Source organism: Pelodiscus sinensis, chromosome 2, assembly GCF_049634645.1.
Source record: "Pelodiscus sinensis isolate JC-2024 chromosome 2, ASM4963464v1, whole genome shotgun sequence".
NCBI lineage: Eukaryota > Metazoa > Chordata > Testudines > Trionychidae > Pelodiscus > Pelodiscus sinensis.
The window spans coordinates 135,907,302-136,020,053 of NC_134712.1; the positions used below are offsets into that span (position 1 = coordinate 135,907,302).

General features: G+C 46.3%; 5 protein-coding genes across 12 annotated transcripts in view; all 5 read left to right on the plus strand.

Moving 5' to 3' along the window:
- LOC102461254 (carboxymethylenebutenolidase homolog) overlaps positions 1 to 7,361 on the plus strand; it is a 23,682-nt gene extending 16,321 nt beyond the window's left edge. For both annotated transcript variants that reach the window (XM_006111046.4, XM_075921475.1), the window contains exons 4-6: positions 1,181 to 1,323; positions 2,788 to 2,879; positions 6,869 to 7,361. In XM_006111046.4, the coding sequence (XP_006111108.2) occupies positions 1,181 to 1,323; positions 2,788 to 2,879; positions 6,869 to 7,048 (415 nt within the window). In that variant the 3' untranslated portion in view covers positions 7,049 to 7,361. The remainder of the gene's footprint in view (positions 1 to 1,180; positions 1,324 to 2,787; positions 2,880 to 6,868) is intronic.
- Positions 7,362 to 10,666: 3,305 nt separating this feature from the next.
- Positions 10,667 to 25,887, plus strand: LOC106731247 (carboxymethylenebutenolidase homolog). Of its 2 annotated transcripts, XM_075921477.1 has the most exons (7): positions 10,667 to 10,817; positions 11,517 to 11,599; positions 16,348 to 16,570; positions 18,602 to 18,709; positions 21,302 to 21,444; positions 22,316 to 22,407; positions 24,788 to 25,887. In XM_075921477.1, the coding sequence occupies exons 3-7, from the start codon at positions 16,356 to 16,358 to the stop codon at positions 24,965 to 24,967; spliced, it is 738 nt and encodes a 245-aa protein (XP_075777592.1). In that variant the 5' UTR covers positions 10,667 to 10,817; positions 11,517 to 11,599; positions 16,348 to 16,355; the 3' UTR covers positions 24,968 to 25,887. The 2 variants fall into 2 exon arrangements, with proteins under 2 accessions (XP_075777592.1, XP_075777591.1); XM_075921476.1 differs by lacking the exon at positions 11,517 to 11,599 and having other exon boundaries at positions 10,701 to 10,817.
- A 1,084-nt stretch (positions 25,888 to 26,971) lies between these two features.
- LOC102459893 (carboxymethylenebutenolidase homolog) lies at positions 26,972 to 41,592 on the plus strand. Its single transcript, XM_006111042.4, has 6 exons — positions 26,972 to 27,129; positions 34,530 to 34,744; positions 35,630 to 35,737; positions 36,795 to 36,937; positions 38,001 to 38,092; positions 41,304 to 41,592. Exons 2-6 carry the CDS (start codon positions 34,530 to 34,532, stop codon positions 41,481 to 41,483), a joined length of 738 nt encoding a protein of 245 aa, XP_006111104.2. The 5' UTR covers positions 26,972 to 27,129; the 3' UTR covers positions 41,484 to 41,592.
- Positions 41,593 to 51,542: 9,950 nt separating this feature from the next.
- On the plus strand, positions 51,543 to 53,369 carry LOC142827220 (uncharacterized). Its single transcript, XM_075921478.1, has 2 exons — positions 51,543 to 51,835; positions 52,620 to 53,369. Exons 1-2 carry the CDS (start codon positions 51,655 to 51,657, stop codon positions 53,216 to 53,218), a joined length of 780 nt encoding a protein of 259 aa, XP_075777593.1. The 5' UTR covers positions 51,543 to 51,654; the 3' UTR covers positions 53,219 to 53,369.
- A 9,249-nt stretch (positions 53,370 to 62,618) lies between these two features.
- On the plus strand, positions 62,619 to 91,595 carry LOC102461020 (serine/threonine-protein kinase SBK2-like). 6 transcript variants are annotated; one of them, XM_075921481.1, is made up of 6 exons: positions 62,619 to 62,651; positions 67,597 to 67,772; positions 68,475 to 68,629; positions 81,608 to 81,782; positions 82,208 to 82,410; positions 82,831 to 91,595. In XM_075921481.1, exons 4-6 carry the CDS (start codon positions 81,617 to 81,619, stop codon positions 83,398 to 83,400), a joined length of 939 nt encoding a protein of 312 aa, XP_075777596.1. In that variant the 5' UTR covers positions 62,619 to 62,651; positions 67,597 to 67,772; positions 68,475 to 68,629; positions 81,608 to 81,616; the 3' UTR covers positions 83,401 to 91,595. The 6 variants fall into 6 exon arrangements, with proteins under 6 accessions (XP_075777596.1, XP_075777598.1, XP_075777597.1 ...); XM_075921483.1 differs by having other exon boundaries at positions 62,636 to 62,651; positions 67,597 to 67,657; XM_075921482.1 differs by lacking the exon at positions 62,619 to 62,651 and having other exon boundaries at positions 67,410 to 67,657.
- The last annotated feature ends 21,157 nt before the right edge of the window (positions 91,596 to 112,752 follow it).

Consider the following 112,752-nt stretch of genomic DNA (forward strand, 5'->3'; position numbering starts at 1 on the left):
ATAAGATACAAAGGCATCCAAGTCAGGTTTATTGTCCAAGTACATGAATAGTCGTTGGTAGCCAGACCGCCTCTGAGCCCCTATGCATTTGTATCCACGCAATGGACAAGGCTCAGTCAATAGTATGGATTTCACCATTGCCCCCTAGGCTGGAGAAAGAGTTAAGTCAAGGTACCCCAACATTTATAGACTGAGACAATCTATGATGCCCCCCTTACATATCATTTTACACATTAATGATGTGTTTGGTACCTCCCCTTGTACTTTCCTCCAGAGCATTCCTATTCACCACCCATTGTTACGCTTTCACCTCTGATATTTCAAACTATTTGATTGTGCACAAAGTTGGGATGGCCTTGAACTGTCCTGGTGAAATGTATTTACATATTTCATGTGCTATGAGCAGCGCTAGCAGTTCTAATGCAAAAAACCACTGACTTACAGGCAAACATCTGCTTGTGACAAGGCCTAACTCTTACTTTGGTTCAGGCACCAGGCCCATGATTCAGGCTCTTTCTTTCTCCTACACTTACTTTCTCATTTTACTATATAATCATAAATCAATTGGAATATAAATATTGTTTTTATATTTCAGTGTAGAATATATAGAGGAGCCAAAATAAGTCATTGTCCATATGAAATTTTACTTTATACCCTGTTGTAAAATTAGTCGCATCTAAATGAGTTGGCATTCCCCCTGCGAGACCTCTGTGTGGCCACAGGGATACACATAGCCCTGATTGACAACCATGGTCCTGATAAAATAATGCTTTACATCACTGGTTGTCGATTTGTGAACATTTGAACTTGTTTGTATTTGTTCCCTTCTGGATGAAGTAATTTAATGAAATAGTTTGTTCTCTTGGAAATGGCACAATAGCCCACAGTTCAGATAATTACTTTATCACATGATTAATGCACTGTACTTAAGTTCTACTGAAGCAAATGTTTAACTTTAAGCATATGCTTAATTGCTGTCCAGTACAGGAAAACTTTTCTGATTCAGAGCCTTAGCTGCTAACTCACATTTAAAAACAGCATTGTTTAATTTGGGATTGGAATAATTTTAAATGACTGAAGGAAAGATCGTGACAATTTTATATACTTTTGTTTTCTTTTCAGATTTTCAGATAGAAATTCTGCTGTAAATGTCTTAGTTCTTTTTGTTTATATGTCTTAGGGAAGCTGATGTTGTCTTGAAGTATCTAAAGGAGCAGTGCAATGCAAAGAAGATTGGTGTCGTTGGGTTTTCCTGGGGCGGAATGGCTGTACATCACTTGATGCTGAAAAATCCTGAATTAAAGACTGGGGTGTCCCATTATGGTAGTGAAGAATGCATGTACATTTGAGCAGGCTCACTTGATTATGTGACGTATATATTTAAGATGCTGCTCTTGATAGATTTTTTTTTTTTAAGTATTCAACTTACAGGTGCCCTGCAGATTTAAATATAACAGTTGATTTCAGCAATATATACTATATGCTCCCACTAACTAAAGGGGTAGTTGGTATTTTAAATGTTCACAGAACAGAAAATGCCATTCATTTTTCACCGAAATATCCTCACTGGCTCTAATTGCTCAGAAAATCTTTTGTTCTCCATCAGAAGAAAATTCGTGTTAATCTGTGAAATATACTAAGGCCTTGTCTACACTAACACTGTAAATTGTTCTAAGCTACACAAGCTACAACACTTAAGTCGATGTAACTTATATTGACTTAAAGCAGTGCTATGCCAACAGGAGACTGCTGTCCTGTCAACTTACTGTATCTTCGCCAGACTTGTCACATCGATATGCAGCAGCACGTATTTAGCCTGTAGTAAAAACTAGCCCCAAGAAACAAGCCTTTCCTGATTTCCATTTAACTATCTCTATGCTCCAGCAGGGTTTTCTGCTCTCCGTGTTGTCAGGGTATAATGCATACTGGGATATCCCAGAGCACAAGCGAACAACTTGGCATATAAGGAGTCTGAAAGAGGGAGAAAATCCATTGTTCACGGGCTAAATGCTTAACTGAGCCTAGATCATAGGGATATTTCAGAAGTTTAGACTGGACGCTGGGCACAGACAATGGCGGAGACAACTTCTGCTGCCCATTCTGAGGGGAGTACATCCACAGGCTATTAAGAAGTTTCACAATGTGGGAACCATGTTGGTTCCTTAGTACAGTAGTGACGTGGGGTACATTCACTTTGGCTTGGCAAGGAAGGTATAGCATTTTTTTTGGATAGAGATGTAGCTACATTTATGCATGCCTTAGCCACTGCCAGGTTAGATTGCTGTAATGTGCTGAACATCAGCCTGAAGACCACTCTGATTTCCAGGACTGCAGAATACAGATTCTTTTATCTGCTTGGTGTTGTGTCTCAGACACTGATATGCCACAGTCTGAACTACCCCCAGAAACCAGTTGGATACCATTGCCAAGACTTGCTGATTTATAAAGCCCTGTCCAACTTGCATCCTGTCTATCTTACACATCTTTCTTTTTATGTGCCATCCCAGTTTTGGGGATGAGGAAGGGGGCAGTTGACTATAAAATTTGCTGCCCTCATTGCTTCCAAGAAACAACCTTTGTATCTTGCAAGGCCAACTTTAATATGCAGTCTTTCATTTGTTGGTTCACTTGAAGGAAATTAAGCCTCACCCGGTGTGATTTTAAAGCTGATCTACATTTGTACATAACATTTGTGACGGTACATTTTTATAATGAAAAATAAATACTGCTGAAGCAAATAGAAGTTTGTATTTAAATTCACAACTCATCTTTCCAAATGTGTTATAGGAATAATCAGAGACTCTGATGACAGATACAATTTGCTGAACTCAACCTTTTTCATTTTCGGGGAAAAAGATCACACCATCTCACATGACCAAGTAAGTATTTGTCTGAAAACAGATTTCTCTGTTCTTGTCACACTTTTATAAGGCAGAATTCCAGATACTAAATATAATCTGTGTAGGCCTGCCAGGAAACCATCAGAGAAATAAAAGAGCAGAGCAGTTGGATTTTTCTAGCAATATTTTAGCTTCTCCTGGAGCTTACATAGAAGCCACTATATAGCTTAGGACCAGGCAAAATATGACTTGCAGGCTGGATCCATCTTGCCAAGACACCAGATCTGGCTCACGTAAGTCTCAGGCCACAACCCCCTTCTTCATGCAAACTCCCTCCCAGAACCCACACCCTGTCCTGCACCCCAATCCCTACCCCCAGCTCCTTTCTGCACCCAACCTCCATCCTAGACCCTGCACTTCTTTCATTAATATCATGGAAAAGTTCAGCCCTTGACCACTTACCAAGTGGTCGCTCACCCAATCAAAAATTATTGTCCACTCTTGGTATAGGTTCTCTTTCAGGGGGACTGGAGAAAAACCATGGCGGTGCGAAAAGTCAGCCTCTTTGTACCATGGCAAGCAAGGGCTGAACATGTCCAGAGAGATGCCAGGACACAAACCATCAATTAACCATTTGGTTATTTGCTTTGCCTCTTAGAGGGCACGTGGTTAGGCAACTGAATTTAGACTCTGGAGACCAGGCCCACCGATGGGACTGAAGTGGAGGGGGCAGAGGACAACTGCCCCAGGGCCTGGCCACTGCCACTGGTACTGTGGTAGCAGCAGAGGCAGCGGCTGGAGTCTCAGGCCCTTTAAACCTCTGCCAGAGATCTGGTGCACTCCAGGAAGTGCTAAGGGTTGGGGGGAGGCAAAGCATGGTCTGGGTGATGCTGAGGACTAGCTGCCCGAGCTCCACCTCTTGTGCCTTCTTGACCCACAGAGCCAGTCTCCACTCCCACCTTGCCCCAGAGCCCAGCAAGTCTGTTAGCCCTCCTGCAGGGGACAGATTCAGTTCTCATCCCTACCCCAGAACTGCCTGAGTGACTTTGGGTAGGTCACCTTGTCAGTCTGGGTATACTGGGAAAAGGCACTTGGTTAGAGCAAAGAGCAGTAATGAACATATTGTATTGTCATACCCACGTGACAAAGGGCAGACTCACTACTACAGTACCTCTTGCCAATAGCTCCTATCTACCCACCAGATAACCCCCTCTGTGAGTCAGTTCCAGACTCACATCACTCCCACTTTCAGGACACTGCCCCCCGGGAGGGCCCACAATTGTTGTGTGTCATCCCCTTCTGGGGAAGAGGATATTTATCAGTCTTTGCATTCTAGGGTCCTCCCCACCCAGAAAAGCCCAAATTCCCCTATACCCACCTTGCCTCAATGACCCACTGCCAGTCGTCATCTAGCCCCTGACCTCAGGGGCAAACTGATATCTGACATGGCCACTCATCATTGGCAAGGGGAAATCGTATTATTCTGGAGATGGCCGTGTAATTCAAAAAACGATCCCTAAAAAAAAAATTGTGCTATCGCGAAAACATGTTAAACGGGCACGTGTTAAATGAGGAATTACTGAATAGGACGTGTCAGTAAATCTCAAAGGTAGTCAGTTTTCATTATCTTCATGTCAGAGATGAAGAAACTGAGGCACAGGAAAGGAAGTGTCTTGTTCTAGGCTTGGACAGAGCTAGAAATAGAACCTAGCTGCCTAATTAGCACATTTCCTAATGTGTTTTGTTTTCCCCAGTGTAGAGGTGGCCTGCATATCTTGCTTCTTTCACTCTGTAAAATGAAAGTAATACCTCCATGCCTATCAAAGGTTCTGTGAGGGTAAATCAACTAATACGTTGTAGGCACTAAACTATTATAATGACAAGGCCACATAAGTACATAAACAGGAGACAAGAACCTGGTCTGCACATAGGGCTGCCAACTTTCTAATGGCATAAAACTGAACATCTTTGTCCTCCCCCTTCCGAGGCCCTGCCCCTACTCTGCCCCTTTCCTGAGCCTCCACCCCCTCATACCATCTCCCCTTCTCCTCCCTCACTCTCACTGGGCTAAGGCAGAGAGTTAGGGTGCGGGACAACACACTGTACAATTTCTAAGATGAAGAACAGAGTACTCCTCCCCAGCATCATTCACTACCCAATGCTATCTCACCACCCACCCTGCAAACTGAATAAGGCTTCTGCTCTTTGGAAAATATATTATGTGATTACATAGACAAAGTCTGCATTGTAATGCATACATGCAAGAGAAAACAATTAAGGCTTCACAAGGCACATTACCTTTATTTTTGCTTCTTAAGTGCTTTTATTACAAGGAGCTTTTTATTTAGTTCTTAAAAAAACAAAAACAAAAAATTCCTGGAGAGCTTTCAAGTGTAACAGGCAGGACAGCAATGGAACTCTCTGGGTGAGGTATCAAACCCTGGCTTCATTCTCTATGCTTCCCTATTTACATCTGAACACACTACGGCTACATCTAGACTGGCTTGATTTTCCGCAGAGCGTCTAGATTGGCATGGATGCTATTCCGCAAAAGCACTTTTTGCAGAAAAGCGTCCCTGCCAATCTAGACGTGCTTTTCCGCAAAAAAAGCCCCGATCGCCATTTTCGCAATCGGGGCTTTTTTGCGGAAAACAAATCTGAGCTGTCTACACTGGCCCTTTTGCTCAAAAGTTTTGCGCAAAAGGGACTTTTGCCGGAAAATCATGCCAGTCTAGACACAGCCCACATGAGTTGTCCTGAAACCCCATTCTTATCTGGCACCTTATTCAATAGAATCTTTTGATCACTTGGACCTTATATTGGATCTCCTCTTAGGGGCTATGTCTAGACTACGCTGAAGTTTCGAAAGAGGATATGCAAATTTGCATATCTTCTTCCAATCTCACTTTCGAAAGCGGAGGTTTACGTGGCTTTTCGAAAATGGGGGGGTGGTTCCGACAAAACCATGTCCCAACTACTTTCACTTTCAAAAGCTCTGCTTTCAAAAGTGAGATCAGAAGAAGATATGCAAATTCCCACAGAATTTGCATATCCTCTTTCGAAACTTCAGCGTAGTCTAGACGAGCCCAGGGTGCATATACCCTGCACTGTAGGTCGAAACAAGATATGCAATTTGAGCTAAGCAAATTGCGTATCTTATTTCGATGTTATTTCACAATAGCTTCTTTTGAAATTTGGCATTGTCTACACAGCACTTATTTTGAAATAAATCGTTATTCCGAAACATCCCTTACTCCTCGTGGAATGAGATTTACCGGGACGTTGAAACAGAAAGCCTGTTATATTTTGAAATATCGGGCACGCTCAAAAGATACAGAATAGCTATTTCAGGGTACTTCTGGTATCCCAAAATAGTTCTGTAATGTAGACGTAGACTTATGCTGTAGCTACACAGCTGCATTATTTCCGAATAACTGTTGTTATTTTGAAATAACAAAATGCACATCTACACAAAAAGCTGTTATTTCAAAATAATTTGGAGATGCGGGACTTCTTACTATGACTTCTGTAACCCTCATTTCACAAAGAGTAAGGGAAGACGAAGGAAGAGTGTTCTTCCTTCGACTTCCTGCTGTGTAGACACCGCCAAAAGCTGCATTAAGCTATTTCGACTTAAGATATGTAATTGACGTAGCTGAACTTAGGTATCTTAATTTGACTTTTGCCCTGCAGTATTGACGTGCCCCTACAGAGGTTGCATACAATCCTGGCCCACAATAATACATAAATGTATTTGGTACAACGGCCCCCACAAACTCTGAAACGTAATTCATTGAGGCTTTTTTAAGGATATGGGAGGAAATTGGCATATCTGTCATAAAATCATATTTCAAAGATGAGGTTTTTTTATTAAGAGCCTGTAATCGAATCTGGCCTGAGTGTTACATAAGTAAAGAAGACACTGACTACATCTTCAACAAAGCTAAACAAAACGGACAAACTGAGAGCTGACAAGTTAAACAAAAATTAAAAACAACACAGTAATGGAAGGATGTTCTGTGTTACAGGTTATATTATTGGAGGAGAAACTGAAACAGTACTGTCAAGTTGAATACAGAATTAAAGTTTATCCTGGACAAGTTCATGGTTTTGCAGAGTTAAAGCCAGAAGATATGAAACCTCGTGATAAACCTTATATTGAAGAAGCAAGAAAGGATATGATGAACTGGCTAAAAACACATATTTAACAGAAATATAAAGTCTAGTCTTTATTTTGGGGATCTTAGGGTATGTCTAGACTACATGACTCCGTCGATGGAGCCATGTGGACGAGTTTACTAGACATAGGAAAATGAAGCGGCGATTTAAATAATCGCTGCTTCATTTACATAAAAATGGCTGCTGCGCTATGCCGATCAGCTGTTTGGTGGCACAGCGGGGCAGTCTGGACGCGCCGCGGTCAACAAGGGAAGCCTTTCACGAGGCATACCGGAGCGGTCGACAAAGGCTTCCCTTGTCGACTGCGGCATATCCAGACTGCCTCGCTGTGCCACCAAACAGCTGATCGGCACAGCACGGTGGCTATTTTGATGTAAATGAAGAGTGATTATTTAAATCGACGCTTCATTTTCCGCCGTTGACGGAGCCATGTAGTCTAGACATACCCTAAGAGTAGCACTTGATTGAATTATATTTTATAGAAAAACAATGGTTGTATTCCTGTAACTTTGACAAAGAAAGCGAGTATTATTCGTTGAACAATTACAATAATTAAACATGGTCACTTTTTAATTTGTAGTTCTTAATGTTTATATCCCGATTTCACACAGAATCATTGTTGAATGAAGAAATCATTAAGTATTAAAAAGTTGTACAAATTCAGCTTGGTTTAATATAGTTATTATCTGTTGGAGAAAATTCTCTGGAATTTCTAATGGAAATTGGTCATTCATTGAGAGTGTGTGGACTCCTTTGATGTATACTAATGGCCAAACATCTTAATTTCACCTGCACAGTCATGTTTTTTTTCTATTTGATGTCCCAGGAAGTTTGTTTTGATCACTTAGGCCTTATACCGGATCTCCTCATACAATCTCCATTTTTTTCTTTTACTAAGTCAAAACATTTTTATTAATGACTACAAAACATTTGTTCAAAACATATTGCTGTACTTAGTAGAATGTGCTGTTTGTGTAACAAAAAGGAGCAGTTTAGCTTAGTATGGTGACTAGCAAGTGACTGATGTTAAGAGATCAAATAACTGTAAACAGTCAAAAGATGTTGTTTTGCAAACATGAATGACACTATTCAAGTGTTCATGATAAACTCATAAAAAACACTTAGCTACTGGGGAAAAAAATCTACTCTAAGAAATATGCCCATGTCATGGTTGAGTCAGAAACTAGCAATAGTGTACAAGTGCATATTTTTAAAAAAATTGTGTAAAAGTATTTTGCATCCTTAAAAATAATACTTAAAAGTGTCAAAATCACATACTGAAGCAAGAAGGTCTCCTTAATCATTCAGATTTCCCAGGTGTCATGTTAGCTTCATTATTTGGTTCATACATGTCAAGCTCTTGCTGCCAAGGAAAAGCCTGAATATTTCCACCCGATCCTTTTTGAAGCTGTTGAAATACTGAACTGTCTTAACTACTTCTTTGCTTTTTGTATCTCTCTACATAGAAACTTTTATCAGCAGTCAGTACTGGGTTTACAATGGGGCCATGCCAACACTTAGAAGGGAGCCACACAGATGTCCAGACTGTGGCCCTCTCCTGACTCTGCCTCTTCCCCTGGGGGGCTTACCTGCCACTTGCTCTTCTCTTCTCCTAACCTTGTCACTTGCCTTTAAGGCAGGAACTTAGTGGGAGAGCATAGCCCTTCCACTTTTAAAAGTGGAGACCACGGTCCTCTGAGTACGCCATTCTAGTGCCCCTGTGGTCAGGTGTCTATTTTTTTACTGAAAAGACTGGTCAAAAAGTGGATCTGACAGTGTCTGTTCAGCAGTGGTGACCAGACACTAAAACTCAGGTTACAAGAAGTAACCTTAATCAGCCTCCCAGCCAGGAGGGTGGGAATAGCACCTGCTGTTGCCTGGAAGAGCTGCAGCTCAGTTGGAGAGAGAGGGAATTAATTCCCAAGGACCCTCTTCTGGCACACAGAGGAAAGTACCATCTCTGCACTGCCCCGCGGGAATCTTGTCCATCCCATTCCGCCCTCCTGTGCTTGCCCCTGGCTCCATCCTCCATGCAGGGATCAAGCCAAGCACCCTCTTGGACTAGCCTTCAGGTCTGCTAGAGCCCCTCATTCCTGACCTACAGGACACTGCTAGCCCGGTCCTGGGCTCTCTCCAGAAATAAAATGATAGATGAAGGCAAAAGATGCCCAAATCCATTCTCTTCTGCACAGTGAGAAGAACACCAGACTTCTATTGCTTTTGCCTATATATATTCTGCATTCTATAATTTCCATTACAACTCATCTGATGAAGTGGGTTTTACCCACGAAAGCTCATGATATATTTGTTAGTTTCTGAAGCCATGTCTGCACTATGGAGAAGATTGACACTGCCACAGTCGATCTTCCAGAGTTTGATTTAACTGGTTTAGTGAAGACCTGCTAATTTGAACTGAGAGGGTGCTCCTGTCAGCCCCAGTAGTCCTGCTCCTCATGAGGAATAAGGAAAGCAGATGGGGGATTTTACTACTATCAACCTTCCGAGTAGCTGGAGTTGCAGATCTTAAGTTGACCTTGCCCTTAGTTTTGACGTGCCCTAAGGTGCCAAAGGACTGCTTGTTGATTTTAAAGTTGTAGCTCTAAGACTTTTCCATTGTTACTGGAAGTTGTGCATTTTCTCTTCTGTGCAGATATTGAAATCTTAAGGTTTATAATTCTACTCCTGAATTGATATATATACACAATATATAGTGTTGTGTTATAAATTTACTAGATTTATCTGGCATTGCTCAGGTCCTTCAGGACAAGGGGATGTGTATGTGCAGGGTGCAGAAGTCAGGGCAGAGATTGGGGGGGGGGGATCAGGGCAGGGGGTGGGTGGTGCAGGAGTCAGGGCAGGGCACTGAGAGGTGTGGGGGGCTGAGGACAAGGGGTGAGGTACAGGAGTCAGGGCAGAGGGTGGGGGCTCTGGGCAGGAGGAAGTGCAGGATTCGGGGCAGGAGGGCTCAGGCCAGGGGGCTGAACAATCAGGGAAGACTTACGGGCTCTTGCCTGGGCACAGAGTTTGGGTATGTCAAGGGGTTCAGGGGTAGGGCAGGAAAGGGTATGAAGTGCAGGCTCTGGGAGTTGGGTGCAGGAGGGGGCTCAGGACAGGGTGTAGGGTCCAGGCTCCAGGAGGGGGCTTAGGTGGGGACCGAGGTAGAGGCAGGGGTGCAATGGGAGGCTTAGGGCTGGGACAGTGGGTTGGAAGGCGGAAAGGGGAAAGGGGTGCAGGCGCTGGGAGAGGGCTTCCTAGAAGCAGTGAGGTATTATCCCTTGGCTCCAAGGCAGGGGCGGCCTGACTCTTCCCGCAGGAGCCTGCCGCGCATCTCCCGTTGGTTGTGGTTCCCTTCCCAGGGGCAGGTGTGCTGCCCAGCCAGAGTGGGGCAGCAGGTCAGGCGCGGACGCGGGGCTGGGAGCGCGCGCAGCTCCTACACCTTCCCCCAGCCGGCCCCTCCTGCACCTGCCTGGCTACCGGGCCGGCGCCAGCCTGCAGCGGAGCGCGCCAGCCAGTTCTTGCCGGAGCGGCGCACCGCCTGCCCCTCTGCCTGCCGCCACAGGGCCAGGAGCAGCGGTCACTGGCCTGGCCCAGACGCAGGAGCAAGCTCGTCCCGCAGCGCCTGGCCTCCCGCCCCTCGGTCTCTGTGGCCACCGGCTGCGGGGTGAGCCGGGAGGGGGCCGGGCCTGCAGAGAGCCCCGCCCCGCCGCGCCATGGGGCGGAGTCTCCTCCCCCCAGCCCGGGCGTGTCGCGGCGGGCGGGCTGCTCCGCAGGGCGCTGGAAGGGGCGATCCGCGGCCAGGTGGGTCGGGGGCGGGCGCAGCAGCGAGTCTCCGCGGGCCGGAGCCGGGTCCCGGGAGCTACTCGGAGTGCGGCAGCGAGAAGCCCGCTACGTTCAAGCCAAGTCCCTGTAGCCCCGGAGCCTGGGGCGGGGCCCGATTCCGCCCGGCTGCGATCCCAGAGCAGCAGGCAGGGAACAGCTGCCGACAGCCAGGCCGTGCTGATGCCAGCCCTTGTGACTGCGCCCTGGGGCACTCAGGGCGTTGCCTGGTCATCCCTGCTATACAGATCCTTGCTAGGACGGAGGAGGGGAGGGGGGAGTTTTCAGACGTCAATGAGCTGTCTCTCCCCCTTTTCTGACAACAAAAATTAGTATGTGACACTCCCTCCCCCCGCCACCGAAGCTCCTACACCTGAGCAGGAGGCCTGTAATCTGAGACCCACTGCACAGGGCTGAAGCCTGAGTCCTGACAACAGGGCTGAAGCCCTGGGCTGGGCCCTAGCAAATCTCTCCTTAGCTCTGGTGACTCAGTAAAACCAGCTGTGACCCACTTGGAGGTCCCAATGCAGAGTCTGAGAACCACTGCACTGGGACAACAGCAGAGTGTGTCTTATCAGCTCCTTGAATGCTTCAAGCTTTTTTATAACAATGCCAATGAAATGGGTTTCTTAAGAAAGTGGGAAAGGGCAGTAGTGGCAAAATGTTTCTGTTGGTTTTCAGGTAAGCATACAATCTGGAGAAGAAGGGAGGCAGCCAGCCCCCCATACTGTTGTCAATCCCAAATTTAGATTGACTTCCTATTGGTAAGTTCAGTTAAATTATCTCTTAAAAAGACATCTTGGAAACATAAATACAATATCTTTCATACAGCCTGTATCTCCACAGCAGCCCGGAATGACTTTAAAAAACAAAACAAAACAGAATGACAGAGATTAGATGTACAACAGCCACCATCTTCGCCAACACTGGGTAACTCCAGAACTAAAACAGGAGTCTCCACAGTTTGAACTTAAGAATCATGATCTGTAGCTGGGGGCTGACACAAACACCTATCCTTTGGACTGGGTACAGAGGAGGAGACATATCTTACAGTGACCAGTAAGGGTACATAAACTAACTTTGCAGAAGAGCTCACTGCCATTTTTTCAGTTGAGAAGATTGGCTATTTTTCTAAAAGCAAAGCCCTAGGATGGAACTATTTTGAGAGAGTTTCATGGCCTGTGTTGTCATGGAGGTCAGACTGCATGATCATTTTTAAGCCCTTCTGGCCTTGGAATCTATGAATATGTGAAACCTATTCTGTGAGGCCTAAATCTTCCTGCACATGCTAAGTCTGAGTGTTGGATTTAGTGCAGGGGATTCCCATCCATGGGTACTTGGGATGAGGCATTAACACTCCCCCCTTAAATTGTTAAGCTGTGCTAAAGCTGATCTGTAATGACTGCTGTGGCATTTGGGAAGTTGCTCCCACATCCCAGCTCTGGAAGTGCTAATGACCGATGGAGAGCGATAGATAGTGATGGCTGCATCACTGATCCTTTTCCTTCCTGTCCCACCTCTAATCCTCAAAACCTGATGGGCATAGTCAGGGAGCTTGCAGGAAGTGTGCAGACTCCATGTACATGTTCCCAAAATTGTGTCCCTTTCTCTACACACCATTTTTTATTCAGACATGGGCACTATTCCCAAAAAATTGCCTATTTTCTCATTTTTATCATAAAATTACAGATAATTTGGAATATAAATATTGTACTTACACTTTAGTAAATAATAGAGAGAGCAATATAAATAAGTTATTGTCGGTATGATATTTTATTTTGTACTAGTACTTTCTATGTAGCCTGTTGTAAAATGAAACACATATGTAAATGAGTTAATGTACCCCTGGAAGACATCTGCATACTTCTGGTTGAGAACCAGTAGGAACTGGACTTTAGTTAACATTAAAATTTAGTTAACATTAAAATTGCCAGTATTTCATTAAAAGCCTGCATATATAAATATGCCTTGCATTGAGCTCTAATGATCACTTAGTATGAGCTCTAAGTAGCATCTAAGGGGGCATATCCACAATATAGGACACCTTCAAATGATAATTCCCTGCTGTTGGGCTCAGACAAGGAAACTGTTTGTTCTAGTCTATTCTATTCTATGTACGTTCTTGTACCACCCTCATCACTTTAGTATCTGAGAGCCTTCTAGTAATGCATTGAGCAATGTGGCTAATGTATGTCATGCATTTATTCATTCCAGGAAATGTCCACAAGATGGATCCACAGATCATAACTGTCATTACTGGGCATGAGAAGGAGATCTGAAGTAGCTGGTATAATCCAGCTTTAAATATAATAACTAATCCTTTGAACTGTAATAGATAGGTAGATTAATGCAATGATGTAAGGTGGCCAGAGGGATCTTGGCAGCTCTTTGCACAAGCTGATGCCTCTGAAATTTTGTTTACATTTAAACCAAAGCATGATGCATTGCCATAACCTAGCCAGCAGTGCTGTGACAAAATGTAGAGTTCAGGACTCCCTTCAAAACACCATGGTGAGTGGATCATCAGTGACTTGATTGTGGCTAACAAATGCAGATACTGCATGATCCACCTACTGTATTTTTTTCGCACATAAAAGTTTTATTTGCAAGATCCAGCATGCCAACCTTTTGCTCCCTAAAGGTTGCCAAATGATGTTGCCTTTGGGATATTATTAGAACTTGATAAACCAGCCAGTTCTAAACAGCAACTTGTGAACTGTATCCTGGGGGTATTATGTGCATGGTAGTCATAGTAAACTAAGATTCTTTTCTACCATAAAAACAAATAGAAGTAGTGCTATGCCAAGCTACTTAATGGAATCCACTCTCCTTAAGTCAGCACTAATTCCAGAGGGCTGGATTAATCACATGGGAACAATTTATTATTTGTTAAATTTAAATGAATCAAATGGTGTAAATTCACATTAAAATGAACTTCATTAAACAAAAACACCGTGTGCAACCCAGATACACATCAATTAAGAAACAGCATTAAATGGATGCTGTCGGGTCACATTTGGCCCTAGAAGCCAGTAAACTTCTTCCTCTAATGCTTCACAGTGTAGCAGCATAGATAGGAGAACCCTTGAAATGCTCCCTATTTAGCAACTTGGAGTCTGTCTTCAGACTGTTGTGGGGAATCGTAGTTTCTTCCTAACTGGTGACAGTTACTCCCTCTGATATTAGTATGTGCCCTGGCCTATATCCCTTGTGGGCCAGTGTCTGTGATGAGGGGTTGGCTTTGGGGATGGGGAGCAGGAGAGAGGAGTTCCACGGGGGAAGTAGGCTGAGGGATGGTGGTTGGTAACACTGGACGGAATGAGATGAAGGAGAAGGGATAGGAAATTTTCTAGATTTTAGCACTGTTGCAAGTATCTAACTCTAACCCAACTCCATGTTGGGTGGAACAAAAGGTATGTGGAGATAAATATAATGTCCTTACTCATTCACCTTCTGTCTAAATAGCAGGATCTCACCAAAATCCATTTCCCATTTGGTGTCTTTTTTTGAGGGGTAGTGTTCACTGAGCATTTTAGCGGTGAGGTCCGCACTGGCAAACTGACTCAGAAACACTCAGGTGAATTTCCACAGGTGCTGCAGTTTCCCCCTCAACAAGTAACACAGACAGAGAGCTGCTCTGAGGAATTTTCCCCCAGGGATTCTCAAAAGAACCCATTTGCCCATACTTGGTGGTGGTGGAGCTGACTTTCTGTAGCCATTGAGTAATAAAGAAGGGTGGTTTTTTCCACTGTCTGAGGGGAAACATTTATCTGAGGTGTTTGGCTATTCACAGCTTTGTGCTTGAGTTACATATTTCTCTGAAGTCAAACCAAATTCACCTTAAATTTCCCTCTGCTGCTTCCAAGAGAAATTACTCAAGGCAGAATTGCGAGGAGAGATTCCCGCTTCCCCTACCAGTGTTCCTTGTAAGCTGAGCACATGAGTGGCTGCCTAGGAGAGATTCGCTGCCTAGCTGATTATCAGAACACGCACAGCTGGCGGGGAACATTGCCTCCCCCATCCCTTGCTCCTCAAAGGCATCAACCCCCTCCCTCTGCCCCCACCGGGCATTCCCAGGTATGTGCACTTGGGAAAGCAAGACCCTCCTGAGAGAAGCCAACTGGAGTCATCTGGAGGGCAGAACAGAAACAGGTGCAGAAGGGACTTTAAGACACTGCTGATGTCCTCAGACTCTTTTTTTTTAAAACCAGCCTAATTTGAGTTAGATGCGAAGTGTAACAAACTTGCTGGCTCATTACTGGGTACTTAGTGCTCACCCTGATAGAGCTGGAGGGAAAAGATCTAGTCAGAAGAAGGCTCTTGGGTGCATGAAAAGGAAGTAACACAATGAGCTTTGAAGTGTCCAGACATGTGAATAGGAGCAGCAGCCTTACTGCTAGCTCTGTGGAGGGAAGGCTGGGTGGCAGGCAGAATGAGCTGGGACTGAAGGCTGGACAAAGGGTGCATAGAACCAAGCAGTCTGTAGGCAAGAGGAGTGAGATGGTAACACATATGAATGGCCAGAGTATGGTGTGGAGTGAGCACAATGAAACACAGTTGCCCCTACACTGGACTACCATAAGCAGAGAGCTGGGCACTGTAGCTGTTAGAGTGAGTGCACTCATGGCATTTATTTGTCCTCAAGCATACTTCTCTCCTGAACACTTGAACTCCATGAGTATTTATGATGTCCCTCTGAGGGCTACTGCCTCTCAAGCAATGTGACTTTTCTCGTGTCTGGAATAGCACATGGGGGCATTTTAAGAGCTAGAGAGGGTAGAATGGTGTCCCCATCCAATACCAGACAAAATCACATCTGGTTTTGTCCCTGTGCTAGACCGTGGACAAACCTCAAAAAAAAAAAAAAAAAAAAAAAGGGAAGAAGAAGACCGCCTAGTTCAGTTTTGACTCATAAAGCCTGGTGCATGGACTGCCGATAGCATAGTTGCGGGCCACTTAAGGGTGTTCTGTGTGTGGCCTGTTGGGGTGTTTGTTTACCATTGCCCGTGCACAGGGTTGCCATATTCTGCGGGTTTTCGTTCATACCATTTTTTCCCCCTACCAGTATTACTAAAATGACATGCATGTAAAACAAGGGCATGGAAAGTGAGGTGCATGCTGATTGCATATGGTATTGACTGTGCGAGCAGTGAGCTCCCTCTGAATCCAAATGCTGCTATAGTTCAGTCGGAACATCCCGTAAATTCTAGGTACACAAATGCAGTTAAAAAAACTGCCTTAACCTGGGAGACTGTCTTGGTTAGTACAATCTTGCAGCCCATTGAGATGGAGAGCCACTCATGCAGCCCACTGACTAGCCACGATTTCCCCTCACTGCTAAAGCATATGCCTCTGAACTCATGGTACACAGAATACCCTATTAGCAGACATCTAGAGGGCACTTTGTATTATGGAGTTTGCAATGATGCCCTCTAGTGGGATCAGTTACAGTAGTTTGAAGATACATTAATTTTTGCCCTTCAAACTTCCTGTCCTTTTACCTTCCTGTCAGATTTTCAGATGGCCAATGAAGCGAGACCTTGCCCATGTGACATTGGAGACAGGTTTGAGTATGGGGGCCTTGGGCAGGAAGTGCAAGTTGAGCACATCAAGGCATATGTTTGCAAACCATCCGTCAGCACGGAAAAAGCTGTGATTGTGATTCAAGATATATTTGGATGGCAACTCCCAAATACCAGATATGTAGTCGACATGCTGGCAGCTAATGGATACACGTAAGCAATTTTTGTATTGTTTTTTTCCCCCTAAAGAGACATTCTCAAGTTCGCTAGGTCCAAATTATTACCTGGTGTGTGGTGTCTTCATGTCACACAGAGAATGCCTTATATTTAGAACAAAGACGACAAAAGGTCAAAAAGTGGAATCTCCCTGGAGAGACTGCAGAATCCAGCAGGTCTCTGCATAGGCTGCTGAAGTTCTCAGAATATGCTGCACAACAAGAGTTCTGAGAAATGTCAAGGTGCAGTGCACTACCAGAAGCTCCAGCAAGGCTGTTTATTTTAAATGTCCAACAACTTGAGTGATTAAAAAAAATTAAACAGCTTTGAGTGAAATTTAATTGAACAATGATAATAAGTATGTGTTCATATTAGATTTTGTAAATTCTAAAATAAAACATCTTTCAATCTGAACAGCATGAGGGGTTTTCTTTTTTAGTGCACTGCATACAATCCTTCCCCTGTTCCCAGCTTGTCCCAAGCTTCTGAGGTTCATAGGAGTTAAATCCAACAGTGTGGTATCAATTTGTAGCAAATCCATGTGCTGCATGCAGATAATTATTGTGTAATTACAACTACACCTGAGGAGCTGAGACTTGAATTGTGCTTCAGAAAAGAGGGCTTGTGTCTAATTTCGTAATTTTCTGGTTTTGAATGCTGGCCCCCATCACTGGCTTTAGCCCACTGAGAAAAGTGAATTTAAAATTATGGCAGCTAAGACATTTATTAATCTCAAATGTCTACTGAGATCAACTTTTGGAGCTAGTATCTACCTCCCTATTGGCTGATTGAGGTTTCATAGCTGATTGTGTCAATCAGCAGGGTACGAATTTTCTGCTTGTATGCTCCAAAGCTTGTCCACTTTCGGTCTGTAGCTCACTGTCTCTCTGCCTGCTAATTTCTGATTGGGAGAGAGGTTGATTTTTTCACTTTGGTTGCAAGGTTGGAGAGGAAGTGGAAAGCTGGCAGGCAGGCAACTTTTGGCTTCCTTTCCTGTCTGTGTACTCAGCCAGTTACCAAGATATGCAGGAGGTGACTGGTTGGACTGGAATATTACCATCCAGTGGTAGGAACACAGGAGTTTATTTTAGGTGTCCTCTCCTCCCCCCCCCCCCCCCCCCAGGTATCACTAAGGCAGGAAACCCCAGAGACTGAATTTCAGGGCCCTGAGGAAAATACCTTGTGTAATCTCAACAGGCTTGCTCCCATGGAGAGGAATCTGTTCAATATTTATAGTGCAGTCCTGGGTGACAAATTCATTCTGCAAATACGAGTCTGATTTAAGTGACATTATGTATGACTTATGTTTAAATCTCATGTTAAGATTAATAATACAGGGCCAGCTTGTGTCATCAGTTTGTAAATAGAACTTCGCATTACATTAAATGAGAACTTCTGTGTATAGGCACTGATGGCAAGACACTGCCCACAAATTCTGAAATTTGGACCATCTGGACTTCAGTATTTGAGTTTGACCATTTATTTCATTTAGTCATTCTAAATGCCAACTAATTACAATTGTATTGTTTATATTACTGTAGCACCTTCAAACCCCATATCAGATTGGGTCCCACTATGCTAGACATTGTAAAACACATAATAAGACACACTGTTTTTTCCTGAAAAGTTTTCAGGAAAAATAAAATTGTAATTAGCTGGCATTTAGAATGGCCAAATGAAATAAATGGTCAAACTCAAATGCTGAAGTCCAAATAGTCCAAATTTCAGATTTTGTGAGCAGTCTAAATATTCAAGATAGACAAAGGATTGGAAAAAGGGAGTATTTCTATCCCCATTTTCATGGTACATGAGTTTGTGATTAAAGGAGTATTGTTAAGAAAATCTTATATATATTTCAAATAATTATTTATACTTTTGAAAAAGTATTATTAATATTTAACAAAGAACAAAATAGAAGGGAGTGAAATCACTGCCATATCACAGATAAATGGAAACATTTCTTATTTTTAAAAGACCATAAAACATCTCAGGATTTGATAAGTGAACTCATGTTGATTTTTCTCACAGAGCCATCTGCCCAGACTTTTTTGTGGGAAAAGAACCTTGGAATCCTTCTGATGACTGGTCCACTTTTGGTGAATGGCTGAAAACTCGAGATGCCAGAAAAATAGACAAGTAAGGTGTCAGAAGGATGGATATTCCACCCTCATGGAATCAGCTGTTCTTTTCTTTGGTTTGAATCTACAAGCCTGGTTTACATGATCCACCTTTGGTGGTGGAGGGCACCAGGCTGCGTTAACGGAAGAAGATTGCTCTTCCATCAGAGATAATGTTAATGGTAGGACTTTATTATAGAGTCTTGCTCTCTGAGGGCATGTCTACACAGCAGCATTATTTTGGAATAACTGACGTTATTTCGAAATAGCAAAGTGTATGTTTACACAGCAAGCTACTTTGAAATAATATCAAGCTGGAGGACTTCTTACTCTGACTCCTGTCACCCTCATTTCACGAGGAGTAAGGAAAGTCGAAGGAAGAGTGTTCTTCCTTCGACTTCCTACTATGTAGAGAGCGCCAAAAGCTGAGTTAAGCTATTTTGATTTAAGCTATACAATTCACGTAGCTGAAGTTGCATATCTTAATTCAACTTTTGTCTTGCTGTGTAGACATACCCTGATGTTGCTGCAGTAGCTGCACAACATTGTGTCCACCAGCTTCCTCCTCTCAGGTCACAAGGGCTTATAAATAACCTGTGAGATGAAGTTGGAGAGGAGACAGCCAAAGTGCCGAAGGCAGAAGTCTTTTTCTGAGTCTGATCAATTGAAACATATTGATATTTTAAGGCTATGTGGAAAGGTTTCCTTGGTTCCTCCAGCGTATCTGAAAAGCCTCACACAGCATAATTTCTCAAGGGGTTGACATCTCAATCAATCATCCATAACATTAGGGGACAGACACCAAGTATTTTCTGCTTGGGTTTCAGCTGTCAGGGACACTGACCTTTTCCAGGTTTGTTACACTTCACTTCTTGCAGTACACTTAACATTTTGTGTCAGAGCTAAATTACAGTTACTATCAGTTTAATAATTATTTAGTTAATGGCATTCAATGGAGACTAATGTCCCTTCTAATTTTTTCCATCTACACTCAAAATGAATTTTGTTATATGCACTATATTGAGCTGATGTGTTTCCCAGTAGAAACAAAAAACCTAGATATAAAATATTTTTAAAAATACCAGTAATGGGCTGTGCCCCTGCTCACTATTCTCGCCAACCCCCCTCTCTCTGCATAGGCAGCCCTGTCTCTCCTCCTGGCCTTCGGGGAGGGCTGGGCTGAGGTTTGATAGCCCCAGCCTGCCCCCTCCCCCTACGCCGTTGGGCCAAGGCTGGGTCAGCCCTGGTTCTTCTGCCCGCATCAACTTGTACTTGAATTTGATCCCCCTGCCTCCATTCCTACACCCCCATCCTTCCCTAACACCTCCCCACACTGCCCATCCCCCGACTCTATTCCTATATGTCCCCTCACCACCGCCATTCCCCCTTACCACTCTGCCCATCCCCACATACACCCTACCCTACTTCCTCCCTCCCTACGCACATCCTGCTCCCTCCCGCTAATTCATTGAGCTGTGCGCCCCTCTCCCCCAGAGCACTGCCAGGCAGCACTGCCCCCGCCACCTCATCAGGAGCCATAGCCCGCCCCCAGCCCAGCTTTTCTGAATGGGCCTGGGTCAGAGAGAGAGAGACACCAGGGTAAGGGGGAGGTGAGAGAGACAGCTTGCTCCTTTAAGTACACTGCCCTTTTAAGTAGATGGACACTCACTGATCTGAAGCCTGCTCGGTGGGTCCCACTCCTAAACCCTGTCACATCCCCCTTACCCAATCTGTGGAGTAGTGATCCCCAACCTTTTGGGGCTGCTGGGTGCCCGGGGGCGTGGCCGCTCATTCACCACGTGCCGGGGGCGGGGCTGTGCATGCGCCGCGTGTCCGGGGGGCGGGGCCGTGCATGTGCCATGCGCCCAGGGCTGGCACCGCACATGCGCTGCGCTCCTGGGGCCCGGGGCGCAAGAATGGCTTGGGCCAGCGCTGATCACTCAGCGAGTGCACATAAATGCCCCAGCGGGCACCCTTGGGCACCGCATTGGGGACCACTGCTGTGGAGCTCGGGTACTGGGTGTTGGGGGCGGGGGACAAACACCCTAACATTAGTGCTCCCTCCTCCACTCCTGCTCTGCACATCAAGCAGGAAGGCTCCCAGGAGCAGCTGGCCAAGAACTCCAAGGCAGAGGGCAGGAGCGATGCAGCAGTGAGGGGAGGACACCTGAAGCCCGCTAGGTGGGCACGCAGCATGGAGGGAACTTAGAAAGAAACTGCTCTCTCACTTATAAAAATTCTAATATACAAGATAAGAATTGAGCCACCTTCCCAAATAAATTTTAATTCTTAAGCCTCCGAGATCTGTAGCATAATAAATGACCATTTCCCCACATTTTTATTTATTTCCATTGTGTGTTATTCAGGTCTCCCTCTCATTTGCCTACTTCTGGATGAATTAGTTCCAGTCTCTATTGTAAACTTGGGTTATGGTTGCCAGCCTGCATTTTAGATTATCAACTCCAATCCCAGGCTGGAAAATCTAAACAAAATGCATATATAAGTTAAAAACACTGTATGAGAAAAGCAGGGACAGTTTTGTGTACTTTTGTATTTTCAGGGACTGTTTCTACTATGGATTCCTTAGTTCTTTTTTGTTTATATGTTAAAGGGAAGCTGATGTTGTCTTGAACTATCTAAAGCAGCAATGCAGCACAAAGAAGATCGGTGTTGTTGGGTTTTGCTGGGGTGGAATTGTTGTACATCACCTGATGATGAAATATCCTGAGTTAAAGGCAGGTGTGTCTGTCTATGGTAAGTGCAGAGTGTGTGGGTATGCAATCATGCTCACTTACAGATGAGTGATAGGTCTGACTGCGGTGGCCAAGAATGCTTTGTTTCATCTTGAGTTGGCAAAGAAGTTGTAATATTTCCTTTCAGATATGGACCTACTTTTCTCCTTACGCTCAATTACAAAAGCTGAGATCAGCTGAGTTATCCTTGCTAAAAGTCCCAGATTGTAATTCTTGGACTGTTTACTCTAGAACAGCTGTGGCCAACCTGCAGGTCTTGCCCCCCAAAAGTGCGGCTTGCGAAGCCGCTCCTGCGCTCCCCCAAATGGCCCCCCCGGTTCCTCCCCGGCTTCCTTGTGCTTACCTGGTCAGCGCTGCAGGGTTTTAAAAATGGCGCCCAAGATGGTGGCCATCTTAAAGAGGCAGCCTCCTTTAAAAAAAATTTTGTTTTGTTTTTGCTCGACAATTCTGTTTTGGAGGGCTTTTTTTTCCTTGACAATTCTGATGCGGCTTTTCGCATTTTTTTCTGCTGCTGTTTTGGCTCTCTTTGTTAAATGGGTTGGCTATCCCTGTTCTAGAATTTGGTTCCCCCATTGGTCCAAAATAGCCTATTGACATGCAGGATAGCTTGCAAATTTTATTAATTCAAATATTCAGTTTTTTGCTTGAGGGTTTAGTTCTGAGGGGATTTAGTCTGAGTGTCTCAATGGAGTTTTTAGCTATGATATAAATTGTGTGATTTTAAAGTTGATGTATACCTAGTGTTCAGTGCAAAAACATTTGAATATGAAACACAAATTACTATTGCTAAAGCAAAGAAAATTTTTGTGCTTGAATATAGATTTCACCTTGAGATTTGTATCATTTTAAACACTTTAAAAAATATTTCCTAGGAATAATCAGGGATTCTGATGATAGATACAAATTACTGAACCCGACGTTTTTCATTTTTGGCGAAAAAGACAATGTCATTCCTCTTGACCAAGTAAGTTGCTTTCTAAGTGAAACCTCTGCTGTAAGTTTTTTTTATTTTCAGACTGTAACCCATCCCATCAGCCTTGAGACCTGAAACACAGAATAGCCTAGTGGTACTGTATGAGAAACAAAGAGTGAGAGAAGAAACTGGAAGTTGACTAGCTCTGTTTTCATTGTCTAAGATGAGTGAAGGACCAAAAAACCAAGACCAAAACAAGAAATGGTATTTTAAAAGTTCTTCCTGTTTCCCCTCAGAATTGGTATTAGTGACGCAAGTCAACAGCTTTTCCCCAAATCACACCCCTCCCTTGAGATGTCATAGCAGTTTTGACCCTTTGGGGTTGCTCAGGCTGTCCCTTTGCTGTAACCGGGAGTGAAGCCTTCTCTGAGTAGACTTACTGGCTAAGGAACTCACTTCCCATCTTGGTCCACCAAAGCTTGGATTTAGGTGACAGTCATGATATTGCAGGGCTCAGCTGTTTTCCCAGGCCTTCCCTAGGAATAGGGACTGAGATGCAGACATCTGGGTGAATGATGTTTGGTGACAGTGATTGGGGGCTGGGATTTTGTAGATGTATTTGACATTTGTGTTCAGTGGGCCCCAGTCTCATTTACTACACATAGCTTTGGTAGTGACTGATGCAGTATTTTTCCCCAGCCTTATCACCATCAAGGCCATGTGCTGAAAGAGACTGAGGTCTTGTGGAAAAAAACAGTATGTGTTCATCTAATTAAAAACTGTATTGTGGTCAATACGTATAGGTGGTAGAGTTGTAAGTTGCACAGGCGACCGTACATCTGACATTTCCTAGCTTTTGTATGCTTCACTTTCCAGTTAGGGTTATTGAATGTAAGGGTGTTTGTTTGGAAACAGTAAGACTTAAAAAAAAATTACCTCTCATGAAACTATTTTGTAGACAACTGTAAGCTGTCCAGCAATATATAGGTGCTTCATAAAGCAATGAGCCCTTGCCTGATTACATCATTATCTTTGAATATTTATGTGTAGGGCCCTACCAAATTCACAGCCATAAAAAAACACATTACATCTAATCCCCACTGAACTGCCAGGCCCTGCCCTTCTACTTGCTTTTCCATTTCCACACTTCTTACAAGGGGGAAGGAATAGGACTAGTTGTGTCTGACAGAATGAATTAATCCCCCCGGTGCCAGAATAGGACCACTTCACCTCTTTATGGTTACATATCACACTTAGTTAATTCTGGAGTTTAGTAGGTTCTGAAACTTTCATGAATGACAATTTCTGTGAGGAGGCTTGTCAGCCTGCTAGGGAGTCCTGGGCCTGATCCTGTCTTCTTAGGTCTATTTAAGAAAGAAGAGACAATATGGATAGTTTGTAGACATTTGCTTTGAAGTTAATTTTTTATTTCCTGTGTGTAAGCAGATTACACTATAAGAAAGTAGCTAGTCATTTGTTGTAACACAGATAATTAAGATGAAGGCACTGTAGAATAATACTATTAGTTTCCTGCAGTATCTTACGTTGTTGATATTAAGGTTAACTACTATTTGTGTACAAAATATGAGGCAATTAAGACATGACAGGAAATTAACATCTACAAAGTAATTTGCTTACATTTGTTAAATTTCTAAAAGGATATTGGTAAACTGAGCATGAACCCTTACTCTCTAGTACAGGGGTGTCCAAACTTTTTTCAAAGAGGGCCAGATTTGAAGAAGTGAACATGCGTGAGGGCCGTCCCCGCACTCTCAGCCCCAAGGCGGAGGAGGGCCCGCGGGGTCGGAGGCGGGCGGAGAGCGCAGGGCACGCCGGCTTCACGGCAGCCCGGGGGCAGGGCGAACCTGCAGCCGAGCGGGGGAGCGGGGCTGCGGACGTGCCCTACAGGGCAAGCTCTAGGACTGTGGAGGCCATGGGCGGCAGCGCGGCCGGAAGCGGCGCGCTGAGCGCGCCAGTTCAAAAGAGCGCCGGGGAGCCAGGAGAGGGGGAGGAAGCGGGGGCCATATTAAACCGGAACACGGGCCGCAATTGGCCCGCGGGCCGGACTTTGGACATGCCTGCTCTAGTACTACCAATGAATGGATTAATGATTGCTAGTCTAGTAAATCTCATTGAAATTCATAAACAAGTAAATTGTCTTGATTACAATTGTAATGTTGTAATGTTGTCTGTTAAGTTGTTATTGGACATAAATAGGTTGGTTGGGTATACAGTGTCACAGTATAATTTTACAGAATCATATTTTAGAAAAAGTTTTCTTCTCTAGGTTGGTTTGAGTGTGAAATTAGTAGAAAAGGCACCAGGCTGAGGATACTTCACATCTTTCAGTCAAATAGTTGGTAAGAGGAGACCTGGCAAGATAGAATAAGTTAAATCAGTATCTCTTACAGAAGAATGTTCTGTGCTACAGGTCACCCTACTGGAGCAGCAACTGAAACAACATTGTAAAGTTGATTACAGAGTTAAAATTTACCCTGGACAAACTCATGGTTTTGTACATCGCAAGAGAGAAGATATTAATCCTGAAGATAAACCTTACATTGAAGAAGCAAGAAAGAACATGATCAGCTGGCTAAATAAATATATTTAACAGAAATATACAGTCAGATCTGTAAAACAAAATCACCTAATATACTGTGATAATCACTTGATTAAATTATACTTTAAGGGAGAAAGTATTTGCTATAATTATTTTAGGGCTAAATAAATATTTGATAAATTATATGTTAGAGAACACATAAGGACCATATTATTAGAAATTTGACAATTTCACAGAGACTGATACTAAAATGAACTGTACTTTTCATTTGTAGTTTTAAACACATCATTTCAAGCTGATTTTTTAAACCATTCTCAGATTTAATTTAGATTAATATTGTTATAATGCGCTGGGGAAATGTCTCCAAGTTTCTTGAGATTTATGCTCTTCGCATGTTTTGTTACTTACGATTAATTTTGCATTGTGGTCCAATTCAGCAAAGTATATAAACGTGCTTGAATCACTAATGCCTGATTTAAGCACATTCATAGATTCTTTGCTGAATCCAAACCTTAGACCAGACTTCTTTGACCAGTTTGGATTTCACAGATGTCATCAATGGAATACATTTGCTCTCAATTTTGGGGGTGGACTGGGTAACAACAGTCAATTACTTTTTCAGATGACCTTGGGTCTTTCTCCATGAGACTCCTGGCTGCTTCTTGGCCTACATTTACCACAGGTTAAACATTTACATTGATATTATAATAATGAGTGAGGGAACTTCTTACTGTGCTATTGTGCAGTATGGTTGCTATTAAAAATAAACTTTATACTATTATCTACCTTATTGTAATTTAATGCACTGTTTTCCATTTCTGTCAGTGGATATCTTACTGAGAAAAGAATTATATAGTAAAATAAAATAACTTCTTCCTAATGGAGCCTCTGAGTATAAGCATACAGCATCAAATAATTATATGTTAATGTTTTAGTATCATTTCAAAATAATAAAGAAATGTTTTGTTTGAGTGACTGTGTGTGACCTTGTGAAAATGAGTCAGTGAATTGTAACTCCCTCATTGGACAATGGCTGTTAATGGTTGTTTGATACCCTTTTGGGTTATGGTTTTCCTGCTGGTTATTATCTTTGGAGACCTAGTATCTGGGTGCTTCCCAAACCCACAGAATATTTTAGTGACAACCATACAACACAATTCTTAGTTTCATAGGCATTGAAGATGTACATATTTAGATGGAAGAATGAGTTTCAGCAGATCATAACCTTTTCCATGGTACCTTACATGGCATTCTTTATATGCAATATCAAATGTATATTCAAATTATGAATATTGGTGCACCCACAGGCTGTGGAGTGTCATAGTATCTTTCTTCCAGGGTCTGTTTTCTTTCATTCTAATTGGAAAGGTGAGGGTGGGGAACTGGGCTTGAAAAAAGACCATGACAGAGATTGCCAGGTCCATCCCTAGTGCAGCCCGTGTTGGCTTGTGGCCTTGGAGGGGAGTTTGAATTTGATGTGTCACCGCCATCGAGAGAAGCCAGTGAAGCTGGTAAGAGAACTTCCTGCCTCAGTTGCCCCCTCCATGTTTGCTCAGAAACATTCTATACTTACTGCTAGTATGTGCAGTGGGACCTTTCCCACACTGAGGATTGTAGACCTCTCTACAAGCCTTCAGAAAATGCTCACTGCTTTTTCCTATACGGGAAATGGTACAAGCTACAGATAGTGTCGTAATGCATCTGTATGTTGTATAGCAAGGATATATGGGCAGCACTCCCACACATTTTTATTCAGGAGGGAAAAAGATAGATCTCTTTTAGTCTTATTTTGCTTTCAGTTATGTATAAATCAGAAGCAGTTCCCCTCAATTCAATGGAGTTACACCAAAGTAAATAAAATCAATCCATATATTTAGGAGAATTGGTGATTTTATTATACACTTAATACAGAATCTATCAGTCTTGTTACTAAGCAAAAAACCTAGAATTGGAACAGCCTTTGAAATGAAAAGATAAAATAACTGAATATGCAACACTGTTAAGTATTGCAGATAAAATTGTGATTCATTAACTAAGATCTGGCAATACAAGTCCAGGTTCAGCACAAATGACAAACAACTTAATTGCCAGGACTCATTCAGTCTTCCTGAAGTTGGACAGAGTTTTAAATAAATCCCCCTCTAAGAAAGGAATTGCTGTGCTTTTAACAACAGAACTGAATCAACTGTTTGGCCAAGCACAAGATACCAAAGGTTAGTATTTAATCTACAACTATAGGTGGAAGGAAAAGTTTCAAAGTGCATATGATTAATAATTTTAAAAAGAGCAAACTTGGAGAGCTGCAACACTATGACACAGGGAAATGAAACAGATTGAGATATTTCAGATGAAAAAGGTTTTGTGTAGGCTTTGCTCTGTTTTTCGCTTGCAGTTGATTTATATATATCTAATATATTGAATGTGGTTTCAGTTGTATTTTAGAAGATACTGTGGAACAGGGACAACTTTTTCAGTGATTCAGAAAAAAACAAAAGCAAAAAAACACTCCCCCAACCCAAAACTAAAGAAATCCTGAATTAATTTTGGTCCTCACAAACTCATTCTGGAACTCTTTTTTCCTTGATGATGTAGAAAGATATAAGGATGGTAGGGATGTGTGATTTAACATATGGTATTTGTCTCTTGTCACGCTTAAAGTATGCCTTCACTAGGCTAAAAGGTATTGTAAATGGTTCACTAGGGTATTTAATAAAACCTTAGTGTAGAAAACAAAATTTGATATGTAAGACATTAACTAGTAAATATCAAATGCATTGACTGATACCAGTTAATGTATTAATATAATGGAATTGAGCTGTATGAGTCCCAACTTCTGTGCTTACAGAGTTTTTCTTCAGGTCTCAGCTCTGAGTAAGCATGAAGGCTTGTCTCTTTCACCAACATAATTTGGTCCAATAAAAGATGTTACCTCAAGCACCTTGACTCTTTAATATCCTCAGACATAACAACAACAGCACTGCTAGTCAAGTGCTAGTCAATCAGATCAGTTAATGAAAGTCATTATCAGAAAGTGATATTACACAGGTGAAAGTAGACCAGCCATGAACTATTCTGGAAAGGTGATTTTGGTATCAGCATTGAATAATGGATGCTTCAGAATAGATCCCTACTAATCAAATTATGGTATTGCTGTTGCCAAGCATTATCTAAGGTTAGAATTTAGAACTGCAAACAGTTAATTACTAAAATGTGAACTTAACTTAAAATTGCCTCTCAAGGCAATCATAACCTTCATTCATGCACTAAGCCACAAATACAAAATGCAGATAATGATGTAAACTATCCTAATTTCACAAGATATTGACCCTGTTCAACTCTGTTTTCAATATAATGGTGGAGGATGACTACATATCACTCTGAGGCCTAAAATTTTAACAGTATTGAGGTATTGCTCCACTCAGGATTACAAAGCCAAAGTAACTTAGATGGGTAAGTCCCATTTTAAAAACTGATGTAGGCACTTAAGAACCTTTCAGTGGGACTTAGGTGCCTGGACTCTTCTGAAAATCTACTGAGGTACTTACCTGAATCTTTTGGTGCTTAAATATATTTAAAAATCTGGCCACTAGTGCCTTTTAATTCAAACAAAATAACTGAAGTAATATTATGTTAGAGAGCTGCATGTTTCTTCTGATCATAAACTGTTTATCACTTCTAGGCTGATAGTTTTAGACACTAACGGGTTCTCTCGGTTATCTTTTGCTTTAAGCAAGCAGAGTTTCTTGTTAGAAACAGTGCTAGGCTGAGTTAGTGTAATTTATTTTTCTAGCCCACAGATCTCTCAATTACTTGTTGATGTAGCATTATTTTTATACATCTAAGATAGAACTTGTTAGTGAAATACAGTATGTTATAGACTTAAGCCATCTGCACTAAGTTTTTAACTTTCTGCAATTTTGAGATGCATTTAGCTTGAAAATAATCAAGTCTTCCTTTGGGTACATATATTATTGAAATTTTGCTGTTTACCATTTACAACTGGTGTGAAGGTGAGTTCTCCAGCTCAGCTTGATAATTGCAATGTCCAATTTCTTGAGACAAATGGAAAATTTAGTTCAGGTAGTTTGCCCCCAAGACCTTATGGCATCTGTTTCTTTCCCCCCTGAATGTTCACTTCAAGAACAGCATGAAAAGGTTGCTTGTCTATAAAACAACTTTAGTTGAGACCAGATTACTGGAATACTAATGAAGTTATTTTTATAGTCCCTCTTGTCTAGATTTTTCAGTTTGGAAACAAAGATCTGATGGCATTACACTACATATATATATCTGTGGGAAACGGGGCCTGGTTTTTCTTAGCAAAACTAATGCAGGTTAATCAGAAAGTGATGCATGCTTCTGATAAAGAGTTGAGTTAGTCCAATGAAGTCCTCTATTTGAAAGCTGATGTGAATCAAACCACATTCAGTTGATACCTCTTATTAAGTTTTGAAGTGGCTGATCAGAGTACAAGCTGGTGGCTTCTCACCATCCAAAGACAGAAGAAATTTTCTGGTTTTTTTACTCTTGCAGTTTTTTGCGGCTTGTGGTTTGTGTTACCAGACTTTAAGTCCATAGGTACAAAACCTCTTGGATCACACCAATTTGTGTAAATCATCTGGTCATATATGTATGCAGACTTTTTTCCCCTTCAGTTTTGCATTTCGTCAGACAACTATTTAGGTCATCTTTACCAGACCATGGCCAGCAACCAGCCTCCATAGGATGGTTTCCATGAGCGTATTTAGTGTAGTCAACTTTACATAGCGTTTCTGTGTCAGGTGATCTGTTCTTTGTCAGTGCTCTTAGGCTTTTAGCACATGTCCATTTTAAAGTACATACAGAATAGCCACATTGTTTAATAGTTTGTAAACTATTTAGTCCTTAACACAGTGATTTATATGGATCACTTGAAACAGTCTGCAGCAATATAAAGCAACTTGATTGGTCTGACACTAGTAGACTGTAGCAATTTACTTAAAGACATAAGATAAATCAGCTGTACACACCTTGTATCAGCTCTGTTATCTACTCTGTTCCAGTCACTTGACTTCTCTCTATATAATCACTAATCAGCTGTTAACCAAGCCTTGCAGCCACTTTCTTCTTCTAACAGTTTTGTTCACCTCAAAGATTTTCACTTCACATGAGATTTTTACCATACTGGCAGAATATATCACTTCTATAATACTTAACAAATCCCTCATAAAAAGTCTGTGAATTACTTGTTAGATAAGTTCTTGTTGATCATAGTCCTTGTATAAAATAAACACCTTTCTTCAAGTACCTGTAACACTTGGGGCTCAAGTTACTTTAACTGTGGAAATTCTTTATACTGAAAGGACCTGTTACAGAAAGCTTAACATACAGAAACATTAACTTTGGCCATAAAAATGTCTCAAGTTTAATCAAAACTGTTTCTGTATCTTTACTTGGTCATAACTTTCACTTCCAAAGGACTGTCACATATCTAAACTTCATATTGATCCAGGAGTTACTGAGTATATCACAGAAAAGATAAGAATGGGGGGAGGGGGAGCCCTTCATCCCAACAACAGCCATGTGTGATGATCTATATGTAAGAGAGCACTGTGATTGCTCAGAACTGCAGTATATAGAGGGAGAAAAGCCTGTTGAGAGTCTGTGGGTCAAGTTTAGAGGTGTAAGCTACAGCAGCGATGTTGTGGTTGGTGTCTGCTACAGGCCACCGAATCAGGTGGATGAGGCTATCTTCAGACAACTGAGAGAAGTTTCCAGATTGCAGGCCCTGATTCTCATGGGGGACTTTAATCACCCTGACATCTGTTGGGAGACCAATATGGCAGTACACAGGCAATCCAGGAAATTTTTGGAGACTGTTGGGGATAACTTCTTGGTACAAGTGTTGCAGGATCCAACCAGGGCCTGTGTGCACCTTGACCTGCTGCTCACAAACAGGGAGGAACTAATAGGGGAAGTAGAGGTGGGTGACAACCTGGGAAGCAGTGATCATGAGATTTCAGGATCCTGACCAAAGGAAAAAAAGAGCGTAGTAAAATACACACCTTGGACTTCAGAAAAGCAGACTTTGACTCCCTCAGAGACCTGATGGGCAGAATCCCCTGGGATGCTAACATGAAGGGAAAAGGGGCCCAGGAAAGCAGGCAGTATTTTAAAGAAGCCTTACTGAAGGCACAGAAAGAAACCATTCCAATGCATAGCAAGAGAAGCAAGTATGGTAGGAGACCAGATTGGCTTACCAGGGAAATCCTTGGTAGACTTAAGCACAAAAAGGAAGCTTACAAAAAGTGGAAACTTGGACAGATGACTAGAGAGGGGTATAAATGTATAGCTCGAGAATGCAGGGGAGTTATGAGGAAGGCAAAAGTGCAACTGGAATTGCAACTCTCAAGGGATGTGAAGGATAACAAGAAAGGTTTCTACAGGCATGTTAGCAAGAAGAAGGTGATCAGAGAGGGTGTGGGGTCCCTACTGGATGAGGGCGATAACCTAGTGACAGATGATGTGGGGAAAGCTGAAGTACTCAATGCTTTCCTTGCCTCTGTCTTCACAGACAAGGTCAGCTCCCAGACTAATGTGCTAAGTGACGTAATATGGAACGAAGGTGGACAGCCCTTGGTGGGGAAAGAACAGGTTAGGAACTATTTAGAAAAGCTAAACGTACATACATCTATGGGCCCGGACTTAATACATCCAAGGATACTGAGGGAGTTGGCAAATGTCATTGAGGAGCCTTTGGCCATTATCTTTGAAAAGTCGTGGAGATCAGGAGAGATCCCAGATGACTGGAAGAAGTCAAATGTACTGCCCATCTTTAAGAAAGACGATCCAGGGGACTATAGGCCAGTCAGTCTTACCTCAGTCCCTGGAAAAATCATGGAGAGGACCATCAAGGAATCAATTTTGAAGCACTTGGAAGAGGGGAAAGTGATCAGGAATAGTCAGCATGGATTCATGAAGGGCAAGACATGCCTGACCAATCTGATTAGCTTCTATGATGAGGTAACTGGCTCTGTGGATATGGGGAAGTCAGTGGATGTGATATACCTTGACTTTAGCAAGGCTTTTGATATGGTCTCCCACAATATTCTTGCCAGCAAATTATGGGAATGTGGATTGGATAAATGGACGGTAAGATGGATAGAAAGTTGGCTGGAAGGTTGGGCCCAGCAGGTAGTGATCAATGGCTCGATGTCAGGATGGCAGTCGGTTTTTAGCGTAGTGCTCCAAGGTTCAGTTCTGGGACCGGTTTTGTTCAACATCTTTATTAATGACCTGGATGAGGGCATGGATTGAACCCTCAGCTAGTTTGTGGATGACACTAAGCTAGGGGGAGAGGTAGATACATTACAGGTAAGGGATAAGAGTCCAGAATGACCTAGACAAATTGGAGGATTGGGCCACAAGAAATCTGATGAGGTTCAACAAGGACAAGTGTAGAGTCCTGCACTTGGGACAGAAGAATCCCAAGCATTGTTACAGGCTGGGGACCAACTGGCTAAGTAGCAGTTCTGTAGAAAAGGACCTGGGGATTACAGTGGATAAGAAGCTGGACATGAGTCAACAGTGTGCCCTTGTAGCCAAGAAGGCTAATGGCATATTAGGTTGCATTAAGAGGAACATTGCCAGTTGATCCAGAGATGTGATTATTCCTCTTTACTCCAGAGGTGGCCTCACCAGAGCTGAGTATTGTGTCCAGTTCTGGGTCTCCAACTACAGGAAGGATGTGGATGCATTGGAGAGGGTCCAGTGGAGGGCAACCAAAATGATTAGGGGGCTGGAGCATATGACCTACGAGGACAGGCTGAGGGAGTTGGGGCTATTTAGTTTGCAGAAGAGAAGAGTGGGGGGGATTTGATAGCATCCTTCAACTTCCTGAAGGGAGGTTCCAGAGAGGCTGGAGAAAGGCTGTTCTCAGTAGTGACAGATGGCAGAACAAGAAGCAATGGTCTCAAGTTGTGGTGGGAGAGGTCCAGATTGGATATTAGGAAAAACTATTTCACTAGGAGGATAGTGAAGCACTGGAATGGGTTACCTAGGGAAGTAGTGGAGTCTCCATCCCTAGAGGTGTTTAAGTCTCGGCTTGACAAAGCCCAGGCTGGGTTGATTTAATTGGTTCTGCCTTGGGAAGGGGGCTGGACTTGATGGCCTTCTAAGGTCTCTTCCAGCTCTATGGTGCTATGATTCTATGATCTTATCTAGGGAGGTATTACTCCTAACTTTTTTTCATTGTTTTATTACTTATATTACCATAATACATAAGAATAGTAATCATGGACCAGGACTACATTAAGCTAGATGCTGGCAAACACAAATTAAAAAGCTGGGTCCCTGTCCCCAAGAACATACAGACTAAGTAACCAGATTAAAGCTGTCTGTGAAATACAGCAAAAACGCTACTGTTTGGCAAGTATTAGAAGGCATGCGGTAATATGGTGGGTTCTGGGGGCACTGCTGAGAGGTCAAATCAGGGCGAATTACTCAGAAACAGGGCTATTTACAGCCCAAGATTAGTGTACTGTCCTACACTATAAGGCACCAAACTAGTCACAAAGAGCACTTCAGCTGCCATACCGAGCAGCAAGAAGTCACACAAGCAACCCTCTTAGGCACTCTAGCTTTTCCTGTGCCAAAACCAGTACCCCTCCTTACACAGATGAGAGGTTATGAACATCAGTGTCACCAAAGCCAACAGGTTCTTCCGATCCCAAAGGACCAGTCACATTCCCAGGTCAATTTATACCTCAGATCTTACTCAAAAGAGCACACAGTGCCATTCCTTTAGAATTTAAAATCTAAAGGTTTATTAATAAAAAGGAAGAAAGAATAAATTGAGAGTAAAATTGTTAAAGGAAACAAAATTGCATACGCCAATTACAAAGTTCCTGGTGCAGGCTTGTAGCTGAGACGGAACAAACTGCTATCTTAAAAGTCTTTGGAATGCATTCTTTGTTAGGATGGTGCATTAGTCCTTCTGGGCCCAATTCATAGCTGAGATGCTTCTGAAGTGATGAGCTGGGGTGAAGACACTTGGAGGAACCTTTTGGGTCCGTTTTGCAACCTTCCCCATGGGGAGGGAATTCCATTGTTCTCAGGGTGTGAAAATACCTCCCCAAATGGAGTTTGTCACATGAGCAAGTTACCTGTCCATGTCTTTTTTAAGCATGCCACCACTGCCTACCTGTTTGACTGCAGCTTTACAGCAAAATTCCTCAGAGGCATACTGGAAACACTTAAGGTTCATTGTCAGTGAAGTACTGCTATTCACTTGGGTAGCCCCCCCTTTCACTTGTTGATATCTCCCAGAAGCAAATATTTGAAGTATAAATACAGAGCCAATACTCATAACTTTAAATAAAAAATCATACAGGCACATGAGCAGTATAAATAGAATCTGCAAAGCATAAGCTTTCAATTGACATCTCGCTTTGTCCACATTGTACAAAATTTAGGGTAAACACACAACAATGTTCTGCTAAAATCCAATAACATCACATGTCTAAGATTCCATAAGTCACAATGCCATCACTACATTACATTCAGACTTTTTATGCATGTAAACTTAAATATTAATAGTTTAATATTTTTTGTTCTTTCCACATTTGTATCCCAGATGGCCAATGAAGCGAGACCTTGCCCATGTGACATTGGAGACAGGTTTGAGTATGGGGGCCTTGGGCAGGAAGTGCAAGTTGAGCACATCAAGGCATATGTTTGCAAACCATCCGCAAGCATGGAAAAAGCTGTGATTGTGATTCAAGATATATTTGGATGGCAACTCCCAAATACCAGATACATAGTTGACATGCTGGCAGCTAATGGATACATGTAAGCAATCTTAATGTTTTCTTCCTAAAGAGAGATTGTCAAAGATGCTAAGCCAAAAATTAAATAGACTCTCACCTATGAAACTCTCACCAGAGCCTCCCCACAAGGGGCTTCTGCATTGCCCCTGTGTGCCTTGCCTCCCTCACCCCTCCCTTCCCCTGCCCTTCCTTCTCATCTCCTCCCCCTCTCCTGAAAACCAAATAAAGAAGCCTTATTTGCTTGAAAACAAAACTTTGTTATTTTTATTTGAGGAATGTACAACTGCGGAGGGACTGGGAAAAGAACCTGGGAGTGGGAAGGAGGAGGAAGGGGAAGGAGGGGCTCAGGGATGGGGCTGGGACTGGCTCGGGTTCCTCGGGACACTTAGGTGCCCAGGAAGTCTCACTGCCATGTGTTCATTGGCCTCAATGGCCCCTGGGGGCAGAGGGAAGGGGGGAGGCTATGAGTAATCATCAGAAGCAGGGGTTATTTGAAACAACAAGCCCATTATTTTGAAATAATTTTGAAATAATGGGCTTGTGTGGATGCTCACCTTGTTGTTTTGAAATAGCTCCTCAGTGGAGACACGCTCCAAGAGTAGTGTATTCAGAAATACAGTAAACATGGATAGTCATTTTGAAAGTACTAGGTTAATATTTATATTTTTTTAAATTACAGAATAGCTGCAAAATTAATAATCAATGCTCAGGTATTTTCAGTGCAGTTAATAGCTTATCACATTCCTTAATTAACAAAGCCTAACAGGTCAAAATAAACTGCCATGCTCTTGAGGTTCTGTCACGTCATTTTATTAGATTCAAAATGCACATTAAAATTCACATATGGTCTCTTAATTATTCTTTATTGCTGTTCCAAGGACATAAATTGTTTTACTTTTTCATATAGAGCCATCTGTCCAGACTTCTTTGTGGGACAAAAACCTTGGGAACCTTCTGATGATTGGTCCACTTTTACTGACTGGCTGAAAACTCGAGATGCCAGCAAGGTGGATAGGTAAGATTTTGTAAACTGCATGTATATGCAGCTCTCTATTGACAAGAGTTTTGCCCGAGTAAGGACTCCAGGATCAAGTTCTAAAATAAAATAGACCAGATGCAGTCTGGACTAAGAAAGCACAAGTCCCATTGAAATCTGTGGGTCAGATTAGTAGTGATGCAAATAGTGGTGTCAATGGACAATTAGTGACATTCAGCAGTTGTGCAAAATAGCTATAATTTATATATGTCGAGACAGGAGTTGGTGCTACTGAAAGAGGGCGGGGGGGATGGACCCTATCACAAGGCACTGAAATAAAGCAGGCTCCTTCTACTTTAATTTAGGTCACTCTACCCTTATGCTTCCTAGGGTACTAGTTTACCCTGCTGTAAATTGTAAGATGCAAATTTAGCCACCAAAGACTACCAAACTGGTGTAACTTACATTTGTATTGCACATCCACAAAGGCAGTGTGAGTTAGACTACAGTACTTTTTCACATAAACTTGTTTTTTTTTACTGTTTATACACCTAACTACACTTCACCATTTAACCTGTTATTTCACTGCTGAATTTCAGCACCTTCAAATTTGTTTGATTGACTTCATGAAGCATTTACTATCATTTTTAATAATTTGATCATATATGATGTTCACTTGAAAGGGCTTCACTTAAATGTTGTCAGTGTTACTTAATAAGAAGTGTAGTCCTTTGTCCAACTTTGTATTTGTAGTTATAGAATCAATTTAAATTCTAACCACCAATACATGTAAAATAAAAGATTGTTCTAGCCTCAACTCATTACACATTCAGTATGTTACTCATGTGTTATGCTGTTTTCTTCTCTAAGTTGTTTTAACTCCATTAAATATTCATGTATTTTAATGATGGATTTATAATTGCCAACTCATTTTTCAAAACTGAAGTTTAATTTCTGGAAGTGTTGTATTACAAGAACATACTACAAAGTTAAAGAAAATTAGAAATTACTATTGTATAAGCCAACTGTATTTTCTTTCCAGTTTTCCAGGGAGTGCTACTGGATTCCTTACTTTGTCTTTCTTTATATGAGTTAGGGAAGCTGATGTTGTCTTGAAGTATTTAAAGGAGCAGTGCAATGCAAAGAAGATTGGTGTTATTGGATTTTGCTGGGGCGGAATGGCTGTACATCATTTGATGCTGAAAAATCCTGAATTAAAAACTGGAGTGGCAATCTATGGTAAGTTTATAATGCATGTAAACTTGAGCAGACTTACATATATAAATATAGCATGTAGTTTAAATATGGCTATATATAATAATTTACATTTATGTGCTGTGGATTATGGGAAGAGTTGGGGGAACTTCCTGAGAGTCCTGATTTGCTGTTAATTAATTATTTCCTCATGATTCATTTTTGTTCCCTGTGAATATATGTTTAATTATTTGTCAGAGTAGCTGGAGCTTTTTCTATGTATTTTTAGCATTATACAAATGTGAATAAACAGTAAAATAAAAACATTATACGAATTTCTTAGTGATTTGCATCAAAATTGAAATAATAGATGTGTGTATATATAACGATGCATTTCTATGTACATGTGTAGCTCTCAATCTATGAAGCTTTCATAACAGAAAAAAGTGAAATACACTTTTTATAGTCTGCTACAGTATGCTGATTCATATACCATTTCAAACTGATAATCAAGGCACATGACATTCAGCACAATTGTGACAACCATTTGGTCTGTGTCAGAACTAGTACGATAGGTTTTTTCAGTGGGGCAAAATACCAGGAATGCAGCCAAGGTTCAAGGTAATATATACTATTCTCACAAAATATTGACTTAAGCTGCTTAGTATTGATTTTGAACTAGACCTGAGTTAGAAGTCATGGATCTTTGGGTTCAGTGTTGTAGTGTGCATCTACAGTGGAGAAAGTCAGGTTCACCATCAGTACAGCTCCAGTACAGCTCCACCAGAGGAATCAACAGGACAGCCATCTAACCCAGATTTCATAACATGGTGATAAAAGTATTTGGCTACAACACAGACTTGTCCATTGTAGTTATTAGTGGAACTGCACTGATGAGGAAATAGGTGTATGTTTTTGCCGGCGCAGGGCTTGGTAGCCAGTTGTAGTGCTGGGCCAAGTCACTGGATCTAAAACCTCATTTCCCCAGAGTTAGAAGAGAGGAAGTTCAGATCTGGTGTCTCCATCTGTAACATCCATGTTTGGATTTAATGTTAGCCATTTTACATTGGCTCACTGCAAAAATGTAAAATGTATTTAATTTTTCTAGGTGTAATTAAGTACTTTGAGGAGAGATACAGTTTGCTCCATCCCACGTTCTTCATTTTTGGTGAAAATGATGATTACATCCCTCTTGAACAAGTAAGTTCATCTGCAAACACATTTGTATCCTCTTTGCTTTTTAAACATGCATTTCATAAAATACTTTGTTCAGAGAAATTAGAAAATTAATTAGAACTTTTCTCTCCTCTTAAAGAGGGCCATAGAAACTCCTGTTATTGTTCTCACAAACATTATCTAAAGGCATATGTCAATGTTTCCATCTCTTAATATAGGTTGTGTGAAACAGCGGTGTCACGTATCGATGTTTATTCAGATATTACACCCCGTTGTTTCACGTGTCCCTCGCACCCAGGTCACTTCGTGTTGCCTGCCCCGCCCCTACATATTGGCCGCGGAGCCCACAAGAAGCTGCACATTTGCCTCCGTACATAGCACTTAGTTCGCCCGCCGGTGGCAGGGAGAGGGTCAGGGCCCACCCACACTCCTAGACCCCGGCCCAGGGCCCTAACACCGGGAACCAAGCTCCCAGTGGTAGTAGGTGGGGGTTTGCCCCTAAATGCACCTGCTCACGGGCTCCACGACTCCACCCTGGACCACTTCCACCTGGCCACCGGGGCCCCTTTCAGCCACCCTCAGGGGAGCCCTCTCCCCTCGTCTGTTCCCCTGGTCTCATTACCTGCTGCCTGCCCCGCGCTCCCCTTTGCCTGTGTTCTCCCTCCCGCTTTTGTCCTCTTCCCCACTGTCCTGCCCGGTGTGTGATGTCGGGCGTACTGGTTGGCTCGCCGGATCTTCCTCCCCGCCCCCTTCTGTCGCGCTGGTGACGTCATGTAACGTTACCGGCCGGGGCCATTGCCCAAACGCCTCCCCAACACCCATCTGCTGTGTTACCGTGCCGCGCTTGCCTGCTCCCTCCCCGTGAGTGTCTGGTGGCACTTGTCCTGCCGCTGCCTGGGTCGTGTTCGCGCGCCACCCTGCGGTGTCCCGACCCCCTTGTTGGGGGTAGTGGCGGGGTTGCCTCTCCCCAGCACAAGTGGAGCCCTGGTAGGAGAGGGCTAAGTAGGCATGGAGGGAGTCAAAAGGAAGGCATGGAGCAGGTTCAGGAGAGGAAACCATCCTTAATCAAAATGGAACAGGTAACAACCCACATTAGGCCAACACCCTGAACTGGTGTAACTGGGGTCAACAGCTGCGGATGGACAGCTCACTCCTAGGCTTTCCATCCCATGACTTCAATGATTCTGTAATGATTTATAGCACTTAAGGGTCTAGTCTCCAGGTTCTCTGTTTATTTCAGGGAAATTACTCTCCACCAGGGCAGGCAGCTCTCTCTACCCTTCTTTATTTGTATTCTCTGTTTCCTCCCAGTTGTTTTCCTCATCTGGAGCCCCTGCCCTTTAGGCTTGACATTTCTGGCAATTTTGCAGTTTTCCCAGAAAGGGAAAAATAACCAGTGTTTCATTGACCAAGCTGAGAGATGTGCATAAAGAAAGCAGAGGGGCTGACTGTGAACCCTATAGTGGAGCAGAATGGCCTCCCTCTGATCCTGAGCTCACAGATACACTACACTCCCCTAGTTAGGTGGAGCCAGACCATCCCCACCCCTCCCCTTGCACCTGAAGCAGAGAGGTGTGGCAGCCAGGGCCAGATTAGGTGGGGGGGGGGGGTAGCTGGGCAGCTGCCCAGAGTGCCAGCCTATTGGGGGCACCTGATGGCAGCTGTAAGAGGCGCTGCACACCCAGCCACACGGCACCCCTTAGAGCTGCCATCAGGCGCCGTGTGCCCGATTGCAGCTGTAAGGTGTACAGCATGCTGGGGGGCAGGGCTGCGCATGCACCGTGCGCCCAGGGGCGGAGCCGCGCATGCATCGCGTGCCCACTGCCCGGGACGCAGGAATGGCTCGAGTCGGCCCTGGTGGCAGCAAGTAGGGAAGAGGGCTTTGCACTCAGCGGGGTTAGAGCCATGAAAGGAGGCAGACATCTCCAAACAGCTGCAGAACTCCAGAGCTGAATCAGCACTGTGCCACATCCTTTCCCCAGAGGAGACCAACCCAGGATAGGGGTGGCCAGGTCTACTGTCAATGCTGTACCCCAAGATGAACACGTACCCTTGGACTACAGAGCCCTTGCACCTGGAATGGGATAGGAACTAGCTTAGAGAAACTAGACTTTAGTCTGTTCTTGTTACTGAAGAATGAGTCAGCATGTTTTAGTGGATCCCCACTGTTTCAGTGTCTGAACCATCCACCATCCACCACTGTTAGGGTTTTGGGCTGGGATCTAGTAGAATAGAGTGGGCCTCCATCCTCCTTTCTCACGCTGCTAACCTCCCCCTGTTCTATCCCCGTTTATCATCTGATGGCATTGTTGGTAACTTGTCTTAAGGTTGGCTGAGGTTCTGATTCAAAAACAACAAAATTCTGCAAGGTGTTCTTGCAACATTTCAGATCCATCTAAACCAAATTTATAGGCACAGTAATCTGGAAAACATTGGGCAAAATACAGATTTAGTTTTTGTTAAAGGCTATAGAATCAGAATGCGAGAAAGCTGAGTACCCACAAAAGGAGCCAAAAGGAAACCACGCTTCAGGCTTGCACCCAGTTTTATTTTTTCCATCAAAAGTCACAGGAGCAGATTAGAATTACAGACTATAGATCCCATCCTCCAGTACACAAATTCAAAAGGGATTCCAGTTTTGTCCCACTGCTCGATGCAGTCTCCATTTATTACTCGCTATAGTGCTTGTTACCAAATGCACTATAGCCACTCCCTGACTTATAAACACACCGATTTACGACCATCCGTACTTACGACCAACCTCCCATGAACCCCATTATAATATTTTTGAGTTGAGAACCATCTACGTCAAGTTTTTCGAACAGCGTAGGCAGCTCGTTTAAGGGTATTTCCAACTTACAACCAAATCGAGTTACGACCGGGTGTTCAGAATGTAACCCGTTTGTAAGTCGGGGACTGTCTGTACTCATAGTAAGCCCCGCATCAGGAAACAAGTGTTTGTGTCTTTGCAGAGACCTTTAAAGATGTTATTCCATGTACCTACACATTTTCTGTAACTTTGTACAGTCCATATTTCAATTATGTTTTCTCCATTTACTAGAAGAAAAGATTAAAAATACAATTGGGGTAACTAATCTAGTCTGGTCCAGCTGTGAGATTGGCACTGAGATGAGGATACATCACATCTTTCAGAAAACTAAATGATGGCAAACTGAGAATTGGTAAAAGTAATAGGTTAAATCAATGTCACTAATGGAAGGATGTTCTGTTACAGGTCACCTTGCTGGAGCAGAAACTAAAACAACACTGTGAAGTTGATTACAGAGTTAAAATTTACCCTGGACAAACTCATGGTTTTGTACATCGCAAGAGAGAAGACATGAACCCTCAAGATAGACCTTACATTGAGGAAGCAAGAAAGGACATGCTTAACTGGTTAAATAAATACCTTTAACAAAAGTATGTGCCAAATCTGTAAAACACAATCAAGTAATTTGTTAGGCAGACTTCAGTGCATGCTGTAATTTTATTTTTGGAAAAAATTAAAAATCATTGTAAATTTGTTAGAAGTTTGAAAAATACTTGTTACTTTTCAGTAGTAACTATAGCAACTTTTATCTAGTTTTGAACTTCCTTGAATAAGTTGATGCCAAAATATTTTCAAATTTAGAACCCCTTAAATATAGAAGAAGAAGAAAATTGAAATATGTCCTACACATTGTAAGATTGTTACAATATGCTGTGAGATATATACCCTTATCTAATGGGTACATATAACCCCTTCATGAGTAATTGTGATAAAAGCTAATAATAGTTGTGTGAACGTACTGAGACAATATTTCCCTGCAGCCATTCCACAGTATGTTAGCTATAGACTGTTCCCTTAGCTGTGGTATTGTCAGCTGTAAGGTAGGCGGGACATTATTTAGATGGGAGAATTCCCAGGAAAGTACAAGTAGCATCAGTGACTCTAGGGCAATGTCTAGGAGGGTTTGGGGCCTGGGGTACTTCCTCTGCCCAAGGCTTGAGGCTCAAGGCAACCCCCTCCCCCCGCCATGGGTCCTGCCCTGCCTCTGCTTCACCCCTGCCCACTCCACTCCTGCTCCTCCTCTTCCCCACAAGCCCTGCTCCTGCTCTGCCCCTGTTCCACCCCCTTGCCAAAGCCCTCTTCCCTGAGCAATGCAAGCTACAAGATTACTGGGAGGGGCGAGGGGGAAGAGCTGGTGTGGGGCAACAGAGAGGGCTAGTTTCCCCTCCCCCACTCACCATGGCGGTGGAAGCTGGAGTGGCCTGGCAGCCTGCTCCTCTCTGCCCCATCCTGCTGCCCTCTCCCATTTTGCTGTGCTCGCTTCCTGTGGCTGTGGAGAAGCAGGAGCGCCCTGGGGCCAGGGCACTCTGATTCCTGTTGCCGTAGTGAAGCTAAGCACAGCAAGCTGGGAGAGGGCGGTGCAGGGTTGAGTGGAACAAGCCAGTTATCGGCGTGGAAGATCAGGGCTAGTTACCAAAAAAAATAAAAGATAAATGCACAATCTAAAATTGAACCCTAATTTCATTAGGAAGTATTTAGATCAGCATATTTTCAGATCCAACTGGATGTTACAGTTCTTAATACACAGGCTTTCCTTTAAACCTGGCCCAGGCTTCTCAAATGCCCTTCATCTTCCCAGCACTCCAGCTGCTTTCAGTTTTGGTGGGGGAGGAAAAAGGTAAAAATATGCTGACACTGTTCCTTATTTTTATACCCTCAATCCATGGGCATGGGAGACACTTGCCCAGACATGTCCCAATGAGCTTTTCTGAGGCACAGTGATCAAGTAAACCCCCATTGTGTGGACTTGGGCAACTGTTGTTGAATTGCAAATCCCTTGATTACAACTCTCCCGCTGATTAATGGCTGTGGAGCATTCTCCTGGGCAGGGTCCTTGTGTCCTGAATGAACATACAGCATATTTCAGTAACAACCATTCAGTAAAATGTCTTAACTTTATACGCACTAATGATACACATATTTGCACAGAGCATATTTGGGTTTCAACAGATGTTATGTGAATGTACCATCTTTGTGTGTTCTATGAAATATCACAGCCATATGTAAATAATGAATAGGGGGTTAAGAGTGCCTTTCTGAGGTACTGTGTGTCACAGTTGATTTAACCCAATAGTTACCTCAGTTTGCTATCATGTCTGAAAACTACAACTGCCTTATGCCCTCAAATTTTACCAGGTGTTAGTTACCCTGTGGTAGGAAAACAATCTTTTCCCAGTGAAGACAAGGCCCAAGTGTCTTGGCCAAATTCCAATAAGTGCCAACTTTCAAAACTGCCCGAGTGGGGTGCCCGGGTGGGGGGCCTTTCACTGTCTCACCTCTCCCTGCTGCTCCACCCGCGCCCTGCCTCTTCCTGCCCAGATCTGCCCTCTTCCCTGAGCATGCTGCATCCTTGCTCGGTGCCTCCAGAGCCTCCAAACACCAGGAACAGTAGTGGGTGGGAAGCACAGGAGAGAGACGGTGGTGCTGATCCACTGGTGGGTAGGAGGCATTGGGGAGGAGGAAGTGGGGCAGATAGGAGGCTGCTAATGGGTGCTCAGCACCCACCAGCTTTTCCCCATAGGTGTTCCAGCACCAGAGCACCCATGGTGTTGGCACCTATGAATCATTCTATTTTGCCTACACAAATTCCCCCTATAATTTCAGTAGGTGAAGCTCTATTTTACTTGCTCGCCTTTAAAAAACCAAGTATCCTGTTGTATTGTATTGCTACCTGTGCAAAATGGTTGTTACCTTCCGCCTTAGAAATAGGGGTGGTGCAATTCCTAGATGCAGTTTAGATAAATAAGCTAGAAATCTAAAGTCAAGCGGGCAGGAGGCCTGTGGGAAAAATTGCATATGATCATAATGTTGTATCATAGTCAAGGCAGTGAATTTATCATGGAGCTCACAGAAGTCATGATAGCAAAGTCCATTCATGTTCATCTGGCAGCTGAGTTCGCCTGTCTCAAATGCATGGGCAGGACACCTGCCTCTGCAAATTTTGCTGTCATGGCCATGTGCGATATGATACATTTTCAAAAAGCCCCATTAAAGAGAGGGATATTTACACAATCCCAACTAAGCTAATAGAAGCTCTTTTGGAGCTGTGTGCACTTGTGACTTGAGCTTGTAGAGTGAGTAAATCTTTTTTCTCTCGTGGTTTGTTGTTTTTCAGAATCTGGATGGGAAGGTCTTGGCAGTGTAATTTACTTCCATGGATAGTTCCATGGACTTCCAAATTACACACGCAGGATGAGGCTTTAGCCATTCATATTTTTCCTTGGTGTGGCATCTGCAACCTAGTTTGCAAAGATTGTTTGTTCCCATGGTCTGCTGTTTTTCAGACTCCAGGTTGGACTGGGGCCCTGTTGTGGAACATTCAGACTGGGGAAAGAATAATTATTTGTCCCGAGGTATTCCTGTGTGCCCTTGAAAAAGAAGGTAAAGGCCTTTGATGAATGTTGGTCCCCATGCAATAGGATGACTGATGTTGTTGCGACTTCTGTTGGTCAATGTAGCCACATCAGGAATAAGTGTGAGGCATATGTTTGGACACAGCCTCCTCCATTATTTCTGGTCTTACGCTAGATTTATGTTGTTCATTAGCAAATCTGCTGATTTCTCAGAAGCCCCAGTGCTGGCGTTAGGGCACTGGCTTGGAGCGAAAGCTGAGCTGCATTTCTCCTGGGTTAAGAATTTCAGTGGCATCTCTCACTGTAGTGTTTGTGTGCCTCACTGAGGGGGTAAGATAGCTCCCTCTCAACACTTCTGTGAGAAAGGAAATGTTACCCAACTTTACAGGTGGGAAGAGAGACACAAACAGATTAAGTGACCCGCTGAAGGTCATACCAGAGAAGAGTGGCATGGAAGTGAAAATATTCTCCTTCACCCCAGCCCACAGCCTTTACCTAGGGCCATTCTACCTGTTAGTGGGACTCAGGCAGGCTCAGGCTTCTCTCCCTCCTTTGTTGTCAGAAGGGCTGCAATGATGTTGGAGAACCTCTGCCCTGCTCTAAACGACTTCTTGCCTCTTTCTGGTATAAGCAGAGTTGTCCAGCCAATTGGTGGGCCAGGGTGTCTCCCTCAGGCAAGAGCTTTATGGGCAGGGCCCTTGGCAAGCTACAGCTACGCTGGATCCATCTCCAGTCACTCCTATGCGCTGCTGGGCAATAGGTGTGGTTTGAATCCTTCTGGGGATTCTGAGGGGGCAGCTTCGATGCCCGTGAGCCTTCAAGGTCAGCACATTCCAGAAATGCCTCGATTACAATATTTATTGTATTTCTCTTACTCTTTGCTGGCACGGAGGGGCCTCCACTCGCACTCTCATGTCTCATCCTTTTCAGAGGCAGATGCCACTTGTATCCGTGCAGGGGGTAGCTTCAGAGTGGCTGCAGGAAGAGGCTGAAGTGGTTCTTGGTGCAGCCCGAATCTCCTCCCCATCTGCACCTCCACCTCCAAAATGCAGCCAGTGGAGCTGGGGAGGGGGAGCAAAGAGGGAAGATGCCCAGGTGGGTTTGACACTGGCAGATGCTGAGCTGGCAATGCTTGGCAGAGCAGCGAAGGAGAAGGAGCTGGGCAGGGGCAGGATTGTGAAGAATCATAGTCCCCCTCCAACTCTCCCCTTTTAAGTGCCACCCTGCCCTAATTCCACCCTTTCCTGAGGATACACCTCCACCCCACGGGGAGAGACTCCCTCCCTGACATTGCCCTAGGCATCCTCACTCCTTTAAGGGAGAGAGATTCCCTGCATGTGCACTTCTTGTTGCATCTGGCTGAAGTGTTTCCTCCTGTAGGCTACAGAGTGACATCTAGCGACTTTTCAGGGTTTCTCTGGTGATTTTCTTTCGTGTGAGGTTGGCAATGCTGTGAAAGAGGCAGGTGTCTCTAGCTCATAGCAGGAGTCCAGCCCAGCCCCTGAGCCCCCTGGTGGAGACCAAGAATGGGGAAGAGCTGCTGGGTCTGCTATCTACCACAAACCCAGACCATACTGAAGACCTGCAGATTCTGGAGCCACACCAATGGACGGTGGTAGGAAGTAGCCCAGGAAAAACAGACACAAGTCAGGTTGTACAGCTGCAATATGAGAGGGTGTGTTTTGGCAGGATCCCTGCTGACCCAGTGGTGGGACCCCCTACCTCTCCTAGTGCCCTGGGCAAGTACTCAGTGGACTGGAGTGGGCCAGGGTTCATCTTCCTCCCTGCTGCCAATTATACCACTGGGTGGAAGTCTACTCAGCCTAGGCTGGAAGGCTGGCACCTTACCTGTGGCTTGCCCCTCCCAGGCTGCAAGCCCCCTACACTGTTTGCTGTCTGTCTTAGCCCGGAGGCTAGGCTTAAAGCTGCTTATTGCTCTGTCATAGGGCCAGAGCCCAGACTGTGATTAGTTGTCTGCCCTAAGCAAGAGGCTTGGGCTAGGGACTGTTAAATAGCTTTTGTTGGCTAACACTGGCAGTCAGAGCAGTCTGCCTCTGAGCCTGAGATGGAGAGATCACTACACTGGCCTATACACAAAGCAGCTCAGTTTTCTGCTTTTCTGGAATGCAGTGGCATTGTCATAGTCACAGCCCACAGTGCTGCGTTCCTGTATGTGATCAGGCAATCTGGAACCAGCAGTTCTTCCCAGTAACAAGAATCTCATTCCAATTAGAAAATAATCCTTACGAGTGTCTCTCGGACCTTGCCATATTCAGGCTCTGCTGCTGCCCCGCCTAAACAGAGATTTCCCACAAAACTCTCCTCCACTAACAACTTTTTTTCTTGCACTTGCTCCTATAAATGCTCCCTTGTCTAAACCAACAGCCCATCTGTCTCTGCCATCATGGGGGGAACCATGGTCCCATTTGAAGTCATTGCTGTCCCTGGCGCTAAGTGGCTAAACAGTGGCTGTGTTGCTCAAGGCTGGGCTTTTTTAAGAGGCTAAAGGAGTGAGTTGTCCATCATGTCTAATGTTGGGGACCAAAATAAGGGGCCATGTTTTCAAAAATGGCCTCTGCTGTCTGAGCTCTGTAGTAAAGAAAAGCCTTGCAGATTAACATCATTTTGCATCGCAGTGAAACCCAATGGAACCGTGGAAGGAGGAGAACCCAGCTAGCACCGGTCATGAGACAAGGACCATGTTTATCCTGGACACCTCACTAAAGAAAGGGCAATAGCACTTCACCATCTCAAGTGTCCATCCTCTTATACACCTGTAACAGGCAAAAGGTTCTATTTCAAAGGTCATCACTCCCTTCAAAGCAGTTGTGACAGTGTGAGTCAAGAATGTACAGCAGCAGCCACCTCAGCTGTTGAAAGGAAGAGAAGAAAAAGGAATTGTAGAAGTTAACTAATAAGAAAAGACAGGACTATGTAGCACTTTAAAGACTAACAAGATGGTTTATTAGGTGATGAGCTTTCGTGGGCCAGACACACTTCCTCCGATCAAATTGTGGATGAAAATTGGCACGACCATATACAGTATACCAAAGGGATACAATCAAAAAAAAGTGAACACATAAAAATTGACAATATGTGTTCACTTTTTTGATTGTATCCCTTTGGTATATATGGTAGTGCCAATTTTCTTCCACAATTTGATCGGAGAAAGTGGGTCTGGCCCACGAAAGCTCATCACCTAATAAACCATCTTGTTAGTCTTTAAAGTGCATAGTTCTGTCTTTTGTTTCAGCTACACCAGACTAACGTGGCTACATCTCTGTTAACTGATAAGCTGAGGTATTTCAGCATTTGCTACACACACAGCAGCAGAGGCGCTCAGGGAGGTTCAACCTTGCATGTGCTTCTAACTGGCCTGCATTCCATATGTGCGCCATGCATCAGAACTGTTTCTCTTATTGTTTAGTATAACAATAGATGTCTGTTCCATATGCAGTAATGTAGCTACAGAAATATGGGAGCAGAAGCTAATCTGTGCCAGGAGGCAGAGAAAGCAGTAATTGCAGCTGGTTCCCAGATGAGCAGGATAATCATACTAGACTATTTGTCACATAACAACTTGGAGACATTTTATGTTATCATTCCCAAAGACTGGAATTAGACTGAACAATGTGCTGTTACATTTGCATTTTTGGCTCATTCTACTGCGAACATTTGTTGTGTGTCAGCTGCAAATCTACCCTCCTGGCACTAAAATCATAAACTTCCCGTTGTTGGACCAAACACAAACCATGGAGCACACGAGTCCTTCCCCGGGTAGCTGGGTGCCATTAGAGATGTCAGTCACTTCAGCAGTATAGATCATCATTAATCCACAAGAACATTTGGGAACTCTGGAACATCTCCCCCCCACTTCTCAGGGTCCTAACGCCTGGGTTTCAGCTAGAGCCCAAATGTGAACAGCATAATTAAATAGCCCTTAGCCTGAGCCATAATTAAATAGCCCTTAACCTAAGTCAGTTGGCATAGGCCAGCCATGGATTTTAATTGCAGCATAGATATACCCAGATACCTGGAGAGCTATACTGAAATGCCCCGTTCCCAGCCAGAACACCAGAGGCATCTGAGCTCCAGTAAGGGCAGGGCCAGGTCTACAGAGCACAGCAGCTTGGGTGGCAGGTCATGTAGGCAAGTGGCCATGCCAAGCAACAACAGTCCGGATCCCCAGCGGCTGGGGAAGGCTGGGGCCATGCCGTGCATCAGCCCTGGCTCTCAGCTAGGGTTGGGCAGGGCTTGGCTGAGGAGTGGGGAGAAAGTCTGTGAAGGGGAATGGTCTTGGGGAAAGGGAGTGCCTTTGGGCAGAAGGAGTGGGACTTCGGCTGCCTTCCCCAGCTGGACCTTCACCCATTGCCCATGCACCGCAGGACTTCCCAACATCACTAAGGGGGAGCCAAGCACAAGGAGCTCAGCCCCACCCATGGGAAGCCAGCTGTGTGGGGCCCAAAGTGATGTGAGCCTGCGGAGGCAAAGCTGATGGCATCCAAACCTGAGGAACCCAGCAAGGCCTGTGGGGGGGGGGGGGCAGGGGGGGGAGAGGAGGGGAGCATGACGAGACATCCTCTTCTGAGCGGGAGTGTTGCCCAAGTAGCAGCGGAATCTAGGAGAGCCAAGTTGGCAGACCCCTGTGAAGTTCAGCAGAGCCTCAGAGACTCTCCAAGACCTTCTGTGGAGTAACCCAAGGGGCAAGAGACCTACCATAGGGGAAGCCAGGTCAGAGGAGTGCCACAGAGCACAGACTGACATTTCAGGCCTAAAGTCCCAGAGCAGAGTCCAGGGCAAGGAAGCCAGGTCAGATGTGGCTGGGAGGCCAACGCTCCACAGCTTTGGGAGACTTCTGAGCTCCAACAAGGAGGAGCCGAGTGGGAACTGTTGCGTGATTTGGATGTAAAAGTGAATTAGATGGTGCAGGTCACACCTCGCAGCATGTGAGTGAGCCCAGGATTCTGCTACTAGCAGGAGACAACCAGAAGGATGGTGGCAAATTGTTACCCTGGTGTATATTTGGGGTAGGTAGGCCCAACCAAGGCAGAGCCTTCAGAGAAGCCCAGTTCATTTGGCAGAGCCCCTGAGAGTATGCAACCCCTCTCAGGGTTACCCAGGCCTCAAGGAGGTGTTGAGGCCCCAGGAGCCTCACAGAGCCCACAGGGCAACCAGACCACCCAGAGGGATCCAAGCCTAGCAGGCCACACTAGCATATTCTGAACACCCACACAATCTGCTGTGAGTGGCAACTCATTTTGGGGTATCATTTTTGAGTCTCAACGCGGGGAGCTGTATTTGTGGGTAAAACCTGGAATAGCACCGTGACTTCTCTTTACCCAATTTGAGCACATTTCCCAGAATGAAGGGAGATTGCTAGCAGGCAGAGCACCTCAGCACTCATTCTTCTCCCCATGGAGGCAGGGCTCAAAAGAGGAAAACACAAGCACTACAGAAACATCATCACCAAAGGAAAGGGAGAGCAATGGACATATTCTCTACCTGTCACCCTCCCGCCGTGGCAGCTCCACCTGTCATATCTGCCAAGCCAACTGGGTGTATCCATCCAACCTCGGTCAATCTCCAGCAAACCCTAGCAAGCCTTCTCTGCTGAAGAGACTCCAGAACAGCTTTGCACAGCTGCAGAAACACTGTAAAATAATAATAAATTATAATGTGGTGACAATCAGGAGCCGAGATAGAGGGAACAAAATGACCCCTTTGTACAAGTGTAACCCTTACATTTACCAACAAGCCTGAAGCTATGTGTTTAAACTCGCCCTGGCACAATTCAGAGCAGCTAGGTCAGAATGCATTGCTCCTTAAAACATGGATGGTCTCTGACTCTGTGGAGCAGTTCAAGTCCCAGGCTTTTGTTTTGCCCAATAATTGCTTAGTTGATGATCACAGAACCAGGTGATTGTTGTAGTGAACCACTCTCTGTGAAGCTCTGTGATTTATGTGCTAGCTCAGCCATACTCTATTGGCAACATACTTTTTGTGGTTTAAAATATAGATTGTCTACTCAGGTTTGTGGTAAAAATAGCTCCCTTGGCATGCAATCTCAGATCTACATTTGGGGCATTCTATCAAATGCTGTTTCGGTTAATGAGGTTAATAATTTATGACACTGGCACTGCAATGGGATACAGGAAATCCATCTATGTAATACCCACTCCCATTAAAGAGGGGGAGCCTCTAGAGAGGAGAACACATCCTGAGGAGTAGGAGGGGCCAGCTGCATTCATTTCTGATGACACTCATGGATATATGCGGTATGGAAGCATGCAGCACACTTGATGTGTCCAGAAATCCAATCCTTCCACATTGGTTAGACCTTGCTTGGAGCAGCACTGACTCCTGACTTAGGAGTAGAAACAGCCTTACTGACAGCACTTACAGGAAAAACAGATTTGTTCAGGGAACTGCGACTTCTGGTCCCTTGGCTCCCTGTGACCCTGACTGATGCCTTGTCTGGTGGGTACTTCACGGAGTTTGCCTTAGCCAGCAGCTCCAGGAGGGGCTGTGTTTTCTCCCAAATGCCTCTGCCGAGAGTTCAGCACACTGTCTCTTCCCTTCAGTTGTGTAACACAGGGACCTGATCTCAGAACAACCCAAGTCTAGTTAAAATAATAAATCGGGAGAGAAAATGGGATGACAGATAAAGGCTGCCGTGTCTGCACAACATCTCTGCTCAGCTGCGATCCCCTCAGGATTGCTAGGGCCTTGAGCAGAGTTCACAGTGAGGATTGAAGGGGCATAGTACAAAGCAGTGCTTGACACTGACTGAAATACAATGGTCCCTGGAGAGCCAATCTACCAACAGATGCTTAGGCACCTGCCTATCCAGTCACTGACTGGCGTTGGCCTGTGTGGCCTCAGCAAGGATGAATACCCCTATGAAGGGTATGTCATAGTAACCCTAAAATTCCTAGAGGAGATGGCCAGGGTAAGAGAAGAGGTGGACAAGCTGCCTTGATATGCCCCCACCCTAAAAGAACCTCTGATACATCTGTGCTAATAGGGATCAATTTCAGTCTCTTCAAGGTACTCATGGACTGCTGCAGACAATGAGCTGGGGTCCAATATCTAAACACCCTGATGAGCCATAGTGTGCCTGCAAAGATGGAGTGAGAAGTGCTTGTTTTGAATACCGACTGAAGGGCAGTAAAGGAGGATAAGCAATGGTAGAGCAACCAGCTAAAGGAGAGATCCCTGAAGGAGTGCTGGTCCCCAGTGGAGTCATAACCCTGCCTGCTAAAAAGCCAGAGCAGTGCGACCAGGGGAGCGAAGCGGACAGGGGACTGCAGACAGGGGAGTTGAAGAGGGAGAGCAAAGCGACCCCACCGCCGAAGAGGCTACCCGGTGAGAGTACAAGCTGTGGTGTGAGTGTGTGTGTGTGCCTGACTGTTTGAATTTTACAGTTTGAAGTGTGAATTGAGTCTGATTCCAGGGAGTGCTAGCAGTTTCAGTTTCAGCTTCTGTGGCAGTTGGGACTGAGAGCCTGCCATTGTTCCCTTGATTGCCTCTGATTAGCCTCAGGCTCAGCCTTCCCCTGTGTGACTCAGAAGGGGGCAGGCCTGACCTAGGCAAGCAGGCTTTAAAAAGCCAGAGCAGTGCGACCAGGGGAGCGAAGCGGACAGGGGACTGCAGACAGGGGAGTTGAAGAGGGAGTGACTGATGGTGATGAAGACCCGAAGCGCTTGTGCCAGTACTTCTCCTGTCTCCTCCACCTGTGCCTGTATCCAGACAGAGAACCTGAGCATGGATGCCTCTACCCAGGTCCTGGTGTGGTCTTGCTGTATTTGTGGCTTGCAATTCCCACTGAGTGATCTCCAGGCTGGGGGAGACAACCGTTGTGAAAGGTGCCTGCTGGTAGAATCTCTCAGGCAGCAGGTGGGAGAGCTACAGGAGGAGGTGGCCAGGCTGAGGAGCATTCGAAGCCATGAGGAATTCCTGGACAGTATTCCTGTGGAGTCCACGGAGGTCACTGTCCTAGGATGTGGGACTGTTGACCAGCCACTTATGGAGGAGGCAGTGGTGCAGGGTGAGCACTGGCAGCTGGTTACTTCCGGCAGCAGGCAGTGTTCCACCCCTGCTCCTAACCCTCCCACTGTGTTGTTACATAACCGTTACACTTTACTTTCAGCAGGAGACAAGGAGTCACCCCCCACAGTGGAGGAGACCAGGCCTTGCACCACCAAGGTTGAGCAGTCTCCTGCCACCACTGCAAGGAGGAAACGTAGAGTAGTGGTGGTTGGAGACTCTCTTCTGAGGGGAACGGAGGCACCCATCTGTCGCCCTGACAGCTCATCTCGAGAGGTATGCTGTCTGCCAGGGGCCCGTATCCGAGATGTTACGGAGGCATTGTCGAGGATTATCCGGCCCTCTGACTACTACCCCATGCTACTCATCCACGTGGGCACAAATGATACTGCCAGGTGTGACACTGAGCGGATCAAGTGTGACTACAGGGCTTTGGGAGTACGGGTGAAGGAGTTTGGAGCGCAGGTGGTATTCTCTTCTATCCTTCCTGTCAAAGGTAGGGGCCCGGGCAGAGAGAGGTGCATCCTGGAGGTGAATACCTGGCTGCGACGATGGTGTCGCCAGGAGGGATTCGGCTTCCTTGATCACGGGGTGCTCTTCCAGGAAGGACTGCTTGGTGGAGATGGAGTTCACCTTTCCAGGAGCGGGAAGGCCTTGTTTGGACACAGACTGGCTAACCTTGTGAGGAGGGCTTTAAACTAGGTTTGTCGGGGGTAGGTGAGCAAAGCCCACAGGTAAGTGCTGAATGTGCGGGACTGGGAGATGGGTTGGAAATGGGGGGGACTACGGCCTATAATGGCAAGGAGAAAGGAGGGTCAGGGCACAACAGGGAGGCAAGATCAAATCAGTATCTTAGATGCCTATATACAAATGCGAGAAGTATGGGTAATAAGCAGGAAGAACTGGAATTGCTAACCAATAAATACAACTATGATATCATTGGTATTACAGAAACCTGGTGGGATGGGACGCATGATTGGAATATTGGTATGGAAGGGTACGGCTTGCTCAGGAAGGACAGACAGGGAAAAAAGGGAGGAGGGGTTGCCTTGTATATTAAAAATGTACACACTTGGACTGAAGTGGAGATGAACGTAGGAGATAGCTGTGTAGAGAGTCTCTGGGTTAAGCTAAAAGGGGTAAAAAACGAGGGTGATATCATGCTAGGAGTCTACTACAGGCCACCTAGCCAGGTGGAAGAGGTGGATGAGGCCTTTATTAAACAATTAACAAAACTATCCAAAGCCCAAGATTTGGTGGTGATGGGGGACTTCAACTATCCAGACATATGTTGGGAAACTAACACAGCGAGGCACAGGCTATCCAATAAGTTTCTGGACTGCATTGGAGACAACTTTCTGTTTCAGAAGGTTGAAAAAGCTACCAGAGGAGAAGCTGTTCTGGATTTGGTTTTAACAAATAGGGAGGAACTAGTTGAGAACTTGAAAGTGGAAGACAGTATAGGGGACAGTGATCACGAAATAATAGAGTTCATGATCTTAAGGAAAGGTAGAAGGGAGACCAGCACAATTGAGGTTATGGATTTCAGGAAGGCAGATTTTGATAAGCTCAGAGAACTTGTAGGTAAGGTCCCATGGGAAGCAAGACTGAAGGGAAAAACAACTGAGGAGAGTTGGAAGTATTTCAAAGGGACGTTGTTAAGGGCCCAAAAGCAAACAATTCCGCTGTGTAGGAAAGATAGAAAATATGGCAAAAGACCAGCTTGGCTTAACAAGGAGATCTTGCATGATCTCAAAATTAAAAAGGAGTCATATAAAAAATGGAAACTAGGACAACTAACAAAGGATGAATATAGGCAAGCAACACGGGAATGCAGGGGCAAGATTAGAAAGGCAAAGGCACAAAATGAGATCAAACTAGCTACAGGCATAAAGGGAAACAAGAAGACCTTTTATAAATACATTAAAAGCAAGAGGAAGACCAAGAACAGGGTAGGCCCACTGCTTAGCGAGGAGGGAGAAGCAGTAACAGGGAACTTGGAAATGGCGGAGATGCTCAATGACTTCTTTGTTTCGGTCTTCACCGAGAAGTCTGGAGGTGTGCCTAATGTAGTGAATACAAGCAGAGAGAGGGTAAGTTTAGAAGATAGGATACACAAAGAACAAGTTAAAAATCACTTCGGAAAGTTAGATGTCAGCAAATCACCAGGTCCTGATGAAATGCATCCCAGGATACTCAAGGAGCTGATAGAGGAGGTATCTGAGCCTTTAGCTATGATCTTTGAAAAATCATGGCAGACAGGGGAGATTCCAGAAGACTGGAAAAGGGCAAATATTGTGCCCATCTATAAAAAGGGGAATAAGAACAACCCAGGAAATTATAGACCGGTCAGTTTAACGTCTGTCCCAGGGAAGATAATGGAGCAGGTAATTAAAGAAATCATATGCAAACACTTGGAAAGTAATAAAGTGATAGGGAATAGCCAGCATGGGTTTGTGAAGAACAAGTCATGTCAAACTAATCTGATAGCTTTCTTTGATAAGATAACGAGCCTTGTGGATAAGGGAGAAGCGGTGGATGTCATATACCTAGACTTTAGTAAGGCATTTGATACGGTCTCGCATGATATTCTTATTGATAAACTAGGCAAATATAACTTAGATAGGGCCACGATAAGGTGGGTGCATAATTGGCTGGATAACCGTAGTCAGAGAGTTGTTGTTAACGGTTCTAAATCCTGCTGGAAAGGGATAACAAGTGGAGTTCCTCAAGGGTCTGTTTTGGGACCCGTACTGTTCAATATCTTCATCAATGATGTAGATATTGGGATAGAGAGTACTCTTATTAAGTTTGCAGATGATACCAAACTGGGTGGGGTTGCAACTTCTTCATGACTATCTTTGGAGGATAGGGACATAATTCAAAATGACCTTAGCAAGTTAGAGAAATGGTCAGAGGTAAACAGGATGAGGTTTAATAAAGAGAAATGCAAAGTGCTCCACTTAGGAAGGAACAATCAGTTCCATACATACAAGATGGGAAGCGACTGTCTAGGAAGGAGCATGGCAGAAAGGGATCTAGGGGTCATAGTGGACCACAAGTTGAATATGAGTCAACAGTGTGATGCTGTTGCAAAAAAAGCAAATATGATTCTAGGTTGTATCAACAGGTGTGTTGTAAGCAAAACTCGTGAAGTCATTCTGCCGCTCTACTCTGCACTAGTTAGGCCTCAGCTGGAGTACTGTGTCCAGTTCTGGGCGCCACATTTCAAGAAAGATGTGGAGAAATTGGAAAGGGTACAGAGAAGAGCGACAAGAATGATTAAAGGTCTAGAGAACATGACCTATGAAGCCAGGCTTCATGAACTGGGCTTGTTTAGTTTGGAAAAAAGAAGATTAAGGGGGGACATGATAGCGGTTTTCAAATATCTAAAAGGGTGTCACAAGGAGGAAGGCGAAAATTTGTTCCTCTTGGTTTCTGAGGACAGGACAAGGAGTAATGGGCTTAAAGTGCAGCAGGGAAGGTTTAGATTGGACATTAGGAAAAAATTCCTAACTGTCAGGGTGGTCAAATATTGGAATAAATTGCCAAGGGAGGTGGTGGAATCTCCCTCTCTGGAGATATTTAAGAACAGGTTAGATAGACATCTGTCAGGGATGGTGTAGACGGAGCTTGATCCTGCCTTGAGGGCGGGGGGCTGGACTCGATGACCTCTCGAGGTCCCTTCCAGTCCTATTATTCTATGATTCTATGATTCTAAAGCCCAGGAAAAGGCGATTATACTGGTTGCTAATGAAACAAGCCATGGTGTTGTTATGAAGCAACAACAGAAGATAGCAGACCTCTTTGAGCCTGAAACCCTTGTAAGACCCTAGTGTGAAACTGAAGTTCTGGTGATAGATCCTGCAACGTTTGACTTTGGAGATTTGCCATTATCAGAGGAGTAGAAGCATCACCCAAGGAAGAAGCCTTGATGAAAGAAGCAAAGTATTCTCACTACATAAGTAGTACTGGGGGTGTGCAAAAGGAGGAGAGCATAACATCAGATTATACGATTCCTGACCCTTCAGAGAGAGACCTAGGATAACTGCACTCTCAGAAATGGAAAACGTGTGACATCATCTTCAAGAGCTGACTGCAAATTGCATCATTGCAGAGTCCTCAAGCCCCCTACATATCACCTATGGGGATGGTCCATTAAAAGAAAGGGAAAATCCAGATATGTATCAACTACCACATCCTAAACAGCCATATTATGGTTGATCAGTGCACCATGGCATGACTACAAGATGTCTTTGACTGTTTGCTGGGAAGCCAGTGGTTCTCAGTATTGGATCACATGTAAAAAGAGAAGAGTGAAACCTTGTTGCAATTATTCCATCTGCCCCTGAGGGTACACTATTTTGGAGGAAATGGAGCAAACCAAAATGGACTTAGGAAGTGCTGCACTGGATCTCAGTAGGGCCTTTACAAAAATCAACAAACATGACTAGTGCTACCAGAAGAGCCATGAGGGCCCTGCATGATGATGTTGGACATTTGGGAAAAGAGAGAACCCTGAAACTTATTCATAGTAGGGTGTACTGACTCCAAATGACTGAAGACATACACAAGAAATGTGAAAAATGCACCCAGTGTGTTCAAAGGAAAACTATGCTCACGAGAGCAGCATATCTGAAGAATATCACCAGCAACAAACCTTTGGAGCTGGTATGCATTGATTTCTTGCCTTATACATGGACAGGAGGAATATTGGGAATATTTTAGTAGTGACTGACCACTTTACACGGCATCTGCAGGCATATCCCACCAGTGACCAGAAAGCCACCACTATTGCTCAGTTATTGCAGGAAAAATATTTTTCAATTTATGGCTACCCAGCTTGGATGCACTCTGACCAGGAATGGAACTTTGAGAGTCACCTTCTGAAGTGAGGATGGAAGGAATTATGAAGTCTAGAACAACACCTTCATGGTGATCCTCAACCCAAATGATTTAATCAAACTCTGTTGCATATGCTGGGAACTTTAGGTCCCGTGCAGAAAGCATCCTGCAACCAGCACATTTCATTTTTGGTGCATGCCTACAATGCCACAAAGAATAATGCTACAGGAGTCACTCCATATCTCATAATGTTTTAGTGGAAGACAAGGTTATCCATAGACATGTGCTTTGGGGTATCAGAGGAAGGAGAAAGCTATGAGACACATCAGCAGCATGTTTCCTGACTAAGGCTAGGTCTACATTGCAAAGAAAAGTCAGAAAAAGATACGCAAATTGAGTATCTTTTTCCACTTTTCTTTTGAAAGAGGCTTTTCCGAAATTTGGCCTGTCTACACAGAGCCAAATGTCGGAAAAAACCTCCTCTTTTAGCATATCCCTTCTTCCTTGTAGAATGAGGATTACAGGGATGGCAAAAGAACGCGTCCACTTTTTCGGCAATTTTTCCGAAAATCAGAAGTGTTCCTTGGATGTGGCAAAGCTTTTCTGGAATACCGTAGGTATCCCAGAAAAGGTCTGTAGTGCACACATAGCCTAAGAGATACTTATCATTGGCTATAACTGGTGCCCACAGGAACTCAGACAGTAACGAACACTGATATGATGCTAGGATGCATTCACAAGTGCTCCAGCTGGGGACATGGTTCTGCTGTGAAATTTGGGTGTTGCTGGCAAACACCAGATTGCTCACAGATTGACATGGTGGTGGTGGCAAATCTAGAAGAACTGCTGATCTACAAGATTAAAGCTGGGACAGGGACAGGACAAATAAAGATTATTCATAGAAACCTCCTTCTACCTGTGGGGGAGATAGTAGGTTCCCCTTATTGAATGGACCATGACATGGGATCTGGGTGAAAAAAGGGTGCTGGATCAAATCCACCACTAACATACATACAGGGTGTGCCCTCTGAGGCTAATATATCCTTATCTAGCACATCTGAGAGTGAGTCTGAAGAGGAGGACCCTACTGTGGAATATCCTAGAATAGAGACAAGATTCCAGCCTCAGCTAAATCTTTTTCAGCTCTAAACTCCAGGACTGAAGCATTTAGGCCTGTTCATGGCAACCCCCTCCCCCTATCAACACTGAGACAAGCTTGGGACAGTGAATTTGTCCCACCAACTTCCCAGACCTCCTTGAAGAAAAACAGGTTTGTGTTGAAACTCCTAGATTGGAGAGCAGAGGGGACATACAAGTGGAAGGTGCTCTGGGCATTCCAGTACCACAGCAAGAAATGCAGGGCCTGTACCAGTAGTGGGAGTAGCCTCAAGGGAACCCTCACCATCCCTAGCACATGAAGAATTTGCCTCTGTCAGGCCCACTCTCAATAGGCACAACAAGGTTATAAGGCCAATAAACAGACTATCTTATGATGGACCTGCAGCGGTTAGTGAAGAAGCGATATACTTAGCTCACAGGCTCATGGCAGCCATAGTGGGTTTCTTCAGAGCCTCTGAGGAAAAATCAAGCAGTTGGTATTATCTGGAGTGTGATTTGCCAGGATGACACATTCTTAGCTGGAGGGAGGATGTAAACAGGGTCTGAATGAACTCTCTCCTGACAGGTAGCTGGGAGAGGGAAAGACTTCAGGAGCAAACTGTATGTACATGAACACACTACTCTGCTTAGACAGCCAGCAGACAGTGGAGTTGCATAAAGAGATCAACTATGGCCGGTGTTGGGTGACAAAGAGAACTGAATGCATGGGTAGTAAAATGCCATTGTCAATACTATTGTCATTATTGTATGAAGAAAGGGGAGCAAAACTGCTTAACCTGTCCCAAATGAGGAGGTCGCCCTCAACTGAAACAATCTCATTAATGCCAGAGCCCTGTGAAAGTAAGAGGGGTGGGAATAAGTGTTCAAGTCTGTGGTGTGGACTCTCCTCAATTGTGCCCTGTTTGTTTAACCTGTTCCTTCCCACAGTTCAAAGACTAAGTAGGCTTAATGGGAAGCCTCTTTGTTATTTTCAATGCTCAGTCAGAGCTGCAACTGCTTGTGGTGGGATTGTATTTCCGACCAGTCTGCTAAGGGCTAAAAAGCACTAACAGGCCAACCTGCAGAGGTCACAACAGAAAGGTGAGTGGCAGCAGAGGGCAGTAGGTGGGAGTGGCCCATGGGAGCGGCAAGCAGGTGGCTGGCAGAAGCACCCAGTCAGAGCAAGATATACCGAAATAACATAGTCTGCATCTACACACAAGCAGTTATTTTGACATAATATCAAAATAATGTCAAGCTGGAGGACTTCTTACTCCAACTCCTGCAATCCTCATTGTACGAGGAGTAAGGGAAGTCAGAGGAAGAGTGCTCTTTCTTGGACCTTCTGCTGTGCAAACATAGCCAAAAGCCAAAATAAGCTATTTCGACTTAAGCTACTCAACTGACGTGCCTCAAGCTGCATAGCTAATTTCGGCTTTAGCCCTCCTGTGTAGATGTGCCCTGAGACTCTCCGACCTGATAAGGAATCATCAGGGGACAATATAATGAATATGGCTGCAGCTGCATCAACTCCATCTGTCCCCACCACAGCAAAGTTTCCACGTGAGCAGTATTTTGTTCTGGTGGTTGTTTCTCCCAGGCCTGCAGTGAAACACATGAATGGGCATTAGCCCAAAGGTCTTTAGACTCTTTTGTCACTGCAACCAATACTGAGCAGTGTTTCTGGGGAGAGAGCCAAAGGCAGGCTGGTTGGCCATTGCTGCTTATGAGTTAGTGGCAGTGTTTGTTATTTGCTGACGTACGTCAGAGGCTTCTCACAGGGTGGATGGTGGGGAGGTGGTGTTGGGCAATTTGAGGCACATTGGGAGCTGGGACAGAGTCTAGCCCTGGACAGGGGCAGTTGCTGGAACTTGGGAGAAGTGAGACTGGCACATCTCCAGAGAGATGAGAGACTTTTCATCTGCAGCTCAAAAGGGATTTCATGCCTCAGTTTATGCCAGCATGAGTGGGTGGGACTCTGAGGCAGGGAAGTATTTGCAGACTCCACCATACTGTTCCCTTTCAACAGGGGAGTGCTTTGGGGAAGTACTTTCAGGAGTCCATGCAAGCAGCACTACTCCAGGTCTCTAGTTTTCTGACCCTCCCTGGATTTGCTCTCCCAGGCATTTATAAAACCTCCTTTCACAGGGTGAGAAATGTTCCCAGAAATATCCCTTAGTTTACTACTGTGTATCTGCACACAAACTGCAAAAGACTCTTGTGCTCGTTGAGGCTGAGGGAAAATGCCTTCCCAGTGCCCACTCCCAGGACCTTGTGCCCTCAGGTAAGACTTGAGGAAGGGACAAATGGTCACAGCATTCCACTGCCCAGGCTGTCCCTACACACGCCTACCCCACACTGCACAGTGAAACTGTCCTGACTCATCTCTCAGGGCTCTTCCCATCCAGACAGGTGGGGCAGGCCCCTACAGGCAAGGCTTTTCCCTGAGCAGATGTAGGACACAGAATGGACAACCTGGTCAGAGAAAGGGAACCAGGAGGCTGCTCAGTCACTGACCATTTAGCTCCACACACAAAAATCCACATTGACCAGGGCTGAAGTCCATGGCATCGAGGGACTGTGCTGGAGGGGGGTAAGGCAGCTCTGGGGGTACGTCTAGACTACAGGCTTCTGTCGACAGAAGTTTTGTCAACAGATACTGTCGACAAAACTTCTGTCGACAAAGAGCGTCTAGACTACATTGAGTTCTGTCGACAAAGCAAGCTGCTTTGTCGACATGGTAGTGTAGACGCAAAGGACAGTTTACATTCAATAACACCTTCTGTCGACAGAAACTCTGTCGACAGAAGGTGTTATGCCTCGTAAAATGAGGTTTACCAACGTCGACAAAACTGCTGAGTTCTGTCGACGTTATGTCGACAGAACTCAGCGGTAGTGTAGACGCAGGTATAGTTTTGTCGACAAAAGTCCACTTTTGTCGACAAAACTCTGTAGTCTAGACACACCCTGGCTGTCCAGGGCAGAGAGTGACATCTGCATTCCTCTCACACCATGTACCTCCAGAGTTACAATACATACATTTTTATGGGCAGCTTCCCAGAAAGTCCCCATGATACACTTTGTGCCCCAGCATTCCCAAATGAGTCAACCAAACAGGAACATGGAAATTCAAGCCTGTTCCATATCCCCAGAGCCTGCCTGTGATCCTGGAAAGGAGAACAGAGAGAGAGAGCTTGAGGAATTTAGGTCTGTCCACAGCACCTTCAACAGCACGATTGGGCTTAAAACCCAAGGCAGCAGTTTCTTTGGGGGGTGGGCTAATAACAGGGGACACGTTTCTGCTGTTGCATGAAGGACACTGGACACAAGCCATAGGGCATGTTTTTCAAAAGCAGCCTTTTGCCTCAAGCCCTAGTGATACCAGGACCCCAGGGCACAGCACTCTCCTGCTGTGTCCAGGTTCAGGTTGGAAGGGGGCTACCTTGTAGAAGAGTCAATGCACAGGAACTACCAGCTCCTCACGCTCAGTGGGATGAAGCTCGAACCCTGCACCATCATAGTGCCAGCTGAGGGACTCACCACCACACCTGCAGCCTGCAGCCTGGCTAGCCCCTTACATTGCCCCGGAGAGAAGGCTGCTTTGTAGCCTAATGCCTCCTCCTCAGCAGCACAAGGTCCCATACCTCACAGCAGCAAAGGCAACTTGTGTGGGGGGGAGTTTGAGCTGGGCTGAGCAGCTTTTCTCCATCCCTAATGAACTTAAAACCCCTCCAATTGGCTGCCTGCACTATTTTCCCACCTCCTGGAGCACAGCAACCCATCAGAGCTGAGGCAGGAACAGCTTTCTCTCTTAGCTGGGCAAAGCCAGTGCCATTCTCATGAGAGGGGAAGGGACAGAAGTAGGGCAGGTGCCCCAGGCTGCTGGGCTCTTGAGCCCCCTTCTTGCCTCACCCTTCCCATGAAAATGGTTTTGGGTTGCTAAGGGGTGGGGAGAGGAGGATGCTAAGGAGCCTAGCAACCCAGGGCAGTTCCACTCCTGTTGCCCCCTCCCCTCCCATGAGCAATGGGGACAAGTTGGTGCATCTGCTCCCTTCCCCCTCCTGGAACATTCTTCAGGGAAAGGGGCCAGCAGATTCCAAAGTGATGGCATAGAGAAAAATGACCTCACAGCACAAATGGCCTGTGCAGCTGGCGGCAGCAACTGAGAGCCCTACCTATGCTTGGGAACTGGGTGAGCACACAGCCCCAGCCCTGCTTTCATGGGAACAGAGTGGCAACCCCCATCCTGCACCACTGTCTGGCTCCGCATGGCCACCTGCTGGGACTGGACAGGGGTGCTGGCAGGACAGATTAATAGCAGGAGAAGGTAGAGCGATGGGGGTCGGGAGCCAGTGGGCTCTTCCCTACCTTAGTTTAAGGCTCCAAGCAGGCTAGGTATCATGGGACCTATGCAGAACTGTCAATGGTGTCATTCTCTGTAAATTATAATGGCCTACTTGCATACGGTAAATAGCTTGCATATTACCATAAACTTCATCTTAAAAATAAGGATGTAATTTTAGTGCTGGTGAACGGCATCAGCATGAGAGTCCTGGTGAACAGAGCCCCCTGTCTGTATGAAGGGTACCCCACCCTCCATAGAGCTCTGTAGCTGCCCTCAGCTCTAGTATGGTGCGGAGGTGCTGTCACTGGGGATCACAAGGACAGCTTGTTCTCCACAGCCCAGGCAGTTCCTAGTATTGCTGCTGAGTTTGCTTGTTTGTACAGAGTAAGAATGGTGGTGAGTTTGTGAAAAGGGAGCTGGAGATGAGACCCAGCAAACTCATTTCACACAGGGGTCACCAGATGGCCAGTAGCTGGGAACAGCTGTTAGTGCTGCTGCACAGGGCTATATTCATACTGGAGAATAGCAGATGAGAGGCTGTGTAGCACATTTGAGATGTGTTGGGGCAGTAAGTCCCAGCTGTTGCTAGTGTCACACCTGTAAGAAAGAGGTAGTTTTCTGATTTTAAAAGGGCAGAGTTAAGGTTTTCCAGACAACTGCATATCTTTTCTTGACCATTGAGTACTTCACTTTGCAACCTTCATGTTCTTGTAATGTTGTTTATTTGTGTGCAATTTCTTAGGGATGTTTTTATGTCATCGTGACAGGGTGCCATTGCCCTGCACTGACAGTGGTGTCGCCGCAACTCTCTGGGAAGAGCAGCAGCCGGCATGCCACCTCTGCAGCTTATGCTCAGAGGCAGGTAGGGAGAATCTGGGGGTAGCTAGGGCCCTAGGGGAGGCTAGGTCCAGGGAGGGGGAGGACACCGGAGGCCCTAACCAGAGGCAAGCGGGGCAAGCGAAGCCCCAGACATAAAGGCTATGTCTAGACTGGCATGATTTTCTGGAAATGCTTTTAATGGAAAAGTTTTCCGTTAAAAGCATTTTCGGAACAGAGCATCTAGATTGGCACAGACGCTTTTCCACAAAAGCACTTTTTGCGGAAAAGCGTCCGTGGCCAATCTAGATGCGCTTTTCCGCAAAAAAGCCCCGATCGCCATTTTCGCGATTGGGGCATTTTTGCGGAAAACAAATCTCAGCTGTTTACACTGGCCGTTTTGCGCAAAAGTTTTGCGCAAAAGGGACTTTTGCCCGAACGGGAGCAGCATAGTATTTCCGCAAAAAGCACTGATTTCTTACAGTAGGAAGTCAGTGCTTTTGCGGAAATTCAAGCGGCCAGTGTAGACAGCTGGCAAGTTTTTCCGGAAAAGCGGCTGATTTTCTGGAAAAACTGGCCAGTCTAGACACAGCCAAAGGGAGGGTGTGTGACAGGGCAAAACCCCAGCCTGGAGCAGGGGCTGAAAGGAAAGCCCCAGCTGGGGCAGTTAGTGCTAATGAGGGCCCAGCTGGGGGCTATATAAAGGAGACTAGTCGGCTGCTCAGAGGAGACAGCAGTAAGGATCTGTCTGCTAGGGAAGTAGGTGGCTCCCTGGAACTAGAGCAATGCTGGGGAAGAAGGGTAGGGCTAGGGGAGCTCTAGCCAAGTGAGCTCCCAGGCTAGAGGGCCTGGAGCAAGGCCCAGGGCTATGAGGGCTGTAGTGAGGCAGCCATGATAGGCAGGGGAACTGAGAGGATGCCGTGACCAGGGAGAAACGCAGGGAGATACCACCTGGAGAGAGGTGTCCAGTGAGGCAAGAGAGCTAATCCCCAGAACAGCCAGCTGGAGGCGCCAGGGTGGTGAGTCCGCCCTGCAACAGTCATGTACAACAGTGAAGAGAGAGTCTATGGATGTAACTATAACAACTTCTTGATCATGTGTCATCAACACTGAGCTGTTAGCATTGATTGTTACACATAAGCTACAGAATTAAATCAATCTGTTGTTAGCTGAAGAAGGCTGGTGTCCTGGATTGAGGGAACCAGGTGCTAGGTCTGGGAGGTTGTTTGTGGGTATCTCCAGCTTGGCCTGTCCACCCTCACCATAGTTTCTCTGGCAGTTCCTAGTGCCATATCTGTTGGTGCTGCTGCTTTTGCTGTGTAGCTGCATATTTGGCTCTTGAGAATGTTCTTGTCCAGTTAGTATTTTGATTGCTATTGCTTTTCTGACCAAGAAGTCCTTGAACATTTGGTCACCAATTTGATGACATCTGTTGTTCTTTCACATGTAATGGGAGACCATGGGAAGGTTGCATAGGCATGGACATCTCTTCTACAAATGGAAAATTCAAGGATCACTATATTGTGACTGTTGTGAGGTACAGCTATGCAGCACATCAGACAACAGCCCCTTTCACGCTTATAGGCTACGTCTACACTGGCATGAATTTCCAAAAATGCTTTTAACGGAAAAGTTTTCCGTTAAAAGCATTTTCGGAAAAGCGCGTCTAGATTGGCAGGATGCTTTTCCGCAAAAGCACTTTTTGCGGAAAACCGCCGATCGCCTTTTTCACGATCGGGGCTTTTTTGCGGAAAACAGTACTATGCTGTCTACACTGGCCCTTTTGCGCAAAAGTCTTTCGGAAAAAGACTTTTGCCCAAACGGGAGCAGCATCGTTTTTCCGGAAAAGCACTGATGATTTTACATGAGATCGTCAGTGCTTTTCCAGAAATTCAAGCAGCCAGTGTAGACAGCTGGCAAGTTTTTTCCGGAAAAGCAGATGATTTTCTAGACTGGCAAGTTTTTCTAGACACAGGCATACAGTGATGGCATAAGGGGAATCCATCTAGCTACACCAGGGCTATGTCTACATTGGCAAGATTTTGTGCAAATACTTTTAATGCAAGAGTTTTTGTGTTAAAGTATTTGCGCAAGAGAGCGTCTACACTGGTATGTGCTTTTGCGCAAAAGCATCTGTGCCAGTAGAGACGCTCCCTTGCGCAAGAAAGCTCCGATGGCCATTTTAGCCATCGGGCTTTCTTGCGCAAGAAATTAACATTGCCTGCTTTTGTGCAAAGTCTTGCCAATGTAGACACAGCCTCAGGAGTATTAGAATGCCTTTTGTATTGCAAGATTCCATTATAATCTCAGACCATTGCATTTGAAATGCCATAAGAAAGAAAACACATTTTCTTTCTGCCTGTTTTCCTGAACAAGGAATGTAAGAGATGGAAAATGGTAATAGTTAACATATTAAATCTTAGCTAACCACAATGGAACTTCGCAGAACAAAGAAGAGGCAAGGTTGTGTTTCATGGACTTTTCTGCTGAAGACTAGCAAAACTCAGCAGCACCAAAAAGTAGCAGAGGTGACGAGGGATGGATGTGAGAGCTTCTCAAAGAAAGGAATCTTTTATAATGGAAAAAAATAGTAACCTAAATGTAAGACACACTACAGACTCCTTATAGTATAATTCCTGCCCTGCCTATGGGATATCAGCATGATTTGGGTGCAGGAAATGTAGATCTACCACATAAACTTCTTCCAGTTCAGCCATAGGAGCAATGGCTTGTGATTTGCTATTATCTAGCCATAGAGGAAGACACAGGCTACACTTTGCCAGTGGGACACACAGCTCTTTGTGAGGCAGCAGAGGAATGTTGGGTGTTGAGATTCCTGGGTTATATTCATGACTGTATGGGCAAAGTGTGGTGTAGGGGTTAGAGATAGTACAGTTAGGCCCATTCCTTCTGAAAGGCAGCATGAAGCACTGGCTGAAATTTGGCTTTGCCATATCAGAAACCTGGATTCCCCATCTCTATCTCTGCCTGTACTGTCTGTGTCCATCTCCCAGTTACCTCAGTGGTGGAATGGGTTCATGACAGGACAGGTAGAAACGTGAGGCCTTAGCTGGTGATAAGGGTTGGGGAAGCACACAAATGCTGATTGCAGTCAGTGGAAGAACTGGGCTTAGAACTCCCAGGTTGCATCTTAGAGCCCCAGCCCCCATATAGAGCACAAGGCCTTTCCCCTGAGCTGCGGGAATGCGTGACAAACCTGTTGCATGTATGAATGTTATACGAGATGCATATCATTCAGCAGCTTTGCCCCTGGCGGCCACACGCTGGCCCACTGCCCTGCCCCTCAGCTTGCCTGACATTGCAATGGCAGCTCCATGGAAACAGGAGGGCATGGGAAAGGGGGGTGGATGGTAATGGAGGCAGGTGCACAGGCCTCACAGAGCTCCTGATGGACACTAGAGTGGAACTTGAAGCCCCAAATGAAAATCTCCTCCCTGCTCTCCACTGACAGCATTCCTGCCTCTCCTCCCTTCCAGCCCAGTGCACCTAGCCTGGGTCCCTGTTACTCCTGCCCCAAAGTCCTTGCTGTTCTTTGCAGTTCCCTTGCAACCTAGGGCATGGCTACACAACAGAGCTAAAGCAGAGATAAGCTACACAACTTGAGCTATGACAATTGTGTAGCTTAAATTGAAATAGCTTATTTTGACTTTAGGCGCTGTCTACACAGCAGGAAGTATGAGGTAGAGCACTCTTCCTCCCACTTCCCTTACTCCTCTTACAATGAGGGTTACAGGAGTCACAGTAAGAAGTCTTCCAGTTTGACGTTATTTTGACATGTCAAAATAACTACCTGCTGTGTAGATGCAGACTCTGTTATTTTGGAATAACGCCAGTGGTTCTGAAGTAACGTTACTGTGTAGACATAACCCTAGATTCCTATACAAATCTAGCTATCCATTTATTATCTCTTTGCCCACCACTATTGTCACTGAACCAGTGATGGGATCTCTTGCAGACAAGCCAAGAACCAAGCAGCCATGGAAAATGAAGAGTGACACTAGAGAAGATACCTCCAGGTACAGGGAGTTGAGTGCAGAGGGTTGTGTACCCCTTGCCCTGGGACACACCAGGTCACATTCTCCAGGAGCTGCTGAGCTGGGCTCTCCCCAGCACTGAGTGGCACCCACGCAGGTACATTCTGTATGAGAGTTTGTCTCTGGTGGGAACACTTTGCCCATCAACCCCAGTGCACTATATTTGCACACAGCCCAAAGCCATGGCTACAGTAGGCTTTGAAGTACATCCAGCTCTGCCCTGCAGTACAGAGACACTCCCCATCCTGGGTCTGAATGGGCTGACTGGGACTACTTCCCTTCCACAGCCATTGCCAGCTGCCAGGAAGGAATTAGCAATGGGCAGTGGGGGATTTAGAGTTAACGGGGCCCTGTGCTCAGCTTCATGTTGCCCCCCTCTTGGGACCCAGCCAAGAAAAACATTCTCTCTCATCTTCCCTCCCCCCCTTCTCCTCCTATATTACAAGTATAGGAAGAAAATAACAATAAAGTGAGTTCTCTTGATTGTTTTTGTAATCTAACTTTTTTTCCCCTCACAGGCCACTTAAAATGGCTGAGGGTCTCAGTGGATCACTTAATGATCTCTCCAAATGTTGTTTATACTGTTAGCTAACTACTGTAAAGTGCTTTGGATAAGAGAATGCTTTATTTTTAAAAAAAAGTAGTAACCTTTCTTCGGTTCATCTGACAGGAGTTGTTGGGCTAGAATTTGAGATCCTAAGATCTAGATGAAAGTTGATATTTGCATTGTGCCAATGTGAAAAACTTGTAAAAATAAAAGTATAGATGATGTGCCTCAAATGCTTTATTATTTCCCTAGGCATAACATACAGGAGGGGCAATCAAAATTAGTCTGTCAGAGCAACATGCATGAGAACTATCTCTGGACAGAGAAGCAATTGATTGAAATCACATTCTCTGAGCTCTTGTTGGAGCCAAATCCTGTTCCCCTTAAGATCAAAAGGAGTTTTGCTGGTGAGTTCATGGGGAACAGGTTTTGACGTTTGGAGAGGAAACAACAAACCCAATCCAGCAAGGGCTATCCTGCTTATTATACCACAGGGATCAAAGGCTCCTGGCTCATGTGAGAAAGTCAGGGAGTGCGGCTCCAGGAGGTCCCTCCCCTGCCATTGTCGCACAGCAACGATCATGTACAAAATCTCTGTCTCTGCAGCATCACTGAGGGTAGGGGGTCAGAGCAGCATAGGGGTTCAAGGAAGGATATAGAAGGGAGCTTATGTGGTGTCCAATGATCACTCCGGTCTGGTCGAAATAGAGTTAGGTCAGTTTAACTTCATTACTCAGGGCCCTGAAAAATGTCATGCCCTGTGTAGTTAGGCCAATGGGAGCTCCTGTGTGGTCACCACTTGGAAAGAATTCTTCCTGTGACATGGCTGCTGCCTGCTGGGAGGTGGATTTAGTGGAGCGAGGGAAGAACCCCTCCTGTCTTGTCATAAGTGTCCACACGACCGCGCTGCGATGGCGCCTGCTTTGTTCTGTGTCAGGTTCCAACTTGCAACTGGCTGTGCCTAACAAGCACGTCGCAGCGCCTTGCTAGGGAAGCTCAACGCTTAAAGGCACAGACCCCAATTCCCCGGACTAAGCCTCAAACTCCAGGTGCCCTTCTACCCCTGAGCATCCCCAAGGCTCATGGGATTAAGACTCCATGAGCAGTGCCACCCCCATTCCAAACACTGAGGACAGAGGAATCTGTATCACCCTCCTTTCCATGTGCCCTATCTGACAAATAACACACCAGACACCTCCCCTCTGCTGTCACCTTCAGAGCAGAAGCAGCAAGTCCCCTAGGGCCAGAAATATGGGGAGAGGGCGGAGCGTCACGCTTAGTCCTGTAATGCCTGACGGCCTCTCCAGCTGCACAGCACAGACAGAGCTGAGCCCAGCAGCACAAACAGGGGAAGCAGGACAGCCTGCAGCACTCAGTACTGTGCTGCTGGAGAAGGTGAGAGGCTTGGGGCAGGCAGGGGAGCGGGGGTCATGCAGTCCAGTCACTGTCACAGACAAAGGATAGGCACACAAAGGGGCACGACTAGGTACCCCCAAAACCAGCGCCAGAAAGCCGGGTTAGTGCACTGAACAACATGGAGCCCAGCAGTTCCAGACATCTGGCAGCCAGTGCCATCTGATCAATGGTGAGATTGTTACACGGTTCTGCTTTGGTGAGATTGTTACGTGGCTTTTATCGGGTGAGATCATTCTGCAGCTCTGCCTGGTGAGATATTTTAACAGCTCTGTCCCGGGGAAATTGTTACACAGTGCTATCCTGGAGAGATCGGTAGATGGTTTTGTCCGGTAAGATTGTTACATAGTTTTGTCCACTGAAATTATTATTGTGCTCGGTCTGGGTGAAAATGTGATGTGGCTCAGTCCCAGTGAAATCATTACATGGTTCTGCCCAGTGAGATTAAGAACTGGTTCACTGGCTGAGCTTAAAAAGCCGATGATCGATTGTTAAAACAGAAGAGACCACTGTGATCATCTAGTCTGATCCCCAGAACTTCCTTGAATTAGTTCCTGTTTGAACTAGAGCGTATCTTTGGGAAAAAAATCTTTCAATCTTGATTTAAAAATTGCTAGTGTTGGAGAATCCATCATGATCCTTGTAAAATTGTTCCTGGGGGTTAACTACTCTCATTGTTAACAAGAATTATATGTAATTTTGAGTCTTGATTTGTCTCGATTCAGCTTCCAAGCATTGGGTCTTTTTATGCCTTTGTCTGCTAAATTGAAGAACTCATTATCAAATAGTTCCCCATGTAGGTACTTACAGACAAGTCATCACTTTCTCTGATAAAATAGACTGAGTTCTTTAAGTATATCACTATAAGACATATTTCCTAATCGTTTCATCATCCTCATGGATCTTTTCTGAGCCCTCTCCTGTATATCATCATCCTCTTGAACTGTGGACACCAGAACTGGAACCAGTCTCCCAGTACCAGTCAGATCTGTGCCAAACACAGAAGTAATATATCCTCTCTACTCTGCTCTAGATTCCCTTGTTTATGCAATCAAGGATTGCTAGAGCTCTTTAGGGCACAGTGTTGCTGGGTCTTCATGTTTAGTTAATTATCCACCATGATGCCCAGGTCTTTCTCAGAGTCCCTGCTTTCCAGGGATAGCATCACCATCCTATAAGCTTGGCTTACACTCTTTGTTCCTATCTACATGTCTTTTCATTTGGACATATAAAAATACATATTATTTGCTTATGCCCAATTTATTACACATAGGGTCAAGAATTGATCTTTACAGCACCTCACTACAAATGACCCTCTCAATGATGACTCCTCCTCTTTACTATTACTTTTTGAGACTTATCAGTTTTTAATCCATTTAATGTGTGCCATATTGATTTTGTAACAATGTCACATTAAATTTGTCTGAATAGTTATCAGTGGGGAACCCATCATAGAATGAGGATGCTTCTATAAAATCACTGCTTATAAAATGTGTGAGGCTATGTCTACACAGCAGTGTTATTTTGGAATAACTGATGTTATTCTGAAATAACATAATCCACATCTACACAGCAAACAGTTATTTTGACATAATGTCAAAATAATGTGGAGCTAGAGGACTTCTTACTCCGACTCCTGTAACCCTCATTGTACGAGGAGTAAGAGAAGTCGAAGGAAGAGTGCTCTTTCTCGGACTTCCTGCTGTGCACACAGCACCAAAAGCCAAAGTAAGCTATTTTGACTTTAGCTACGCAATTGACTTAGCTCAAGTCATGTAGCTTATTTTGACTTTAGCCCTGCTGTGTAGATGTGCCCTGAATGACACAAGGACTGGCAAAGTGATACAGAGCAATCTGGATTGCTTGATAAGCTGGGCCAAATTCAAATGAAATGTTTTTAATGTAGAGACAGGCAAGAGAATTTTGGTAGGTGGTAAACTTGCCAGAATCCATTCTGGGGGCATCAAAACTATTTGTGAATTTACATTGAAGTCGGTGAGTAGTTTTGACCAGAAAAGAAAATGCTTCATCCTGACATTTCATTTTTAAACAGTATTTTGTTTTAAATTTAGCTATTTAAAAAACGCAAATACTAAAAAGGGTGAAAAATATCTAAAAATGATCAATAACAAAATGAGAAAATGAAAAAAAAATATTTTGGGTCAAAAGAAATGTTTACTTCAAACAAAATGTATTTATTTATTTATTGGTTTTGATGGGAAAACCTCTAAACCCCAATTTATTTTTTTATTTTTTACAGTTTGGCTCTTGCACGGTAACATTTATTGTTCACTCAGTTCCATTTTAATACTGCCAAATGCAAAATTATGCACCTAGGAACAAGGACTGTAGCCATAGCTACTCAGTTGGGGACTGTATCCTGGAAAGCTGTGATTCTGAAAATGATTTAAGGATTAGTACTGGACAAGTAAATTAACACAAGCTCCCGTTGAATGCTGTGGGAGAAAGGGCTAATTAAATCCTTTGATGTAAAAACAAGGCACTAGGCTTTAGGACCAGGGTGGGTAACTGCAGGCCTGGACTTCCTTGGATACTGCCCCTGAGGCTCAGCACTGGGGAGCCCTCACTGGTGCCTCAGCCCCTCAGTCACCTACCTGCAGGGCTGGAGCACACAAAATCTACTAGCCTCCCCCCCCCCAATCTTCTAGTCTGGTGGGCAAGGGGAATGTGGGGAGTGTCTTTCTCCTTTTCAGTCAGGGGCTTTTACTTTGCTTCTCGCTTGTGTGCAGCCTTCGACCGATTTTTTGGTGTGTCAGCGGCCCCCAACCCAAAAAAGGTTCCCCACCCCTGGTGTAGGAATAGGGAGGTGATTTATATCTGGAATTAGTAATAAAGGAACATTGCATTCAACTCGGGTTTCAATATTTTAAAAAGGATGTTGAAAAACTGGACAGAGAAAAAGAGCCACTAAAATTATATGTGGACAGGAGAACATGCTTTAGGCCTGGTCTACAGTAGAAAATTAGGTTGTCTTAACTATGGTGGTCACTGGTGTGAAAAATCCACATCCCTTAGTGGCATTGTTAAGCTGACCTACGACCCTGTGTAGACAGCACTAGATCAATGGTTGAATTCTTCTCTCAACCTCTTTGTTGCCTTTCGGGGAAGTATATTATATATATAGGAGAGAACCCCTCCCATCAGGTGATGCCCAGAATGTCCAGAGAACACACCTGCCCATCACCCAAACTCCCTCCCCTCCATCTGCCTAAGGCTCTAGGAGAGAGTTTCGGTGGTGGTGGGGGGGGGGGGGGTGGTGGTGGTGGTGATGTGGGCTCTGGGAGGGAGTGTGGGTGCTAGGTACAGGCTCTGGGCTGAGACAGGGAATTGGCATATACAAGGGATGCAGCTTTGGGATGGAGGTTGGGTGCATGAGAGGGTGAGGGATCAAGCTTTGAAGTGGAGATGGTGCAGGCTCTGGTCTGGGGCAGAGGGTGGGGTGCAGGAGTGGGTGAGGCTCTGGGAAGGAGTTTGGGGACTGGAGATGTGGGGAGAGGGTGTAGGCTTGGAAGGGAGTGGAGTGTGCGAAGGAGTGCAGGGGGACGGGGAAGGAGCAATGTTCCCTATAAACTGTGCACTTGTGCAGCCACTCAGGAGAGATTCAAATGCTGCCCAGCTGATTAGCAGAGTGTCCATCATTAGGTGTTTTTGTTTCTACTAGCAGTGCACATTTGCACGCTGTGGTTCACATAAAAAATATTCCACACATGGCTAGAAAAGATTTGAGGGAACAGTGGTGGGGAGTGTTGCATTTACCTAGGGCACCCGCCCTGGCAGCAGCTCTGGGAGGGGTAAAGGTCTCCCTTGCCCCACATGTGCATAGGAATTGCATGGTGCCCCTAGGCAATTCAAAATGCCCTGGCAGTGCAGTGAAGCTAAAGCGACTTTCAGCTGCTGGCTCCGTGCTGCTACCAGCATGTCCCTGCTGCCCCTCAGTGTAGCGGGGCCTTTGTGACTTGCTCCCAAGTTCTGGTGCCGCAAGGCTGAATATGCTGGCGGCGGTGTGGAGCAAGCGGCAGGAAGATGTTCTAGCCCCACTGTGCTGCCGGTGGAAGTGGCAGTGACAGTGGCCCCAGGGAGTTTTAAATTGCCCAGGAATGACAGGCAGGGCTGGAGGATGTGTGAGATGAAGCACACAGGCCAGCAAACAGGCTGGGGGATGTCCTGTGGGGGACGTGTGGGGGCGGCAGGCAAGGCCATGGGAGAGACCTGGCCCTATGCTCTGGGGGAGACGGGCACCACAAGCCCATATAATTTACTGCCTATGTCCAGTGTCTACAGCTGCAGTGGCACAGCTGTGTTACTGGGGTGTTTTAAGTGTAGACAGGCCCTTAGAGTGAAAGACTTAAAGAGCCCAATCTGTTTAATTTATCAAAAGGAAGATCAAGAATTGAGGTGACTACAGCGTACAAACACTTTCACAGAGAAAAACTATAGATTACTAAAGGATTTGTTAATCTAGCATAAAAAGGTATCACAAGAATGAGCTCCTGGAAGCTGAAGCTAGACTAATTCAAACTAGAAATAAGACAGATTTCTAACAGTGAGGGTGATTAACTATTGATTCAAACAACCATGGGAAATGGTGGATTCTCCATCAGTTGAAGTCTTTAGACCAACACTGTATACATTTCTGAGTGAGAAAAATGAATATGCCATATCACTTATGGGTGGACACTTTTCACAGAAGGATCACACCTTTTAGCCCTTGTCTTCAAAGAAAACGTGCATAACACCTTCAAAAGATTAACCGAGGAACTTAAACTCATAACTTTCTGAGACACTGAAAATCATGGTCTTAATAAATATCCTGGCTTTATAGTTCATTACAATACTGGATTTCTGCCCCTCCTCTTTTTTGTCCTATGACTGCAGGAGCATTCAATGGGCCCCTTCACCTTCACTGATCACTTCGAATCTGTGTTAACTAATTATGCTAAACAATTTGTTTCATATTATATTTAGCTATAACACTCTGAGGCCAGTCTACACCAGTGTTCCCTGTATGCTGAGCGATTGGGTGGGCACCCAGGAGAGATTCAAATGCTGCCCAGATGATTAGCAGAGCACCCACAGCAAAAACACCCAGCAGCATGTGTTTCTATTGGTGGGGCACATCCACACATGCCTTGGTAACATATGAAAATGTATTCTGCACATAGATGGAAAAAATTAGAGGGAATACTGACCTATACCATACAATTAGGTCAATTTAACTACATTGTACAGGGTGTGAAAATTCACATCCCCTGGGCAGTGTAGTTAAGCCAACCTAACCCCTCTGCTAGGCCAACAAAAGGATTCCTTTGATCTAGCTACTGCCTCTTGGGGGAAGTGAATTACCTGTGTTGATGGCAGAACTCCTCCCATTGGCATCTACACTAAAGCGCTACAGTGGGGTGGCTGCAGCACTATAGCTGTGCCCTTGTAGCCTTTTAAGTGAAGACCTAGTCAGAGAACCTTTCCCAAATCTGCAGGAGAGCTCTGTGTGTCTCAAAAACTTCTCTCTCTTACCAACAAAAGTTGAGCCAATAAAGACAGTACCTCACCCATCTTGTCTCTCTGGAAGATGTGCTTTAGTCAGACACTTTATAGAGTTCAGTACACAAGTAATTGTGTGCAAGTGTGAAATTGGATGGCCTGTGAGATTAGATTACATGGACCCTTCTGGCTTTAAAATCGATGGCTCTAAGAATGAGTGGTTACATTGTTCTGTCTCAGTGCATTCGTTATGTGTCTCTAATGTTGGCTTATGGAATGCCCCTTTTTAGGTATCCCTATGGCAGTCACGCTGGTAAAAGCACGAGGGCAATTTTACCTACACAAGAGTAGATGCCTCTGGTGATAGCTGTGGAATGAGCTGCTGGCTGAGACTTTATATCCCCATGGCCTCTCTTCTCTGCACAGATGCTCGGGAGGGCACGGGAAGCATTTTCTGAGAATGGAAATTTTCCCTGTCATGGCTTTGGCTTGCATTTGACATCCTCCCTCTCCTCCAGCGGTTCCCTTTTCCAGATGTAGACCCATTTTGACACTTGAGGAAGTCTTGGTGACCCAACACAATTCAAAAACAGGGGGCGGCAGAACCACCTGGGGAGACACTTGGTGACCCGTTTGAAATGTAATGGCAACCCATATTTGGGTCCCGACCCATAGGTTGGGAAACCCTGCTCCCCTCCCTAGCCAGTGCTGAACCAGCCAGTGCTCTCCAGCATGGCCGGATTAACCTTTTGTGGGCCTGCCGCCAAACATATTTGTGGGCATATCAGTCTCCAAAGGGAGGAAGAGGCAAGAGCACAGCAAGGCGTAATGGTGGGGGTGGTCAGTTTCCAGAGTGAGACGGGGCTGGGGGCAAGCACAGCAGGGCAGAGCAGGGTGGACCGGATCCCTCTGGGGCAGCAGGGAGTTGGTTTCTACCTCTCTCTATGGGAGCCAGGTCCTTGGGAATGAATTCTCTCTGCAGCTGAGCTGCAACTTCTCTAGGCAGCAGCAGCTGCTCTTCCTGCGATGGAGGCTGATTGTGGTTACTCCTGTAACTGGAATTTTAGCATTGAAAACTGGACACCTGGCAACATGGGCATAGAACAGGGGTGGGGGGACAATGGCCCTTCACTGTTAGTCTTCCCACTTGTTTCCTGCCCTAAGGGTGGGTGAACCATGCAGTGTGGAGAGGAGTGAGCAGAAAGCAAGGTCCTGGGAGAAGAGGTGGACTAGGGGTGGGAAGAGGTGGTCTAAGGGTGGGGCCTCAGGGAAGGGGCTGAGCATGGGTGGAGCCTTGGGGTGAGGAGTGGATGGAGCCTGGGTAGGGCCACAGGGGAAAGGCTGAGTGTGGGTGGAGCCTCAGGCAGAGGGGTGGAGCAGGTGGATGGGGCCACTTTTTGGGATCTTCTGGCGCTCCTGCCTGGCAACCATGACGGGCCCCTTCTGAGTGTGGGCCCGGCCCTATGGTGCCACTGCAAACCTGGCACTGCTCTCCAGACACCTCAGAGGTGGAGACATCAGTTAGGTGCATGGAACGCGGGATATACTCAGGACTTACACTAGCTAACAGCCACTCTTAACCATTCATCCTACAGAGTCCATGTTTTGTTCAGGAAGGAGATGAATTGCAGCTGCCTGTCAGTACATACAGTTACTGCATTTAATACAGTTCCAAGGACAATGCAACCAGACCTTTTCCCATCCTCATGTACGACTGCACAACCCCTAGCTGCCCAAGGGAGAGACGGTGCTAGACCCCAGGGCTGTGTCTACATTGGCCACTTATTCCGGAAAATCAGCCGCTTTTCCGGAATAACTTGCCAGATGTCTACACTGGCCCCATGAATTTCCGGAAAAGCACTGACGATCTACTGTAAAATCATCAGTGCTTTTCCAGAAAAACTATGCTGCTCCCATTTGGGCAAAAGTCCTTTTCCGGAAAACTGTTCCGGAAAAGGGCCAGTGTAGACAGCATAGATTTCTTTTCCGCAAAAAAGCCCCGATCACAAAAATGACGATCGGGGCTTTTTTGCAGAAAAGCGCATCTAGATTGGCACGGACACTTTTCCGGAAAAAGTGCTTTTCCAGAAAAGCATCCTGCCAATGTAGACGCTCTTTTTCCGGAAATACTTATAACGGAAAACTGTTCCATTTTAAGCATTTCCGGAAAAGGGTGCCAGTGTAGACGTAGCCCAGGGGTCTGTCTCCCAGTCACCCTGTTCTAATCCACCAGATCCCAGTCCTCTCCCAAATCTGGGGGTAGAGCCCAGGAGCCCTGACTCTCAGCCCCTGTGCTCTGATCACACCCTGTAACCATTAGCTGTGTTATCAATAACAATAGCAGCACTGATAGTGACCAGTTGAACAGAGAGCCATGCAGTCAGCGTGTGAGCTGGGAAAGGCTGATGATCTGTTCCATCCCAGAGACATGCAAAGGGCAGAGAGAAGCAGGGGGCTAGTGCCAGCTCCTGTGTGGGAGGTGGGTGCACTGGAGGGTAGGGGTGACTTTGCCCAGTGTAGGAGACGGATAAGGTGAGCTGGATCCTGAGGGGTGGCTGCAGCGATGTAGGCTCAGGCTGAGCTCCCCCAGTGATCAGTTTTCTGCTGCCCTGCAAAGTCCTGCATGTAAAGGTCAACAGTCAAATGGGCATGGTCCTGCTGTTGGGTCCTTGTCAGTCCGGCAGCCCAGGGATCCAGGTGACCAATGCTGCTGTAACTGGAGAGCATTTGTGAAGGGAAGGGTGAGGGCATCTCCAGCACTCACAACTGGCAGCAGTGTCTCCAGGGAGGTCGGGTACAGCCCAGAGGGGGAGTGAGGAGCAGAGTTGGGTTCATAAAGGATCCAGCCTGTCTCCAGTTCCAGCCTTGCTGAGGGGGAGATAAACCCTGGCTAGGGCATTGGGTCCTCATCTTCAGCTATGCTATGTACTCTGCAAAGTGCAGAGAGTATCAGTGCTCCCTGCCCAGCGCCCGGCACAGGCCCACAGCACAGTGCACAGAGCCATGTTGGGAGGCTGCCGGCTGCACCCCAATTCCTGTTCTACTTACCCCTCACCTGGGCAAATTGCTCCAAGCTAAACCCTAACCCTGTGACTTCAGGCTTGAGTGGTGCTGGTATCTTAGAGCTGTCAGAGCAGCACTTCCAGAGGCAGCTCTAAGATACCAGCAAGCAGTAGAGGTTGGACAAGCAAAAGGCCTGATGCTGCAGGCCCTGTCCCTGAGGCAGTAAGGAACCAATGCTGCAAACCCTTACAGTGTGGCTACGTCTACACTGGCATGATTTTCCGCAAATGCTTTTAATGGAAAAGTTTTTGCATTAAAAGCATTTGCAGAAAAGAGTGTCTAGATTGGCACGGACGCTTTTCCACAAAAACACTTTTTGCGTAAAAGTGTCTGTGCCAATTTAGACGCGGTTTTGCGCAAGAAAGCCCTGATCACCATTTTCGCCATCGGGACTTTTTTTGCGCAAAACAGTTTTTAGCTGTCTACACTGGCCCTCTTGCGCAAAAACATTTCCGGAAAAGGGCTTTTGCCCTAACGGGAACGTCAAAGCATTTGCGCAAGAAGCACTGATTTTGGACAGTAGAACATCAGTGATTTTGCGCAAAATCAAGCGGCCAGTGTAGACAGCTGGCAAGTTTTTGTGAAAAAGTGGCCACTTTTGCGGAAAAACTTGCCAGTCTAGATGCAGCCTGTGTGTATACCCTGAACTTCCTTCGGTCAAATCACTTCCATGCATACAGCTTCGGGTCTCCCCAGTGGCAGTGGGTGGATGCCTTTTCCTCAGATGATCATCATAATGTATTCCCTATACTCTGCACCCAGATGCTATGCCCATCCCCATCCATGGGCTCACACCTGTCAGTGAGGGCTGCAGCTGACCTTGAGAGCAAGCAGTGATGAGCTTCAGCCCATATGGGAGGTCTGGTGGTTTTGCGAGGGTAGGGAATTTAAGGCCCTGGGGCTTGCCTGGATCTGGCCCCTGAGGCTCAGGGCTTCCCCTCCCAGCACTGGGGAGCCCACGCTGGCACTCCAGGCCCCCCGCAACCTCACCACAGAGCAGGAGCACACAAAATCTACTAGCCTGGGCTGCCTTAGGCTCTGGTATGCGTGGAGAATGTCTTTCTGCTTTCAATTGGAGGCTACATCAGTGAAAGTTTGGTTTTCTTTTTCTGCATCTCACTTGTGTGCAGCCCCCAACTGATTTTTCTGTGGGTCAGTTTCCCCCGACTCCCAAAAACAGTTTCCCACTGCTAGTTCTGAGGCTCCTGGCTGCTTTTGGCTAAATGGGGGGCAGAAGGTACATGAGTTTTTTGCACCTCTGACTCAGGCTAAGTTTCCAGAAATGCTCTTAGCTGTGCTTACTGAAAAGCCAGTCCCAACTGGGGATGCTAACCTCATCACACCGGGCCCTCAGCTCTTGTACAAATCTGGCCCTTAATGCTTTCACCAGCTCTAGCAATTTCATGGCTAACTCACTGGATTCCAGAGCTCTGGTCTAAGTTAGCAACGGCAGAAGGTGGGGGGAGGATGAAGGAGGAGTAATAAGCTTTGGCTTCTGATTTAGATGAAGCAATGTGAACTCAAGGGAAAAGGCTACATGCCTTTATTACCGCTCATTCTCTCAACACTGCACCTGTCTTTACAGAAGCATGATGCCCCTCATTCAACAGTCAGAGTTTTTCAGGGCAAAGGTCCCAACAGGCCTGTGGGGCTCTGAGGAATCTGACCTACCAGCCCAGTGTGTACCATGGCCTGGTCAGGTGATTAGGCCTGCTGCCTAAGGCTGGGACCTTATTAGCTCCAGTTAAAGAGGCTGGTCTGTGCTGCTGGCTCAGGAGCTTTGTTCACTGAAGTGCTGTGACTGGAGGTCATTATAGAGACCTGCATTGGGTCCTTCAGGGCTGAGGAACTGGATTCTGCCCCCTTCCCAAAACACTGGAATCCCAGAGTGGGGCAGTAGCAGAGCCAGAGGCTTGACAGGAAAACAGAGCCCCATGAAAATCCCCGCAAACAGCAGATTCAGGCTTCACGGCACCGTACCAGCTGCTAAGAGGACTTGGAGCAGGGGAGGGAGGAAGGGAGTAGAGTCACACACAGTTCCACACCCAGCGTGCCCAGAACTGGTGTGTCCAGCTCTCTTGAAAACTTGGTATGAGAGTGAGCTGTCAATTAACCCTCAGACAGACAGAGAGAGAGAGAGAGAGAGAGGAAGGGAGGAGGGGCACCTAATCACTATACAATGACAGCTGGCTGCCCTGGGATGCTGTCATTGGCCATATACAGCCAGAGGCCCCCGGAGAGCTAGGAGATGTTTTAGTACTTTTTTTTCAGCAGAAAATGCAGATTCGGTGACACTGTGACATTTTGCAAACTTGTGTCAGCTTCACCAAATTCTTTGTTTTGAGAAATCAAACAAAAAATCTGAACAAATTTAAATGTTTTGATTTCTCTTTGACTTTGAAGTTGCCAACAAACCAAAAAAAAAAAATCACTTCTTCCCCCAGCTCTAGTCCCGGGTCCCCTGCAGCAAGGGAGCTCACTGGGTCTCTTTGTGGATGCCTCAGGAGCCATGTCAGGGCAGGCAGCCATTCCTGACAGCCAGAGGCTGTGCAGTGGCAAGGGGTTACAGGTCTCTCTGGTGTGCTGAGGAGTCAGGCCTTGCCTGAGGAGTGGTGGCACAAGAGGCATCGTGTAGAGCTAGTGTCCTTACACAACATCAGCAATAGGAAGGATCCACCTGGGCAGGGGTTTCCCTCCAAATAACTGTAATTACCAAAACCCACTGCAGACAAGGCCTAGCTACATCCACACACTGCTGCTCAGGTGGAGGTCTGGTGGCTTCCAAACTCAGAATGCAGTGAGCGCCCCATCCATTGGATAATCCGCCCTCTCCCCCATTAGTGGGGTCTTGTCTCCCCAGAAGCACTTAGAAGGGCTGCTGAAAGGGCTTTCACCCAGCTCAAAGCCTTATTCTGAGCCAGGGGGACCCTGTGCCTGGAATGGGGAAGGAGGCTGTCACATTTGGGCCTCATGTGCAGCGGTAACAGCACAGACCTCATAAGACATTGACCTCTCCTTCCGCCCCTGGAGTTGGGTTGAGGAGGCTGAGGAGGGCTATTCCTGGCAGCAGCCCCTCCTCCTAATGGAGGCAGCAGATCCTTGGCCTGTATGAGAAGAATGGGAGTCTCAGCTGTGTCCCTTTTGGACTGTGCCCATTCCACCCAGCACTCACCAGACCCTTGTCCAAGACAAACAAGGGGGATCAGGTCACAAAGCCTGATGACTTTGTGCCTGCAGTGTAGGAGGCTCCTGAATGGACAGGGCACCACCACTTGGAGCTAGGCGAGGAAGCACTCCCAGGATGCCCACAGGCTCTCATGGAGCACCTAGGGATGAGGTGGTGTATAAGGTGCAGGGCCTGGCTCTGTGTCTAGTGGGCCCTAGCTCAGCCTGTGTTGTGTCCACAGGACTCAGTGATGGCCCAATGCCCAGGAGCAGCAGCACTGGCCGTGCTGGATGAGATGCTGGAGATCACAGCCCAGAGCCTTGTGCGCACAGAGGTGGCTGAGCACTACCAGGTCATCCGGGAGCTGGGCAGGGGCAAGTATGGCCATGTGGTGCTGGTGACTCACAGGCAGAGAGGTAAGGAGCTACCCTCACCTTGACCCTGCGTGCCACCCTATCATTGCTGACTGCTCCCCCTGCCCCTTAGCTCCTCTCTCCTCCCAACCCAGGTCAGGAAAATAGTCCCATCTACACTGGAATCCCTCCCTGTCAATGCTCTGGATCAGAACAAATGGGTCCATCTAGTCTGATATCTCCTACCCCTGCTGACCCAGGTCAGAACCTACCCATCCTGCATGCAATTCACTGGTCCAATCTCAGAACAGCCAGGAATGGCCATCCTCTTAACCAGCTCCTACAGTGCACACCTGCCCAGGCTGGTGCTTTGCCTGCGGCAGTCAGTTCCACAGTTCCATGTCCCATGGCTGCCCAATGCCCCGCCTGTCTGGCCATGCTGTGAGCTGCTCTTCAAGAGGAACTTAATCTCTCTCCCACATTCTCAGGGACGCCCATGGCTCTCAAGCTGCTTCCCAAAGCTCACACCAAGCTACAAACCTTCCTGTATGAGTACTGCGTGGCGCTCTCCCTCGCCACCCATCCTGCCATCATCAGCATGTTTGGTATTGCCATTGAGTCCAGCCAGCACTATGGCTTTCTCTATGAGCCCGCACTGCACAGAGACCTCATCTCCATCATCAAGCCACGGGTGAGTGCTACCCCACGGGAAGGGGAACTGGAACTCAGCATCAATACAGCTCCAGCACAGGAAATGAGACATGGGGCTGTCTCCTGAAGGAGGCACTAGCTCCCATCCGGCCAATCCATAGGGGACTAGCAGGCTTAGGGGGTGCTGGAATAGGGAAAGGGACACAGGGTCTTTCCCCATTAGGAGGCACCAGCTCCGATCCATCCCCAGCGTATGCGACTGGCTGAGGAGGGGCAGGGAATGGGACACAGAGTATTGTCCTATTAGGTCGGGGGAATGGCTATATCCTTAGAGCACCCAACTTCAACATAGGAAGTGCCAGAGTCTCCCCTACATGCAACGCTGGCTGGTGCCTGTCTGTCTGGCTAGGCTGCCATGGCACTGTGGGTTGCAACGTCTCCTCTCTCTGTCCCTGGGCAGGACGGGATCCCTGAGCCAGCTGCCAAGCAGTGTGCCAAGCAGTTGGTGAGCGCGCTGGAGTTCATACACAGCCGGGGGCTGGTGTACCGAGACGTCAAGCCCGAGAATGTGCTGCTCTTTGACCCTGAGTGCAAGTGCATCAAGCTGACTGACTTCGGGCTCACCCGACCCAAGGGCACTCGGCTCAAGCTAGTGGCAGGGGTGATCCCCTACACTGCTCCAGAGCTGAGCAACACCACCAATGCCCAGGGCCTGCCCATTGATGCCAGCCTGGATGCCTGGGCCTTCGGTGTGATGCTCTTCTGCCTGCTGACCGGCTACTTCCCCTGGGAGCAAAGCCTGCCAGCTGACCCCTTTTTTGAGGACTTTATGCTATGGCAGGAGTCGGGGCTGGCTGAGGACCTGCCACGACATTGGAGGCGCCTGACAGCTGAGGCCACCCACATGCTGCGGAGCCTGTTGGCCCTGGATCCTGCCCAGCGCAGCCCTGTCAGCGGAGCCCTGCAATATGTCAACAGCCCCTGGAGAGTGGAGAACTGGCATGGTGAGGAGCAGGCTGTGGCGCCCTAGAGAACCTCTACTAGGGGAGTGGACGCCATCCATAGGATGGTCAGGGTCCACGGCCCTGCAACAAGCCTCCAACAGGGCAGAAATCCATTGAAAGGGGCTGTCAAAATAACAGCTGTGGCAAGATCTGTTTGAAAGCACCGAGCTCCAGTTCCTGCCAGGCACCAGTTCTCCTCTGGGTGCCACATGCCCTGCAGGTGCAGTTCTCACTGGGCACTGATTCCCATTGGGTGCCAAACCCACCCAGGCCACTCATTTCCCAGTTTGTGCCACTCCCCTCCACCTCCCACCAGGTGTCGATTCCCTCCAGGCACCGGTTCTCCCCCCGGCATTGGATCAGCAATGGGAGCCCCTTCCACCCCTCCCATCCCCAACTACCCCACCCCTTCCCTGATAAAGGCATGTCTTATTGCTGTGTGGAGCACACCCCCTGGAGCAGTTTCTGTGCGCTGCAGCCATTGCATTATGATAGAAATAGAGATTTATTCATCATTTAACTCCAATCTGTGGCTCCTTTTCACTTGTAATAAAACCCATAAGCGGGGCCCCTAGGTGGGAGAGAAGAGGTTACAACAGGCACTCTTCCTGCTTGAGACTCCACCCAGAGTCCACCTGCAGGGTGCCAGTGGGCAGCTGGGGGACAGGGGCTGGAGAGCAAAAGGGCTGGAAGGAGGTAGCTAGGTTCCAGGTTGGGCAGGAGTCAGTAGATGAGTTTTAGGTCTGACAAGAAGTTAGATGGGGTGGGGGGGCTAGGGTTTCAAAAAGGGACCCTGGCAGCTCCAGTCAGCACTACTGACCAGGCCATTAGAAGTCTGGTTGGTTCAGAGTTGTGTGGCTCCCCAGAAATGGTGACATGTCTCTCGGCTCCTAGGCAGAGGGACAGCCATGAAGGCTTCACACCCTGCCCCTTCCTGCCCCAAGTGTTGGCTCCACAGCTCTCATTGGCTGGGAACTGCAGCCAATGGCACCTGTGAGCAGAGGCAGCACACAGAGATACCTGGTCGGGATTCCACCAAGGAGCTGAGGGGCATGTTACTGCTTCCAGGAGGCATCGTAGGTAAGCACTTCCCAGAGCCCACAACTCGAACCCCGTCTACACCACTCCCCTGCCTAGTCTTGAGTCCCTGTCCTCATTCTGAACCCCTCAGCTGACCCAGAGCACCCTCCTGCATCCCAATCTCCTCATGCTCAGCCCACCCTAGAGCCTGCACCTCCCAGACAGAGCCCGCTACCCCCTATATCCCCCCCAGAACCCCTCATTTCTACCCACCTCAGAGCCCGCATCCCAGAACTCATACCCCTGGCACACCCCAACCTCCTGCCCCTGACACAGACTCCTCCTGCACTCCAAACCCTTGCCTCAGCTTGGAGCTCCTCCAATATGCCACAACCTACAGTCCCACCCCCATCCTAGAGCCCCCTCCCATATCCTGAACCCATCATTCCCGGCCCCACCACAGAGCTCGCAGCACCAACCAATGCCCGCTGTCATCCCCTCCTACACCCCAACCCCCGCCCCACCCCAGTGAAATAAGTGAGTGAGTGAGGGTAGGGGAGAGCGAGCGACAGAAGAAGGGGCTATAGAGTGAGTGGGGGTAGAGGGTCAAAGAAGGGGTGGGGCGGGGCAGGTCCTCAGGGAAGGGGCAGGGCAGAGGGCAACACAGAGCATTCAGTTTTGTTTGTACGGGCACTTGCTTCCACCCTGTTGCCGGTCTGCTCTTTTTGTTGGGTGCTGTGCTGTTGGTCCCCTGTGTTGCTCATATACCTAGTTTATGACTGCTCATGGCAAAAACTCGTTCTATGACTGTCCTTCTGCTCCTGGCCCTGGGTCTCTTTGTCTGCGCCTGACAACTGTCTGCTACTATTCCATACTTGTCTTCAGTTTCATCGCCTGTGCTCTCCAGAGTCTGTAACTGCCTCATATGAACTGATTGCTGTTCTTGCCTGAATCAGTTGTCCAGATCAGTGTTTCTCAATCAGTGGTACGAGTACCCTGAGGGGTACTTGAGAGAAGTCTGGCAGGGGTACATTAACACAACTGAAATTTGGAGAAAACTGAATTTTTGTTTTAAGTTTTACAGCTCTTTGTTATTTTCGTATTTTTTACATCCAAAAATTTCACCACCTACCCGGCTACAATTAAGTTGTTTAAACAAATGTGTTGCAATGGTAGAAAAAAATGCATGTGTCTGAAAACTGTAGGTACTGGGGGTACTTTTTTTTTTTTTTAAAGAAGTACAACTCAAAAAAAAGTTGAGAAACACTGGTCCAGATAATCTACCTCCCAGTAGTTAGAGCAGTGACCTATTGTGACGATGTAGCTCCTGTCGTTAAAAGTGAACAGGTCTGTTTTTACCTTACAGCAGTGTTTCTCAAAGTGGCCCGCGAACCCACTCTGAGAAAGCTGCTACCGGGCCGCTCTGGTTTGTTTACTTACTGGTTCCGCAGCCATGGAGCCGCGCAGTTCCCATTGGCTGCAGTTCATCGTTTGCAGCCAAGGGAACTGCAGGAATCAGTGGTCTGAGTCATGCTGGTAAGTAAACAAACTGGAGCAGCCCGGTAGCAGCTCTCTCAGAATGGCTCCATGGACCATTGAGGAACACTGCCTTACAGGGATGTCATGAGCCTACATAGGCTCCTTCTGTTGCTGATCACCATGGATGGTGTGAATAAGAAGCTTCAGCAGGCTTAAGCCATGTCTACACCAAAAAGCAATTTTTTTACATAAAACTTTGTAGTGACAAAAAAGTGAGTGCATACTCACTACAATGTGACTTTTGTTGGGAAAAATGACCAGTACTGGTGATAAAAAAACTTCCACCCCATGAGAGATATTTTCCTCCTCCCTTTATTGTTGATAAACAGCATGCTTAGATGCCACTCCTGCCTTTATTACTTTTATTGGCTTCCAGGACGTGTCCCACAAAGCCCATGCTGACTGATCTGGTCAACAGTTTGACCTCAGTTGCCCTGCATCCTAGTAAACAACAATCCACTCCTCCCCCTTAGAAGTCCTGGGAATTTTAAATTCTATACTTGCTTGCTGGATCTGCATGAAGTGATCTGATTGCATCTTCCCAGGTTACGTGGGCTGGCTATCAAACCAAACCCTTTCCCTCTTTGAATCTGACCAGTATATGAGGAGAGAAGTCTGTGCCGTCACCGCTGCAATTGGCCCATAGGATTGTGTGGACACATTTCTTGTGGTTTTTAGGTGAAAAGAGTTATGATCAGAACACTTCTCATTTCAGAGTGAAGAGAAAGGAGCTGAGACAGGTACATGACATGTCATATCACAACAGTACATAACAGGATGTTTAGCACAGACCTAAGCTGCACCATGCTCCATTCCACCTTCTCACAATGTCTAGTGACAGAAGGTGTTGCCAGGCACTGAGAAATATGTACCCACAGTGCATGGCTCACTCAGTTGATGATGGTGCCCCCATTGTGGACATGATCTGTCAACAGAGAGAGCAAGCATCAACACCCTTTGGCGATTTTGGTTTTGTCGATTTTTTCCAAGTTAACATGAATTTTATCAACAAAACTTTGTAGTGAGACAAGGACTTAGCTTCCCCAAAATAAAAGGTTGGCTATGCCAGGACCAAATGTCAGCTGCAGGTCACATCCCTTTGGAGGTGCACTGGCTTGCTTTCTTTGTGCCCTGGAATTAGGACTGCTGGAAGCTCCCAAGAAGAGAGAGGGCCTCCAATGTTCAGAGCATGGCCCTGCTCCATTCCTCCCCTCCCTTTAAGGGCAAGTGTTGTGTTAGAGGAGGCAGAAAGGAGCAAGTAGTGAGTGTTGCTTTGGTGGAAGCAGGGGAACTGGGCAGGAAGAGGAGCAGAGCCTGGGGGGTGGTGGGGACATGGCCACAGTCTGGGCTTCTATGGAGCTTCCGACACTCCTGGGAGTAGTATCCCCAAATGAAAGACTCACGTGCCACCTATGTTGATCACTATACTGTTTGTAACCTTGCACTATTCCATGCATGCTCACAAATGGGCATGCATACCTCGCCAGTAGATTCCCTGGCTGAGACTCTCAGCCTTGGCTCTGTATTTAGGCATGAACCGTGTGTCAGCTCCTAAATCTGTGGGGTTATTCCTTGGTCTGCTTTAAACAAAATCCTGTATTGCACACGCAGCTCATCCCTCACCTGGGAGTAGAGGGAACCTCCTGTGGCACTTGTTCCTTTCTCTCTGGCCGACCCTGGAGTCATTCTACTGCTTGCAGTACCTATCATGTCTATTTTGTTAGATTGCATGGGACAGCCCATCAGAGAAGCAAAGGCAATCTACAGTCACTTTTCCTTTCCACAGAGCCAACTATGTTCTAGTCTGGAAGGTAAACCCATCTCACAGTCTGCTTCAGGGGGCAGCTAAGTTTGTCTGTACAGGAAAACACAACAATGGTCTGGTAGCACTTTAAAGACAAACAAAACATGTAGATGGTATCAGCATAGCCCACTTCTTCAGATGACCGGAGTTTGTTTCCATCTCACAGTATCTGCCACCAGCAGTGACTTTTCTGGGCAGGAACTTACAGTTCTGTATTCTCAGTGGCATGTTATACTCACTTGGGTGCACTCAGCAGTTGATTTTTCATGATGCTTTATAACGAATGACTTGTAATCACACTGCACATCCTCATGGTGCTCAGCAGTGAACTGGAACCATTCCATTCCAAAGATCACAGCCTGTCGCTCTTTTCCTACCCGAGTTTACCGCTTCCGGTGTCTGTCAGCGCTCCGCTAGCTAATGCTATGGGTGGCAAGCTTTGCTTCAGTGCTGCTTTTAGGCTTCCCTGTCAGCTTCCCTTTGTAGCTCTAGCTGCTCTGTAGGGTTGTAGCACTTCAGGACTAGCACATTGCTTGTGATTTTCTTGACTCTTGCAAATGCCTGTTATTGGGTCTCTGACCATTCCCATGCGGCATCACTGCATGTCAACCGTTGGGGCTGAAGGGACTCACAGGTTTCTGATAGTGACTCTAGCCATGAGTGGTACTGCTACATGTCAACCACACTAAACCGCAAGCAGTAACGTTTCTTGTTCTGTGAGTTTCTTGTTGACTGCCCATCACAAGCAGTTGGCCTCATTTCTCCACATTTCTTTACCTCATCTAATGTTGCTGCTTACCAGTGCTGCTGGGATTACATTGCAGCTGGCTCCAGAATCCATCTGGAATCAAATTGCTTGTTGATCTAACAACATAGTTATGAATATGGCAGTTAAATGGCTGGCAGCCTTCTTCTGCAGTGCATGCACGCTGGGAGCCTTTGGATCTGCCAAAGCAGGGGTCTCCAACCTTTTTAAGCACTTTTTGAATTTAAGTGCAATCCAAGATTTTTGAATTTAAGTGCAATCCAAGATTTACCTCAACCTAAATACTCCTGCCCCCACCTCCTTCATGCCCCTTCTCCAAGGCCCCATGTCTGCTCACTCCATCGTCCCTCACTTTCACCAAGCGGGGGAAAAGGTTGGGTGCAGGCTCTAGTCTTGGATTAAGGGATTTAGAGTGTGAGGGGCTCTGAGCGAAGCTTGGGGCAGGCAGTTGGAGAGCTGGAGGGGGGTTCTAGGTGCAGGCTCTGGGAGTGTTTTTGGATGCAGGGGGGCTGGGGCAGGGACTTAGGTGCAGGAGGAGGTTCATGACTGGGGCAGGGTTTCAGGATGTGGGCTCCAACTGGGCACTGCTTACCTCAGGTGGCTCCTTGGTGGTGGTGCATTGGGGCTAAGGCTCACCCCTGCCCTGGCCCTGCACCACTTCCAAAAGCAGCTAGTTAAGTCCATCCCAAGTCCTGTTGTGCCCCCTCTCTGCTCTGTGGAGATAGGATACAGGGTGGGAGAAGGGGCACCTTAACATCAGCACCCCTCCTCTCTCTCCATTCCTGGGGGTGGGGGAGGCAGCTCCAAGGCAAAGGGCAGGACGTGCGCTGCAACAGGGGGAGGTGCAGCTGAAGTGCCAGCACTTGGTAGCCTCTTGGCCAAACCAGTGAGGATCACCTGTCAGAGGTTCCAAGATCTACCAGTAGATCCCAAGCTACTGGTTGGTGACCACTGTGCTAAAGAAGGGATGGGCAAACTTTTTGGCCTGCGGGCCATACGGTAGGGAAGTTGTATTGAGGGCTGGTAGGAAGCTGGGGGAGTCTGGGAAGCAATCAAGTGCTGGCACTTCAGCTGCCCCTCCCCCAGGTGTGGCCCAAGTCCCCCTCATAAGCCTCCCCCCCACTGCCCACTGCCTGACCACCCCAAGACTCCTGCCCCATCCAACACTCCTGCTCCTCACCCCTTGAATATGCCCTGCAACACCACCTCCTATCCAACCCCCTCCTGTTTTCCGACCCGACTGCTGCCCCAGGACCTCATCCACCCCCTATTCAACTCCCCAGCCTCGCTTCCCACCCCTGACTTCCGCCCAGAAACCCCACCCCCTATCTAACCCCTCTCCGATGCCTGCCCCCGACCATATTACCCAGAGCACCTGGACTGCGGGAACTGATGCTGGGGGCAGGCAGATGTGGAGGAGCAGGGGCTAGCTGCACATGCTGGCTGTGGCCTGCAGGCGGTAGTTTGCCCCCCTGCATAAAGTCACACTGTCACTGCTTTCCTCTTTGCTCTATGTCCTCAAACACATCATGCACTTCCTAGAATAGCTGCGGTATCGGGATATAGGAGTTGTTCTATTTCTCATGCACCTCTACCATTGTTGCCCTTATGCCAGGCATTTTCATTTCTGCCTTTTGGATTGCTTTCCATAATATATATACAGGATACCTGCATTCTTGGTCAGCCTGTCTCTGTCTTGTTCTTGGGTTTCTTTGCATGAGCCTGTTTATTGGTTCTGCACTGGTGGCTGTCACTGTTTTGATCTTTCCCTAGACAGTTCAGCTGCCCTTGCTATTTGGAAGTATTCCTCTAGGATTAAAGCTGATTCTTTCTACAATCTCTTGGTAAGATGGAATTGCATGTCCCACAAATGATGCTGCCTCTTTTTAATAAGAAATCTTTAATGTCTCCAAAGTAAAATGTGGATGCCAGAGTTCTCAGTTCTGTAACCTAATATCTATTCCCTTTTTTGCTTTTTGGCTTTTGGTAAATGACAGCTTCTGTCTACAGCCTCATTCTGTCGGGGATCAAACATCTTTATCAGCCGTTCTAGTATTTTGGGCATTATTCCAAGCAATTGGGTCTCGCTCATTTCTCATCTTTCCCCCCCAATGAGATATTAAAAAAGCTTCCTTTTCTCATCTGTACCCAATACTGTGCAGACTCAGTTCTAGCTTGCATGTGTTTTTTTTTAAAATCCCAGATTCTCAGTAGTCTGAGTACCTCCATGCTGCCTCTGCTCTGTTTCTAGATATTCTGCATTGTTTACCTGTTAACAATATGCTGTCCTTTGCTGTGGATCTCATTAGATTGACCAGGTCAACGACCACCATGTTTCATGTACTATATGGTAGGTATCAACCAGAGCCAGACTAAGGGGCGGGCTAGTCGGGTAGCTGCCCAGGGCGCCAACTTACGTCGGGCCAGCCCTGGTACCAACAAGACTGGACCATGTTATTGGCTCAGAGGTGCTGCCATTCTAACCCATGTGCACACAGACTGGCTTCTTGATGCCTCTTCCAAATTTTTCCCTCTTGCAATCTTTGCACCTCCTTCCAAGTTCCAAGCAGGCTGCTACCTCATCAAATCCAGGACTGGATGCCTTTCTGCAAGTTATGTGCTAGTCAAACACAAAATATGCATGTTATTGGGCTTAGTACAGGAGTAACTGGATGAAATGAAATGGTGTGTGATACACAGAAGTCAGGCTAGATGATCTAATAGTCCCTTCCAGCTTTAAACTCTAGGCCCTGGTCTACACTAGAGAGTGATTTCAAAATATACTCCCTCATCACATATATAGTATATATAGCCCATTGTCTGTGAGTCTAACGCTGACGTACACAGCCACGCCCCCTGGCTGTGCATGTCAGCGCCACGCCCCCCTTCCCCTCCCTCCCTGGCGGTTTGGCTGAGTGCTGCGCCGCTCAGCTGGGCCCCGGCGGGGGAGCAAGTGGCAGCAAAGGGCCCCAAGGGGCTGCTTGTCGCCGCTTGCTCCCCTGCCGGGGCCCACCTGAGCGCCACTCAGCTGGGCCCAGCAGGAGTGCCACAGTGCGCCATGCAGTGAGGAGAAGAGGGGCGGGGCTGGCCAGAAGGGGGGGTCGGAAGCAAAACCGGGTGAGGGATTGGGGGCTGTGGGGCTGGAGGGGAGGATGGGGGGGCACAGAGGAAGGGGGGAGGGAAGCAGTGCTGGCGGGGGAGGGTGTCCGGGGGTCCGTGGGGCTGGCTGGCAGGAAGAGGGGGTGAGAAGCAGAGCTGGGGTGGGATCGGGGGCTGTGGGGCTGGACAGGAGGAGGGGGGCAGGAAGCAGACCTGGCGGGGGCGGGGGAGATGCAGCCCCTGGCCTCAGCCAGAGTCCTTGTGTACGTCACCGCACCCTCTTCCTCCTTCCACTGTGGCACTGAGTGGTGCACCCCTCAGTCAGGCCGCCACGGGAGAAGGGAAGGGGGGGCAGTGACATAGACAGGGGGCAGGGCCGTGTACGTCACTGCCCCCTTCCCCTCCTGCTGTGGAACTCAGCTGAGTGCTGCGCCCCTCAGCCAGGCCGCCGGGGGAGCCAGCAGTGCAAGGGGCTGTTTGGGCTCCCCCGGGGTGGGAGGGGAACAGAGGGCGGTGATGTACATGGACCCTCCCCCTGGCCCTGTACGTCACCGTCCCGCCCCCTCCCTCGCGGCAGCCTGGCTGAGCAGGCAGCACTCAGCCAAGCGCCACGGAGGGAGGGAAGAGGAAGGGGGGTGGGGAGAGAGAGGCAGGAGGAGGAGGAGAAGAGAAAGGGAGAGTGAGAGACAGGAGAGGGAGAAGAGAAAGAAAGAGATGGAGAGAGAAGCAGGAGGTGGAGGAGAGCTGAGAGAGAGGGGGGGAGGCAGTAGGAGGAGAGAGAGAGAGAGAGAGAGCGCGCTCAGGAGAGAAGACCTGAAAATCCCATCTTATGACGGGCTAATTGGCTAGTTTCTAAATAATAAGCAGAGCATCCACACTACCAAGCCCATTATTTTGAAATAACTGGCTGGTTATTTCAAAATCTGTACTCTATTTTCCTTGGGGAATAAGCTTATTTTGATTTTGTTATTTAGGGAATTATTTCAAATTTAGTTATTTTGAAATAATTTCCTAGTGTAGACCTGCCTGAAGGAGTTAATATTTAGTGTAGTAGTGGTTGGGAGTCATGCCTTGGAGCTGTTTAGAAAAAAATTGACAACATTTTTTTTGTTGGAAATTGCCGGATAATGAAAATTAAAGTCCCACAGAGACTGCTCAGTTGATGAATTTTGCTGGAAACCAAGTTGATTTCCAGTTTAACCTGCCTGGTTTCCTGCCAGCTCAGTCACCAGACTCTTTAGCTCACTAACTGACAGGTTACTGAGGAGCTGGGGCTGTCAGGTTCCTGGCTCCTTTGGAGGTACCTGGTTCTGGGTAGCTGGGTTTAGTGGTGCTGGACAGAGAAAAGTAATTCTGTTTCCCAAAGCATTTAGATTTTTTTTCATCCCAAATCAGAACAAAACCAAATTTTAAAATCTCAAAATCCTTCATAATGTGGAATTACTGGTCCTCCCCTCCCCACGGCCAGGCTTACCATTTGTGAGGGGCAGCGTCCACCTCTGCCAGTGGGTGCAGTGATTCTGAGCCACCCCAGAGGGGCTGCAAAGTGAAGGGCAGAGCTATGGTAGTGCTCAGGATTGTCGGACACTATCCTGTTTGTCCCCTTTAACTCAGAATCCTGTCTCTTTGGATAGGCAGGATCTCTGCTCCCAGGAGCTCTGTCTGGTGCACTGCTCAAGGTCAGACTCTGACTGCATCACACATTTGGTGTTGGCGACACAGTGCCCCTGGCTTCCCCACAGCTTGGCCTCAGAGGAACAAATCCATAGGCAGACTAGGCTGGATGCTCTGCACCTGCCCCCGGACTGGGCTCCCTTTCCCTGGGGCCTCGTTGAGCTCACAGTCAGGTTTCTTAAATCAACTAATAAGCAGGCATGTTGATTTCTCTCTCTGAGGCAGGGCGGGGGACTGGAAATGAATCTTCTCGCCCTTGTCACCCCTGCAGCAGCTGCTGAGAGAAGCCAAACGGAACAGCTCTGTGTGCAAACATGTTGGCCCTTTGCACGCTCAGCCACCCACGGCTGGCCGGGGGGAGGGAGGGGTCTGGCCAGGTGCCGGGCACTTTAAAAGGGCAACACTTCAGCTAATGCAGCCAGGGGGCATGGTGTGGATCTAGTGACATCCCTGAGGAGGTATCGAGTGGCTGAAAAGGGGAGGAAAGAACCCAGCACTTAACTCCTCCCTGAAATGGAATGAAGAGAGAAACAGGGATAAGTACAGAGCCCACTGCACTATGGGGATACTGGCACTGGTGCCCACAGCCCGTTGCACCCATAGGCCAGGGATGTGAATCTTGAAAGGCCTGGGCTTGGGCATTAGGGTTCTAGCAGGGGAACCCTGGTGTCTGGACCCTTCTGCACCAAGGACAGGGCTAGTCCGTTTTTAGTCATGCACTGAGTGCTCCACTCGGCTGCGAGGGCAGTTGCTTTTACACAAATTCATAGAGTCCAAGGTCAGAGGGAACCATTGTGACCAACCAGCCAGATCTCCTGTATAGCACCAGCTATAGTGCTCCACCAAATAATGCCTAGAGCACAGCTATTACAACAGCAGCCAAGCTTGAATTAACAATTGCCAGTGATGGAGAAGACCCCACAACCTTTAGTAAGTTGTTCCAGTGGCTTCGCATTTACACCCTATTTCCAGTTTGGATGTGTCTGGCTTCCACTTCAGGCTTTACATCGTGTTCTATCTTTTCCTGTTAAATGTGTGTTCCCCAGGTAGGTACTTCTGCAACATGCTGGCAAGGCTGGGCGGGGGGGGACAGGGCAGGGACAGGCTGTGTTTCCAAGGCCAGATGATGCTTGGAGCTAGTAGCTGTTCAGCCACTGCGGAGCAGTTCTGGTGGCCACGACAGAGAGCAGATGAATGGTGGCATTTGCAGGATAAAAGCAGCATAGCAGCAATTGGGGAGTCCATCTGGCTGGACCAGCCTGGGTACAAGTGGAGTGGGGGTTGCATAAGGTTGAGGGGCAAAGAACCAGCAAGGGTGGGGAAAACCACAAGAGGTCTATAGGCATAGAACTGGTGCAGGATGGCAACTATGGGCTGCTGAGAAGGTGATACAGATGAGCAGCGAACCAGCCACCTCTAGGAATTAAAGGGGAGATTCCTGCAGAGAGGCCCAGGCAAAGTACTGGGGTTCTTACTCCGGACTCCAGCATCCCAACACGCAGCACCATCCCGCAGTCAGGCCTTTTGCATTAGCTGGGCCCAGGCCGACATGGGGCAAAGGCCCTGAACAGCACTTCTGTGGAACTATCCAAATCTGTCCCATACTGTCACTGCCTCATGATCCCCAATACCAGGTTTCCCACCATAGGCTCTGGAACTAAGGGTCCTGCCAGACCTGTTGGCTTGAAGTGGTTTCCATCAAATATAGGATTTACAGTTTGGTTCAATGGCTCTCAGTATGACCAGGGGGGTGCCTGAGGCGGCCCTCACTAGACATGCCACGATCAGGGCAGGCTGCAAAAGGGAGAGCAGATACTCCCAAGATTGGTGGGGAACACTGAAGTTGGACTCCTCAACCAGTTACCAACTGTACTTCTGATCCCCGCACTGGTTATCAAGAAGCGAAAGAAGAAATCACACAGCTCCCTTTATTGCATTCCAGTCTCTGGCGCCAATCAGTACCTAAGTCTAGTGCAGTGAGAAGTTATTTTAAAACTGTTAACATGTACAAAATGTTCTTCTGACCCCAATTGGCCAGCCACATTACCAGGTCAGTATAGGTTTGGAACTTACCCAAAATAACATACTGCCGACCAATCCTTTCGTGTTGAAAACTGAAGCTTTATTATAAAGAAAGAAGATATGTGAAATGGCAAAGCAGTCATATACATATAAGGACTTCAGAATACATATATCAGATTCAAAGTAGTATTGGGCAGTTTGCTGGCCTAAAGATCCCTCTGGAACACATCCCCAGCTTTGATTGGTCAGTCGGTCCTTTCGTCAGAGCTTCAGTTTCTATCAAAGTTTGTTCAGAGGTAAGAAGCAGGATTGAAAACAAGATGGAGAAGATGCAGATGACTTTTGTATTCCTTTTGCCACAGAACCATGGAACTGGAAGGGACTTTCAGGGGTCATCGAATCCAGTCCCATGCCCTCATGGCAGGACCAAGCACAGTCTAGATCATCCCTGATAGCTGTCTGTCTAACCTGCTCTTAAATATCTCCAGTGATGGAGATTCCACAACCTCCCTAAGCAATGTATTCCAGTGTTTAACCACGCTGACAGTTAGGACGTTTTTTCCTAACGTCCAACCTAAACCTCCCTTGCTGCAGTTTAAGCCCATTGCTTCTTGTCCGATCCTCAGAGGCCAACGAGAACAATTTTTCTCCCTCCTCCTTGTAACATCCTTTTAGATACTTGAAAACTGCTATCATGTCCCCCCTCAGTCTTCTCTTTTCTAAACTAAACAAGCCCAATTCTTTCAGTTTTCCCTCATAGCTCATGTTTTCTAGACCTTTAATCATTCTTGTTGCTCTTCTCTGGACCTTGTCCAATTTCTCCACATCTTTCTTGAAATGTGGTGCCCAAAACTGGACACAATACCCCACTTGGGGCCCAATCAGCACAGAGTAGAACCATGAGGCTTGTACTTCCTTTGTCCCAAATACAAGCTGCCTAGCATATGACCTGGAAGCCTTGGGGTTTTATCTATAGACATGCCCCTACATTCCTTGCTGAGTCTTAAGGCATAACCCTTGCCTTCTCTCAATGGGTCACTGAATAGCTGATGGTCCTTGATGGGCCATCAAGCAGACTAGGCACGCATTACCAAACTGTCTGGGGGAGGGGGAGTGTCACCCAGAAGCATAGCACACATTTTTGGTGGACACTGCCGGTCTTAGGGGCAGGCTGTGACTACATTTTGGCCCCACCTTCTGAATCCTCCCCTCAGGTTTCCCTGGTTACTCTCCAACCCTTTTTTTTTTGTGTGTGTGCTTGACAAATTTTTGTCCAGTTTTTTTTTTAAACCATCTGGCAACCCTACGGGCGAGCCGGGCGATTGCCTGGGGTCACCAATTGGTTAGGACCCGCCTTGGGTCTAAGTGATGGAGTGGCAGATACTATTGCAGGAGCAGGGCCAGCAACGAAAGGCTTTTGCTGTGGAGAGCTAGGGGGCAGCAGGTGTTCCTGTGTGTTCTGCCAGGCCAGAAAGGAGCTGCATGGGGCTGCAATGCTGTCCCCCTCCCAGGGTCCCTTTTTCACCAGAAGCTTGGATTGCATTCAAAGGCAAGTCAGCCTGGAGCCCTTCTACTTACTGCAAAACATGACAGGGAAGAGAAAGGTAGCAGCTGAGAAATATGTTGAGTGGGAGCTTGTAAACTGTTTAGCACCCTCCATTCCCATCAGCTACAGTGAGGGCCATGACTATTTCCAGAGTCACTGACACAGTGATGCCTGCCTGAGTCTGCAAAACTGTGACTGGCTTAGGAGTCATGACATCATCAGATGACCTTATTGCAGCCTGGAGGGCTGAAAGCCGGATGGAGTAGAGTGCAGGGGAAAGGGTGCTCTGGGCATGGAAACATGTAGGCAGGAATGCAATGTTTTCTGGTGCTGCTTCCAGGCCCCTCCGTCACTGGCTCATGTGGCCGAGAGGGCAGGCACAGTGTGAGCCAGAGGGAAATGCCTACCTTGTATCCAGGGGCCTAAAGTGACTGGCTTGATGTCTCCCAAGCCTGGTGGATCAGGATGGAGACAGGACTGAGCTGGGAAGCAAGGGGGTGGATTGTGTAACACAATCCCATGCTGACCTGAGTAATGCAGGGATTCAATTCCAGGCTTTCTGCTCCTAGTGCTGTGCACCGGCTGCAAGGAGAGAGTGCCCCTTTTCAAGCTCCCATTTCCCCCCCAAAAGCAACCTGGGTTGTCTTCCACACAAGACCTGACCTAGCCAGGCCTGTGCTCTGTCCCTGTCCCAGGGGAGCTGTGGGAATGTAGGGCTGTCCATTGCTATGGGGGCATGTGTTTCCTTCTTCAGGGCTGACTGGCTGCTGGGCATATTTACAAGACTCATGTACTGGCTCAGCTGTGGGAGTAAGAGCGGGAAGGGGGGTTTAGCTAGGCCCAAGGTAGTGACAGGCGGTTGTCATAATTGTCACATGGGCTATCTGTGGCACTGACTCTAGAGTCTATCAGAGTGCACCCTATCTTGGTCTCAGGTCCCTAGTTGTGTCTTGGGGTGGAATCAGATAATTTCCTTACTCTCAGACTGGGTACTAGGTTGCGGTCTGCTGTGTAGCCATCATAATTGCTTCAGGAGGGCTGAGTTGAACTTGGACCCTACAGTTCTGTTCCTGCTGGGGCAAGGACAGCAATGCAAAGGATTGTTTATTTGGAACATACGCACTTCAGAGAAAGTGCATCTTAAAAACAGGCTGCGTGCGTGGCTGCTTACAGAATGCCTAATTATGTTCCTGGGGCACCCCTGGACAGACTCATTCCTTATGGAATCCTCCATGCTCAGTGTCACCTTGTCTCCCCCACTCTGATGTTACTGACACTTCCTGACACTCCCCCCCACTCCCGTCTTGTGTGATTCAGGACACTGATTCGCAGGGCCCTTTGATCTGTGATTGCTCATGGGCAGGCTAAAGAGTTTTGAAGAGTTTGAAGCCATGGTTCACTCTTCTTTGCTTGAAGGCACATACCCATAACAGGGCAATTCAGTCTGTAGTCTAGGGCTATGTCTATGCTGTAGCCTTCTTCTGGAAAAGCTTATGCAAATGAAGCGTGGAGTGAACTATTGCTGCATTCCATTTGCATAATTAATTAGCAGCCATTTTTGCACAAGAGGCTTTTGCGCAAGAAGCTGTGTGGATGGCTCCTTTTTTGTGCAAAAACCCCTCTTGCGCAAGAGCCGTTCTTCCTGAAAAAATGACTACAACATGTCTTCTCAACAACACTGCCTATAGGGAGGACACGAAGCCTGTCCTCCACGCTCTACACTGGTTTTCCATAGAATTTCAAATCAAGTTCAAACTCTCAGTCCTTATCTTCAAATGGCTCCATGGCCTGAGCCCAGGATACCTAGAAAACCATCTAAAGCTCTGGGATGAAGACCATGGAACAAAGGACCATCACAAACACCATCACCATCACCATGCTGCAATAGTATGGTGATGGGAATAGATGGTGCCATAGCAGATGGCACTTCCAAGCCAGGCCCTGTGTGCATACTGCTACTCGCCAGTACTGAGGGTACTGCTGATCATTTATGACTGAGTACACCTCTGGCCTCTCCCTTGCGGAGGGATGTGTGTGAGGAGGGAGCTCTCCCTCCTGCCACCCCATGCACTAAGGAGTCTGTCTTCAGGAGCTGCTCAGTTGACCCTTCAGTGGGGTCACTGGGCATTATAAGCGCAGTAGCAGCACACTCTGAGGGTAAGTCTACACAGCAGCATTATTTCAGAGTAACGGATGTTATGCTGAAATAACAAAATGTGCATCTACACTACAAGCTTTTGTTCTGAAATAATGTCGAGCTGGAGGATTTCTTACTCTGACTCATGGTAACCCTTATTTCACGAGGAGTAAGGGAAATTGGAGGAAGAATGTTCTTCCTTCGACGTCCTGCTGTGTAGATAGTGACAAAAGCTGAAATAAGCTATTTCGACTTCCACTACGCAATTGACATAGCTGAAGTTGCGCAGCTTAATTTGACTTTAGCTCTGCTGTGTAGATGTACCCTGAGAGACAGGCGGCAGGGATTCCCCTTTCACACCTCCTTCCAGTGAAGTCTCTAAACTCTAAAGTGAAGTTAATGGGTAGCAGGTTTAAAACTAATAAAAAAAAGTTCTTCACACAGCCGTGTAGTCAATCTGTGGAACTCCTTGCCAGGGAGGCTGTGAAGGCTAGGACTATAACAGAGTTTAAAGAGAAGCTAGATAATTTCATGGAGGTTAGGTCCATAAAAGGCTATTAGCCAAGGGATAGAAATGGTGTCCCTGGCCTCTGTTTGTCAGAGTCTGGAGAGGGATGGCAGGAGACAAATCACTTGATCATTGTCTTCGGTCCACCCTCTTTGGGGCACCTGGTTCTGGCCACTGTCTGCAGACAGGCTACTGGGCTAGATGGACCTTTGGTCTGACCCAGTACGGCCGTTCTTATGTTCTTATGTCAGCTCTCCCCTCTCCCACCCCACACTGAACATCTCACAGCTTCACTGTGTGTCCCTTTGCTAGGAGCATATCAAAATGTGCAGCCAGCAAGCAACAGTCTGCTGGTTACAATGGGGTGTGGGCTGGTAGACAGGACTCCTGGCTTTAGTATCACCGGCTCCGGCAGGACATTGGGGTCTAATGGCCAGGGCTGGGGGATCGAGAACTAGCGCTCCAGGTTCTAACTGCTACTGGCCTGGTCCGTGGCTTTCACTGCGATTGTTTCCCATCTGCCTGAGGTAATGCATCTGCACGGCGAGGGTTACTGCTGTGTAAGGTGCCTCAGGAACTGCTAAGGACTTGGCTAAGCCACACAGACCCTTTGGGGGACAGGAGCAATCTAACCTGGCTGTCAGAGGATTAACTAGGAGCCTTGGCTGTCTGGGGCTGTGACCTGCCAAGGCGAGGCAGGAGCTGAAGGCCCCAACCGAGGCTGCTTCCAGTGCCAAGCCATTGGCTAAAGAGGCACATGTCAGGAATTGGATACGGCTGGCAGAGGCCAGGCTGTAACGGGAGCTCTCTGTCCTTTCCCTTCCTTTCGTCACCAAGGGAGAAGAGATGAGCTTACAGCATGTGGTGTCTGATGGCCTGCCCTGGAGCCATGAAGGGGCTGGCAGGACAGGGTGGGCAGTGCGGGGACAAGCTGGCTTTCATTATTTCTATGCAACTCACATAATAGGTTGTCAAGGTTCAGCCTCAGCAGCATTTTCCAAGTCACCCCCGACCACACCTAGAGGACTGCACCAGTAGGACCCCTTCAGTTCCCTCACAGGCCAGAATCCAAGGGGAGAAACTCCAACACGGAGCAAAGATTTAATCTGTTCCCAAGGTCACACAGTAAATGAATGGCAGTGCTGGGGATAGACCCACACGTCCTGACTCCCAGCCCCCCATTAGAAACCACACTCTGCTCTGACTATTTGACTTTCTGTGGATTCCAGTCCTGGCCTTTCCCATTGCCTGCTCCAACATCCCTACTCTATGCCTTCTGCTCAAAGCTCAGACTCAGCATTCCTCTAACTCAACAGTTCCCAACCTTTTCCAGATGGGGACCCTTTTTGACAATTCAGGAAGACTTGGTGACCTGAGGCAATTCAAAAATGAGGGGGAGGGGGAAGCAGAGCCACCTGGGCAGACACCGGCAACCCTTTTGAAATGTAATGGTGACCCATATTTGGGTCCCGACCCATAGGTTGGGAAACCCTGCCCTAACTGCATTGTGAGAAGTAACTGTTCCTTTATGAGCCATCAACTTGAATAATCCATTCAAAATGTGCTGACAAGACTGGATATAAATTACATTCTGGGTGTTATCCCAAAAGTGAACACATTTGGAATACTGGTGTATAGTCAATTTTAAGATACAAAGCGAATACATGCATCCAAATCGGAAAATCATATTGGATGGATTGTAACTTTTCCTTACATGATATATGTTGTACAAGATTTCTTGCAATTGTAAAATAGTGGCAATATTAATCATATAACCGGTTATCTTTCAATCATACACTTTTATACCTGGCTATTGGACTTCCCTCCAGTTATGACCTAAACTTCTTCAGTTTGTCTAAAATAGAGCAATTCATTCTGTTTGGAGCTCAAATTGCCAACATTTAGCACTTACCTCACACTCTCCTCAGATCCTCCAGTGATCAGACAGGCAGGCAAGGGTCATGGGGTAGGTTACTTCTGAGTTCCCAGCTATTCAGACCCATAGCTTTGCTCTGGGTTTTGCTGCTTGAAGCACAGATGTTCTGGAACTTGTTTTCAGCCCAGGTTCCCAGGCCCGTGCCTGGGCTAGACTGCAGAAACTTCTAGTAGTTGCAGCTGCATGGATCAGGGGAGCAGGTGAAAGCCAACAAGCAGGCTAGAGTGAATATGTTTTTCTCCCTTATTTATAATATGCAGGTATCCAGTGCTCCGTGGGTGACACAGCTGAATTGCCAATTCCCTACAGTCACACCAGCCCCTTCGTATGATGGGAGGGAGGATTCAGAGAGGAAGACTTGGAACTGGAGTTGTTAGCTCAGAACAATAAGGCTTAATGAGAGCGAGAGCATTTGCAAGAAGCAACTCCCTTCAGGAATGGCAGCATCAGGTCTCTTTTCTAGCTGTTCCCTTTCCTCAAGGTTTGCATGTGATAAGGAGAAGTGGGGGGGGGGGGGGAGACTCCCTCATAGCCCTCAGACAGAACTTGTCCATTCTGACTCTTCCCCATTGGCCTCAGACCCGTTTTCTTTATTCACCTGTGTGATTCAGACAAGTTGTTGTTTAGGGTTATTGTAAATTGTCAGAATATTGTTCTCAGTCACTTGCTATGAGCACCCACAGGCTCCCAGCTGACATCAGTAAACCAATGGCAAAGCAATGCCCATGGACAAACCAAGAACTTGCAATGAGAGTGGTCATGGCAAGTTTGCTGGTGGAGCTCAAGCACCAACCTCCGGGGAGCTAAGTGAAATCTCTTGGGCCACTGATATTTTACCAAAGTAAGAAGAATTAGAGGGATGGAATTGGCAATGGGAGACTATTGGTCCAGCTCAGTTTATTGACTGTCCTGTACGATCTGAAGATTTGAGTTATCTGCTTGTGGAAAGGGTGGAGCAGAGAGGACAGTTCAACCCGCAGTGTCCCCCAAACCTCGCCCTCACATTTTCATTGCCTTTGTGAGGAAATGAAAGTAGACTGCCTTCCAGTTGAACCTTCCATTTCCTTGTAACAGAACGTGGGAGATTGTTTTGCTAGCTCTTTAGAAGGATAGCTGAGCCAGGGATTTTCAAAACTCTTGGCATCTATCCCTCAAACTTCATCCCATATAAGGCAGGTCCAAAATGCACTGGGCAGAGGTGCGTCAGAGCCATTAGCACCTGGCTTGATGGAAGAGGTGTTATTAAAGGAAGGGTGGGGGCAGGCCCAGCCCACAGTGTTTTGCTGCTTAGGAAAGCATTTTTGGTGCCCTAAGTGGCTGAATAAAACAAGAAAACAGTTGAGCAAGTGAGGTGGCACCCCTGAAAGTTGGCACCTAACATGATCCCAATTGCCAGGTTTTAAGGCTGCTCCTGGCTTTGGAGGATATGGGGAGTGTGCACTTGGCACCTGACTGTAGTACAATGAGCATAAAGGTGGAGCTGTGGTTTATAACAGTGTTCTCTTTCAGCAACTGAGCCGCGCAGCATTCTGGGGCTCACGAGTTCTTCACTGAGGCCGTGGCTACACTGTGGCTATGTCTACACTGGCATGATTTTCCGGAAATGCTTTTAACAGAAAAGTTTTCCGTTAAAAGCATTTTTGGAAAAGCACGTCTAGATTGGCAGGATGCTTTTCCACAAAAGCACTTTTTACGGAAAAGCGTCCTAGACGCAGTTTTCCGCAAAAAAGCCCCGATCGCCATTTTCGCGATCGGGGCTTTTTTGCGGAAAACAGTACGGTGCTGTATACGCTGGCCCTTTTGTGCAAAAGTCTTTCAGAAAAAGACTTTTGCCTGAACGGGAGCAGCATAGTATTTCCGGAAAAGCACTGACGATCTTACATGAGATCGTCGGTGCTTTTGCGGAAATTCAAGCGGCCAGTGTAGTCAGCTGGCAAGTTTTTCCGCAAAAGCAGATGATTTTGCGGAAATCTTGCCAGTCTAGACACAGCCTGCTGTTTTTTTTGCAGAAGAGGATATGCAAATCGTGCTCACATTTGCATATCTTTTTCCAATTCTTTTTGCAGAAGAAGTTGTTCCGATAAAAAGCCCTGTGTAGATGGGGCCATTTGTCAGAAACCCCCTTCTTTCGCAAGATCCTTGTAAACCTTGATTTTTGAGGAATAAGGGATCTTGTGAAAGAGGGCTTTTTTTCTTTTTATCAGAAAAATGTCTTCTGCAAAAAGAATTGGAAGAAGATATGCAAATGCGAACACGATTTGCATATCCTATTCCGCAAAAAAAAATGGCATTGTAGCCGTAGCCTGAGGAAAAAGCACAAACAAGGGAAACAAAAGCATGACAAGCTTTCTCTTTTCTCCTGGCAGGGCCCTGGTGAATAAATGAGTTCATTTCCTGTAACTGTCTGCAGATGGGCAAAAATGGGGGGAGTGTTTTATCCACCATGCTGAGGCAAGCTTCCCAGGCGAAGAAGAAAGAAGGATCAGGCCCTCTTTAGAAAAAGGACAAAGAGGCATTCACACATCCCCAGAAGGATGTCCCCTAATGGGACCAAAGCCTGTAAACACAGCTGAGGAGAAGCCCTTGAAGAGCAGAAACTATGATAATGGGTTAAGCTGCAGTTTCACACTTAAACTCTCCTGTAACCTAATCTCTTCCCTTGAAACACCCCCAGTAGTTACTGTTGCACAGAATTGGAGCTGGGGGCTGTAATCTCAAACCACATTGCACACAATGAATGAAAAGATTCCTGCTCCAGTCATCTTCAATAATGGAACAATTCCTCACCTACCCTTCCCCACACAGTATTCCTATTGCTGGTGAATGTTAGTTCTAGTAGCAGTGACACAGAGGTGTCACGCACTGTCAGCGCTAGGGTGTGAGGCACTGTCTACTTGCAGAAGTCAGTCATCCCATGACCGGTCAGTTATAGACAGAGACAGTGGCTGCATCCCAGGATAGGTTCAACAACCACACAGCTCAGTGCACTGCCTGGTGCACCACAGAGATGATTTGTTGAGATAGTTATAAACCAAACACTGTCAATCCATTTAAATGACTCTTTAACAGGGTGAGAAATGTTCTCTTGGCAGCAGGTGAGTTTCTGGGAACCCCTCCAAAAGCGGAAGTACAGAAGCACTTCTGTGCAGAGAGAGACGATGTAGAGGACAGAGGATCAACACGCTGCTTTCCCACAATTTAATCACCTCCTCCTATGGGGCCATGTTAAAAGACTGGCAGAACACTGTTGTCAGAGCTTAGATAGGTTAGTTTGCAAAAGGGCCTGGTGTTTACTGAGACAGGGAGAGGGAGTTAATAGCTTGTTGTGAAAGGAGGATGAGCCAAACTATGTCATAAAGCTGGATATAACAGAAAGAACCCAGGATAGGAAAATAGTGGTCCAAGCAAAAGAACGGGAAGTGGAAGAATGAAGGTAGGTAGCAAAAACTCATAAAAAAAAGGAGGGGGAAATGGCAAGTCCAAGAAAAATAGAAGGAATGGTGGCATGAGCTTAAAAAGCTGGAATTATAGAGACAGCTCCTGGGTGCTCCTCACAGGCAGTGTTTCCTGTAAGTTAAGTGCTTGGGCAGACACCCAGGAGAGATTCAAATGCTGCCCAGCTGATTAGCAGAGCACCCACAGCTAGCAGCTTGTATTTCTACTGGTGGTGCACATCCACACATGCCCTGGTACACATAGCAAAATGTTTTCTGCACATGGATGGAAAAAATAGCCAGAACACTGCTCAGAGGGATCACCTAGCTGGGATACATATTGTCCAAATTACAGAGAGGATTGCATAGTGGAGTATTTGACCACCTTTCATAGAATATGCAGGCTACCCAAAATCCCTGAAGAACAGAATGACTGTCTTACTTCCCAAATGGATTGTGAAAGCTTTACAAGAGCTTAATGCTATGAATGTAAATTATGCCATAATGTATGAGCTGTTATAAAATGGTTTCAGGTTACTCCTGAGGCATATCACCTAAAGGGTAGAAACCACAACAAACTTGATAAATTAAATCACTGGGGATATGATGGCTACCGGTCAGTTGCAGATTGGTTTGGAGTGTGGAAATCTACCACTGGTGCTGTACTGCTACAAGTGCGAAGGGCAATAAATTGTATTCTGCTACAGAGGACTGAGACTCTGGGAAATGTGCATGGCATAGTGGCTGGCTTTGCCGACATGGGATTTCCCAATTATGGAGGGGGGCAATAGATGACACACACATTCAGATTTTAGCACCAGCGCACCTTGCCACCAAGTACATCAACAGGAAGGGATGCAATGCAGGCACCTGTGGATCACCAGAGGCATTTCAGACATGACCATGGGAGGTCTGGAAAAGTTCATGGCATCTTCAGGAACACTGGCTGTACAGAAAGCTGCAGCTGGGGACTTTCTTTCCAGACCACGAGATTACAGTAGGGAATGTAGAAATGCCTATTGTGATCCTGAGAGACCCAGCTTACCCTTTGCAACCCTGGCTTATAAAACGGTACATGGGGCACCTGGACAGCAGGAAGGAATATTTTAACAACAGGCTGAGTACGTGCTGGATGGTGGTCGAATGTGCCTTTGGCAGATTGAAGGCAAGATGGAGGTGTCTCTATGGCAGGGTAGACCTCTCTGAGGACACTATTGCCATGGTTATCACTGTGTGTTGCATTTTGCATAATTTGTGACACTCTAATGGGAATTGTTTGCTCAGGGGTGGCGCACTGAAGCACAGCACTTGGCTGCAGAGTAGAGTTGTCAAAGAAGCTTAAAGGGCTGCTGTTGACATCAGGGAGGCTTTGAGGGTGCACTTTGAAAATGGGGGGCACTGAAATAAACCTTTGTTACAATCGCTTCCAAGCTGAACCCCCCAACCAATGCAACACACATCCGAGGACAAGCCTTTAATGTCTGCACCTGGGATTACAGTGACTGGTCTCTGAGATTGTTGAACAGTAAATAAAAATGTTGTACCATTATAGAAGTGTGCCTTTATTCATCAGTGCACTGAAACACAATAAAGCACCCTTCCGACAACTGAAAAGGGAGATGCTGTTGAAGGGTTACCCCTCACAAATGAGTGTAGGTCCAGATCTCATAATCAAAGTTGGGAGAGCATGTGGAGTACATTGGAAAATGAGGATGCTGAATGAGTGAAAAAGAATGTGAGAGCATAGAAGGGGGGTTGCTGGACACACAAATTTGAATCTGTTGTGGGAGTGGGGAGGTGACAAACCTGTGTTGGCTCACTATGCTGCTTGATTAAACACTTGAGAATCTCTGTCTGTTCCTCTATCACGCTGGTCATGCATTCTGTGGCCTGCCTGCCAAAGATCTGGTTATCCTTGTGGTTCTGCAGCTCCATTTCCAAGTGTTCCCAATGTCCGCGCTCACTCGCTGATCGATTTAGCACTTTGTGAATCATATCCTCCGTGTTTCTTTGAGGCCGCTTCCTTATCTGTTGCAGCCTCTCCAACGTGGTTCATGGCAAGGTTGCCATGGTCTCTGCTGTTCAGAACAATGCACAAAAAGGAGTCTGATAACATTGAATCCTACATTGTAATATTTCACTTACAAACCCCTTTTCCAACATTTCCACTCATTTTCCCACTGATCCTTGCAAGGAACGCATCTCGGCAAGCACCATAACCATAATCGTAGTGAGTGAGTGGGGGTGGGAGCTTGGGGGCTTTGCATATAGACAAAAGAAATTCCAGCCAGGGCTAGAAAATTCCCTTTGCATGCAGGACCATCATTCTAATTATGCCACACTTCTCCACAGGTGAGCATCACCCTGGCAGACATCTCCCTGCTCAGGGTAAGCAAGGAAATCAGTGCACAACTTCTCCAGGTTTGGAGTGTTTGCTCTGCTCCATATGCAGCCCACCTAAGTTTGGCTCTGCTTCTTGCACAAGGAATTGATGAATGGTATGAGATAGTGTCCTACAATGGAGGAGGGGACAAAGCTGCACTGCCATGGAATCTGTGGCAGAAAATTTACAAGTACCTCTTCAAAAGTTTTGGTAGCCTCTCTCTGTGGGATTCCATTGAGATCATGGCGAGCATCAACATGCTGCTCGGCCATATGGATTAGCTGCACAGGGATACATGCAGCTCACTGGAATGCAGCCAGCCTCCCACTTCTCCATGCTCTTGGCCCTGCACTCCACAAGCCCCCACCACTTAACCCTGCATGTCATCCTCTGCTTTCTGGTCCCGAGAAAGTGTTTGCTCAGACTCACTGTATCCATCAGCAGTGGAGAACAGTTCCTGGCAGCCAGACACACTTGGCAACGCTGGGAGGAGCGCCTGGTCCTTGTCTAGCTCAACCTCTTCAGCTCCTATTTCATCTTCTGGCATAGATCCTCTCTGGACTGCCTTCTCTGTGCCACAGGGCTCTTGGCGGTGGAGCTGGGGTCACTGCTGAGGGCAGCGTCCAGCTCCTAATAGAAATGGCACTGGAGCATCAGTTCACATAACGGACCTTATGATAGACTTGTCTGATTTCTTTAGTCTTCGCTCTGCACTGCAGCATGCCCCGCTCATACCCCTTTTCCACAAGGATCGAAAAATGCGCCCATATGCATCCTAGTTCCTATGGGTCACTGAGCAGGGATTGAACAGACTCCTCTCCACATACATTCCTCAGATCCAACAGCTCTGTGGCTGTCCAAGCAGGGCAGCATTTGATGTGATGGCCAGACATGGACACTGAGGAAGATGCCATGACACCACTGAATGCTGAGCCAGTCTGTCAGGAGGGGTCAGCTCCAGGTGCTTACACTGTATACACCACAATTTGTGAGGGCAGCCCTGTGTGGTGTACCTCATCCAGTGCATAAAATCCCTCAACACCATGTGGATGAAACCAGACAGTAACTATCCTCACCAATGAACTCACACAGAAAAGCCAGCCAGCATGCTGTGGATTTACATTTTGTGGGGCTTGTAATGGAGCAGAGTGGGGAGCTGATTACATGGCTGCAGGGTAGCGGAGTTCAAACTGCTGAACAGAGCGGCTGATTGGGAATTGTGGGCCACTTCTTGGAGGCCAGAATCAATGACAAAACACCTGAAGGTGTCTACACTGCATGTTTGTCAACAACAGAGAGAGGGAAAAAGTAATTGGTCAAAACATGCTCTTGTGTTGTGGGAGACCATTGTTCAATTCCCCCATTTCTACTAGACGGGGCAAAAGGATTTGAACAGGAGAGCGCCCAATATGAACATGATGGCTACGTCTACACTACGAGTTTTCTTGGCAAAAAATATGCTAAGGGACTCATTTGCATGAGTCAATCTCATTTGCATACTTTTTGCCGATCCATTTTTGCACTGGGTTTTTTGCGCAAAAACAAGCAGGCTGCGTCTAGACTGGCTGCTTGAATTTCCGCAAGAACACTGACGATCTCATGTAAGATTGTCAGTGTTCTTGCGGAAATACTATGCTGCTTCTGTTCAGGCAAAAGCCCTATTGCACAACTGCTTTTGCGCAAGAGGGCCAGTGGTATTGTTTTGCGCAAAAAAGCCCCGATCGCGAAAATGGCGATCGGGGCTTTTTTGCGCAAAACCGCGTCTAGATTGGCACAGATGCTTTTCCGCAAAAAGTGCTTTTGCGGAAAAGCATCCGTGCCAATCTAGATGCTCTTTTCTGCAAATGCTTTTAATGGAAAAACGTTTGTTAAAAGCATTTGTGGAAAATCCTGCCAGTCTAGACGTAGCCGCAGTGTGGAAGTTTTCTTTTTGCACAAAACCCATTTTTCCCGCAAGATCAGTAGCCCTCCTTTCTTGGGGCATAAGGATCTTGCGGAAAAAAGGGGTTTTGCACAAAAAGAAAACATCCACACTGGATGGGGCCCCACCTTCTGTTCTATGTAGCTGATTTGTTAGTTTGAAATTTGTTTACTTTTTTCACTGTATCCCTCTGTTATATAACGGTCATGCCAATTCACTTTCAGAATATGATCTGAGGAAGTGGGTCTTCCCCATAAAAGCTAATCACCTAATAAACCATCTTGTTAGTCTTTAAAGTGCTACATGACTGCTTTTTTTTTCAAGTAGAATTCGATGCTGGCAAGAAACAAGACAAAAGTTGTAAATGTATTTCTGTTCTATAGTGTGTATGAAGTTTCCACCCAGAGTGGAGTCATGGAGTTATGCTGCTCCCTGCAGTTCTAACTATAGTTCTAGTATTTTTTTTCATGTTCACATTGAAAAAGTTGGTGCACACGTAGCACAATATATATGCAAAGTTAAGGCTGAGGTTTTAATCACTAGCCAAAAACTTTTCAGACTTTCCCACAGTAACATAACTGAGCATGTGGGTACTCAGCATTTTATATACTTTTACAGGTACAAAGTATATCTCCCATTGACATTAATTGCAGCTGTGGATGCTCTGCTGCAAATCGTGCTCTCTAGGAGACGAAGGCAGCCTTGTCTACTGTTTCTCACTTTCCATACGTGGGTCCTGTGGAATGGTGCTCCCCACCCATGTCTCATTCACAGCCCTTCAGAATTCTCCCTTGGTATTCTGCCTGATCAGCCTCCTCACGGGCATCAACAATTTTCTTCAAACTGGTCATGAGAAAAATAAGTTTAAAAACCATTGGTGTAGGGTGTATCAGGTGGCAACACCTTTTCCAGTTCAGCCAGACCCTCTTTGATGAACTTCTCCCTGCACCATCTGATTGACACAGACCCTGTGGCCCCACAAAGTCACAGGACATCCTCAACTTCCTCCTGGAAGGGGCAGGGCAATACTTTTAGAAGAGGGGAGCCCACTTCACAAATTTTTGAAGTGACCTTGGGCTGCCCTGGAAAGGGCAGGGCCTTAGGCAGAAGGAGCAGAACACTTTCATGTCGTCCCATTCACCCCTCCTCCCCCCCACAGACCCTGATTGGACTGGGGGAGTGGAAGGCCATCTGCAGGCTGGATCAAACCACTTGGTGGGCTGGATCCAGCAAATGGAGGTTCTCTTGTCCACCCCTACTCCATAGGCTGGAAGGGTTAAGAGCATCTCAAGAAAATGGTAGCCAGCCACTACTTCACGAGGGCAAAAAGTGTGCTAATCTCTGGCCTTGTTCTTAGAAACCACTGAATGGCTTTGTCTGAAAATTTCCAGAGATATTCAGCTTGAGGCTGACACCTGGCTCAGAACATTTCATCCTGAAGAGTTAAGGTCTGGCAAAGTTTAATCTACTGCCTCTTGTAAAAGCCTGCATTCAGCGTGAGGCAGCCTTAACAGGAAGTAATATTAGTCCTATCTCTAATAGCTTCTCAGGAAATTATTTTCTGTCAATAATACAACATAAAAGAAACTCCACTTTAACCCATTTTGTTGTTCAAGCCTGCTCTACCTTTCTTTCAAAGTTTATGCAGATGGATCTGACACGTATGAACTAGCTACACTATTTTCTATGTTAATGTTTGGGGAGAAAAGAGGATTTAGGCTTTAATTTTTTTGCTTTTCCCTACTTCCTCAAGAATGAAACATTGTCCATATACGGGAATTGATGTATGTTCTGTGGCAAACAAAGGGAGTTTGAAGCTGTAGCCTCAAACACTGTACAAGACAACTGCTCCTACAGCTCTGGTACTCTAGAAGACAGGAGACTTCCCAAGAATCACCTAGCATTTTTCATGCAAGCATGGAAACACATTAGCAGGGAAAGGCCCATATAAGAGCCTCTAACTTTCAGCAGCTCTAATGCTCAGGCAGATGTGCCAGGCCCCCCACCAATAGAGGGATGGTGGTAGATTTTTGTATTACAGCACAATTATATGGTAACTATTGAAATGCATGCATGCAGGTAACATGGGTGAGTTAGGAAGCCATAAACTGAATCTCCGTATTAAAAATTCAACTAAAACTTTAAAAACTCATTAATATTAATCTAATGTTTAGACTTGAATCAACAATTACTTAATTCTTCCTGTAGCATTGCACGTTTAAAAAAAATCTCGGTACCAATAAAAATGTTAGATCTTATACCTTTTGAGATTTAACACAAACAACTTACAGTGGAATAAAGCTTCAGAGAGGTAGCCGAGTTAGTCTGTAACTAACTCTTGCAGCACCTTATAGACTAACAAAACATATAGATGGTATCATGATCTTAGTAACTTGCCAGTCATTCTCCTTTAAGGTCCTTCTGAGAAATTTTACTGTACCATTCTCAACATTCTATGTAGTACTGGAACGCTTCTGAAGAGAAGCATTAACCTTGAAATGCCAGCTCAGTTATTTCTTGAAAACAATACTGGAGCTGTTGGCATGATTTATAACCCCTTTAGAAGTAAATATTGTATCTTATAGTCTGGACAATTTTAAAAAATAAATAGCCATTACTGAAGCATAGTGAAGATTATCTTTCATTCTGTCACTTTCAACAGTAGAGATCCTCTGTGCTATTGGGGCACATGGAATTTAAAGTTCAGTTTTGCTTCACTTTAAAAAAAATTGGTGACAGTCGTTAGGCACATAGCTTTTGAACTTTATAGCTTAAATATTTCAAGTGAAGGAATTTAAACTTTCCTTCTTAAACTGTAGTGAGACAATGCCCTTAGCTCTTCATTGATTTTTATCATGTCTGTCTTAAGTTTTTCCAGTGAGGTGATCTTTCATCATGCATCAGCATTCAAAGGAATCCCTACACAGAGATAAAAACCCATGATTGGCCAGGGTCAGATGACTCAGGATGAGAAACTGCTATGTAGACATGTGGGCACAAGGTGCAGCCTGAACTCGAACCTGTGAGGTGCAGGACACCAGAGCTCGTGTATCCAGCCTGAGCCCAATAATCTATACAAACGTTTAGTCCCACACACAAAAGTCAACTGACCCAGGCCAATCACTTTTATTCTTGGATAGCTGTATTCCAAATGGCAACAACAGGGAATAGCACTAATCGTTTTGAAGATTATCACAAATTTTCATTTTAAAATGAACTACTGTTAAATAAAAGCAGCTAAAACTATTGGTTTTGGATATAAAAATTAAATGCTCTCATAAGGAAAATGGAAACTTTAAAACTGACCAGCTATAAAGACCTCTAATACAGCAAAACAGTTTAACATGTGTAGTTTTCAGCATGACTAGTCCAAGCTTGTAAAGTTAAGCACAGATTTAAGGGCTTTGCTGAAAAGGAGCCAAAATAAAGACAAGAACAAATGTAGTCATCCAATTTAAGAAGAAAATGAAATGACTAGACTTTCTACATTTCTAATATGCAATTATGAATTTAAAACAAAATTCTACAACAAACGGATAATTAAGAAAGATGTGACAGTGTATCATCAAATTTATTATTATATGAACAA

Excerpts from the sequence above, each read along its gene's own strand:
- LOC106731247 (XM_075921476.1), top strand. The coding sequence starts at position 10,730 with ATGGGGCGGAGTCTCCTCCCCCCAGCCCGGGCGTGTCGCGGCGGGCGG. Across the intron at positions 16,571-18,601 it reads CTGGCAGCTAATGGATACAC|AGCCATCTGCCCAGACTTTT; the intron begins GTAAGCAATTTT and ends TTTTTCTCACAG. Across the intron at positions 22,408-24,787 it reads ATGTCATTCCTCTTGACCAA|GTCACCCTACTGGAGCAGCA; the intron begins GTAAGTTGCTTT and ends TCTGTGCTACAG.
- LOC102459893 (XM_006111042.4), top strand. The coding sequence starts at position 34,530 with ATGGCCAATGAAGCGAGACCTTGCCCATGTGACATTGGAGACAGGTTT. Across the intron at positions 34,745-35,629 it reads CTGGCAGCTAATGGATACAT|AGCCATCTGTCCAGACTTCT; the intron begins GTAAGCAATCTT and ends TTTTTCATATAG. Across the intron at positions 36,938-38,000 it reads AACTGGAGTGGCAATCTATG|GTGTAATTAAGTACTTTGAG; the intron begins GTAAGTTTATAA and ends TAATTTTTCTAG.
- LOC142827220 (XM_075921478.1), top strand. The coding sequence starts at position 51,655 with ATGGTAGAGCAACCAGCTAAAGGAGAGATCCCTGAAGGAGTGCTGGTC. Across the intron at positions 51,836-52,619 it reads ACCGCCGAAGAGGCTACCCG|CAGGAGACAAGGAGTCACCC; the intron begins GTGAGAGTACAA and ends CTTTACTTTCAG.
- LOC102461020 (XM_075921479.1), top strand. The coding sequence starts at position 69,474 with ATGGGGAGAGGGCGGAGCGTCACGCTTAGTCCTGTAATGCCTGACGGC. Across the intron at positions 81,783-82,207 it reads GGTGACTCACAGGCAGAGAG|GGACGCCCATGGCTCTCAAG; the intron begins GTAAGGAGCTAC and ends CCACATTCTCAG. Across the intron at positions 82,411-82,830 it reads TCTCCATCATCAAGCCACGG|GACGGGATCCCTGAGCCAGC; the intron begins GTGAGTGCTACC and ends GTCCCTGGGCAG.